Genomic DNA, 144,179 nt, shown 5'->3' on the forward strand with positions numbered 1-144,179 from the left:
GATTTAGGAGAAATTTTGATGATATACTCTAAGGTGATTTTTGTATCCTTGTTGGATTGATTTAATTATTTTGCGTGTGTTATGAAAATCCTTGTTGTTGATGATAAAAGTTATAACTTAATAATAATATTATATTGTGACGAATGTTGGGTTGTATTATAATAATTGTAGCTATGTGTGATATTTGTTGTATAGTGAAAACTTGAAGATGAATATTTTAACTTGGTTCAGGTTGTGAAGAAAATATGTTGAGTTTAAGAAGAGAGGTGATTTGAACTTTGAAGCAAAACCATACTTTCTCGTAAAAGAATTCAAAACAAAAATTGAATCAATTTGTAGGGTAAAGTTTATTGAGCAAGATTTTTGAGAAGTTGCACTGATTTACCTTATATTTAACAAACAAACTTAAAGAGAGAAATAAGAAAAGCACAACAAATTATTTGGTGCACTTCTCGAACAATACTACGTTCACTTGTCTAATCACTTTAAATAAATCACTCTACTATGATCAAGATTTTACATGAACTCTATAAGAAAGAAAAAGTAGAACAAGCACTATATCTTAAACCCTACAAGATCCTTACACATGTGAAACCCTTTCACAAGCCAATCTTAATCACCCTTATCAAGAAAACTTACAAAATAATAAATGAAAATAACATTTTAAACAAGATCACCTGATTATGATTATATAGAAAAAAAAAAAGCAAACTCTTATTAAAAACAATATGGTAAATGATTTTGACCAAAGAAATTTGTAGAACAATGTTTGAATTTTAATCTTTGACATAAATACTTTGAAAAGGAGTTTTAGGAATTTTTTTTAGTGTACTTAAACTTTGCTTTCAAAAATACTCTCTTTCATTTTAGGAAGCTTCTCATTTATATTAAATCATTTCAAGATCAAAAACACTAAATAAAAATATTCAACTATTTGAAAACATATTTAATCAACTAAACATATGAAAAGAAGTTTTGAAAGCCTAATTAATCAACTGACAACACTTGTTGAAATAACTTAGAATGACTTTTTTAGTAATTTTAATTGAATGATTTGTGTTTCAATCGATTGAAATAAAGAAAGTTTATTTCTTATGAATGTTTTAGGATTTTAATAACAAGTTGAAAAGTTTGGACTTGAATACCATGTCAAGCCTCAAGTGAAGTTGTTTTAATGATGATGTTTGAAGATGTTGATGTTGAAGATGTATTGAGTATTTTAGTTTTCATTTCATGTGTTTGTAAGTCTTTCACACAAGTACTCACAAGATTTTAAGTTCAACACACAACATATATTAAAATTAGTAGAAAAAAAAGTGTTTTGAAAAGTTACAAACATGAAAAAAAGGTTTCATGGTTATGTTAATTGATTAAGGTTTTAAATAATATATTAAACTTCTTTTGAGATGTTTCTTGATAGAATAGTCAATGATCAATTTAGTTAACTATTAGAGTAAATTTCAACAACCTAGAGTTTTAATTAAGTTCTTAATTGAAAACATTACAAAGCATGAAGAAGTTTTGTGTTATAAATGTGGTATAAAAAGAAAAAATCATGCAAGTGTTGGTGATAATAAAATGATAGGCGCAAACAAACTTTAAGCTAAAATAAATGTAAAGAATATTCTTGAAAGCCTAATTTTGTGTTGCAGAAAATGTCTTCACCATCGACCACCAAGAAGATTTGTTCCAAATACAAGTTCTATTCAAATGTCTCTTGGAAATCAAGCTACAGTTGTTTTGTTCACCATCTATCTTGACACAAACATATTTCAACTCCAATTCAACTACCTACCCCGTACGATGAGCTTTCATCATGTTTTGGAATGAAATGTTAAGCAATATAGAGATATAAGTACTATCAATTATCAACCATGTTTTGGAATGAAATGTTATGCAATATAGAAATAAAAGTACTATAAATTATCAACGACATTGTATGAGGAAGAAAAGAGTAATTAATGTTCACTAATGAAGAAAAACTTTCTATGTTGCTTAAAATACGCTTTCTATGATGGTTGTATTGGCGACATAGATACAGACGACACATAAAGTTTAAACCTTTTATAACGACTCAAAAGACTCATCCTAGAATGTGTTACTTTTTATAATAGTTAAAATTTAACCATCATATAAAGTGATTTATTTTTTAAAACAAATATTTTATAAAAAAATCATTTCAAGTTTTTTCATCACCATATTTTCCCAATATAGAATCATTGACTAATATATGAAATGTAAAGACTCTAAAAAAAATACACAAATAGGAGCTACCACAAAAAATTTTAACTTAAAAATAAATTTCTACTTATTTTTAGTGAATTTTTCAAAATCTGTAAAAGTTGTAGTCAAACTAATATAGATTTGTGGTTAGGCACAAATTGGGCATTAGAAATACAAAAACACAAAAAAAAAAAAGAAGCAAAACCAACATCAAGTCTAGAAACAAAAATGACAAAACCCAAAAGCAAGAAAGCACCACCTCAAAATGTAGCATTTCGTTCCATAGCTTTTATTGTTGCACCTTCAAGGCATTATCTTTAATGTTTTCCACACATTGTATTTCCCTGGGGATAGAAATAAAAAGGAAACAACAATTAAGTTTAAGGTTTATCAAACAAGGGAAGCTAAAGAAATGAAAGCTAAGATAAAGACTGGCCTTTCAAGAGAAGGTTCCATGGCAGGTTCGTGCTCTTTGGCAAGTTTGTGCTCCAAATTCCAAGTTTCACATTTTTGTGCTCAAGTCTAGAGTTTCTTTGAGATGTGAAGGTTAAAAAAAGAAAAAAGATGTGTGAAGGAGAAAACAAAAAAATAAGCATTCAAAAAGAAGAAAGATTATCATGAGAAATAAAAATATTAACGGTACACTTATTATGATGGTTCTAAATCCTCCCATCATAGAAAGTGTTTGTCACTTATTCCAAAAATGTAACCACATCACTTACTGTGACGGTTGGATTTACAATCTTCAAAGTATATTTTGTAATTTATTATGAAAATATCATCACACCACTCTTTATGACAATTGGATTTAGAAAATGTCATAACACATTTTGTATTTATTACAAAAATGTCATCGTGTCATTTATTATGACGGGTGAATTACAATCGTCATAAAAGTTTGTCCTAAAATCATGTTTTTCCAATAGTGATTACATGAAACACATTCACTATTTCTCCACTACCAAGCTCAATAAAGAATAGAAGAAACAAAGTTATTTAAAAAGAGTTGAAAACTACTTAACAACCAAAAATGGGATTGCAACGACTACTTTCTTATAATACTTAAATACTCTCCTTAAAGAATAAGCATACATAAAAAAAAGCTATCTTTTACAAGTGCTTGAAACTCTGTTAAATTTTGTTATGTCTTAAAGCTTTGAATAGCCAAGAGTGGCTAAGTGTTAAAAACACACTTTAGGGTTGGAGTGGTTGTGATCAAAAAGTATATTCGTACGAGGTTAGATAGGAGGGGTTATGATTTAAAAGAATACTTATTTGTACTTTGCAGTAGTATGTTGCCTTATGAAACTTAACCAATTGATCATGACCTACACTTAGTTTATTCTAATAGATAAACCACTATAAAAATAGTGTGTAATTTTTCTTTCTCTTATATATTGTACTTATATTACTTTACCTACACTAAATTAAGAAAGAATAATCTTTTAAATTTTGTTTTTGAAAAGACTTTTGACATATCATTTGTTGAGAAAAAAACTATTGTATCATTTTGCAATATCAAATGATACTACAAGAACTTCTAAAATTCAATTGAAGCCTCCCTTTCTTGTGTCTTCTATTTTTGTAAAGTTAGTGTTAGAGCTCAACCTCTAAAGGGTTTAGCACTTGAGAACTTACAAAGTAAAAAAATTTAACATAAGATGAATGGAGCCACAACATCTAATTGCAGAAGGAGCCTCCCTTTTCGGATCACCAACATTCTTAGGAGAAAATTGTCCATATTAGAAAGATCAAATGGAGTTGTATGTAACGTCTATACGCTATTAGATCATTACGTGTGGGGAGACAAATATTGCATTTCAAGAAAAGATCGGAAAGAAGAGTTCAAGCAAATGTAGTTGAATAAGAAAACTTGATACACTCTCATATTCATTCTTTCCAAAAATGAACTAAAAAGGTTTGCAAACTAAAATGACAACCAAGTAGGTCTGATATGTCTTTGTTGTATGAAAGGAATGAATATGTGCAACTACGCAATGTTCCCACCCTCACATGGAAATATGATTCTTTCACCATGAAAAATGGTTAAAGTGTAGATGATATGTTTGAAAGAATGCATATTCTTTTAAATGTGATCAAAATGTTAGCATTGGACACTAGAACCTCTTAGATGAGTCTAAGATTTAATAGATTTTGATGATAACAAAACATGCAATGAAATATTTAGATCTGAGTAAAAATATAGGTTCCAGATAAGCTTAGAATGATTAGAACGATATCTTATATAAAGCTTTAGACAAAAAAAAAAAGGTCTAGCAAGAATTAAACCTCATTAGACATATGAATATAACCATTAAATGACCCAAGATTGTATACATTATCATGCTTGTGAATGTGAATGCATACATGTATATGTTTTGTTCGACTAATGTGTGTTCAATGAGTTTAAGCTAAGCACAACGCAACGAAGAATAAGTTCAGAAAGACACAAACATATGAAAAGGCAAAGCACTAGTTAGATGAGTTGAAGGCTAGATTAAACGGTCAAGCCATCAGACGACTCAAGCTCTACACAAGTGTCAGATGACTTGACGGAATTGAATGCATTGATGACTCAAGATAAAAAGTCATAATATAAGGACCAAACGACTCAAATAGTGCAAAGAGCAAAAAATAGTATCAAACAACTATTAACCTAAAGTAGCAAACTATTGTACTTCTACAAAGGAGTAGATGATTCAAACATGCCTCATATGAATCAAAAGTAGTCAAACAAGTCAACATGATGTATTATACAAGTCAATACAAAGGGAACACAAAAGATACTAGAAGAGTATCTACAGTAAGTCAACATGAGATTGGTGACATTGATTTTTCTTGAATTCCAAGACTTGAAAAAGCAATAAAAGATGATAAAGAAAACTTACTTAAAAATTTTCATAATTGCTCGTGATAATCAATTATCGCAAGTAATAATGTATTATTGATAATTGATTATTAGATAATCAATTATTATAAATTGATAATCGATTATCTTGAGTATAAAATGAGGTTTTCTGATTTAAAACAAATTTTAACGCAACCTAAGACAAACAATAGATAGAATCAAAGATAAACCACATCCTATACATCAATGTACTGAATTATAAAAACTTTAATATAAAAATAAGTTTTCATGAAGATCTTCTTGCAATAAGATCACTTGAGACTTGACTTTGAGACATCATCACAATTTCTGCTCTTCAGCTCTATGCTAACCCACCCAATAAATTACAACACAAAGAAAATCTAAAAACATTCCAAAAGAACAAAATGAAAATAAATTACTATAGCATAAGCACACTTAAAAAATTTTCACACAATATAACCTTTGAATGGTCATGAAAGCTTTAGAGAGCACTAGTGAATTGCATATTAATATAAGCGTTTAAAGTTATGCAAAAGATAAGGATCGATTATTTATTAATAAAGTTTTAAAAATGCAATTTGAAAACACGTATATAATCTATTAATATGAGTTGTTAATAGATTATTTTAATATATCTTTAAAAATATTTTGCAATAATTTTTTGTTATAATTGATTATTATATATTTTAATCTATTGAAAAAACTTTAATCCATTGAAAAAATTATAATTGATTATATTACTAAAACTTGTAAAAAAAATTGTTTTAATAGATTATTTTCCTGATTAATTGATTATTCTACTTTTACCATCTCTGAGAAACAATTTAATCAAATATTAAAATTTTAATTAATCAAAAACACAGAAATTTATTTTAAACTTAATTTTACCTTTCAAAAAATTTTCATTTATTAACATAGGTTGCGTTCTTACTAATCTTAAAAAAAAAATTATACGTTGTTATATTAAATTTTTTAAATACATACATACATCTTTAAACTGTACCGAATTCAGTTGACGGGTATCAGATTTCCCCAGCACAAAACCGAAAACATTGCATATTTCTTCTTAGACAGTGAAGGAATCCATTCTTGAATATATAAATTGGGTGGCTTCTGTAGAGTATCTCTTATTGCGTTTACCAAAATTCTATCAACATATTTGAGACATAAGAAAAGGAAAGCATTCAAGTTTAGTTTGAAAGTAAATTAAATTTGAGTTATTGCGTTTACTTTGATAGGTAGTTTTGCTTTTAAAAAGAGTTTGTCCAAGATGTTGAGAATGGAAGGTGGTTGAATTTAGTGGATAGACATGAAAGGCGTGACAGAGTGGAAAGCAAAATGATGACGATTGGCATGCCATCCACCACGAGCTTCTTGTCAACTCATGCTTCTTCACAAACCCTGCTTCTTGTTTTGCGTCACTTTCCCGCCAAACCCGCACCACGCATACTAAGTATAAATGATAATAAAATAAACCTTTTTCTTTTTAAAGATTAAATAAAATTTTACAGTCCAGCGTAAAGTTAAAATTTGTTTTTATTTTAAACATATGTTAATTTTTAAATTTTCAAGAATAAATAAATATAATTTTTTTAAATTTAACAATGTCAAATTTTTATATATTATTTTAAACTGATATTTAAGTTAAATTATATTAGATAGTGTTAATTTCTAATTCGATTTAATACATTAAAAACATTATTAAATAAAATTTAAATTATATATTCATTTATTCTTAAAATATATTAAAATTTGACACAAGAAAACATTATCCAATTACTTAAAATGGTAAAATTTAAAATGTATGAAAATTATTTAAAGAAAACATTATCAATTACATTATTTCGAGTAATAAGATAGCGAAGGAAATACTCCTATTATATTATCTTAACTTGTAAAAAAAATAACTTTAAATAAATCAAGGTTATTCATCATCTCTCTCGAGTCAATCATACTTCTGGACATCTGTAATATTATATGCTCATGTATAACACATTATACGATCATCGTCGATAATTTCATTCACAAACACACAAACACAAACATGTATGGGGTAAGTTACCGATAAAACAATCATAACAACATGATACATACTGATTATATCAACCATAATCAAACACACAACAAGATACATACCTTCTAATTGTACCAATCATAATAACAAGATACATATCTTCTGAATATATCAGTCATAATCAAACACCTCATACATAGTAGTAATAACAATAGGATTCCTAATCCTCTAACATAAATCATTCAATTATATTGAATTACTCGATCATCGATCCTGCATCCTTGAACTTCGATCATTGATCCTTGATCTCTAACTCTTGATGTCATCACTAACATCCCATACATAAACCCTTGGTCTATCCACACATTAACACCTGTGCTAACTACTTACTATAACCATTATAGTAACACCACTATCAACATAAATAACCTAGAGTATCTCAAGTACCATGACTAATATCATAGATACACCACCATCATGACTATCTCAGTCATGAACAACACCATGAGCATCCCCATACCATAATACCATAGTGAAAAGAGTCCATCTCACTCTTGTACCCTACCTCACCGACTGTAGCTACTCCTACAGCCCACCTGTAGCCCTCCCTACAGGACATTTGTAGCCTCTCCTACATATCATCTTCTTCCAATGCACATAAGGCAAAAGGAAGCACCTATCCGTAGATAGAACCAGGATTTATGAGGTACAACAAGTAAACTTATTATTCACTCTCATGATCACCAATCACATACTCAGGTACATCCCAACACTCACTCTTGCTTCATTCAATGTGACATGATTCAATGAATGCAATCATTCTTTTCTTCTAGTTGTTGAACTTTTCACCCTTGAATAGGGGAGGACGGTTGACGGTGTATCCTTCATTTTCCATTTTCCAGGATTGTTTCCTCGAGTCCTTCTAAGAACTAACCTCGCAAGGTTAGCTTTGATACCAATTGAAGTACTTGAAAAACACTAGAATGGAGGTTGAATAGTGTTAATGAAAAAATTATTTTCGTAACCCTTCTGATATAGCACGTTGTCGAGCTTTAAGATTTTCTTTTAAATGCTTAAACGCTTGACTTAATAAATTATTGTAACAAGAAGTGATTTTTTCGTGTTATTCATAATGTACATTGTAGAGTTTATAAGAACTTACTTTGTTGAATAGTAATCGTTTAGCTTGGAAGGTTCTTGCATTTAGAAATAAAAACACAACTACATGTTTTATAAGAGAAGTGTTTAGTTAAGAGAATAAGTAATTGCATAGATAATTTTACACCGGTTCACTCCAATTGAGCTACGTCCAATCTCCTCAGCAAAGGGTTCCACTATAATCTTCACAAGATTACACTGAGTATTCGCACCACCCCTGGTTTTCACAGTCAGCGAATAACCACCTGTTACCCTAGACTTGGATGAATATTATCACCACTCCTAGTCTCCACAGTCAGTGAATAACCACCTATTACCATAGGCTTTGAGGAGTTTTCGTATCACTCCTGGTACTAAGCAACCTTGCCTAGTCTCATAGAGATTATGTAATTACAATACAATGTAGTCTGAACACTCGCAGGTGTTTCACTCTTTTCTCTTTCTCTCTTTCTTACAATTCGTAAGCAATATAACAATGAAGCTTGATAGTGTTTCTTTTCTTCTCTTTTCTCTTCTTCTCTTTTTCTGCTCAAATGTATTCTTTTCTTGAGCTCTTTCTTTTCTTTTCTTTTGAGCACTTTTCAGGATGAATATTTCGTCGTATGTTATCTCTTCATACTTCATTTGAAAGCTCTTGTATTTATAGGCTTTTTGGATGAATGCCTGTTAAACTAACTTATTGGCCTTGATTATTGTGTTTTCATTTTCTTCGTGTACAACAGCCGTTGGATAAAGTCAACTTGTCATAGCAGACATGCTTTTTCAGTCCTTTGCTTGAAGTAGGTTGTACATTCTTTTAGACATGACTTCAAGTGAAGAACATTTTGTGAATATCTCTTTTGTCTCTAACGTAAACGTCTGATATTTGATTTGAAGTTTGTGGATGCGTGTGGAATAGCGCATCTGCAAGGAATATAGTAGATTGTGCATGCAGCAGATATGTCTTTTCCTATCATTTTTGTTGTTTTTGAACATTAAGCATTTAATTTCATTTAATGCTTGCTTAAAACAACAAAGTGCATTTTAATTTCCTACCGTTGAGGTAGCGTTTGATAATTAAGCTTTTCTTACAAAGATATCAAGCGTTGATTAAAGACTTCATCGTCTAACGAAGTAATATTTTAGCTCATGGTATCATTTATGCAGATTAAACACCTTTTGTTATTTTGCCTTTATAAACCGTCAGCGTTTAACTTTGTTTGTATTTTAAGTTTTAGTGTGTTTTGTTAATAACATTGTCTTGACATTGTTTTGTTTTCCCGAGAGCTAAACAAAATACCCCTTTGGTATGATAAGCTTTACGCATTTAGCTTCAACTCTCTTAGACATTTTTTACTTGATAGTCGTTTAACATTGTGTCTAGGTGTTTGACTTAGTTGTTTTTCTGTTTCCTAAAGTCCTAAGTGTTTTCCTAAGGTTTTTTGTGATGGAGATTTTGGTTCTAAGTCTTTGTGTTTTCATCCTATGTTGTTTTCAAATTATTATTTCGTTTAATGTTATTTGGTTAAACTTTAAAACATGAGAGCATTTAAGCGCATAGACGATTTTGTCTTAATGTGCTAAAGGTAATGGAAGCTAGTGTTTTATTTTAGTTAAATTATGACATATGAATTGCTATTTAATGGTGTGTGGAACCGATGCATGTTAAAGATTATGCTGAAATGGATGGTTATTATGAATAAGTGTGTTAGAATGAATACACTTGATTAAATGATGTTGGTGAGCTTTGATGATTTGTGTAGACTTGGTTGTTGTCATAAATTTTGTGTATTGAAATTTGTGGTTTCAAATTGAGTGAAGATGTTGAAGGGAAATAAATTATATGGAATTATAGGTTATTTTAGTATAAAATGGATGTTCTGATAGGTGCGTTTTAGAAGTGAGATTCTAATGAGAGAAACAACAATGTGGAACATATGGTAGGGTCAATTGAGAGTTGTTGGGAACTTGAGTTACTAATAATCTGATATGGAAATTGAGACTTGTTTTGACTCCCATTTTAGAGTTTTTAGATAGTGAGGCTTTGATGTAGTAGGTTTGAATAGAAATAAAGAGTTTGGAGTCTGTTGTTAGACCATTTCTGACTTGCTTGAACCCTTAAGAGGTTGCTCTTTGTATGAGAATAGGTGAAAGTGAGTTGGGTGGGTTAGAATAGTTGAATTGGGTGCAAAGTTCCATTTTAAGTTAGGAATATGTTTATAATGTGTTCTCTAGGTCTAAGATAATGTATAAACCATGGGAATAGGCATAGAAGGGTTGAAAATGTTCTGGTATAGTGCTCAACAACTCTCAATGGGCTTGAATGCCAGATTTGCAAGAGGTTTGGTGCCCAACTGTAGGGGAGTGGCACTCAAGCGCCAAAAATGCGAGGAGAATGACACTTAGTGGTAGGAGGGTGCCGCTCAACACTACTCTATAAGGTGTTCTTCCTTTGTTTTCCAATTTTGTGTCTTTCATGGTTGCTTTTGAGTATTTAAGTAAATCTTATGACTTTTTTTGATATTGTTCTAACGTGTGATGGATTAAGAGTTTCTAAGGAGGAATTATAAGTGTGCTTTCAAAGTTTTGATATTATGAATGTAGGGAACTCAATATTGGGGATTATGCTAACACTCTAATGATAACTCATTTTTAATTAGAGAAGAGTGATCCATATGGTGAAAGAGAATGACAAAGCTCCATAGCTCGTGCCACTCACCTAAAACGAAGATGAATCAAAGGCCTTGCACGTGTGAGAAGCTCGAATCGGCGATGAGGATGATCGAAGGGCCCAAAGAATTTAAAGCAAAACGAAGGGTCGACCATCGGATGAGAAGAAAAAGCACGAAGTTGAAGGTTTCTCCCATTTTCCTTCTTCCCTATACTTTTACCCTATAAAAAGGGCATGTATATAGGTTCTGGGAAAGGGGAAGGTAGACAATGTACAAAGCGTAGTAGAGAGTAATGTAATGGACTGTGTAGAGAATAGGATTGATGAGAGAGTTTGCAAAGTTCGAGTAGTTAGGTTTTGTTTTGTTTTCGATTCTTGAGTTCTTAATTTTAGGGTTTACTCGCTTTCATAGGATATATAACTCTGATTTGTGCTTCTAGATTTCACTAGTGTTGCTCTTGGATCTATGACAATCCGCGAGTTACTCTTTTGGTGATTTCTAGTATAGCTTTCTTGTAATTCTCATTTTATGTTCAATGAAATTTCATTTTTGTATAAATCTCTCTGTTTCAATTATGATTTTTGCTTTAATTTGAATTCTTGTGATGTTTGGACTATTTTAGGATTAATCTCCGTTATTGATTCATTTTCTCTGCAATTTTCGATTTGCATTATGATTACAGTTTTTTATGTCTGTTTTAGATTCTAAGTTTTACTTTTGGAGTTTTCATGATGATTTTGTTTAGTGTTTGAGCTATGATATGCTGGTTTGTTTTAGTATTTCAGAAATGCAATTAGTTTAGGTAGATATATGTCTTTTTTTATTCTTTCGTGATGAGATAGGTTTTACGATTGAGTAATGATTTCTATCTGTTTTTGTTTTGATGTTTCCAGTTGTAATTGATCATAGTAGTGCTTGTAGATTAGGCCATTACTTTTACATTCACTTAGATTAGGATATAATTTGATGCTTTGGTTGAGTAAGTTTAGGTTTACTTTGAATTAAAATTAGGATTGAATCTTTGATTCTGTTTTGGATAGGTTTTCTTTGGATCATGCTTTTGCTAATACTTTGTTGTCTTAATGTGATTGAGATAAAAAATCTTGAGTTAGTTGTTTGTGAATTGGTTAAATAAATTAGTGTGAAGTGCTAAATCAGGTTCTGCAACATGAACCAAAATATTCTAAAGTGAGTTAAAAATTTTATAGGATGTCTTCCTGAAAAGCATTTAGCACTTTTTCATCCAAATAAATGTACCTTTGCCTATAAATTCAGTGTTGCCTATGTCTTTAGCTAGCTTTTTTTTTTCATCCAAATAAATGTACCTTTGCCTATAAATTCAGTGTTGCCTATGTCTTTAGCTAGCTTTTTTTTTTTGCATTTGCTGAATAAGTTTTGGATTAGTTTTAGCTTAGATAATAACCTTTTATTCTTTTTTTATTTGAATTCGTACTTTTACATAATGCTCCATTTTTGCTTTGTATATTTGTTTTATAGGTCCATTGTTCAATAATGATTAACATTTAGGTTTCTTCAACTTCAATATGCATATATAATAATTGCTATTAGGCTTTCATTAGTTTTCAAGTTTAAATTCTTTAGTTCACTTTTAGGTATTATTTCTATTTTTGTTTTACATTACATTTCATTATACAATTCAATTGTATTTCTTTCATTCTTCAAATAGATTATAAGTTTAATTCTGTCCTTTTTAATTTCATTTTTTTTCATTAAATGTCCCCACCTTGCAACAAGTAGTTAGTTACTAAATTAAAACAAGATTAAACTTTACATTTTTAAAGCTTAATTTTTGCCAAGTCCTTGGATTGGTTCCTTGGTCAACCTTATACTTCATTAGTTGGGTCTAGGTTTTGTTGTGTTTTTATGCGACCAAAAGTAGTTCAGCAGTGTGATAATGTGAAATCCATTGGTAATGACTCTGTAGAGCAGTAGAGGCCAACCCAAGTGCATGACTCGTCACAACTCGACATTCATACTATATCTGGATAGTCTAGTCTAGGTCATTGGCATGATTAAGATGTTTGACGTACTTATTATGAAATATGATGTATGTATGAATTAATATTATGTTATGATTGGTTTTGTATCATTAACTTATCCTTCTATTGTTGGTTGCTTGTATGTTGGTCGTTTCACTTTAGCGATGATCACTTGATTGATATCAAAAGAGAGGATGATATATCAGTGGAGTAGGTATTAGGCGATGAGGGCTCTGGTGTGTAGTGGAGATTAGAGTGACTTATCTTCGTTATTTTAAAGAACTTCTTTCTAGATGTAGATGTTTTAATCTAAAAATCATTTGCATATAAATTTTAATTTATAGTTATATTTTTTGGATAATTGTAACGATGATTCTATGTCTTCCTTGTTGTTCTTGTTCTATTAATTGTGCAATATTCCTTAATAGTATTTAAGATTATAAATTGGGATGTTAAAATAATAATAATAATAATAATAATAATAAAAATAATAATAGTAATTATTATAATAATAATAATAGTAATAATAAAAATATTAATAAAAGAATAAGAATAATAAAAATAATATTATTAATAATAATAAGTATATTAATAATAATCATGATAATAGTAATAATAATAAGAATAATATTAATAATAATAATAGTAATATTAATAATAATAGTAATAATAATAATAATAATAAATAATAGTAGTATTATATTATTATTTTTGTGTTTATTATTATTATTATAATTTTATTATAAAAAAGTGCATACTGGCTATTACAAGATATCTGTGATGGCGCATGACCCATATTTATAATATAACTTTTTCATTTAAATTAAATTATTATTAAATTTTAAATAAAAAAAAAGTCATCGGATATTGGTATCCTATAAATAAATATGTTATCGGATTTTTATTTTCGACACGAAAAATTTGTTTTTAATTTATACTTTATTAATTATTGTCGCAACCGGAATCGCGACGGGACGACGATCCGAAAAATAAATGGTTTTGAAAAAAAGAGATTTTGGAGTCGCCACCATAGTTTATTCTGGAAAACTACGGAAAAACCATAAAATGATAAGGCATGGTCAATTAGAACCAGATTCTTGGTTCGGGAGTCGGTTACGTGTAGGGAAGGTATTAGCACCCTACAACGCCTGCCCTAAGGCAGTACCTTTAACTAAATGCGCGAATATGGATGTGGTTTTCAAAATGTTTAACTTTCCCTTGAAATAAAACTCTAAAGAAACAAACAATATTTTTTAGTTTTTTGGGCCCGACAAGGATTGACCTTGCTCCTACGTATTCCCATTCAGAATGAGAAATCAGGGTTCCGTAGTTCATTTTAGAAACTGCTTGAAAATTTGTTTGGAAATTGTTTGAAAGATTTATTTGATTGATTACGGATAAATTTGGATTTTTGGGGAAATGAACCTGACAAGGACTGGCCTTGCTCCTACGTATCTCCATTTTTGGTGGAGAATCAAGGATCACGTAGTTCTGGCAGGCAATATTGTTTGTTGTTTGAAATTGTTGATGTTTTTAGTTGTTGATGATTTTATGTTTTTTTTTTGTATTTTCATGAAACAAACAGTAAAGGTTTTTAGCACAAGGACGATGCGTGCGATCACACATGTGCCTAAACCTTTAAAACATATTTTTGGGATTTTGAAGAAAGAGAAAAGATTTTTGGCACAAGGACGATGCGTGCGATCACACATGTGCCTAAACCTTTAAAACATATTTTTTTATAATTTTTTAATTTTACTTTTAATTTTGTATTTTTCTTTTTGTCTTTTATTTTATTTTATTTTTTATGAACAAATCTGACAAAACAATAGATACAATGTACGAGAGTTATCACCACTGAAAATAAAACAAATCACGAAAAAAGTATTAAAGAGCATAAAAAAAAACAACCAATAAGCATAAAAGTGTAGAGATAAAAACCAGAGGTGTGGAAAGAATTGAAGCTCTTTGGTTTGGGCCCAAAACCTCTCTTTTTTGTCTTTGTACCTGTCAGGGGTGTAAGGATGAAATTTGGAGGTGCATCCCAAGATGTGTTAGGTCCAAATCTTTTTTTCTTTCTTGTGTTTTTTATTTAATTGTTTGCACAGTGGGCTTAAGCCCCAAATGGAAAGGGGGTGTGAATATGAGTTGCGCCAAGGAGGCATCCCACGCTAGGCCCAAAGCCTCTTTTCGTTCCCACATCAGAAACCTAGGGTCTCCTTCCCATCCAGCAGCAAAGGAATCTTGGGGCCCCTTCTTCATCTTCTGCGGCAGCCATCTGCCCCTCCGACGAGACCATCCCGCCGCACATCCCCGTAGCTGACCGAGAAAGTCGCCGGCGACGTCACTTATGGTGGAAGCACCGCCGGACACCGTAGAGTCTCCTTTTCTCTCGCGCTCGTTCTTCTTCGAAAATGGTAACCCAGGGAGGGGTTGGCCCTGCACGCGTCGCCACCTCCTCCGCGCAGTCCGCCGCGAGTTGCCTCCACCGTCGGAATCGAGCCCTGGCTTCTTCCCTTCGCTCTCGTGTCTCTGTGCCACGCCGACGCTGCTTCTCGGTAGGGCCAACCTCCGCAAACCGAAGGTCGCGCCAGTGATGCCGCTCGACGCCGGGGTCGTCGCCGGTCTTGGCGTCAGGTCTCCTTTCTTGCTCTTTTCCTCTTCTCCATCTGATCCAATGAAGGATGAATCGATGATGAGTAAGGAATGAATGTTCTGAGAATGAAGAGGTATCAATTTTGTCTGTGGACGGTGATGAAACCGAGGGTGGAGGAGAATGAATGATGATTGATGTTGGATGTTGGCCGTGGTATCAGGTGTTGGTAATGAATGAAGTATGTGGTTGCTATGGAGATTCGAAGAGGAGGATGAGGATGGTAGAACTGGTGTTTGGTTGTGTTGATGATGATGGTCGTGAGAGGCCTTGGTTGTGGCACTGGGTGAATATGGATGATGATTGTGGAGATGAAAGTCTGTGGGCAGAGGTTGAGAGAGTCAGATGAAGATGATAGGCTGTTGGAGGTGATCACAGGTGAAATGGAAGTATAGTTGGAATGGTTACGGGTGAGGGGTGGAGAGTAGTGTGTTACGGATGAGAGGAGCAGAGGGAGCCAGTGCCCCACGGCTGTGGTTCCTGGATTGTGCCCCCCTTTGCAGTGAAGATGATGGGCTCCTTAAATTGGCAGAAGGGGTGCCATTGTCGGCAGCTTTGATTGGGGAATTAGGAGCGTCGGCAACTCTCATTAGAGGATTGGGAATTGGTGGAAGAATTTGGTAGGCAGATAATTGGAGGATTGGGAGTGTCGGTAGCTGTGATTGGGGAATGCAGAAATTATTGGGTTGGTGGAAGATTATAGACAGACATAAGTGGATGGTTGGTAGTAGTGGAAAAATTAGTGGAAGTTTGTTAACTGTGGGATGATGGAAGTGGACCATGGCAAACTGTTTGAGAGTGTCGGCAGCCTTCATTGGAGCATTGTGAGAAACAGGTGGGAATTATGGACGAATGTTCAACTGAGACGAACGACCATTTTAAAATATACTACACTGTTTGGACGAACGTTTCAGACCGCACAGACGAACGCTCCCCACGAACTGAAATACATCATCAAGGCCGAACGTTCAAAACATCACCAAGGCCGAACGTTTTTGAGGTCGAATGGTTTGAGATCAAACGGCCGAAAAGGGAGGACGACCATGACGAACGCCAGCACACAAACGACCATTTTTAAAACAAATGACTATTCGGACGAGCGGTACAACGAAATGGACGAACGTTCGCACTAGGCATAGGACGAGCGTCCACAGTCGAACGCTGGAAGAAAATAAGCACTAGTACGAACGCTGAAGTAGACCGAACGTTCATTAAACAATATGACCGAACGCTCACTAACACAAACTTGCTAGGCCGAACGGTTGATGACGAACGTCCAAAGGACCGAGCCGAACGGGTCGAAGATGATCGAACGGTTGAAACTGAGGACGAATGTCCTAAATGAACAAATGGTCGAACGGCCGAATATGAACGCTTGAGGATGACCGAACGGTTGAACATGAGAATTGTCGAACGTCCTAGAAGTCAGTATGGACGAACGTTAGAATAAGGCAAAGTACGAATGGTGGAGGACGAACGTTCGTGAAAATTCAAGGACGAACGGTTGCAGTGAACGGAGGACGAACGTTTCGAAGTTGGAAGGATCAGGACGAGCGCCAGGATAGCGAGGACGAGCGTAGATGGGGTGAACGAATTGGTCGAGCGGTCGCACAAGGCATAGGACGAGCGTTCAACAGAGGGACCGAGCGTTCAAGTAATGATCGAACGCTTATTAAACAATATAAACTGAACGCTCATTGACACAAAACACATCAAAACCGAACGTTCTCTAAGAATAAACATGACCGAACGCTATTTGCTGAACACCACAATGGGCCGAACGTCCAAAACCGAACGCTGAAGACATATATCGTTCATCAAATCATTATGACCGAACGGTTGAAGATGAGGACGAACGTCCTAAAGAACTGAAATGTCGAACGGTTGAATAGTGCAAAGGACGAACGTCCTAAAAGACCGGGACGAACGTCTGTGATATTATTCAATAAAGAACGAACGTTTGCATGCAGAGGGAAGGAACCGATCGTCAAAAAGATTTGGAGCAGAGAAACGAACGCGTACGAAAGGCAGAGGACGAACGGTCGCATAAAGGCAAGGACGAACGTTCGCACTAGGCATAGGACGAGCGCTCATGCTCACGCATGGGAGAGGACGGAGCCGAATGTCAGAGGACGAACGCTCTTTTATTTTTTATTTTCATTTTTTATTTTTTATATTTTTTTTATTTTTATTTTTATTTTTATTATTATTTTTTTATTATTATTTTTTTTTACTCTCTTCTTTTTTTTTTATTTGACACTCATGATGAAAATAAAATATATCTATTGGTCAATCCGGACGAAATTGGGTGTTGACAATTATTTAATTTAATTAAAATTTTTAATATTATTTAATATATTTTATATTTAAATAACTATTAAAATATAGTTTACATTATTATAGTAGTAAAATTAAAAAAATAAAAATAAAAATAATAATAATTAAGAAATCTAAAAATTTTGAAATCTTATTTTATTAATTTAATATTTTAATATAATTTAATATATTTATCATATTTTATATAATTTCTTTTATTTTTATTACTTTTATTTTAATTTTAATTTTTTAATATAATTATTATATAAAAAATTAAACTATTATTAAATTTTAAATAAAAATTAAGATTTAAAATGTCATCGGATATTGGTATCCGATAACTATTTTATCGAATTTCTAATTTCGACAAAAAAGTTTTAAATTTTTTTTTATTTATATCTTATTAATTATTTAATTTAATTTAAAAATTTTGTATTATTTAATATTTTTATATTTGAATAATTATTAAAATATAATTTATATTATTATAGTAGTAATATTAAAAAAATAAAAAAAATAGTAATAATTAAGAAATCTAAAAGTTTCGAAATCCTATTTTATTAATTTAATATTTTAATATAATTTAATATATTATATATTCGAAATCCTATTTTATATAATTATTTTTATTTTTATTGCTTTTATTTTAATTATTTTAATTTTAATTTTTGCAATATAATTACTATATGAAAAATTAAATTATTAATAAATTTTAAATAGAAAATAAAATTTTAAAAAACGGATATTGTTATCCGATAACTATTTTATCGGATATCCGACGCCACTAAAAATTTAATTTTTGTTAATTATTTAATTCAATTTAAAAATTTAATATTATTTAATATATTTTATATTTAAATAACTATTGAAATATAGTTTATATTATTATAGTAGTAATATTAAAAAAAATGAAATAATAATAATAATAATAATTAAGAATTTAAAAATTTTGAAATTCTATTTTATTAATTTAATATATTTATATATATTAAATCACATTTTATATAATTATTTTTATTTTTTTTAATTTTATTTTAATTATTTTATTTTTAATGTTTGTAATATAATTATTATAATTATACAAATCATATTTTAATAAGTATTAAAATATAAAAAATATTAAATAATATTAAATAATTTTAAATTTTAAAATTAAATTAAATAGTTATTTAATTATAAATAAAAGATAAAGTTTTAAAAATTTTGTTAAGATAATGCAGAGTTAAAGAAGTATAGATTACTTTAAATAGAAAGAGAAAAAATAAAAAAAAAATTAGTAAGGTTAAAAAGCTATTTTTGAAAAGGTTGAAGGTGTAGGATGAATTGTTGGAGGTGCAAGTGTAATTAGAAATATGGGCCTTATTTGAGAGCCCATGACCCAATCACTGGATAAGTGAACAGAACAGACCTAAGCAAACGTTTCCATTTTACAATTGGATAGTTTGTTTCTTCTCTAGGTGTGGCCGGGAACGACAAAGAAGTTAATCTAAGAGAAAAAAGAAGGATTGTAGCGATGGCGCATCAAGGGGAACCGACAAAGCTGCGGTGGGGCGAGCTGGAGGAGGACGACGGCGAGGATCTGGACTTCCTCCTACCGCCGCGACAGGTCATAGGGCCCGACGACAATGGGATAAAGAAGGTGATTGAATACAAGTTCGACGAGGACGGCAACAAGGTGAAGATAACAACCACCACGCGCACTCGAAAGCTCGCCAATGCGCGTCTCAGCAAACGCGCCGTCGAGCGTCGCTCCTGGCCCAAGTTCGGTGACGCCGTCCACGAAGAAGTCGGCAGCCGCCTCACCATGGTATCCACCGAAGAGATCCTCCTCGAACGCCCCAAGCCCCTTGGTAACATTTCTCTGCGGAATCTGCGTTTTGTTACCATTTTCATTACAATTTTTATTGTTTTCTTCCTTAATTGTACTGTTAATAATGTCTTTGCTGAATGGTAATGTCTGTGGTAATAAGCTATTGGAGAAAATGCATGAACTGCAATTACATTGGATCATCTCTTTGTGCTCACAATTCTGGATGACCTTCAGATTTGAAACAAATCATAATATGACACTATTTATGGCATTGTTTTTGGGACTTTCAATTTGATTTCCGATACTGACATTTGCAAACTTTATTTTAGAGAGGTTGGGTGTGGGAGAGGTTGAACCTCATGAAAGCTAAACAAGAAAAGAAAATATATCTCAGTTGATTTTGGATGAGGAATTGATTGCTGATAACTGTAAAAAGAATTAGGGAAATAGTTTAAAAAAATGAGAGTATAATTAGGAGAAGGGCTCTGAATACTGGGTTCTGAAAAACCTCTGGTTGTGCATGAGAGTGAAGACGTGAACTTGAGGTCAGTGTGATTAGTATAGGTATCGTAAGTAATTATAGGATTGTTATAGAGGAGGATAATAGGATTGATCTATCATCAGTTTTTAATTACTGTGTTTCTGTGATTGTTAACAGGATCCAAAACGGAGGAGCCGAAGACTGGTGGAGACCCCTTGGCTCAATTCCAGAAAGGTGCTGTTCTGATGGTGTGTAGGACTTGTGGGAAGAAGGGTGATCACTGGACCTCAAGGTGTCCATACAAGGATCTCGCCCCGCCATCTGAGGGATTCGTGGATAAGCCTGCAACATTAGATGCTGCAGCGGCAACAGGTGGCGCAACCAAGGGAGCCTACGTGCCTCCTGGTATGAGGGCAGGGGCTGAGAGGAGTAGTGGATCTGATATGCGGCGAAGGAATGATGAGAACTCTGTGAGGGTAACCAACCTCTCTGAAGACACAAGAGAACCAGATTTGCTGGAGCTGTTCCGTCCTTTTGGTCCTGTAAGCAGAGTTTATGTTGCCATTGATCAAAAGACTAGCATGAGCAGGGGCTTTGGTTTTGTCAACTTTGTGAACAGGGAAGATGCACAAAGAGCTATCAACAAACTTAATGGGTATGGTTACGATAATCTGATACTTAGAGTTGAATGGGCAACCCCCAGAGCAAACTAGATGTTTTGTGCTTTTGCCCCTTCTGTTATAAATGGTGTTCTGAATGTCCATCTATTTTTGTAGTCCAAGTCATGTAATTGTACTTGTTTCCTTTGAGATGATTTAGCATTTAAAATTATACCCTTAAGATCTTAAGCTGCTTTTTGATAATCAGGTATCATCATACCCTTCTACACATAAAGAGTATTTCATTTTGAAAGTAAAAATGGTTGATCTTTATTGGCTTAGGATGCTATGGTATATCAATTTTCTTTCTACACTTTATTTCATTTGAAAGTAAAATGGTTGATCTTTCTTGGATTGGGATATAATGGGATATCAATTTTCTTTCTTGGCTTAGGGTCAGTCCAATCTACTCTATTTTTTACTGATTAATAAAAAGTCATTAACTTGCTGATTTTGACATTCTTACCCATTAAGTATCAATACTTTTAAGTATATTAGGTAAAAAATAATAGAGATATTGAAAATCTAAAAATATTAGAAAATCATTATTAGTAAAAGATACTCTTCAAATAAATAACTGTGATTTGTTTTTTTAAATCCCTTCTACCTTCATAATTTTATTGTATTCTGTGGAACCTCCCCATTACAATATCTATGTTATATTAGGCGAGTTTTAAAAAGTAATACTTCTTCATTTAATTTATTCTTTCGGAATGTTATTTAATTCAATAATATTTCTGATCCTCCGTTAACATTTGTAATTGTAATAGATGTAATGTTATTAAGGATTTTCATTAAAAGGTTCATTTATGCCATTCAATTGGCGGTTTAATATATTTTAGTTTATATTATCGTGTTACCAAAATCAATCTAAAAGATTCAATTAAAAATATTCTTTAAAATAATTTTTGAAGTTATTATTGTAGAGAAAATTTAATTACTTATTATTAATATATGTAATAGTATATATATATATATATATATATTAATATTATGTTGAAACCTTTTATAATTTAATAAATAAAAAAAAATAAGTTATCCTATTATTATTCATCAGTTATTAATTTTATTACTATTTACTATTTTATTTGAATAAGATTTATTTATATTTATTATTTTATTTGATTCAAATTTATTATTATTTACATTATTTTATTTGTATAAGAAAGTAAAACAATAAACACAACCGTTCATGAAAGAGTTTTCCAGCATTCTAATTGTTATTTATATTATTTTAAAATATTGGTGTTCGTAAAGTTTAAAAATCCATTGATGCATTCGATTGATCTAACGAGTTGTGTATCTTAAGAGGGAAGCACTATTATTTTGTTTTTCCTTGTATTATGTGAGATTTTCTCTCTAAATAAAATGTTTTGCGTACCTCAACCCTGTTACTTTGTAGTTTTTCTTAATATTTCTATTATTTATTATAAGAAATGTTTGGTTTGATCAATCCTCTTCTATCCATATTTCTATCTTATTATTATTTTATTTTATTTTTATTTCTAACATACTATAGTTGCCACTTGTCCTAGCATATCTAGGAGTTAAGGTGGTTATATTTGTAGTTTTTCTTTTTTAAGAATTCAAAATCTGATGTTGAATTTATGGAAACTATTCTTATTATTGAGGATTTTTGAATAATCAGTTTTACTGAGGTGTTGCTTGAATGTGATTCTTCATTATTATGTAAAACTTTTATTTCTCTTATGGTGTTTCCTCGGTCTCTTAGTAGAAGATGGAGAAAATGTTTGAAGATTTGTGAAGACATTGAGTTCACGATATCACATATATTTTGTGAAGAAAATCATTATCTTGATAAATAAGTTAAGATGGAGATTACGAATAAAAATAACTTCACTTGGTATTCTGGAATGTCACATTTATTATTTTAGTTTGTTCATAACAGGTTTCAACTTCCTATATTTCCTTTTGTTTAAAAGGGAGTGTGTTTTATATTTTTTCTTTACATGAGTTTGGTGTAGTCATGTTTTGCATTTTGTTTTTTTTTCTTTTATTGTTCATATGATAAGAAATTATTAGTAAATTTTTGGACGTGAACCTAATTAAGATGTCAAAATATATAGTAATGCTTAAACAAAATTTACACACTAGGATAGAAATTTTATATTTTTATTATTTTTGTATTAAGTCTTTATTGTGTTATAATTGTATTTTATAACTTTTTATGTAATTAAAAACCTTTTCGAAATTAGTTTTTTTTAATAAGGTGTTGGACAAATGTCTTTAATGATTAGACCTTTGAATTTAAGATTCACAGTATAAAATACATTTTTTTTCTAAACTTTTTGTATTAATAATTTCTCATTTGAAAAGTTAAAATATTTTTTTAGTGAATTTCTAAAGATATTTTTTAATTCTTGTATTTGAATTTCTAAGTTAAAATATTTTTTACTGAAATTTTTTTTAGCTTTCTTAATTTCTCATTATTAAAATATATTTCACTTGTGATGAACATCTGATAAGGATAGAGACACATGCTTAGAAAGAATAAACATGTCTAAAATGGAAGCATTTCCATCTAAAATAGAAGTTTTGTTTTGTGTTGACTTTTCATATATCTTGAGATAAGCTAACTTGTTGACTTGTTGATTTTTGACTTGAGTTGTTTGTTTTGTAGGTAAAACTAGTGCAACTTCGAGGAGGATACCATTACTTGAAGTGAAGGAGAGCCTCACCCTTTGAGCAAATCATGCTTAGCACCTATTTTCGAGTCTTGGAAGGCAACGTCCCAAATTCAGGGTCTTACAGGTTTACAAAAACTGAATATTTATAAACTTTCTTATAGCGTAAAAACATATTTTTTAAAAACATTAACTTTTAAACATGTATAATTTATTCAAATCATAATAGTTCCAAAAGCTTTATCCAATTACATTACTCCAAAAGTAATTAAAATGACCAAGAAAATAAAACAACTACAATTACATTGTTTCAAAAGTATATATTGAAATAACTATTTAAAGAAACCCAAATCTTTTTCCCGTCATTTCACGAATTTATCATGCCTCTAGAGCATTTGCAATATCATATGCTCATGTATAACACATTATACGATCATTGTTGATAATTTCATTCACAAGGGGGGGGGGGGGGGGGGGGGGGGGGGGGGGGGGGGGGGGGGGGTGGGGGGAGGGGGGAATTGGTGATTACTAAAAACGAATGCTTTTTAAATCTTTTTGTAAACTTTGAATGATCTTGAATCTTTCTTATAATCTAAGTAAAATGTGTATTCAATTCAAGGTAAAAGAGATAAGGAGAGAAGAACAAACACAAGATTTTTATCTTGGTTCGGCCTTAATGCCTACATCCAGTCACCCTTCCAATCAACCTTAGATTGAAGGATCTTTCACTATAATGATTTGAGATTCAACCTTTTTAGCATGAGCATGACATTCTTTACAATCTTTTTCAACAATCTTAATTTCTGTTTTATCATTTTCAACAGATTGCAAAGCTTGATCACGTTCAATTTTTAGCTTATCAATTTCATCAACAAGGTTATTTATTCTATATACAAAATCTTTTCTCTCAGAGTTTAATCGATTAACCTTGTATTGTAGTTTCCTTGCCTCAACATGTAGCTCCTGAAATGCATCCAGTAGTTGATCATATCTGACTTCTATTGGCTCGTTTTCAAAGTTGTTGTCGCTGCTTTCAAAGCACACTGATCCAGCCATAAGACATAAATTTGTCTCTTCTTCCAGACTTTGATCATCATCACTGAACGAGTCATCATCACTATTTTTCCATGCAATGTCTGCTTTTCTCTACATATCATCACTTTGATAACAATTGACTGTTTTTGTTCAGTCTCCTCTTCTTCTTTCAATCTCCCCAACTCCAATTCGTGTTCCCTGAGCTTTCCAAACAGTGTGGACATATTCATAGTGGTTAGATATCTAGATTCAGATATAGTCGTTACCTTTGGTTGCGAACTTCTATTGAGACTCTTTAAGATCTTTATATTGATTTCTTCTATCTCAAAGACTTTGCTATGTGCTATCAAGTGGTTGACAATGTGGGTGAATCTTTTCTGTATATCATAGATGGTCTCTCTAGCCATCATCCTGAACATTTCGTATTCTTGGATTAGAGAGTTCTTTCTGGATCTTTTCACCTCATTCGTTCCTTCATGAGTTACCTCTAGGACCTCCCACATTTCCTTAGCACTTTTGCATGTTGACACCCTGAAAAAGTCATCAATGGTAAGTGCAGAAGATATAACATTTCTAACTTTAATATCATATTGAGCTCTCCTATTTTTCTCTTGATTCCACTAAGAAAAATTTTTCAAAACAGGTTTTCCATCAACAAGTTTAGTGGGTTCAAAAGGACCATTTAAAACAGCATCTCATACACCTCTATCTACAGATTCAAGAAAGATTCTCATTCTGATTTTCCAAAAAGGATAATTTTCACCAGCAAACAACGAATGTCTGTTCGTAGATGCACATTCACCGAAGGTTTGAGAAACAGAGGCCATCACAGGATCACTTAATCGATTATACAAAAAGAGTAATCGATTTGTTTTTCAAATAACTTTTGAAAACCTCTGGTTCCAATTGTTAGAAATGAATTGCCTTGTTTCTTAACACCAAGAGAGGGGGGGAGGGTGAATTGTTGATTACTAAAAACGAATGTTTTTCAAATATTTTTGTAAACTTTGAATGATCTTGAATCTTTCTTGTAATCTAAGTAAAACACTTATTCAATTCAAAGTAAAAGAGATAAGGAGAGAAGAACAAGCACAAGGTTTTTATCCTAGTTCGACCTCAATGCGTACATCCAGTCACCCTTCCAATCAACCTTAGATTGAAGGATCTTTCACTATAATGATTTGATATTTACACAAAAGGTTTTACAGAGAACACACTCTCATAATGTAAACACCTCTCACACTCACAATCAAATATAGAAAGAAAAGACCTGCATACACAGAACCACACGTCCTTTTTGCAGAACCCTTTGGGACCACCCCTCAAAGTCAAAAACCCCTTGTTCTTCTTCCTGTCTCACACGAACAAGGAACCACAATCCGAGATTGCAAAAAACACGTTTCTGATCAATGTAGAAACACCTCAGCAGTGCAGAGTATGATCAGTCAATTGCATCCACAGTTCTTCTCTCAAGAATCCTTCAAGATTCTTTCAAATCTTTGAATCTTGATTCTTGGAGGTTCTTAATCACCTGTAACATTTTTCTCTAATCAAAGATATCATATATGAAATTTCAAAATGATCAAATCGTTATTCTTGTTACAGTACAATGAGCAATGCATCTCATGACAGACGTAGATTAATCGATTACGTTAGTAATGTAATTGGTTATATAAATGACAGATGTAACACAATTGCAATTCAAACATATTTAATTGAATGCACAATTAATGGAATCGGTTTGAAATAAATGCTAGTCAACATATTTAAAAATATGACAGTTAAAACAGTTATGACTTAGCTTTAAAACAGATTTCAAAACATAACAAACTTAATTGATTATATACACAATGTAATCGATTAAGCTAAACACTTAAGCAAATTTTGAATATTTTTTCTCTTCAAAACTCATCATAGCACATAGCAAAAAGATGTTTCCAAAGACATGAGTTTTAATCGATTTAACATTTAATGTAATCGATTCAAAACCTGTTGTTTTGCCATAGTTCAAAACAAAAGTTATCTTATGAGTTCAATTTATTACAACATCAATGTAATCGATTCTATCATACAAAATTGATTTGTGCTAGATGTTTTATCTCATCAAAACATTTAACATGCATACAGAAGATATACACAGTTATGATCATAGAGTATGCAAGCTAATCAACACAATAACATATGTATTAAACATATAGAAACACTTGTAAATCAACACATGTAACAAACACAAATACAGATTTCTGTTGTGTTTAGTATAACATATTTGTGTGTGTTTACAGTCAATGTGTTGTCATCATCAAAAACCAAATTATCAGAGTTTGGGGTTCAACATTCATATTGATCCCCATATCAACATCAATAATAATCAAACACCTTATATATAGAAGTATTAACAATAGAATTCCTAATCCTCTAACACAAACAATTCAATCATATTAAATTACTCGATCCTCGATCCTTGGACCTTGATCTTCCATGTTATCACAAACATAAAAAAACATAGACTAACCGTTTGTTCTCTCAACAACGCTTATGCTAACTACACCTCATATTATTATCACTATCAACATAACATTCCTCTAGAGTGTCATCATCATTACAATCATCAACACATGTAACACATCATGAATAACCTCATGATAACCACCACCATGAACCTCTATAGAACCATAAGCATCATAGTGGAAAGAACTAGTCCCACTTTTGTACCCTACCTCACCTACCTGTAGCCTCTCCTACATACCATTTGTAGCCTCCCCTTTAGATCATCTGTAGCCTTTCCTATATATCTGCTCGAGTAGTTCCGCAATCCAGTTAAGGAACATGTATTCTTGCCACACAAGGATAGAGAAAACACCATCACCCCTACACAAGGAAGGTTTAATACCTAAATCACCATTCTCTTTTCCACGACTATTTTCCAAAGTGGATAACCCTCTCTTTTCAACAACCAATGTCAAAGGGAGCACCTATCCGCAGATAATCTCAGGATTTACTAGATACAGTAAGTAGAACGATTCTCCACTCTTATGCTCATCAAGTAAACATTCAGGTACACCACATCGCTCACTCATGCTCCAATCCCAACCACAAGTCAAACCCTGACCCTTAACATAGTCACTAATCTCATTCTCTACTTATCATCACGTTCCACAACTCCTCAAGCTTGGTCCATATCCATTCTTTATCAATTTCGCCATGTTTAACAAAAATACACTAGGATAATCGATTATCATAAGTGATAATCGATTATTCCCGAGAAGTTCATAATTAGACAAAACATATTATGATAATTGATTATCACTTATGATAATCAATTATTCCAGTTCTAGCACATCAAATTTTCAGATTTATCACATATGAAAGGATAATCGATTATCATATTCGATAATCAATTATTTTTTAAACAAAACTTAAACTAACTTACAAATATTCAATTATAACTAGTGATTATCCTATGAGTTTTATTTTAAGACAAGAACTAAACCAAATGAAAGAAGGAAGGTGAAGAAACTTCTCTCCTATAATAACTATAATAAAAATTAAAATATATATTTATAATAAATTGTAAACGTGCTACTGTATACATAACATTAAGAAGTAATTATATTTTTAACGAGCTATTCCATTATAGGTTAAACTATTTCTTCTCCACGAGGACGATACTTTGAAAATATGACATGAAAGAAAAACAAAAAGTAGACAGAGAAAACTGTGGTCCAGTGGTTGTTACTGGGACCATCCATGCAGGCGCCGCGAGAAAAAGACAATGTTTCAGCTGAAGCGAACGTGCACTCTCGTGACCACGCCAACGCAACCCCTCATTCGGTAATCTAATCCTAAAATTCCCACGTAAGATAATCCTCTGTTTTTTGCTTTGTCTTTTTTCTTTCTCGCAACCTGTTTATTCTTCTGAATATTTTTGGCATGATGAACTAAAATCAGAAGTATATGTTTTGCTTTTCTCTTCTTGACAATAAACAATGATAAGTCTTATTTCAAAGTTTATTTCAAGAATTATATTTCATAATAAATTTACAGAAAATGTCGGTGAAATTACTGACATAAAAATTCTAATATATCAATTTCTTTTTCATGCAACTGTGTTTTATTATGACAATTAGCTTATAGATTCAATTCAATAAAAAAATATGATTTATGATGCTTTATATATTTTGATTAACAATTTTAATTTTTTTAATTTAAATAATAATAAAGATTAACAAATTTTACATAAAATAATTAATTTTAGCAAACGACTTGAAAAATAAAAATAAAGGATTAACTCTAGATGTCAATTCAACGTTAAAATAATTCTTTAATAAAACTTCGAAAGAATAATGAGAGTTGAGGGTTTAAGAAGAACGTTTACTACATTAAATTATAGTTTTCGATTGCTCAAAAGTAATATACAACACAATGAAAACTTTGTCTTTTATAATAGTTTATCCTAATTGAAATACATCTAAAAATCCTTAATATAGTTTAAAATTTATATAGTGTTTTAGTACTATTTTAACTTGTCTATAAAGTTATTTTTAATTATTCTGTTTATCTCTTGTTAATATAAGTTCTTATGTGAATGAACATCCTTATTAAATATCATTTAAAGTTATAAAAAACTAAATATTATGCAGGTTAATGATACAGTGATATGTTTTGTAATAATTTTTTTTTATATGTGGGTAATTATTAAAAACTATTCTCAATACAGTTTTTAAAATTCTTAAAAAAATTATGTTTGTTTTTTTCAAAACAAAGAATATTTTTTTATAGGAGATTATAAACATCCGCAAACAATGTTACTTGAACTCGGCTAAAACTAATATTAGTCAGAAATCAAATTCTTTAAATTTTTGTTTAACATAATTATTTAATCAAGATTGGATCTGACGATGAATCACGTCCTGAAGAGTTGTCGCTTGGGATGAAAAATTTTCTAATTATTTTTTTTTTAGAAAACATAAATAGTTGAAATCTTCACCAGCTTCATCTTAGTGTTTGGTTCCACCCAAGGGATTCTTTCTCAAAGGTCCTTTCTTCCATCCTTCAGAAAACACGCAAATCCCGAATAAAAATTGCTTGAACTCTTCGTAGTGAACGTCAACACTCTAAAGTACAGAACTTTCATCACCCTTTTCTTCTTTCTGTGCCACCCTTTTACAAGGTAATCCATCTGTTACTTTATTTTCTTTTACGCTTCCATCTTAGTTCATTTGGATTGGTGGTGGCATTTTTCTTATTCCTCCGCAGCATTTTCATTATATTTTGTATATTTACATATAATTGTCCAAAAATTCTATGTTTTGATTTAATGGGTATTTGATTTTTTTTTATCAGATACCATGCATTCATCAACTTTTGGTGTTGAAGGAGCTACTTTGGGGGTTCCAAAACGAAGGGGCTTGGTGGATTTTGTGGACTTCAGAAATGGGAGTGTTTTGAGACGTAGCACAGTGTCCATGACAAAGAATAACACCAATCTTTGCGGGTTGAGACTTGGTTCTGCCACTATGGAAACTAAGCTAATTAGTACCAGTGTTGGTTTTGGTGGCGTTTTTGGGTCGTCCGTTAAGCCCAGATCAGTGAGGGTTATGGCTTCTGGTTTGTATCCAATTGCTGATGGTTTTGATTTGTTTGATTTATTAGCTATTGTGAAGCATTTTCGGATTGCGTTTGTCTTGCCTGTGATGTGTATATAATGTACTTGGTTCATGTGGATGGACCAAGTGTTGTTTTGCTTAATGATGCCCTTTTTTGGCTTTCTTGGAAAACCTGGTTTTTTGCATTGCCGCTTCTTTTTTTTTTTTTTTGAATTGCATTAGTGTTTTATTTCTAGCAAGATTATGCTTGTTTATGTGTGTTAGCTATCGATTGTGTTGTTGCTAATGTTTGTTGACTTAGGTAGTTAAGTCTGTTGCTCGATTTCCCCAACATGAAGTCTGCATGATGAATGATATGAATCTCGTGGTTTGTAATCCAGTTCATACATGAATGTTTAATTTGAGCATGAGGGAATTCTAATTATACTGCGGAATTCATCTTTTATAAATGCCTTTTTTTTTCTGTTGGCCCTTAATATTGTCTCTATACTAGGAATGGTATTACTATACTTACGTTTTTGCAGTTTCATATGTGATGATTCCGAAAACAGTTTTTTTAGTGCTAAAAATTGTCTCTAAATATCAAAATCTATGGACAACTTCTGCTATTCTGTCAGGTTACAGTGTAAATCTCACTTGTATTTGTGATTTGAATCACTCAGTATGGTACGGTTCAGCTAGCCAGTGATACATATAATGTGATGAATAGCAGTTGATTTTGGATTGTGCAATATGTGAATGAATCAGTGTGATTCTGTATCATTAGTACAAATTACGTAGTTTTTTACTAATTTTCCTTTTTACTTTTGTTTAACCATTTCTCGTACAGAAATGATGGAGCACAACTGAATGACCTACTTGATTATTTTTCTTCTTTCTTTTTGTTCAATATTATTATTTGCTTTTTCCATTGTTCCATTTTTAGGTTTAAGAAACACGCACTCACTTGTGACTTGTCATTTTGTTGTGAGACTTATAGTTAAGATGTTTTAATCAATTTCTGGTTTAAACCTGTAACACAAGATATGGCATTTATACAATATATTTCAATTTCTTTTTTCATTGGCTCTTACGATTCTATATAATATTTTGATTCACAATGCAAAAGTTAGCTTGAAAATTCAGATTTGAATGGTAATTTGATAACTTGCTAGCTGTTACATATATTTATATGTTCTTACAGATACTCATAGCAAGTAAATTGAGTTGCAGATGGAAACATTGAGGATGTTGTACCAACTACCCTTCAAAGCAGATCTTCTGGAACTGTGCTACCATATGTTGGTGTTGCTTGCCTTGGAGCCATTTTATTTGGCTACCATCTTGGGTATGTACAACCTCTTCTTCCTATTTGATGTGGGTCGATGGACTATAATGGCTCAAGTCATTTCTTTGTGCTGCTATCTATGTTATAATGGTTTCGGGTATAACTGTGACTATTTTTCATTCAATAATATCTTTGTGTTGGAGAACTCTGACAATGTGGTGTTTGATGTAGGGTGGTAAATGGTGCTCTTGAATACCTTGCAAAGGATCTAGGAATAACTGAAAATACTGTTCTACAAGGTTCATGTTTTATATAAGTGTGTGGATCAATATATCTATCTATGTATGTAAATTACTTTGAAATTTTTTATTGATTTAACAAGTAATGAAAACTTTTTACATGTGAAAATGCAATTTGTTTTATGCACTCATAAAGAGAAGATTTTCAGTATTCATGACTATAGTGTACATGCCAATGGTACTGTTAACATAAGCAGCAAATTAACCAAGCTTTATTGGGAAAAACCTAAGTCTCACATTGATTAGAGATAGTGCAAAATACAACATATAAGTGAGTTCAATCCTCACCTTGCCTTACAAGCTAATTTTTTACAGTCAAGTTAGTCCTAGACCACTTTGTAATAAGTTCTATGAAAGCAGGTTTGAATGAGTATTTTATTAAAAGTTCCAGCATATAAGTCCCACTCTGTACTATTGAGATTTTAGAAGTTCTAACATGACTTGCATATGCCCCATCAATCATTTTCTCTTGATTATCATGAGTGAAAATCCCTGAACAGGCTGGATTGTCAGCACACTTCTCGCTGGTGCCACCGTCGGTTCATTTACTGGTGGATCATTGGCTGACAAATTTGGAAGAACTAGGACTTTTCAATTAGCTGCAATCCCCCTAGCAATTGGAGCATTTCTTAGGTCTGTCAGTTAGTATTTAGGACAAGGTTTTATCTGTTTATACTTTTGAAATCTGACATTATAAGTTATGACAAATTTACAGTGCTACAGCCCAGAGTGTTCAGCCAATGATCATTGGTCGGTTACTTGCTGGTGTAGGAATTGGTGTTACATCTGCTATAGTACCATTATACATATCTGAGGTGCATTATTAATTATACTTATCTTTGTGATCTTGTCTAAATAAGATAATAAGATATCTATCTACATATCCTTCTTATGGGCAGATTTCACCAACTGAAGTCCGTGGTGCACTAGGTTCTGTTAATCAACTTTTTATATGTATTGGGATTCTTCTGGCACTGGTAGCTGGGTTGCCTTTGGCTGGAAACCCTTTATGGTATTGCCTTGTTTCACCTTACTGCTTTTTTCCTCTTTTAAGTGGGGATAGGGTTAAGTTTTCACCTAACTTCTTTCTGAGCTGTTTATTTCTTCCGGTGATTAATATCATATAGAGATGGTAAAATGCTAGAAGGAAGTAAAGATATCTTTTTGGTGGGCAATAAATCAGTGATAGAAGGAAATATGCTAATAGAAGAGAGAAATTTGTTAAGATTTTCTGTCTGTATCTAAATCCCAAGTATTTTCTCAATAAGAATTGAATGTCGGGGATTTTGTTGGAGCTAAACATTAGGAGTTATTTTATAGTAGTTTGATTTCCTTAGTTTAGAATATTCCACTTAGAAAAGATGCAGATCCCAAGTCTGTGTTCTTATCTGGAGAAATAAACATCTCAAAAAGAGGTTTGCTGAAAACTTACACACCCCATCCCCACTTTTTTAGCCCTAAAACTTGATATTATTAATGCTATCTTGCAGATTTTCTAACTAATTATGTAGATGATTTGATAGGATATTGAGAGTCTAAGAGAGAAGGAGAAAAGGGAATGAGACGGTTAGGAGAGTAAATAGGGTGTAACTGTAATAACAGTTAGTTGGCGGGAAAAGGGAGCTCAGATAAAGGGCTGGGATACTCTTGTAAGAGTCAGTTTTTGTGAATTCATTGTATAGACAGGACACATTTATCCTATGGAGGGGGAATTGCTCCCTTGGAGGCTTTGAGTGTACAGATTGGCGTAAAAATAGCAGAAGTATTCAGTTTTCTATCCTTTATCTCTCTTTATCTCTAGTGTAGCGTGTGTGAGTGAGGAATTTGGATAGATTTCTTACCAAGAAACCTATCATAATTACATAATTATAGCTGTACAAGATTTTTAACCAGCAAATTTGCACCAATAATAACAGATATTCTGTAGTGTACACCAATCCGATATCAAATATTCTGCAATATTTTTCAATCTACACCAACTAATAGCAAATGTTATTCTAATAAATTCCCCTAACAGAAATATGAAGTCTCATCATTAATGGTTATTTGCAAACATGTGGTTTGTGATAAAAGTGCAATTGCAGATTCATAGATATTGAAATCTGGACACTGCAATGAAGGATAATAAATTATTCACTTGGTGCACAAAAATTCTATTTAACCCAATTTTAGGGCCTAATTTTTATCAATATTTGAAATTAGACTTGATATTTTCACATTATAGAAGTAATAGCTTGGACCCAATATGTATGGATCACTGGAAAGTAATATTTCTTTCTTTTCGAAAATAATTCTTCCTGGTTTATTTGATAATGTTAGTTTTGAGGTTAAATTCATATTTCCATGATGTCTTCATGGTTTACAATATATTTTCTTATTGGGGTATCCAGGTACATTTGCTGGTTAGTTTTCTACTTTGTCTAGCTCATTTGATTTTTTAATTATATTTTATCAGGTGGCGGACAATGTTTGGCATTGCAGTAGTTCCATCTGTTCTGTTAGCACTAGGAATGGCAATTTCTCCAGAAAGTCCACGCTGGCTTTTTCAGGTTTTCCTGCAACTCTACTATCTTTGGTCTGGGAAGATTTAAATTCATGACAGTTAAACTACAGTAAAAAATCCTTTTAGACGCATCAATATTTTTTTATTCTGCAAATATTTGTTTTATAAATCTGACTTAATCTTACCAATTAGCTTATAAGTTCTATTTTGTCCACTTCTCGACTGAGACTAATCACCCATGAAGTTTGGATGCTTAATATGACATGAGTATGATACGACACAGATGTGGAGACACAACAATTTTTTGAATTATAGGATACTACATTTGGAATATGTTAAAATACAATTATTAGATATTTTATATAGATGCAAAATATTGATACAAAAAGTGTCATTGATTTTTTATCATCAATTCTATGATTATCGCAATTTACAATAAGGCATTTGTGGTCATAACAAAACAAGGTATAGTTTCTTGATATGTGATAACCAGTCTTGGGTAGCTGCATCAATAGAAATATCTTTAGTAGAACTAAAATCAAGTATTTAGTCCATACACCTACAATCCACAAAGAAAGTTTCTAAATTTGGTTGACGATACCAATTCAAGAAGCTCAAAACCATTATTATGTGAATATATCTCCACTAGTGTCCCACAACCTGGTCTCCTTTTTTCTATACAATAATACCACTCATCTTTTTTAGACATACGTTGGAAGTAATGTACATAAACCAAATATTCAACTTGTTTTGGATCTATTTTGATTCTCTTCAAAGAACAAATGAAAGAGTATGATAGGATTATGAATGTACATGTTAGGAGGAAGGTTGTTAAAAAATAGGTTGTTGTCAAGAGTTTTGGAGGGGGAAGAGACTTTCGGTGAAAGTCTATTTATAGTGAGAGGTTGCCCTGTCTACGGGGGAGAATTCTGGTTCTTAAGAGGTGTGAACATGATTATTGCTATCCTGTGTAGGGAGGGAACATTTTCCCTGGAAATATTGTATATGTTTATTAGCACTCACACAAAAAGGGATATCACATTCAAGAAACCTAACATTTGGTCCAACCTACCGGGTCAAGAAGAGGAAGGATCATGGAAGGCAAAAGGAATGTGATTGAAAGGTGGGCTAGTGAACATGATAAGGCGATTGTGGAATTGAGAGACAATATTCAAGAAATTAAAGAAATGTTGCGGAAATCCAAGAATCACGAAAGGGGCTCAAAAGGAAGTGAGAATTTTGTGAATGGAGGAAGAAAGGGAAGGAGAGAAGAACAAATTGAAGATTCTAAGGGGGAAAAGGAGGAAATTCAGAAGTATTGGATGAAAAGGGTGGAATTACCCCCTTTGAAGGGGCCTATCCTATGGGGTGGATAGTAAGAATGGAGAAGTTCTTCAAAATTCAGAACATCTCATCAAAGGAAAAACTCTGTCTGTGTTTATCAATATGGAAGGAGGGGCCAACCATCGGTTTAGATTCTAGAGAAAGAAGGCCAAGAATCCTTCTTGGGAGATTATTTGACAGAGGTGCTGATCAAGAGGTTTGGGAAAAAGAAAGGAGTTCTGTCTTTGAAAAATATGCAGCTTTAAGGCAGAATAGGGGAGTGGAAGAATATGTTCAAGAATTTGAGGTGTTAGTGATTTAAATCTCGAAACTATCAGAACATCAGGCCTCATAATCCCAAGGACTTGATGAGGGCTATATGTGGAAGATGTGATGAAAGAATCAAGAACGGTCGGAGGAAGTGCATACTGAAATAACAATTCATCATTTCGATATCAAGGAGAAATGGGGACAATATCAAGAACAAAAACTTTCAAAGGAATGAGAAACTCTCGAAAGGGACTTCCATCAACATTAGTACTGGCAGAAAAGTGGGAAGCAGGACCTCGGTTGGCTCCAAGATTGGAGGAAATTAGGTAGGGAAAGCTAGGAGTAGAGGAGTACATAATCTCCCATATCCGGAGTACATCAGAAGGAGGGAAGAAAGGAGATGTTTCCATTGTGGGGGAGCTTACAGCCCTGGACATTGGTGACCAGAGAAGAATATGTGGGGTCTTAATCATGGTTGAAGATGAGGAGGCAGGCAAAACAGGAGAAGAGGAAGAGATGGAGTAGAAACATATGGAACTATCATTGTTTTCAGCAGGGAGACTGACTCAAACCAACTTAATGAAATTACAAGGATGGGTGAACGGGATGATGGTTCTGATCTTAATTGATAGTGGAGCAAGCCACAATTTTATTTCAATAGATTTGGTGGCTGATCTCGATCTTCTAGTGGAAGCAACACCACCATACAATGTCTGGTTTGGAGATGGCCATCATAAGCTCACTAGTGGATATTGTTGCAACATAGTCATACAGTTGGAGCATCATGTGGTGGAGGAAATGTTTTATTTGTTCGAGCAGGGAGGAGTAAATTTAATTCTTGGATAACTTGGTTAGCTTCGTAGAGGTTCAGGTTAATTGGAAAAGCTTAACTATGAGCTTCAATGAGAAAAAGCAAAAACTCCAGATTATGGAGATCCAACCTTGACAAAAAAAGTTGTGTCTCCATAAGCTCTATTGAAAGAATCCGAGATAGAAGCTGTCGCATTAATATGGGATTTGGGAAGATCAGAGTTGGAAAAAAGGGAAGGTTTGGAGGAGAAATTAACTCCAGAACAGTAGGCAGAGTGGAGAGGTGTTTCGGACCAGTAATCGGATGGCCAAATAGAGGTGTTAAATAGAACCTGGGAGACTTACCTTGGAGGTTTAGTCCTCCCATATTGTTTTTCTTTTTTGTTTCTTTTTTAATAATAATTTATCCATCATGACAGCAAGTGATTGTTGACCTTTGGGATGCCAACCTAATTGATATATCAGTTTATAGTTATGCTTTCAAATGGGTAGCCTTTAGAGAAAAAAAATTGATTAGAAATTGGAAATCTAGAACTGAATTAAATTGTTGAATCTGAAAATGCTCCAAATGTAGAAGAAAGCTTGTTAAGAAAGATAGAAAATGGAGAGAAACACGTAATTCTAAAAGGAAAAATTTAAAAAGTGTTTAAAGAAATTGAAAACTAGATGAACTGACTAAAGAGTCTCCCTCTAAAGTGACTGTACGGACACCTATATATTGTGTTCAATGCTATAAAATTCATACAAGGTCCATGGAGAAAGTCCACTCAATTTTTTCCAGATCTGCATAAATTCACTCAGCGAAATGTAATTAGTTGAGGGGATTGGTCGTTAGAGTTAGATCATTGCGTTGGGAAAATGGCAGTTAAAACAGTTATTTGCAACTTTGTTGATCTGAGCTGAGGGGATTCATCTTGTTTTGAAAGCTCTTTGCCTAGGTTTATGTCTTCATCAACCTATTCGAAGAAGGTTAGTCAATATAAAAGTATATATAATTATGGTCATTTCTGACTAATCCCTCCTCTTTTATGATTCATTTACCAAAACTAGGCTAAAATTGTGCACTAAAAAAGTGGTAGACAATCCAATTAACCATGCTAAAAGTGTGCATAAAATGCATTCATCAAGTATCCAGGCCAATTCTTAGAAAAAAATTAAAAACATTGGATACTTCAAATACTTATTCGGAAGCCTTCTATAAGTATCCAAGAAGTATGTTCTAAAAAAAATGTTAAAAAAGTATATATACTTTTCCATTTTTGAAGTATTCAGACTCCAAACCTAAAACACCTTCTGGGGGCTGCAATATAGGTAATCTCCAAAGAGGACATAATTACCACAAGCTAGGACTGATTGCAATTAAGGAAGATTCACTTTCCAACATAATCCTACTAATCATACATATTGTATATAAAGGATGTGTCTTATATGTATGTTAAGATGTACTTGGAGGCTTGAAAACACTATCAGTTTCCTTAATGCTTAAACTGAATTAAAACTTAAGTGTTGTGAACTAATATTTTGGTATAGAAGCCAACATAATACATACATGGATGACTAATATGGATTTGTCTAGAGTTTAATGCAGTAATTTTATTGTAGGTTTTCTGAGAAAATTACATGTATTATTTTACAGCAAGGAAAACTCGCTGAAGCTGAAAAGGCTATTAAAACACTTTATGGAAAAGAAAGAGTTGCTACAGTTATGCTTGACTTATCAACAGCTAGTCAAGGTTCATCTGAACCTGAAGCTGGGTGGTTTGATCTGTTTAGTAGCCGATATTGGAAAGGTATCCTAAAATTCAGTTCCAATTGATTCTAGTTTTGATTACACTTGACCAAAACTGATAATTCTGACCTACATATCTCGAGCGCCATTTCGTAGAATTGTTTTTTCTTTAAACTTGTTGGTTTAAAGGAAGTTCAATGTAAAAACCACATTGATTGTAATAATTTTATCCAGCATGATGCTTCGTGCAAATCCATTATCTTGTTTCAATGTAAACCACATTGATCAGACCTGATAACCCTTAGACTTCCCTTTGATGTTTTATTTCCTTGAGGCCCTTCTTATATTTGTATGAAGAATTATTATTTAATGATAATACTATTTATAGAAGATATGATTTGATCTTTAGTGTTTAGAGAAACATGTACAACTGATAATACCTCTTTATTCTTAATTGTTAGCCATTATTAGGTTTCCCTATATTGACGTTTCTTTCCTTAATTACAACGGTATCTAGTCTCTGTTGATGTTACATTCTTTAAGACTACTCCTTTCTTTTTTCCACCATTAAAGATGCCCCTGTTAGGCATGTAAATAATGAGGAAGAGTGGAATAGGCATTATAGAAGAAAATGATAAGATATGGAAGGTTTACTATTGAAGGAGAAATAAAAGGGAGTGGTGGAAAAAGTTATTATAGAAGAGAAGAATAAAGGAAGCGGTGAATAAAGGAAGTAGTAGAAAGGTAAGTGGATGTAATGCTGTCAGTTGGGAGTTGGTTTATATAATTAGACCAATCAGTTCCTTGGAGGGGAGATTATTTTGTATTGACAGTCTTTTGACTATGTGACAGGGAATTACGTCTAAGATAGGGGGTTGAGTGTTAGATAACTTCTATGTCTAGTTCTCTGTCCTAGTAGTCTAGGACCGTGCTTTTGATGTTTCACATCAACCTTGAAATATATAAATAGAGAACCATGAGAGGGGTTCTTCAAGCCCTCTAGAAACATATTTCTCTGATTTAATCTCACATAAAGGATTCACAAATATGATTGAACATACAATTCAGAACATGGTTTATGTTTTAATTTCACTGGCCAACTAACTTTTTAGTCTACTATATGCATTCTTATATGAAATAGTATAGCACTTCCTTAAAATGTGCCTTGTTGCAGTTGTCAGTGTTGGGGCAGCGCTTTTTTTGTTCCAGCAATTGGCTGGAATAAATGCCGTAGTGTATTATTCAACTTCTGTTTTCCGTAGTGCTGGAATTGCGTCTGATGTTGCAGCGAGTGCCTTGGTTGGTGCATCAAATGTTTTTGGTTAGTATTATTTAATCATAAAATTCAAATTGTACTTGTTGCTCAAGCAAGTTATGGATCCTGATTTATGTTTTATTTGTTCCAGGAACTGCTATCGCTTCCTCCTTAATGGACAAACAAGGAAGGAAAAGTCTCCTTATCATAAGCTTTAGTGGGATGGTAATAATTACTTTTATCGCACATCTGTTTTGGACACAAAGCTAAAAACTGTTAGATATTACATGATACATTCGTGATATGCTTGAAACATCACAAGTAAAATTGTCAAATGTTATTTTTTGAGGGTCTAACGCCTTACTTAGCTAAACATGTTCAGAGCGAAGGAAGTATATCTTCCATTAGTACAGTGACATAATGCAAGGTTGGTTTTTGTGTTCAACTTTTCACGTCAAATATATTTTGGGCATATGAACATGTTAATAAGTTAGAAACTATCTCCTGTTAGCCTTCAACACTATTTGAAGAACAGCAAAAGATAAAAATGATTTATTGATTAGAAATGAAAATGTACAAAAGATAGTGAGCCTCTGTAGAGTTAGTATATGTGTATAAAAGCAGAGTATCGTACTGTTATCAGTACATGTTATGCTATAAATGCTTCTTCGGAGAAACAAATGTATTGATCCCACTCTAGTATGTCGATTTCGTTTAGTGTGTATGACTAGTCTCTTCCTCGTCCTCCACAAAATTTCTTAATTGTACCTTTAGCTTTTATTGATCTGTGTGGTGATTGATTGCAATTTGTAAATATCATTTCAACCCAAGTTGGTCAGTGGTAAGTATGTCATGACGATTCTATTGGGTTTATTACTTACAAGGAGTTAGGGGATTACAATGCCAAACACATTGTTGCTTTGTACGCCTAGTTTTAATATAAAAATGAGGCAATGAAATCTTGAGAAGTTGATTAAGGGGTTAAACTTTATTCTTTCAATTTCTCTCACTCCCCCTTTCTCATGGATGCTTATAGTTTCTATTCTTGAAGGAAGAGAAGGCAGTTTTCAAGCATTGTGATATTTAATTTCATTTCATGCCTACATGTTAGAAGCATAATTAGGTTAGTAGTATTCTTATACAAACAAAGTCCCACAGAATAAAACAAGAGATGAATATGGGTTTATATACACATAAGATATCTCTTTTGGTGAGAGGTCTTTTGGAGTGGTACCAAAGCAAATCCGTGAGGGCTTGACCCAAAACGGACAATATCTTACCAATGTGAAAACCTATGTGTGTCGAACCTCCCTACAATTGGTATCCGAGCCGATGGTTAAGGTCTGGTGACTTGACTCAAACGAGTATGTTCCTCCACAGTTAGGTGAAGCCTAGGCAAGTGGCTACCTCCCTTGGTTAGAGGTCTTTTGGAGTGGTACCAAAAGCAAATCCGTGAGAGCTTGACCCAAATCGGACAATATCTTACCAATGTGGAGACTTATGTGTGTCGAACCTCCCTACAAGTAGGTCTCGGTCTATTCTTCCCTTCTTTGCTGCTTAAACGGACATATCTAACTCAACCTTTCTATAATTCAAACTGTTTTAAGGCCCTGTCCTTCTGTATAAGATGATGTCCTTGTGACTTTAAGTTTCTGTTTGATATCTTCATCCTAATGTGTTAGTTCAATTTCTGATGTTTTGTAACTTATTTGACTTACCGTGAGCCGTGTACTAAATTATCCTGCATTTTTCATTCATTTAATTGACAGTTTTTTTAATGTCTGTCCCAGGCTGCTTCTATGTTGCTTCTTTCTCTGTCTTTTACTTGGAAGGTTCTTGTACCATACTCTGGCACCCTTGCTGTTCTTGGGACTGTTCTGTAAGTCATTTAATTTTTTAAACGATAGTGATTCCAGTCACTGAAAGACTTAAAACTTCAATGAACTTGTAGGCTCTTCTATTAATTAAGCTTTTCATTTCTGATGACTCTATGATCTATGAATCTTAACCAGCTATGTCCTATCCTTCTCTCTTGGTGCTGGACCTGTGCCTGCCCTTCTTCTACCGGAGATATTTGCTTCCAGAATTAGAGCAAAAGCAGTTTCGTTGTCATTAGGCACACATTGGGTGGGTAACTTCACTGTGGATTCTAGTATTTTAACTGTGGTTAATGCCTTTATCTTACCATGAATTTTTGAAATTATGCTAAGGTAACGATCTAAAATTTATGTAGTGTGTAAATGTAGCTGCTTGTGGTCTAACCAAACATGAAAATAAACATATAAAACACTCTCTTGTCTTTCACATGATTTTCAGAATGCAATGGTTAAAGAATCATTCCTTAGAAAATAACTTCCCTTATCCAATATTTTACTTCAAGTTCCTTGAATCTTTCTCAGTAAATGATATTTATCTAGTTATGATTTATGCTGGCATTATATACTTAGGCTTTGGTTGGACTGGCATATCTGGAAGCACTTAAAGGAGAGAAAAATAGGAAAATGTTTTTTTGACACCACTTACAACTTTGACAACCCACTCTTAGTGGTATTTTGGTCATTAAAAAATTTAACTTTTGTATTTGTAAGGAAAGAGAGATATTGAAGGGTAAAATAGTGGATGTAAGGTGTGTGTAAAGATTTGATTGATGTCAAAATAATAGTACCCAGAAAAATAAGAAGAAAAAATAAAATAAGTTTCTTCATAAGCTAAAATTATCTGATTCCCTAAAGTTAAAAAATAAAACTTTAGAAAAACTATTAGAGAATTTATAAAGAAATTCACTTCATATTTTACTTGCTTTTTTTCTTCTTCTTCTAGAAGTGCTTATGAAGAAGCTTGTCTAATAATTTATTGCAATACTGGTTTTATTAGTTTCCTAAATAGTAATTTGACAATGAGACTATGAATATATTTGGTCTTAACAGATCTCCAACTTTGTGATCGGCCTCTACTTCTTGAGTGTTGTAAACAAGTTTGGTATCAGCTCCGTTTACTTGGGTTTCTCTGCTGTCTGTGTTCTTGCTGTTTTATACATAACTGGTAATGTTGTGGAAACAAAGGGTCGATCATTGGAGGAAATAGAACGAGCTCTCAGTTCTTCTGCATGAAAATCTCCCAAAAAATGCACGTGTTCATGACTCCTTTGATGCTCACAGAATTGCTTCATACTCTTGCCAAGAATTCCTCTGAGTTTTCTAGCAAGAGTGATGGTAACTGGGATGACTAGTTTATTGCAGCCAAATTTTGCTCATGTGCAAATATTGGACCAAAATTCTGTGAGCTTTGGTTAAGCTTCTGTATTCAGTACTATCTTTTCGAACTTACAGTTTTTGTCACCATGTATGATAGATAAGACAAGAACATGTCAGATTGAATAAAATGGACATCCTCTCTTTCAAATGGAGAGTGATAATTTTCAGGATCTTCTTCTGATATAGCAAGCAAGTAATATTGCCATTAATTGGTATACTTTTAAGGACATTTCCAATCGGATTTTTTTTCCATGTTTTCCTTTTATATGGAACAATGTTTTAGTGAGTTTCAACCTACTTTCTTAAGATTGACAGCTGTTTTGTTTAAGTAGATTTTCAATTTTAAAGTAAATTTACAAGATCGAAAATTTAAAGAATTTATGTTCAAGTATTATTTTTATTGTAAGGAAGTCATGAAATTTGTATTAGAGGTGCTCTAAGATTTTATATTTTTTAGGAATAAATAATGAAAAAATTAGACTCACATTCTTTACTTGCTTTTTGGATTTTATTCAATACTCTTTACCTTTTAGGATAAAAAAAAATCCCTTGCTTTACTAACAGTTCATAAATTTCTCTTATAGATTACATTTGTTCTCTTTAATTGTTTAAAATATATGAGTACATTTATCTACATTATATATATATATATATATATATATATATATATATATATATATATATATATATATATATATATATAAAGGGAAAAGTATCACTGAACTCTAGACATTCTAATAATTTGGCACTTAAAAGTTATGAGGAATTCGACCTAAGTCATTATAAAACCAAGAAAACCTTTTAAATTTTATTTTTAAGAAAATCCTAACTAATAATGTTAAGATATGCCAAATATTCTATTAAAGGATATTAGGCAATCAAATATTGTGTTAGTTATAATTTAGATATTATTATAATTTATACAGATTTGTGCACCTGTCATTCCTTTAATAGATGAAGGATTATATGATCCTTAAATGTATATATAAGGTACTCTACTCTTTGAAATAATACATCAGAATTATTCTTTAAACCCATTATTATGGTATCAAGAGCCAACACTGATATCCTTTAAGATATAGGAATCAGTGCTTTTTTTTATTGAATATTTCTGATGGCTTCTTTCGATGACAATCAATCGGACAAATATGATTCTGGAACTTCCGCTGCTTCCAAGAGTTATATTTCTACTGTTGCTGGATTTGTGACCAAGTCAGGTATATCTAACTCTAAGCTTAATCTTTCTGTTGTTACTAAGGATAGTGATTGGATAATTGATTTGGGTGCTACAGATCATATGACTTGTGATCCTCATATATTTACTAATTTTTCCTCTAATTGTTCTAAAACTGTTATTATTAATGCCAATGGGGTCTCATCTCCTATTGAAGGTATAGGTACTATATCCCTCTCACCCTCCTTATCGATTCCTGATGTTTTATTTGGAACTATAATCTTATCTCCGTCAACAAGTTAACCAAATCACATTCTTGTGTTGCCTTATTTTACTCAACCCATTGTCTTTTTCAGAACATCCATTCCAAGGAGAAAATTGCTAGTGGTAGAGAGAGTGAAGGACTGTATTATCTTGAAAATGTCTTACAATCAAACCATAAAATAGGATTGACTTGTCTTGCGAACGATCACATACAAGATAAAAACAAAAAAGAAATTTGGTTGTGGCACAGACGGTTGGGACATCCCTCTTTTGGTTATTTAAAAAAACTATTTCCATCACTATTTCATAAATGCAATATTTCTGATTTTTTTTGTGAAACTTGTGTTTTGGCAAAAAATCATCGTGTTGTGTTTCCTTTAAGCAATAACAAAACTAATTTTCCTTTTTCATTAATTCACACAGATGTTCGGGGCCCTGCCCCGCAATCTACACATAATGAAAAAAAATGGTTTATCAGTTTTGTTGATGATTGTACTCGGGTAACCTGGGTATATTTGCTTAAATATAAAAGTGATGTGTGTGATGTGGTTCGTTCCTTCTATCATTTGATTGTTACACAATTTAACACATCTATTAAGGTCATTCGATGAGACAACGGAGAAGAATATTTTAAGACTGAATTAATAGAGTTCATGAACTCTAAAGGCATCTTGCATCAAACTACATGTCCTTATTCACCACAAAAAAATCGAGTGGCTGAGAGGAAAAATAGACATATATTAGAGGTGATAAGATCACTTTTGATAGATGGTAATGTCCCATCTCATTTATGGGGTGAGGCTGTGAGCTCTACCATTTATTTAATTAATCGAACTCCTTCTAGTGTGCTTAACTTTCGAAGGCCTTTTGATGTGTTGTCTGATCATTGTATCCTTCCTCCCATAGTTTATTTACCACCTCATATTTTTGGATGTGTTATATATGTTCACTTACACCCACATCAACGTACAAAGCTTGAAGAACGAGCGATCAAATGTGTTTTTGTTGGGTATGGATCAACTCAAAAAGGTTATCGTGCTTACCATCCACCATCAAGGAAATTTTATATTTCTATGGATGTGACATTTAATGAGCATGAATTTTTTTATGTTGATTCTCCACTTCAAGGAGGCAATAAAAGTGAAGTGCATAATCATGATGTTGGTATGTTTGATTGTGAAGATAAATTATTGTGTGAGGATCATTCTGCAGGAAGTGAGCCAATCCTAAATATGGACACTTCTTTTCTGGATAATACAGTGTCTTCTGATCATAACCAATTGACTCAATCTTCTCCACAGGTTCAACTTGACTCTTCAGAGGTACCTTCTGATCCTATCTCTGATAATACTAATGAAATTGATCATGGACTTGATTCTTGTCTGAGTGAGACCACCAACACACCAAACACTGAGTTTACTACTGTTCAATATATTCTTCCACCTCGTTCTAACCGTGGTCAACCTCTAGTTAAATATGAACCAGACCTCCAAGCCAAAGTTAAATATCCCATTAGTAAATATGTGTCATCTCACAGGTTATCTCAGTCATATGCATCATTTGTATCTCAATTATCTTCAATTTCTATTCCTAGTAATGTATAGGAAGCTTTGACAGATCCTAGATGGACCGAAGCAATGGTTGAGGAGATGGCAGCTTTAGAAAAAAACAACACTTGGGATCTTGTGTCCTTACCAAAAGGGAAGAAAACTATGGGCTGCAAATGGGTCTTTACAATTAAGCATAAAGCTGATGGAACTATTGAGAGATATAAAGCACGACTTGTGGCTAAAGGTTACACTCAGTCTTATGGTGTAGATTACCAAGAGACGTTCGCACCAGTAGCCAAACTCAATACTGTAAGAATACTTTTGTCGCTAGCTGCAAACCAAGATTGGCCTCTTCTACAATTTGATGTGAAAAACGCTTTCCTACACGGAGAAATTTCAGAAGAAATTTATATGGATTCTCCACCAGGCATGACTGATTCAATTGGAATGAAGGTTTGCAAATTAAAGAAGGCTCTATATGGATTAAAACAATCCCCAAGAGCATGGTTTGGAAGGTACACCAATTGAACAAAATCATAAACTCTTTCAATGCTCAAATTCAGCAAGCATAGACAGAAGAAGATACCAAAGGCTAGTAGGAAAATTAATTTATTTGTGTCATACACGTCCAGATATCACCTATGTAGTGAATGTTGTTAGTCAATTTATGCATGACCCACGGAAGCTTCATATGGATGCTGTTGAAAGGATTTTGAGATATTTGAAGTCCGCTCCTGGAAAAGGAATTTTGTTCTCAAATCATGAAAACTTAAAGGTAGAAGGGTACACTGATGCAGATTGGGCAGGTTCAAAAGATGATAGAAGATCTACCTCTGGATACTTTACTTTTGTAGGAGGGAATCTTGTAACTTGGAGGAGTAAAAAACAACCTGTAGTAGCAAGATCTAGTGCTGAAGCAGAATTCAGAGGCATGACACTAGGTGTATGTGAACTTTTGTGGATTAAAAATGTGCTATCAGATTTGGGCTTTACAAAAATGAAGCTATGAGTTTGTACTGTGACAATACTTCGGCTATAGCAATTGCTCACAATCCTGTGCAACATGATAGAACAAAGCATGTGGAGATTGATAGACATTTCATCAAAGAGAAGCTTGAAGCTGGAATAATTTCATTTCCTTTTGTAAGATCATAATTGCAGTTTGCTGATGTTCTCACCAAAGGAGTATCAAGAAGATTGTTTAATGAGTTTCTATTCAAGTTGGGAATGTGTGATATCCATGCACCAACTTGAGTGGGGGGTGTTAAGATATGCCAAATATTCTATTAAAGGATATTAGACAATCAAATATTGTGTTAGTTATAATTTAGATATTATTATAATTTGTGCATATTTGTGCACCTCTCATTCCTTTAATAGATAAAGGATTATAGGATCCTTAAATGTATATATAAGGTAGTCTACTATTTGAAATAAGACATCAAAATTATTCTTTAAACCTTTTATTAAATAAAAATGCAAATATTTTATGTTCTTAAAAGTGTAATTTTAAGGATTAAATATGTTTTTTTTACTTATAAATAGTTATAAAAGTTGCTTATTGTCTTTAAATTAAATTGTAAAGTATTTTGTTTCTATATTTTGTAAAAGTTACTATATTATACTTTACTGTAGAATTCGGTTTATCATATAAAAATACCCTACAAACTTTTCTTGAAAGGATGTTCCGTGATTTTTATAAAATACAAAAACTAAATATACAATTTTTATAATATTTTAAGAGTAAAAGATATATCTAACAATACCTTTAATATCTCTAAGTCAAGGTAGCAAGGTAAAAATCACATTTTAGCCAAAATGATGCCAACCAAATCTTTGAGCACGATCAATAGCAATTATAGCCATCGTACTTTAATAACAATTATTAATACCACTGTTAATCAAAATCCCCAAATAACATTATGGAAGTTTAGTATATTTCAACGCATTAGCTTTTTAGTATCATGTTGTTACTATGATTATTGTATCAAAATTTTGAATTATGAATAATATTTTTATGACTTTTTTAATAGTAGGTTTAATCTTATTATGAATTTTTAAGATACAGGATAAATAAAATACAACGTGTTTAAGTAAAAATGAGTGACATAAAAGATATTAAATATATCATGTATGAAAATTAGAGTTGTGAAAACAGGTAACTTAGCTCAACACGACCCGGTCCACCACGAGTTGGTCACTTAGTGAGCTAACCTAACCCATCTAGTTTACTAGCAAGCTGAAAAAATTCGAACCCGACCCGACTCACCACGGGTTGTAGGTTAAACGGGTTGACTCACTAACTCACTTAATTATAAGTTTTTTTTTAAATTAAAAAAAAATTTAATTTTTTTAATTCAAATCTAAATAAATTTCACTATGATGATAAACTCCAAAAACAATTCAAAATAAATAAAAAGATATCATACAATCCAAGCGTAATCCAAAAACAAGCACAAAAGACTAACAAATAAGTTTTTAATATTGATAATTTTTGTATCACTTGTCCATTTATAATATTAGAGTCTTAAATAGATAAATTTATAATATTTTTCTCTCTTGAAACATCTTTTTTTTTATCTCCATCTACAATATAATAAAAAAAATGCTTCCATCTACAATATAATAAAAAAAATACTAACTAATAATATTGAAACACAAATAATAAATAATTAAATTAAATTAGGCGGGTTGGTGAGCCAACCCGACTCACCACGGGTTCAACCCAGGTGAGCAGAGTTCTAAGTGAGTCGGGTTGAAAACTAACCCCCATAAAAAATTATATTTTTTTCAAAAACCCGACTCAAACCTGTGGTGGACCAGGTTGACTCGTGGGTTACAACTCATTTTAGGATGTTGCTCCCTTCACCACTACCATGTACTTCCTCCACCTCCCCACATTATTTTAAATATAATTATATCCTTAAGTTAAAAAGATTTTTACTTTTACCCTATTTTAAATAATTTGAAATCCTAATTTTACTTTCCCAGCACCCACCTACGGAACTCTCTTCCCCTTTCTCCATTTCCGTTTCACATCCCCACCTCCCACGCTTACATTCCTTTTTCTTCCCAGTTTTTTTTTTGGTTTGAAAGCTTCCATTGCCGCTGTAGTGTGAAGGAGTGTCGCCGCCGTGGTGTGGAGGAGCGTCCAGTGCGTCGACCAACATGAGGAAGTATACATCAATGGAGGTGACATCCTTCAACGGATGTCCCCTAATAAAACAAACCCTAAAATAAAAAAACGTAAGCTTTAAACGGAGGTGACATCCTTCAACGGATGTCAACATCCGTTTAAGGAAAACCTGAAAAGGATGTTGATATCCGTTGAAGGATGTCACCTCCGTTTAAAGGTTACTTTTTTTATTTTAGGGTTTCTTTTCAAGGTTTATTCGAATACGCACCTGGAGGAAGCACGACACGCACTGCACCACGAGAGCGAATGCACAACGAGAGGGAGACTGCTTGATAATTCTTTCTACCACCACCAACCTTTGTAACTTGTAGTATCTCACAACGCCGAAAGAAAGAGATAAAGAAGTATAATGTTAAGATGAAAGAAAAGTATTTTACTCATGTACGAGACTAGAATAAGTTATTAGTGAAATAGGTGTTGAATGAGTAAAATTAAAAAATAATAACTCTAAAAATAAAATTTTACTGAGGGGCAAAATAGTAAAGGGGAGGTGGAGGGAGAAAGGTGTGGTGGTGGAGGGAGCAACACCCCTCATTTTAACATCACTGATGAAAATGAAGTCAAAATATTTAATTCATAAAACCAAAACGTAATTATAAAATATAAGACATTATTTCCTATATTTAAATAATCCTTTGTTTTCGTTTATTGTTTATGAGATGAATATCACACTTATATCATCCCTTCCTCATATATATATATATATATATATATATAACTTTCTCTTTTAGTTCATCTTCGTCTTCTTCAACCATATCTTCAATTTCATTATTATTTGTGCTTATAGTATATTTTTCCTTAGTAGTTAAATTTCTTGGCCTATTAAAGAAGCAAAAAATTATGATTAATTTGATTGTACATGTTACTATCTTTGATATCCATTTCTCCAAAACAATTTTTGATGATTTACTTTTTTTCTCTTTTTAATAAGATGATGATGATAAAAATTTCTAAGAAATAAAAATTGAGTTTAACCACATTTTTACTGATAGAGATCCAAAATGCATAGCACAATCATATATTAATATTTAATGAATTCATAATCTTATTCATGATGAAAAGAATGCAGAAGCGTACTTGAGTTTGTCATGTAGAATGATGTGGATGATGATATTAATCGTGGGTATCTAATTTTCCAAATGTAGAGGATCTAAGACACTTTTGTTTTCTCTCTTGATAGAAATGAAGAGAAAAGAAAACTCTAACACAATACATAATGTTACTTACAAATGTGGACTATAACCCCTTTTATGACATTTCCAATCACTTTCCAAATTTTAATAATTGTAATTCAACCCCTCACAAAGTTAGAATATTACATTAAGATATCCACACAATAACATTTCATGACAATTATGTCTTTAGTCATAAATTTAAAATTAACATATCACTATATAATTTTGACTAACTAGATAATGACCCTAACACATTTAAATAATATATATCTAACCCAAAATTTTTAACAATCTTCCATTAGTCACATGTGTATTCATACAATGTGTTAGGATCTATGAGCTCAAAATTTGTCATTATATTCCTTAGACATAACTAAAAAAATTGTGTATATTAAGTATATCAATATATAGAACCAAAGTTGTTTTCATTATATTAATCATAACTAAACTCATCAATTATCTCTACTATTGACACAAATAAAAGATACTTACTCGTCATGAAATATGTAGTATGAAAATCATATGAAGGTGACCTATACATGTCAATTTTCAATTGGTCCTACTTGACCTTAGTTAGATCAATCAATAACATTACTATATAAAGTGTAATGATTAAATATCAAACTTTATATTTGATAAAAGGAAATTATTCAAATACAAGAGTATGCATGCATAATAACAAGCATAAAACATAAATCACAAATGACTAACTCTCCCTGAACTAAAAATTCCTCAAACTATAAAACACTCAATAATATGTTCATGAAAGACCTTGGGTGAAAGATCCTCTGTAAGAGGAGCCATTATCATGGAGTGTATCTATATGGAAATTTGTCCACTTTGTACCCTTTTATTGACAACTAGAAACTTAATATCAATGTGTTTCTAATTTGATCAAACTCTTATTATCATTGGAATATAAGACGATTGATTTGTTGTCACAATACAACTTAAGTGATATTTCAATTCCTTTAACAATTTGTAGTCTAATGACAAAGTTCCTCAGCAAAATCGCATGACTAGATGCCTTGCATAATGCTATACATTCTACAACCATGGTAGAGGAAAAAGTATGAGTTTTCTTGACATTACTCCAAGAAATTGAACCACTAGCCTACAAATAGATATAGCTCATAGTGGATCTCAAACCATCCTTACATTTAAAATAGGACCAAGTCAAAATATCGAGTGATTTTCAACTAGTGTGACCTCCTTATATGTAAGCATATAATCCTGGATTGCTTAAATATTTTCCTAACATCCCAACTATGTATGTTATATCTGAATGCGTACACACTTGGGTATACATCAAACTTCCGACAACTAATACATAGGAAACCTTCTACATTTTATGAATTTCTAAATTTCCTTTTAGGCACTGATTGAGACTAAATTTGTCTCTCTTAGCAACTATAGTATCCCCTGATTTACATTCTTGCATGTCAAATCTTTTAAGTCTCTATTCGATATAGCTCCTTTGTGACAATCCTAAAGTACGGTAAGATTCATCTTAATGTTTTTGGATTCTTAATGTAAAGGAGGCATCACTAAGGTCTTTCATTTTGAAGCGTCATGACAAAAATCTCTTGGTTTCATGTAACATGATTATATCATTAGTGACAAGTATGATGTAATAAACATATAAGACCAGGAAAAATATATTTGCTCCCATTGAATTTATGATACATACAATTGTCAACAGGATTCGTGTTGAAACTAAAGGAGAGAATTACTAAATGAAATTTGTAGTACCATTGACAAGGCACTTATTTTAGTTCGTAAAAGGATTTTTCCAGTTTGTAAATTGTATTCTTTGGGTCTCTTTAAACAAAGTTTTCTTGTTGGATCATATAGATTGTTTCATCAATGTTTCCATTGAGAAATGTCATATTGACATCCTTTTGATGGATTTCTAAATCACAATGTGCAATAAGAGCCACAATTATCCTAAAAGTCTTTAAATGAAATTGGAGAGAAAACCTCTTTAAAGTCATTCCCTTCCTTTTGGGTATAGCCTTAGCTATAAGATGAGTGTTATACCTTTTCCACATTACTTTATGATTGTCTTAAAAGATTCTTTCTATGAAACTGGAGAATAGTCTCTTAAAAGTCAATCTCTTCCTTTTGGGTAAAGTCTTTAGTCATGAGTCTTATACCTATCTACATTACTTTATGATTCTCTCAAAAAAGTCTTTTTATGAAACTAAAGAGAAAGTCTCTTTAAAGTCAAGTCAGTTCCTTCCTTTTGGGTACCCTTAGCCACAAGACGAGCCTTATGCATTTCCACATTACCTTTGGAAACTTTCTTAGTCTTAAATACCCATTTGCAACCATGGGTTTCACACCTTCCAATAACGGGATAAGTTCCCAAACCTTGTTGTCTTATGTGGACTTATACTCTTCATTCATTCCTTTAATCCACTTTTCTAAGTTGGAATTTTACATAGCTTGATTAAAGTTTGTTAGGTCATCTTTCATTGTTCCATTACTTTCCCCATGTTCTTTGAGAAATATCACCTAATAATCTAGAATAATACTTCTCCTGTCTTTTGTTGATCTCCAGAAAAGTACTAGCTCATGATGCATAGGTTCTTAAGGATCTTAAGTTTATTCTTCATGAATTACTATATTATCTTAAGTGAGAATATTTTGTATAGGTTCTAAACTTCTTTATCAAAAGCAATTATACGAATCTATTATAGAATGTGTGATGAATTCTTCCTCTAAAACAAAGTCTCTAACCTTGTTCTTCCTCCCAAACTCAATATCCTCGATAATTTTTGTCTAAAAAAAATCAATTTGGGACCTTAAAATATAAAACCCTTTGATCTTTAAAGGTGCTAAAAATGATCACTTTTTTATATTTTTCTTGCTTAATTCTTTCCTTTTCTTGTACAATTATGAAATGAGCTCATTAAAAGACCATTTCTGTATTTAATAGTTATAAGATATCTTAAATTGAGCAAATTGTGAAGGAAAATAAATCAATATTTAATGTATGCACAAGTATTTCGACATCTCAAGCTTTAGTGCTTTAAGTTTTAAAGAAATATTTGACATTTCCATAATGTATCCCCTCATATCTCCTTTGTGTTAATAGTTCATGGAAATCAAGCTCTAAAGAAAAGCAGATATGGTTTCCCTTAAAACTTTAGGAATGATGAGCTTAATAATCATAAGACTCGTGCAATTTCAGCGATCTCATTTCTCAAAATCTCTCATCTCTTGAGAGATACCAGAGTTCGCAATATAAGTTAGTTTGTCAATCCTTAGCACAAGGTTAAGATCGATATAGCCAAGAACAATTTTCATATTCTCTTTCTAGTGCTTAAAATTTATTCTATTAAAAATCAAAATCGATTCAATTAGCAATACTAAAATAATAGTAATTGAATTGAAAACAAAATAAATAATGTAAATGTGCTCACATCATAAAACAAATTCAATCATCAATATGTTCAAATAATAGCATAAATCATCTTAAGTTACCTAATGCACCATCAATATCATGTCTTTGGATAGTAATATTAATTGCTCGAGGTATCTTGTTGTAATAATCAACCATTGATAATAAAACATGTCCAACAATAAACCTATTTTTGGATTGATTTATCATTGACATAAAAAATCTCACAATTATCACACATTTACCATCACAAGTGTGTGTATGCAATTCGGCCAAACATTAATCTTCAATTGGGTCGATCAATACTAGCATGGACAAACATAAACACGAACATTTAGCCTTTTTCACAAACAATCTACCTAAGAGAGATCACTTTGGTGACTTCTTCATTCAATTAGCTCATTTAAAATGCTAATCTACCAAAATTTGAACATTTATGTACCAAATCCAAACAAAATAATAATAATAATAAAAATTTAAAATGAGTTTCATAACGAATTTGGAAACCACCAATTTTAAGCAGTGTTTTATGCATATTCATATAACATTGATATGCGAAAGAAACCAAAATTTCAAAATTTTCAAAGTTACACATGAATAGAATATATGTTGCTCTCATAACAATTGAAGAAATTTTCTAAGAAATAATAATTATGCTTAACGACTGTTTTTTACCCATAGAGATCCAAAATTTATAGCACAATCATATATTAATTTTTAGTGAACTCACAATCTAATTCATGATTAAAAAATGTGAAAGCATACCTAAGTTTGCCATTAAAAATTATGTGGATGATTATATTAACCGTGGGTATGTAATCTTCCAAATGTAGGGGTTCTTAGGCACTACTTTTGTTATCTATCCTGATGGGGATGAAGAGAAAACAAAACTATAACATAGTACATAACGTTACCTTCTCTACAAATGAGGACCATAATCTATTTAATAATTGTTTCGAGTCACATTCCATATTTTAATAATTCTAATTTGACCTTTCATCTAATTATAATATCACTTTAGGTATCTACACAACAACCTTTCAAGACAATTATGCCCTTAATCATAAACTTAATATTAACATACCACTTTATAATTTTGACTAACCAGATAATAACCCTAATACATTTAAATAAAATATACATGACAAAAAAAAATCTAATAAATGATTCATTCTTACTAAACCATCCCTGTGAGAATCTAGAAAATAGTCTAAGAAGAGTGGTATTTTTTTTTTAGAAAAAAGGACAACACATGAATATTTTAATGATAAGGTTAAGGTTACAAATAGATTTTGTCTTAACAAAGGTGCATTTCTATAAACTTTTCCTCAACCTTCTTTCTAGGTTTCTAACCCCAATTTTCATTTGTTTGAAGATCAAATACCATAGATGTGTTCTTAGTGAAGAACTCTACACATCCATCAGTGTGCAAAACACATTTATTCTCTTTTTGAGATATTTTGCTCTTTGGGTTACATGTAGAGCTATATGGCTATGCATATGATTAAAAGGTGCTCTAAGTGAATCTTTGTTGCTTTGTGATTATGGTAGTATGTTTAGATTTCTAATTAGGGTTTTGTTGGTCTAGTTAGGACATGTTGGTCTAGTTAGGACATCTTATGAGAAATAGAGCTCCAAGGAGCACTTACGAGTAAAAGACAGTTTAAGTAAGATGAATGAAGCTAATTATAAGTCTTGTATGTTTGATTTGCATTTTTTAATTTGATTTATTTGTACTTTTTGGGTTGATGACTGAATTGTATGCTAGTATTGTTGATCTTGATTGAATTTTGATAATACTTTAGTTAATTATGTGAAATTCTATTGAATGATGAAATGAATGTTGGGGCTGCGATGTGGGGATGAAATAGTGGAATGATATTCTTAGCTCAATTAGGTCATTTTATCACATTGATTTGACTTTAACTTGATTAGAGAAGGAAAAGCACTATTTAAGTTAAGTGTACCACAAGTTATGCAAAATTAGACTCACTAGGTGAGCCAACCGCTTGCTGAGTAAGACCAAAATTGATTTTTACATAGAGACAAGGGAGGCTTTCTCATTGGGTGAACAATCCTCTGGTTGGAAGAGTTGTGGTTTTTTGTTTTGAGTCATTTAAGAAAAATTAGGATTTTCGGTTCATTAACAATTGGATCAAGCTAAAATTTTAACAGTTCATACTAGACATGTGAATCTTTAATTTGACCATTGGGACCTTTGATTTGTAGTCTATATTTAGAAAAAAAATAGTTGCTTACAATTGCTCTATTTTTAGGTTTTTCTTTTTTGAAGAACATTACTACATTGATATCTAGGCTGATTTGGTTTGATCTTGGGATAAAGGAGTGTATATTGTGAATGATAGATATGTGTGAATGAAAGATAAAACATGCCAATCTGATAAAATATTTTTATTCGTATATATGTTGTGGATAGCGTATGAGATTTACTTGAACAAAATATGACTTAAATGTTGGAATGCCAAGAATATATATGAGTATGAGGATATTTTGAATATGTGAAGGAATTGTTAAGAAGATTGTGTTGTATGGATTTGTAATGTTGTTATGAGTATGAAAGTGGAGGAATGGAATGAAAACATGAAAATGATTGAATTGGTTATTGTATGAGTTTTAGTACTTATAAGGAGAGTGCAATGCTTGTTAATTTAGTGTTATGTATTGAGTAGGTAATTTATCACTGAAGTCATCGTAACTCTATTAAACTTATTACCTCATATAAAGAATGAATTTTATGTGATGAGAGTTCACCAAGGATCCTAATAAGGTTATAAGTGAATTTGTCCTCGTCAATGTATAATTGAGACTTGGTAAATTTAGTATGTGACTTTTTTTCTAAGAACACGTGAAAACAGAAAAAGGGGGATGATCAGAACTTAGAAGGGTAACCTAGAAATTTCTGAACGTCTGTGAGTGTTAATGCAAGCAAAGGGAGGCTGTGGAATTACGAGCATCAAGATTTGAAGGTTATTATCTGGAGAAGAGGTAATGAGTGCTAAGCCTGGTCTTTAATTATGTGAACGATGATGTCTTCATGTAAATGAGTAGACGTGTCTCGTGGCTTTTTTGTTAAAATTTATCATGTAAATGAGTGGACGTGTTCTCTGTTTTTTTTGTCAGTGATGGGTTCGTGAAGAAGAGAAGATGGAAGAGATTGGTGATGGGTCGTCATGGATATGATGAGGGAAAGTGAAGAAGAAGAAAATGGGAAGGGAGATGAGAAAATATAGGACGAACTGGGCCACATGTTCCCTATGCTAGTAATTATTTAAATTGTATTATCCAAAAGAACAAAATTAACGAAAATTAAGACGAAAATAACAAAAATAAATTAAAACTACATTGATCAAACTCAATAAAACTATGAACTAAAATAATATTTAAGTTTTATAATAATATAGTGACTTTTACACCAGTTCATGGTGGTTTGATGAAATTACTTCTGCACGAATGAAAATTTTTCTTTAATTTAATAAAGGCCAACATGTATCCTGATTATTCCAAAATTCTTGCACTCAATTTGAAAAGTGTATAACTGGTGCAATAGGAATGAATAGAGAAAAACAGATATAAAACAAACAATAAGAATCTTCAGCAAAATTTCTAAGTTTTCTTTTTCATTAAAGATCAAAGAATTTGTTTGAATAAAATGTTTACAATGCTAATATACCAAATAAAACATTAGTTCTCTATCTAACAAAGTTACTTTCTACAAATAACCACAACAGAGTTATTTACTATCTTACTGATATCTGTGATGTTACGTGAGAACTTTTAAGGCCCAACATGAATAACTTATCTTCTCTTAGCATTCTCTACATGTGTAATTGCAACACAATGTCTCAGGTCACTCCCATGGTCTTTTGATCATGAGTATTACCTCTTCTCATGATCATCTTAACCAAAATTCACGAATTCCCCCACTTCAGTTCAATGGTGATATCTACATGTTGGATTTCCTCTCCCACCTGTTCTTGGTGTCAAGCCTGCAAAATATTATTAACACGTCAGATGATTGTGAATTGCTCACATGGCAAAACAAACAAGCAAAATAACCATATATGCACAGATAGAGCAGAATTACAATACTATAAAACACAACCAGTGATATGTGATGTCAAAGCAGAGATTAACCACAGCTACTGATGTGATAAGTTAACAACTCAATAGGTGTAATTCAGCTGGCAACACAAAAACACAGTTTTGGGAGGGTCGAGGAGTCTTCACTATAATCAAACTCCAGACCAAAATTGAAGATTAGTTTCATAATCAATCCAAAGAGCTTGAGAAAATACCTCAAGCTGCCAACAGGAAGTTAAATGCCCTAATTACGGTTGTTAACAAAAAAAAAGTGACTAAATCTCGACAACTAAGTCTCATAACCGACCAATGAATCAAAACCTACGGGAATATCTTTAAGTCTCACCTGGGTGCCAAAAGCCCTAATTATAATGATTAGAGAAACAAACAAGGATTAACTATTGCAAACTGAGATCTATCAACTAAAGTGTTATTATCTATACATACCCCCAATGCAATTTTCGCTTATTTGGCGCAGAAATCACAGGCATATCATCCTTTGCTTCTTCATTTCTAGAATCAATTCCTTCACAATCATTCCAATAACCGGATTCCTTGGGATCAACTTTTGAACCTTGAGCTACGCTGTCTTGGCTACATAAATCATCACCATGTGACTTTTTGTTAGGCCCGTCTGCAGAACCATTAACGGAATTACAACACCATAAATTAATGAACCATTACAATTAAGCGGGAAAAGAAAGAAACAAACCTTTGGATTTTATTTTGAACTTTGATTTTGATTTCACTTGCAAGCGCCTCTTGTGCAATTCCTATCACAATCCAATGTTCAGACAACGTTAACACAGAAGAACACCAACAATCAAACGCAGTAGTAAAACTACATATACCCATGTTTCAAAATGTTGAAAAAATATAAAATTATCAATATTTTTGAACGTGGGAAGTGTAAAGAATGACAAAAAGTGAATTGGATTGAAGAGGGTACTCACACGAAATTTTTCGAGCTGGTGCTGCGTAACGCCTTTAGGTTTGAAATTAGGTCGGAGGCAGGGCGTGGATGCGATTGCAGCTTCTCTTCTACGATCCTCTTCTTCCTTTTCCATTCTCTTTTCCCTTTCACCACCTTTCGTATAGTTCTCTCAAATGCATAAAATCATTTGAATAAGAATACTCGTTCAGGATATTGGATTCAGATTTTAAAAAAGATTATTTTGATATAAAACTTTCATACGAATTTCTAAAGATAACATCGATAAGAATAAGAATGTAAGGATTTTTTTGCCTCGATAAAAATCCAATTTTAATTAATTTATCTTTATATTGTAAAACTTAAAAATTTGAAAAGATTTTTGTGAAATAATTATTAATTGATTTTTTTATTACATCTCTATATTTCATATTTAAGAGTTTTAAAAGGAAATTACTCACATATAATAAGGAAATTATCTAATCTATTATTCCTTATATTCTTTTACACGTTTTCTTTTACTCTAACTTTATACTTTTATAAGATATTATTGTAATATTTGTAATTTATGTATCGAGAATGAACATTTATGCCAATACGGTATACGACTAACTAGTTAAAATATAGTAAAGGATAGTTAATTATATTTTTAAGATTTGAAGAAAATATTTTGTAATATATTGTGTAAAGACGTATATTTAGACAACAGTTTCACTTTACATATACATTATCTAATATTTTTCTTAAAAGATTGCACCTAATGAAGAAAGTTAGACGCACTTCATATTTGATAGATAGGCCATCTAAACAGCTTTTCAAATTTTATTTTTCAAATATATAATTATACAATAAATTATAATTCAATAACATATAATTTAAAGAGAAAAAAGATAAAAGTAATATACATTATGTTTTCATAATGGTTCATATGTTAACAAAGACAATTGTTAAATTTTTAATGAATTGATTGAATTTCATCAAATATATTATTGTTCTAATATACAAGTTCATTATTATTTGGAATGTAATGATTATTTATTAAGATTAAATATTATTTGGAACACATTCACTTGTAATTAAAACTGAGTATTATTTAGACCATAATTATTTTTTTACTAAGAATGCGTATTATTCATTGTAGTTCATATAATTTAATTTTAGTTTTAAACTATTCTTGCGGAGCCGAATGTACCTTGTGAAGATAACCTTAAGAGACTTCTTCAATCTTCTATGCATCAAATGGGTTTCCTTCTGCCCTCCCCTTGGTGCTCGTCCTCCATGGATGGATAATGATGTGTTTGCAAAAAACACTTTGACGCCCAAGTTAGTAGGATGCGTCAAATAACAATCAATTTTGTAAAAATGAATGTCTCCTATTTACTTCGATGTGTGTACTATTTATAAGATAATTATGAGTTTGCAAGTCCTCACCTATATGGACCTGGGCATGCCATGACCCATTTATCTCATGAGTCAGTTGTTTAATTCAGAATGTACTAAGTTAAAGAATAATACGCCATTAGAGTATGTAAGGTAAGGTCAGGCTAAGTAGAAATAGGCCGACTTGTGCCTGGGTAGATCAGGCCGGCTTGTGCCCGAGTAACATCAAGTCGTGTTGATGAGTGCATATTTATGCCCTTATTTAACCTTTATCTTGAGATTCTTAATTGGTTTTTTACTTTAATAGAATATTTTAATTACGATTTGTTATAATTGAGTTTATTGAGGATGAGATTAAAAAATATGATAAAAATAATTTTTTAGTTGCATAAATATTCTTTGGATATTTTGGGGTGTGTTAGTACAACTGCAGCTAAGTTAAAATTATTAAGGTATGGAAATAAATTGGTTAAATTTTCATGACACCTTAAAGATAAATCGAAGAATAACAAATAATCAAGATCAGAAAAAGTCACTTCAAGCAGAGTATCAAAAAGTGAAAAAATTTGGCTAAGCTAGGAAGAGGGAACAAGTAACAAAAATTAGATCTTGCGATTCAGTTTTCTCATGACTTGAAGGCATGTCAAAAACTTTAATAGGTTTAGTACAACAGTTGTAGTTGGTCGTTAGTTGACTTATGAAACATGATACCAATGGTTGGTACTCGATAATTGTTTTGTACCTGTGGAGAGCACATGCAAAGAAAAGCAAACAAAATTTTATATTTTGCAAGCAAATTATATATTTTACAAAGAAAATTATATGTTTTAAAAAGAAAAGTTGTATCTTAATCAATAACTTTACAGGTATAGTCCCTTAACCTCGAGGAGAACAGCGACGAAGAGGTTTGGATGATAGGATTTAGGTAGGCGGCAGGGAACTACATGGATGGTTTGACCAAGAGCACCAGATAGGTGGCAGATAACTACATGGAAGGTTCGACCTGAACCGACTAAGTAGGCGATAGGGAACTGCATTGGCAGGTTCGACCTAGACAGACTAGGTAGTCGGCAGGGAACTATATGGAAGGTTCGAGGCGGCAAGGAACCATGGAAGGTTCGACCTGGATCAATGGAAAGGTGGCAGAGAACTACATTGGAAGGTTCAAACTGAACCACTGGGTAGGTGGTAGGAAATTGCATGGAAGTTTCGACCGAGACAATTAAGTAGGCGACATGGAACTAAATGGAAAGGTTCGACCTAGATTGCCATTTAGGAAGCAAGGAACTGCATGGAAGGTTCGACCTGGATTGTCGAGTAGGCGGCATTGAACTGCATTGAAAGGTTCAACCTAGACCCTGAGGTGATAAGGAACTACATGGAAGGTTCAACAACTACTACAAAAACAACATATAACATCACACGTTCAACGTCCAATCATTGAATAACCAATGTTAAAAATGATCGGTGACATTTTAAAACTAAAAGTTCAAATAAGAAGTCAGATATTGAGAAGTTTGACATCCTATTGGTTATAAGATGTCGGATATTGAGAAGTTCAGCATCCTATTGGGTAAATTTCGCGAAAATGCTTGGCAAGAAGGTGAAAATGTATTTACGTATGACTTTGAATTCCCTAGAATTAGATGTGAAAAGGTTATAAGACGTCAAATGCCCTAGAATCAAACATTATATGTTAGTGAATTCAATAAAAATTTGGGCGGGAGGTTAAAAATTCATTCACTTTATCTTAGCGTGAGATCCTCTTCTCTGCTCAAAATTTTCTCGCACGAAGCTTGGCGACCTACACATGTAATCTTTCTTTCATTTAGTACAAATGCATGTTCATTAACTACTTTAGGTATGATTTTCATTTTTTTTTACCCATTGTTTTCGTGTTCTTCTCCTTGGTGCGCATTTTGCTTTTTCTCTCACTTGTGGCAATACTTTATTCCGATGAACCCACCTTTTTTAAGATTAGTTTTCATTTTTGTTTTTCGTTTTCAAGAACTTGTTTGTTGTTGTTGTTGTTTGTTATTTGTTGTTCATAGTACATTACACGTTATACATCTAAGCTTTAGGGTAGAATTGAGAATATATTGTAAACAACTCCAAATGACCTAAAAATTTCTTCAAAAACCAAAATAGCATGAGAAGCCCCCACAAAAAATTTTAGATCAAAATTCAAAGTCTAACTATTTTAAATATTTTTGCAAAGTTTGAAAAAAAAAACAAAAATAAATTTCCGAAAAGTACAAAACATCGTTTTCCGAAGAATCTAGAAGAATTAGCTGGCTCTGCTAGCTACCACAATATCTTAAACTTTTTTCTACCCCAAATCCATATATAATAATAGCAAATCGGATAACAAGAGCAAATGTTATGGTCGTTTAAAGATCTATCGTTGTTCACTTTCCAAATAATTTTTATAATAGAGACCTAGAGTAAGAGCTCTTGGTGTTTTTCTTGAACTACCGGTTCTAAAGGAGTGGTAAAAGAAATCCAACCAAAACCAGTAACCATAGCTATCAAAACCAAATATCACAAGTTAATACTACTATTGTCATAACTTTTGTGCTTTTGCTTATAATTCATAGTTCATGCTATATAAAATACCCAAAATTGGATTACATTTGTTGTTTTTCTCTATTTAGGTCTCGTAGAGTTGTAAAAATGAATCAAAATTAATTTAAAAAAATTCGATTAACGTCGAAAAATTTATTAACGTTGGACAATGGCAAAATTCGACATTAATTCACATTAATTGACGTCAGACATAAAGAAATATCTGACATCAATTTTATCTATTGGAGACGTCAAATTGCTCTATGTCCAACATCAATTAACGTCTGATTTTTTAAATTTGACGTCAATTTAACGTCTCCCAATATGACATCGATATTTTTTAGACTTTAAAGGCCAAAAAACGCAAACATCAGACCATTTTTACACTAGTGAACTAAGCTGAGTACCGTAAATGAAAAGTGAGTAGTTAATGTGTTCATTATAAGAAAATCAATTGACATTCACCTTGTGGTCGTGGATTCGAGCCCCATAGTGGGCACCAATTTTTTTTGTAGAGCTGAATGTACCTTGTGAAGATGACCTACATGGATAGAACTCAAACTACTAAAAAGACACTAGAAGGAGGGTTGAATAGTGTTATGAAAAACGTTTTTGCAAATGGACGTTTAACAACCTTGGTGACGGTTAGACGATTTACATAGGTTGTTAGATGCTTGATTTATAAGGCATTATTTAAACCACAACGTTCAGAGATAAAGTGTTTTTCAAGCATTTAGGAAAACTACTACAACTTTTAAGAAAGATAGCTCTTAAGGAAAATAATGTCTAATGACAAGAGGTTAACTTTGCAAGCAATTGCAGTGTTTATAAATAAGATATTTTGTAAAGCTAAAGCAATAAACACACAAATATTTTTATATTGGTTCACTCAATTAAGCTACGACTAATTCTCCTTTAAGACCTCTCAGAGGGTTCCACTATAATCTCAACAAGATTACAATATTAGCACACATCCTGGTTACACTAGTTAATCTCTGTAACACCTGTTACATTGACTAGAACTGTGTATTAGCACCACTCCTGGTTACACTAGTCAATCCTGGTAACACCTGTCATGTTGACTAGAACTAAGCATTAACATCACTCTTGGTTACATTAATCAATCCTGGTAATACTTGTTATGCTGACTAGAACTGAGTATACCCACTCCTGGTTTTCGCTAAACAATTGTCCAATAAGCCTTTAACTCAACTAGGCTAACCACTAAGTGTTTGAATTCTCTTCAGAATGTACGATCAATCAGATTGTTTATAAGTCTTAGATTGTTTACAATACAAATCAATCTAATGGACCTTGTAGGATTTTCTCTTTTCTTTCTAATGTAAGCTTATGACTCTATGAAGCTTGAGAGTGTATACTTAGAGTTCTTGTTCTTGCACGAGTGTGAGTTTTTCTTTGATCTTTTTGTTGTTCGTGTGCTTATCCTTCTTCTTCTTTCCAAGGGATTTTCTATTTATAGGTTCATGGGAAAAGATCCGCTAGACAATGCTTGTCTTCAATCTTAAGATCTTCGTAGCCTTTTTGTAGGTAGCAACCATAAGTTGAAGTCAATGGGTTAGAGTAGAGATGCTTTTTGCAATGCTTTAACTAAAGTAGGTTGTACGAACTCTTCAACACGACTTTTGATGGAGAGAACATTCTATGAATGTCTTCTTTATTTCTAACGTTCACTTCTGACTTGTTCATGATGGAGTAGGTGAATACTATTAATAGGCATCTACAGAAAGTAGAGTAGAAATGCATGTTGACAGATATGTCCTTTTTCTTATTTACTTTTATTGTTTGAAATGTTGCACATTTAATGTTTTGCGTTGCGTGTTCAAAACAACTTTGTCAATTTTTCTATACATGAAAATTTTTTAGGCACTTTTTGAAAAGATACCAGGTATATATTCATAAAAGTTTCATTGCTGGATAAAAACACGTTGTATCAAGGTATCATTTATCCTTTAAAAGGCGTTTACTAACAACGCATTGTTTAATGATCTTTGTTTAGTATGAGAGTGCATTTAGTAAACTGTTATTCAACACATTATTTTTGGAGCATTGTTTATAGCTTTATTGCGTTTACAAAAAACATCATGTAGCATATTGTTGCATTGTTTAATAAGATACAATATGAGTGCATTTAGCAAGAATGTCCTGTAACATATTCATGTGTTTGCGAAAATATTGTTTAATGGTGCGTCTACTATCATAATAGCATGTTTACTAAAACATAATTTAATAACGCGTTTACTAAAAAATCATGTAGTGACCCTTCCATAATAAATCTTTGTTTAATAGCACGTCTACTGATAATAAGATCGTTTGGTCCTAGCGCGTTTACTGAAATTTTTCTTTGTTTATCTAGATGTCATAGCGCTTGTTTCATAAAATGTCTTTTATTCAACGATATTATTTTCATGAGGATAATACTTTGTCAAATACTCATTTCGTTTATCTTTGTTTGTTAAACTTCAAAACATGAAGGTGTTAGATGGTCATGTCTTATAGATGATCTTATCTTAACATTCTTCAATCTTCTATGCATCAAGTGGGTTTCCTTTAGCCCTCCCCTCGGTGCTCGTCCTCTATGAATGGATGGTAAAGTGCTTACTAAAGACACTCTGACGCCCAACTTAGTAGGGTGCATCAGATAGGAATCAATGATGTAAAAATGAATGTCCCTTATTTACCTCGATGAGTGTATTATTTATAAGATAACTATAAGTTTGTGAGCCTTCACCTATATAGACCTGGAGGGGGCATAGCCCATTTAACTCATGAGTTAGTTGTCTGATTCAAAATGTTCAATGTTAAAGAATAATACGCCATTAAAGTATGTGAGACAAGTAGAAACAGACCTACTTGTAACTGGGTAGATCAGGCCGAGTTGTGTCCAGGTAGCATCAGGCCTTGTATAGTACAAACACTATAAATAAAGTCCATCTAAACCTAGAAAAATCATCCATAACAAGTGCATAGTAATTTCTACCAAGACTCATGGTTTTTTGAAGGCTAAACAACTCCTTATATGAAAACTCAAGAGGTCTCAAAGCTAAAACATAATTTTTTAGTTTAAAAGAAACTTACGTAGCGTTTCTTTTATTTATTTCACACCAATTGATTATGGGCACACAAAGAGGAAAAAAGGTTTATGTTGTTAAAGTAGATGAGTCCCAACAATTAATAAGGTTTTGATGATAACAAAACACTCCATCTGATGTGTACATATCTGATCAAAAGTGAAACTATGATTAGACACCTAAGAGAGCGTCTAATGGAAGTAGTGAGAATCAGAATTGATCAATGTTGTTTGAAGTTCAAATTATATGACATGTAGCATCACTTGGATTTGCTTAATTGATTTATATTTATACATTGTGTGTGGCAACGAAAGAAGTAAGTTTGGTAAAGGCAAAGGTCAAATCTAAGCATTAGACGAGTCAAGGTGTTACATGGGTCTAATGTAATCCTAAACCCATGTTTACAACCCAGGACCTAAAGTTAATGATCAAGACTCCATAACCAAGTAAAGCATATAGATGCATTTTTGCCATGTAACAACATTAGATTATCTAATTGGATATATAACTTAAATTAATTTTCGCCTAATTTAAGTTAGATAAGGTAGATGAGTGATCAATTCATCAAGCAATGCGAAGTAAATAAAATAACTAATATATATGTGATCCTTCATAAGAGTAGAGTTCTTGAAGCTTCATCTTCCTCTTCCATCTTTTTTACCATTTCTCTTCTAAGTGGTCCTAGATGTCCTCCAGATGGTCCTCAATCATACCATTGTTTTTCTGTTTTGAACTTATATTTTTTGTTATTATTTTTTATATAATAACAACCCCATAAATGCTTATAAGAGTAATTTAACTCAATACTTATTCAATATTGAAATATCTCTTACTCACTTGATTGTGAGAGTTCTTGTAAGTAGATTTTCTGCTCTTTGTAACAAATTAGAGTTTACACCCACTTAAGAGATCAAATTAATTTCTCTAATTTTTTTATAAAAATACATGTTTTACATTGAGTAAAAAGAAATTAAAAAATAATATTTAATAATTATGATAAATATAAAGACTAAAATTGGTATTAAATCATAAAGATTTTATACTAAAACTGTATTTTGTTTATAATTAAAAATAAAATATATTAGTATTTTGTTGGATGTTTATATTAAATTTATTATATAATTATTGATATATTTATTTAAAGTAATAAATTAATGATATAATTTTGAATAATATGAAAGTTTTGAATATTTCGAAATTCTTAATCCTAAATAAAATATCTACGTAAATTTATTAGATAGATAAATCTTATAAAATTTATTTCGGCTAAAATATCTTTCATTAAGTTTTGTAGTTGATAGAGAACATTTTACACAAAAATACAGTGCATTTGGATACAATTTGGAAGATTACGCTTTACTATTCTAATTAATACCATAAGGTTAAACTTTATTTTTCTTTAATATTATTCTTTTAAGATGTCTTCAGTATTTTTCATTGTTTGCCTCATTTTAAATAAAATTTTAAAAATTATAACTGAATAATATTCATTATCCTAAATTAATTTGTGTAAGAATTCTCACTTTTTTTTTATGAAATTATTAGTAAAAAATATAAAATAAATAAACAAACAACTAAAGAAATAAAGTCCAGGTTCTTACAAAACATGCTTGTAATTAATTATCAATAGCTAACGGGAAAAGATACCCGGTGCCGCTGTTTCACTTAACTTCTACTAAAAAAATGTATTTAGTGAAACTATTAATGACCTTTTAATTTAAGTTAATTTAAAATGGTTGATAGGGATGCTCCTACCTTTTTAAATAACTGCATTTTAATATCATCGTACACCTATATTAAAAATAACAATAAATATATTATTTTAAAAATAATTTTATCAAAATGGTAACACTTTTTTTTTATATATAAATATTAGTAAAAACATATGTTATTCTTTTATGACAAGAGACAATAATAAAATTATTATTATTATTATTATTATTATTATAAAAATAAATATAAATAATTTTTAGGTTTTATTCTAAATAATTTTTATTTATTTTATAGATAATTTTTTATTGTAAAAAAATTATTATAATTTTAAAAATAATTAAATTTTAAAAAGCGTTAAATCAGAAAAATATTAAATTTGAAAAATTTACTTAAAACAAATATTTAGAAAAATTAGAAATGTATACCAAAATAAATAATAATAATATAAAGTAAAACTTTTTAGTTGAAAATTTTTTCAATTATATTTTCTTAAAATTAATAAAATAAAAATATTTAGGCTTAATATCAATTTTGGTCCCAATTTTTGTCAGTTTTATTCGAAATGGTTCTAATTTTTTTTTCTTTTCAATGCTATCTTAGAGAATGTAATTTATGTTCAATTTAGTCTTTTTTGCAGACGGCGTTTAAATCGTTAACGACACACTGTCCAACTGTGCAAAATCCAAATGAGATGACATTTAACTGCCTGTGGATTCCCTTAAGCACAGTGAGGTGGATTCTGAAAAAATGTCATTTATTTAATGAAAGTGTATGGGTCTTGTGTGGCCATGTGCAAGGAGTTTATCATCTGGGTTGGGAGGTTCTTCCAAGGGCTTGGACGTGAATGCACAGCCACTGCAAGCGGAGATGAGGCAGAGGAGGTGGCGACGCTGTCATGATTTCCGAACAGCGCAGCCTCGTCGTTTTAAATTATCTCTGCATATACAATAGAGGAGTGAGTTTTTGTAAAACAATATCTTTCTATAAAGCACACCTTATCATCACCATTACCCATACCTACCTAACTCTGATTAATCACCTATTTAATTTTGCACCCATATTTGAAACTTTCAATTAATTAAGGTAACCATTTTCAAAACCCAATTATCCAAATTTTGTATGACCGACCCCTTCCAAGAAAACAAAATAAAGGTAAAAAACATCAACCTCTCAAAACTAAATTAACTTCCATATATACAAAATTCAAATAAAAATTTCAAAGTCTGAACTCAGTAATATTAGTCTTCAACTGCATATTTTCAAGATGATGGGGATTGGTGTTGATGGGGTTGTTGGGTAGTGTGGACAAATGGATGAAACCTGGGTTTACCAAATGGGAATCCAATGGCTTTGGAGTTTCTGATTAGGCGCAAGTTGCTCGTTGATACTGGATTGCGATTAGGTCTTGAACTGCTTTAGGGTTTCTGATTTCTTTTCGCAGGTGTGTATTGGGTGAAGAATACTATTATAGGATATTAGTAAATAGTCAACCAAATGATGGAAGGCAGGAAGATGCTGAGCAGTGAGGGAGAAGAAGAAGGGAACCAAACAGTTGAAGGGGTGAGGCTACCGAACAGTGGAAGCACGAGAGCTCGATCGGTTCGCCAGAAGGATTTGCGATTTAAGCTCGTGGTCCTGCAGATTTCTGGTTCTTGTGGTTTGCAGGTTTGGGGTTGGCGAGGATGATGGAGGTGTGTGCCGCAGCGGCGCATTGAAGAATGAAGAGTGGTAGTAGTAAGGGTGGCCATGGAGATTCTGCTGTTGGCTATGAATGTTATACGAAACTCGCGATTTAGGTTGGTGCTAGAGGAGGAAGACTCGTGATTTACTGCAGGTTTGATGGCGTCGCGGATGGAGATGTGGTGGTTGCAGGTTCTCGTATTGAGTGGCGCGATTCTTACGACGGTGACGACCTGAAATGGACTTTGTTGTGTAGCTGTGGTGGCGACCTAAGGTTTTGGAAGCGCGAGGAAGATGATGCGCGAAGATGATGGTTTGGCGAGGTGAGACCCTAATCAGAAATACATTTTCAAAAAAATCAATAAATTCAGCTCACCGTGTCTTAAGGTATCCACATAAGCACTTAAATACCATCTCATTTGGATTTTGTACCGTTAAACAACTAATCGTTAACGATTTAAACGTCGTTTACAAAAAAGACTAAATTGATCATAAATTACCCTTTTTAAGACAACATTAAAATAAAATTAAAATTATTTCAAATAAAATTGACAAAAATTAGAAGCAAGATATTAAACCAAATACTTAAAAAGCAAATATGTTACGTTCATTTTTTTTATTTTAAAGTTTCCTGTCACTGTCATTGCTGTCAATCAGGGCGGCCAACCCATTATCTTATTTTCATAAATTTTTATTAGCATAGTTCTAAAATCTTAATTTATAACACTTGCTTTCAGTATTACAACCTGGTAATATACTTCTAGTATTTGGCATTTAACAAAATAAATATACTTATTCATTTTGAAATACTTATTAAAGTTTATTTTATGATTTTATTGCTTAAAAATATTAAATGATCTTTATTTTTGTAGTTACTTATAATAGGAAAGAAAAGAAAACATCTTAACATCAACATCACTCACACATGCTTTTGAAAATAAAAAACATCTCCATCACACACTCTTCTAAAAAATCAATCACCATCACATGACACCACGAAATCGTACCCTGTTAAATTAATTAAACTAAGACACAATAAATCATCCACTGCATTTTCCGCCTCTGCGACTCTTCTCAGTTTCATTCTATCCCTCTCTTAGCTGTTGTGCTTTGATTCCCTTCTTCTCCACCGTGGCCATGGAGGACCTAACATCGTTGTTAAGCGATTATGGGACCCTCTTCAGAGAAGACACAGACTTTTACAACCGCATTGTGTTGGGCACCCTTTTGCCGCACAGCGTGTGGGCCCCACTGCCGCACTTCTTCCAGACCTGGCTCCGCAACTACCTCGGTGGTGTCCTTCTCTACCTCCTCTCTGGCTTTATGTGGTGCTTCTACATTTACTATTGGAAACGTAACGTTTATCTGCCCAAAGGTTTTTCCTTTTACCTCCTCCTCTGCTTACCTTTATTTCTTATTCTTTTCTGTGTTATTTGTCTGTGTGAACATCTTGTTTGTGTTTTCAATCCCATTGGTTGGCTTTATCGTAAGGGACTAATCTTTTTTTTATTAAGGTTTGAATCTTGACTAAAAGAGATGTTTATATTTAGTGTCTGACAAACATCGTTGTATGCTGATGAGGATAAATATATACGGGGCCTAAAAGATTATGTTGTGTTTGGTTAAAAATGGTATATTTTAGCTCTGATATGAAATGGGTTTTGATTAGTTTTTTAATCTGGTTCATTCATGCTTTGGTAGTAACTTCTTTTAAAGAAAAAAAAAATTGGGGGATTTTGGAGTGTATCAGTGGGGAGTTCAAATTTTTGTTAGGCTTCTGTGTCTGTTTTTTTTTTTAAAGATGGTATACTTTGGCCTTGATATTAAATGGGATTTCATTAGTTTTTTACTCTGGTTTCGGCTTGCATGATTTTAGAAGAAAGGGTAAAAGACTATTACTTTGGCTTTTGGTGTTCTGGCTTTTGTTTTGATACCATTATTACTTGTTTTGCGTTTTAGGATTATGGAGAGGAAAATTGGAGTTAAATTGGTTTTGGGTTTTTGGAATTTGATTTTCAGTGGTTGAATTTTTTAATAATTATTTTTTATAGTGTTTAGTTGATTGTCTTTGATGGATTATGCTTCTACAGTTATTGCTGATGTACGTGATTCCCGCTTTTCCTTTTATAGATCTGTTCTTACTTTCGTGAATCATATAGTGTGCGGTGAACTGTATGATTGCATCTCCTAATTGATGTATTGTGCCTTCTAAGGATTGTTGGTGTTCTTATTATGGTAGTAATTTGAGTGGACTTTTCCTATTTGTGTCTGTAATGTCTGATACATGTAACCATCTCACGCAGTGAGAAAAGGATTTTCGTGTTGTTTATAAGGGTGCAACGTCTTGGGAAAATGATGCGGGGAGAGTTATTTGTTTAGGGCAAAGCAAGGTTTTCAGTTTCAGTATCCATTAAGCTTCCATCACGGATTTGTTCTTGTTCTGTAAAACTTCACTGACCAAATCTGATGCATGTTCTTGCAAGTTGTTACAACTCACAATACTATTGACATTCTGCAAAGTAAGGTTACAGAGTTGACTGTATATTCTGCAAAGTAAGGTTACAGAGTTGACTGTATGCCGTGCTCGAATATTTTTGAAACTTGGGCAGTTACTTTACCTTTTGAAATTGCCACTCATCTTCGTGCATTACTTGAGAAGAATTTTATTGTTCTCTGCTATGATCTTTCCAAGAAGGAGATTGTGACCTAGACAGGCTATTTTCATCATTACAACTAACCTGTATGGTTTTAAACAACAGTATGAAAATGCATTTTTTGGTGTCCCTGGGACCACATTATGACTGCAATTGTAGTCACATCAACCACATTTGTTTGCAACCTTTTTTGTAATAATAAGATTCAAAATGAAACTGTAGCTGTGACCACTGTCTAAAACATTGTGTTTTATACGTGTGGAGCTCGAAGTTTTACAACAGGGATCATACTGCCTCTACCACTGAATTGTTCTATGCTTTACAGTCTAGTCAATCGGAAGATTGATTTTCTTTCATTGTTTCATACATATATGAATTGACTAGATTCTCATTTAAATAGCTAAAATGCAATTTTCTTTAGTTTTTCTTCCCATACTATAGTAATTGTCAATTGGTCATGAAAGACAATTTGTAGTACTCTGCTTCACCTAAAGCAGTAGCATAAAATATCTTTGTTTAGATTAATACAGGGCAAGTTGTTTATACTTTACCTCTTGTGGACTACCTTCAGAAGTCTGAGACCAAGCTGTTTATATTCATCTTTGGTCTGGCTCTAGAAATTTTGAGTTATTGGAGGTCAAACTCAACTAAGCAGAGCAGTTGTACTAAAGGTTTGAGTATTAACAACTAACGGTTTTTTCAAGTATACTCGCATGTAGCTTTTGTGTTGTTGTGCTTTTAATTGTAAGGCACGTATAGGATCTTTTGTAACTTTCATTTCTTGATATATTGAAATCTACCATTGCAGATGCTATTCCCTCTCAAAGAGCCATGCTGTTGCAAATAGGTGTTGCTATGAAAGCCATGCCTTGGTACACTTTGCTTCCAACTGTTTCAGAGTACCTAGTAGAAAATGGCTGGACAAAGTGCTATCCTAGATTATATCACGTTGGTTGGCTTCCATACTTTGTGTATTTAGCTATTTATCTAGTTGTTGTAGAGTTTGGTATTTATTGGATGCACAGAGAGCTGCATGACATTAAACCACTTTACAAACATCTTCATGCTACTCATCACATCTACAATAAACAGAACACTCTGTCCCCTTTTGCTGGTAAGTACATTAAATATTCAACATTTAAACACTGCAGTCGTAGTTATGTCAAGCTAACAACTCTTTTCAGACAATTAATTTTAACCTTTTATAGTCCCCGAGAAGAAGATAATTCATAATGACTTTGAAAAATGTTTTTAAGTCTATTATTGGGTTATTTCATAATTTATGCGTGTGCTGTGGTAGATGATACGGATTTTAAGGGTTGGAGTTTGATAAGGATCACAGTATGTGATTATAACTGTGTTTTACTGGTGAACCTTGAACCTAAATCATTATAATGCACCTTTATCACGTGGAATGTGAGTTTGGCAAGATATTTTTCACAAAGCTCAAAATCATCACTAGATCTAAAATGAATGTAGTCCTTATGAAACCAAGATAGTTATATTTTGAATTGTGTATGTCACAAGTATATCAACGACTTAGAATATCTGCTTCATCTTTTCAAAGAAACTCATGAAGGAAGAGTGTGGAAAGGAAATATTGGTAAGGATATAAGGGAAATAGAAATAGAGACATATAATGAAAGGAAGGACACTGACCACAAACAGAGAGAATCAGTAAATATTTTTATTTTGGATATCCACGAACAGAAACCAATCATATAGATAAGAGCTGAGTATATATGTAAATAGAGACAAAAATGTGTTCTTCTGTAGGAATCAAGCACTACTTTCTTATTGATATCCCGTTTCATGTGACTTGTTTTGTCAACCAGTTTATTGTGGATATACTTCCCAAAATTATGGATATACTTCCCAGTTTCTAGTATTACTGTTCTTTTCTGCAAGCTGACAAGATAAACTTTGCTAACATACCAAGCAGTTGTTGGTACACTACTTTGGTAGTAGATAGATTAGCGCTTTAACAGTACTGGTGCTACACTCACTACTAAAGACATGCTATTCTAGTAACAAAACCATTAATTTATTCTAGTTTATGTGAGTTACTTTTTGTCTCCCTACAAATGAGTGTCATTCATTTTCATTGCTAGAAGCTGCTTTCCATTTTGGCACCACTGTATATGGATGTTATTCTTTTTATTCATGTTCTAGTCTGATTCATTTTGTGTTTAACATCACCTTTATTTGTTCTACCATTTGTTTCTCTTATTGTCCATCTTTAGATATTTCCACTTTTTCTCCGTAACATTCTGACAAGATGAAGGGTGTAATGACCTTTTCCCCATGTATCTCAGGTTTGGCGTTTCACCCTCTTGATGGGATTCTTCAGGCATTACCACATTCTCTTTCTTTGTTTTTTATCCCAACCCATTTTACTACACATTTAGTTCTCATTTTCCTTGAGGGTGTTTGGACTGCAAATATTCATGACTGCATTCATGGAAAGTTGTGGCCTGTTATGGGTGCTGGTTACCACACCATTCACCACACTACATATCGGCACAACTATGGTCATTATACCATCTGGATGGATTGGATGTTTGGGACTCTTCGCGACCCGGAGGAGGAAGATGACAAGGCAAAGTGATGAACTGCAGACTAGCATTGAAAAGTCATTGGTTATCTTGTTTGGATTGTTGAAATGTGGTTCCTAGCATGTAAAGCTCAAATGTGTTCTGTATTTTTCTGGTGTGCATCACAAGGTGATTTTATATGTTAGAGAGACAGGGTAGAGGGTTAAAATGGGAGCTTCCCTGTCTCTGATTCTATTGTCAGTGTATGTGGTTTAGGTCTTTTTCTTTCTCAGATTGTGTGGTAGAGATTGAGATGGTAATGCTGTTTTCTCCATGTGAGAATTGGTCAAACTACTAATACTTGGATTTGTTTCACTCTCTTTCTCCCTTCTATATGATTCTATGTTGAAATGAGGTGCAAGAAAACCATTCCTTCAAACTAGATTCTGTCATGGCTGTCTTTGATCTGCGGCAGCATGATTGTTTGTTGATTCTTTTAATGGGATTAGTAAACAATTTGTTTGTCAATCTAATTTAGAGTACTTAATTTAGGATTCAATGATCATCACAGTTTATTGCTAAACAATTTATATCTTGAATCAACTTTATAAATATATCTAATTCATTGTATTGCCTTCTTATGTGAATATTAATTAATAATTGGTGCATTGCTTCCCATAAATAGATATTTAGAAAGTCTCATATAATCCAAAAATCTTAACACTTGAAGTTTTAACTTGCTTTCAATAACTTAAGTGATAATGTTGAAGATGAAGGTGAATTAAAGGCGTTTGAAAAATAAATAATGCAAAGAAGTAAAAACCTGCAAAATCGTAAACTCAAGAAAAAATAAATGAACTAGAAAGGTAAAGATACAAGAGAAGTAATTGTAAAAGAAAGAGATAAATTACTAAGAATAAAACAAAAACTGATAAAAGAAATTATTTGAAATAGTGATTCAAATTGTCACAATTTTCACTCAAGTTGTCATTATCTTGTTTGCAGTGCTTTTGGAGTGTTTTTATTGTAAATACAATTTATCACACGTTTTGAATACAAATAACCTATTTCATATTCCTTTTGATAGTTAAGTCAAAATAAAAAATAAAAAGAAAATTACATAATGATTAGGATAACTCTCAAAACGTCCATGTTTGCATCATCTATTCATCATCCCCTTAGGACGTCATTTATAATTTATAAAATATCAATTTCATAAAGAAAACATAACTATGATATCATCAATAATTAGTGAAAATTTAACAAAACCTTTATTTATTCAGCATAAGCAATGTTAAACCTTGTTGAATATAGTAAAAATTATGTATCAGATTAATCTCCTTTATGGGATGTCATTTATAATTTATAAAATATTAATTTTATAAAGAAAACATAACTATGATACCATCACTAACTAGTGAAAATTTGACAAAACCTTTATTTATTTAGCATAAGCAATGTTAAAACTTGTTGAATATAGTAAAAATTATGTATGAGATTAATCTTCCTTATGTTGAATATACAATTAAGGTACTCTACTTATAATAGAAGAAATATGGGCTAAGTTTAAAACACAAATAAGGAATAATAACAAACTAATTAAAGATAAAAGATAAAGATAATATATCTAATATCCCCCTCAAGCTAGTGCATACAAATTATATGTACAAATCTTGTTAGTAATATAATCAATAAAGACTTAGTGAAAATATTTGTTTCTGCACTCAAATGACACCAAATTGTTAATGATTTGAGAAAATGAAATACCAACACAGAAGACTCTCCGTGAGCAACAAATCTGGGAGGTTGCCCCATATAAATCTCTTCTTGCAAATCGCCGTTATGAAATGCATTGTTGACATCTAGTTGATACAGAGACTATTGTTGAAGAGCCACCATGGCTATAAATAAACTAACAAAAGTCATCTTTGCCACTAGAGAAAAACATATATGGACGATTCAAACGCATCGGTGACAAAAAGAGAGATTAAAAGAGACAACAACATAAAAAGCCATGGATGAACAACTAACAACAATTATGGAGAATAATATTGGATTGTGGTGGATTACTGCGAAACTTCAACTATGATAACTTTGACAAATAATATTAGACGACAACCAGTAGTAGCTAACAACGACAAACTGCAGAAACTAGATTATTAGTAATTGATAGGGGCCTGCAATGGTGGACAATAACAAACTGCAAGGACTAGATTGTCATCAGTAATGGATAGTGGCCTGCAGTGGCTAACAACGATATAGTATAGGGACTAGATTGAACCACATAGAAACAAAATCCTCCTCGCGACAGACAATGGAAATGACGGCATTGCCGATGATAGAAAATGAAAGTGGAATATCGGGCTCTTCAAAAGAATGGTCTCCTTTATTCATCAAAGCACCTAGAAACAGACTCCCCACCTCCCTCATGGAAAGAGGCAGGAATAGTAGACAACAATGAAAACGACATTGTAGAGAAATGAAATTAGGAGAGCAACACTAAGGTACTCAAACACAAGTGTTGAAACACAAAATTCTCAGGATGGTCGACTGAGACGATGAAAACCGTGTTGTCATTGGTCAAAATTAAAACTCTGACAGTGGCAACAGTAGACAATAGTGACGATGGTAGCGACAATAGACGGTGGAGCCACCGATAGTAGTAGAAGGTGACACCGTCTACAGTGGCGAGTGTAGTAGAAGAGGGGACAAAAAAAATTTTCTCAAAAGAACCTGACTCTAGATACCTTATTAAATGATAAATGTGATAAATTAGCTATTATTCACACGTAGTAAAACCCTTTATTTGTCTTTTTATCAATTATTTTGTGTTGAATTTCATGAAAAGATGAAAGACTGGTATATTGTTGTTATAAATATAGATACTTATTTGTTTTTGGGTCATTTTACAATAAGCACTTTCTGGTGGCCTAGTGAGAAAGCACTTTTTGGTGATCCTTTTAAAGTGTCGAGAGTTAAAGAGAAAGATAGTTTTTTTTTGGACGTGGGAACGAACCAGACGCTCAAGAAATGGGTTGAGGAACTTCTAAGGCTCAAGAACTCCATATTCCTTCATCCTTTTCATCATTAAAATTCATTCTTGTGTTCTAGATGTATAGGAGTAGTTAAACTCCCTTTCATTACGGTTGAATGTAATGTACTTAAACTCTTTGTAGTTCTTTCTATGCAATAGAATATCTTTTTTATCCCTTGTGTTCTATCCTTTTATTAACTTGCATGATGGAATATCTATGCTATTTTTGGGGTATCTAATCATTGGAAAATTCTTTGGAACCTAGACGTGGATAGAACAACCAAGAAGCATGGCTCTAGACATAGACCAAGGATCTTGGTCATTCTAAACATCTTTTCTTAATGCAAATCTTGTGTTTGAATATCTAAGGGATTAATATTTTTACATAAAGGTTTAAAACTTGTCTCTAAGGAATTAGGACTTGTATACTTGTGATGTGAATGCTTGAATATGTTAGAGATATATTGTGTGGATGAGTGTTTAAAGTTTCAGACATGAAGTCTTACCCCAATGAGTCTTTACCCATCTTACTTTATAATCTTTATATTAAGTAACTTTACATGTTTGTAACTTATATGAACCAATCACCGTTTATATTCATTGCTTAAACTAGTAAGTAATCATAATTACCTAAACAAACACAAATGCCTTAGGAGACGATACTTTGACTTACAATCTATATTACTTGAATGATTTGGTGCATTTGTCAAGGAGTTAACAAGTTTTTGGCGCTATTGTTGGGGATGTTTTAGTTGTTTAGGCAAATTGTGTGTTATTTACCAACTTAGGCCTATTTCATTCATTCATTCATTCTTTACTTTTATTCTTGTACAGTTACATTGTGTTTATAATCATTGTTACTTGCTCACCTTATCCTTTCTAGTGTTTCTTGTTTTGCATGAGAAGAAGTGAGCAAGCTAACAATCTACTCTTTGATCATGAAATCGAAAGAATAGCTCGGAGGAACAACAATAGAAAAAAAAGGTAAAACATGGAAGCTAGAGAAGCAAATTCCATGATCCATCTGTTATCTCTTCATCTAATAAAGAAAGGGAAGTTATGGTTGCAAATCCTCATGGTGAAGGTGAAGGACAAGGTAGACACATTTTTGGTAGATTATGCGATGGTCATGTGGGCTCTCCATTTCAATAGCATTGCTCAACCAATGGCGAATGCCACAAATTTGGCGATAAAGCTTGCTCTCATTCACTTGGTTCAAAACAATCAGTTAAATGGATTGTCTCATGAGAATCCTTACACTCATTTGGCCACATTCATGGAGATATGCAATACTGTGAAAATTCATCATGATACGATTTTGTCTAGGAAAGAGTACGATCTTTTTTAAATTTGAATCCCTAAAAGGAGCAACAAAAATAAATAAGGGAAGAATGTGGAATAAGACAGAGATGGAGACGTCATAATCTAGCAGATTGATAAGTGAAGTGAATATTCACCACAAAGATAGATATTAACCTTTAATAAGAATCAGAGTTCTAATCCAAGAACCAAGAGAATCCTCTCTCAAAAATGCAAATGGATATATTATGATTCAAAACTGTCTACATATATATTTGGTGTTCCTTTATAGGTGCAAATGTTTAAGGCAACTAAGAAACCCTAAAAGAAAACCTAAAGAGATTGGACCCAAAATAACTCAAAAATTAAAAAAAATAAAACACAAAAACAAAATGTTTGCAATTAAAAGAAAATTACAAATATTTTTAATTGCTTAAACTATTGTATAATTATGTTCCAAATCATGATCTTCATGTCCCTTAAATTCCAATCTTCATGGAGCATCATGAGCCTTTAGGAGATTTGTTCTTCCAACTATTTGCTCCTTAACCTTGTCATAGGTCCTTTAAACTACAAGGGCTCTTCCTCAAGTTCTAATTCTATAGGATTAAGGGATAGTTCTCTATCATTCCCTCCTTCTTGAAGTGAATTTGTCTCCAAGTTAGTACCCACACCAAATGGAGACAAGTCATTAAGTTGAAACTCGAACTCACTCCATAATCATTGGGTAGATCAACAATGTAAGCATTATTATTAATTTTCTTAAAACTTGAAAAGGTCCATCTCCTCTAGGTAGGAGCTTAGGTTTCCTTTTGGAAGGAAAGCCCTCCTTCCTAAGGTGTACCTACACCCAATATTCGGGCTCAAACTTCATCTTCTTCTTCCCTTGGTTTCTTCATCTTCTTTTCAATTTGTGCCTTCACTTCCTTATGCAAGTGTTAGCATAAAGTTGAAGAGAAGAAGTTTTGATGATGTCTCAAAGTCAAGTCTCAAGAGCTCTTGTTGCAAGAAAATCTTCATGAAGACTTGTTTTATATTAAAGTTTTTGTAATTTAGTAGATTTATTATAGGATGTGGTTTATCTTTGATTCTTTGTATTATTTGCCTTAGGTTGCACTAAAATGCATTTTGAATAAGAAAACCTCATTGTATACTCAGGATAATCGATTACCAACTAATGATAGTCGATTATCAGTAATCGATTATGATGATTTGCCATAATCGATTATCACGAGTAATTATGAGAATTCTTCAACAAGTTTTTGACAGTTGTGCATTCATTAAATCCATAATTGATTACCATAAGTAGATAATCGATTATAACACGTTAAATAGCTGCCAACGAATTTTTGGAGGTATCCTTGAGTGAGATCTCTATAAATTAGATTGAGAGTCTTATTCTAACATACGAAATAAGTTGATTTCGAAATTCTTATATGTTGTGTGCTGTGATAAGTGTTCTAGGGTTTGTGTAACCCTTGTATTGTGGCTTTGAGAACTTGGTGTTGGCATAGAGCGAGAACTTTCATTGGAAGTGTGATTGAGTTTTGTTGTTGTTGCTAAGTTAAAGTTTGTCATCCTTTGTGAAGATTCAAAGGAGGTGTTAATCCTTTGTGAAGATTCAAAGGAGGTGTTCATCCTTCGTGAAACATTCTGAGGAGTTGTTCATCCATTGTGGGTTTTAAGGGAAGTGAGTTTCATCCGTTGGGGTAACAAGAGAGGTATTCTAACCTTAAACTGTTTTATTTTCTTTGTGATTATAGTAGTTTGTTAGTTTGAGATAATGGAGTGTTAATTCTCGGTTGAGATTAACAACTGAACGTAAGATCTGTGTAATCCGAACCACTATAAAAATCAACTATGCAATTTTCTCTCTTGCGTACTCTTTAATTTGTTTAAATTTTTATTAAGGAATTCATATTTTACGAGAAAATTATTAAAGGTATTATTTGCGATAAGAAACCAATTCACCCCCCTATTGGTTTGTTGAACGCGCTAACTATCTCGCTGCACCGCTCTGAAAATTGTAATATTGTTTACTATTGTAAGAAGAGAGAAAAGAGGAAAGAGAGAAACACCTAGCGAGCCTATAGACTGTATTGTATTGAACAATATCCTCTCTATGAGAGTAACCATCTAAAAGACTTGTAAGCAATTAGTTGATTACAATTCTGAAGAGAATTAAAACACTTGTTGTGTAACTCAGGCAAGTTAAGGAAATCTAGGCAGCATATCGAGGATACAAGGATTGTAGTACTAGGAGTAGTGAAACTCAACCGATCTAGGGTAACAAGAGTTATTCACTGATTGAGGATACCAAGAGTGTTGAAGAATACTACACAACCAGGAGTTTTGAAGAATATTGCTCAACCAGGAGTGGGTGAAACTCAACTAGGTAGCGTATTAGGGGATACCATGAGTGCCTAGGGATACCAGGAGTAGAGAGAATACTTAGTTGTAATATTATTGAAGACTATAGTGGAACTCTCTAAGGAGAGAGTAGACTAGATGTAGCCTAGTTAAAGTGAACCAGTATAAAAATATTTATGCACTTATTGTTTACTTTTGTCTCGACACTTCTCTTATAAAACATGTAGTTGCATTTTAGTTTTTAATACAAGAACTTCTCATACTAAACGATTATTCATTAAAAGGAAGTTCTTACAAATACTATAATGAATATTCTTAATAGCACGTGAAAACAACTCACTATTTAAAATCATTTACAAGGAGGAGCGTTTAACAACTACTTGATAAATTTGTACTCGACTAAAGTGCTATATCAGGAAAGTTGCAAAAAAGTTTTTCCATTAACACTATTCAACCCCTAGTGTTTTTTAGGTACTTCAATGACTAGAGCATCCTATGTGGTCTCCTCTAGCCACCTTCCTTGAGAGTTGGCTCAATCTCTTTAAAGAGCTCATAATCACCATCATATCACTGTCAAACCGAGAGCATTCCTCCATTTCCCTCATGGCTTCCACTCAACTCACCTTCATGGACTCATTTTGATGCTTGGGATCATCTTAGCTTGAGGAGGAGACTATCACTTACCTTGCTTGGAGCCTAAAACTTTGAGGAGGAGCTATCATTTGATACCAAGAGCTTTGGTCATCTTAGTCTTCAAGAGCTAAGTATCTTAGTCTCTTTTCTTCATTTATGTATTATCAAAGTGTGTTTTCCTTCATTGTCTTGGTTTTTCATCGTTTGTTTTCTAGATTTTATGGTCATATTGTTCATTCCATCTTTGAACCATTCGATTTTCATGTTAAGTTTCCATATATGCTTAGTTTTTCTATTTTTTATTTTTGTGTGAGTGTTCTTCATTTTTGTTTTTTCATTTCACCTAATATTTGAGTCATTTTAATTTTAAACTTCATGCATGTTGTCTAGAGTCATGTCTAGTCCTTTTCATGTCATTATCTGTAAGTTTAATCTTTAAAAATGAAAAAATATGAGTTCTATAGTGTTGTTTTGTGTCCATTGAAAAATCACATGCTTTTGTAATGGCAAATCCTCAAGCTATGGTCAAACACTTTCTAAAAGAGTGGAAGTCATCCTTGAAAATGATATTAACTCTACCTTGTGGACCACCTTTGGAGCCATCATGGAGCATGGCTTGAAGAATAGTGTAGGTTGTTTAGGCCATTATATTCGGTCATATAGTATATATTTTTTTAAGACTTGTATTAAGGCCTAATTAGGATATGATTTTGTTTAAGTTAAACATATAAACTAAGTGAAAAGTGTGTGTTATGTGTCATGCTTTCATTGAAGATGATTTGCCTTTTATAATAGTCAGATAACACTCTAAGATTTGAAATATATTTTTTTATTAATAACTACATGTCTTTTCATATTGGAGAGGATTTGTAACACTTAGTATCCATACTAGAAGTGTAGTATTTTTGGCCAATGAGGGCAATGATGTCTTTTGATTATGCTCTTTACAAATGATAAACCGGACAATGAAGTCGGAGAGTTATAGAAACTGAATCAGAAAACTCTAACATGAACGAATTCTTAGATGGAAAAAGATAACTACTTGAAGATTTTACATAACTACCCCACGCCTTACACAACTATATATTGCTTACAGATTTTACAGCTATTTTAATTAAAGCAAACAATTATATTTTTCTTTTTCCTTATTTCTTCTTTTGCCACTTAACATTATTGTCATTTCATTGCATCCATTAATTTATAGTAGTTAGTCAATATTTTCTTTCAACTTATATTAATTTAATATGATCCTCCTTGCTTCTGTTGCCCACCTTCACTCTGTATGAGGCCTGCGGCTTTCATGTGTTTCAGCAGACACAACATAGGAATCAGTGATGTTTTATAAAGTGGAGTCGAACTTCTACGTCACTGTCACCCTTTGTTTCCAATCGAAAGGAACTACATTAAATGTTTTTAAAACAATATAAAACTTACATTGAATAAAAATAATTACTATAAATATAAGAATATTAATTTTTTTCTCTCTTAACATCGTTTATCGGAGTGCAAGTTCTCTCTATCTTTTTGTCCTGGTCAACATCACCTATTTTCCGATAATCACAAAGACATCCATGATTGGAAGGATTATCAATAAATAAAAAATTATTGTCGAAAAATTAAGAGTTTCGAGAACTTGAATTTGGAATTTGGTGGCATTTTGTTTTGATTTTATCGATATGCGGACTTGTCAGAATTGTCAACTAGCGGATTGGTGACTTATTTGTTTCCGTGCATTTTTGTAAGAAAGAATGCATATTGAATTATGGTGAAAATTCGACAAACACGTACGCCTCCTTTTCTACTCAACACAAATAATATAATATTTTATTTCAAAATATGGAATAATTTGAAATGAGTCTATTAAGAAAATGTAGCAATATTTTTATATTATTAGGTGTTTTAGCTCGTGTAAAATTTTTCGTGAAACTATTATTTTACTTAAAATATTCAAAATTATACTCAATTAATTTGTTAAAATAATAGTTTGTTGAATTTCGTGCTTTAAAATATTGATTTACACATGCATGTTAGTTTATAAAGATAAGAAGAATATTTAATTATTAAGAATCAACAATAGCAATGTATAAGTACTTAAATTGATTAAAAAGGAACAAAAGCAATACATTGGTTTTTTTTTATAATTTAAACTATCTATAATTTAAACTATCTATTATTTAAACACTTAAAAATCCAATGATGTTGTTAATCTTCTTTTCCCTTAGCATCGAAAATACTAGTGCAAGGTAAAGCACTATGTGCAAACATGGCATTAAGATTTAAGTGTTAGAATAAAATATAACACTTAAAATAAAAATTTTCATTTAGGTGCTTAAATTCTATAAGGTTAGAGTTAAAAACATGAAGTTTTTGTGTTTGAAAGACATTGATAAGTTAAAAACAAGAAGTTATTGTGATTAGTTTACCTAACAATAAAAGAGTATACCAAATTTTATTTCGTGTGTAAGTGAAGATATCAATTAAATAATACTTAAACTTTAAGTTAACACGTGCGAAGAATATTCTAAAACTTAAGTATGGATATGTAAAGAATGTATTCATCATCATTTATCAAGTGATTCACATCCACGTTCATAACATTATGTAATTATTTCTAGAGATTCAAGCAAAAGCTTAAATGTTCACCAACTTTTGATACATGCACATAAAATCTAGTCAAGTTAAGTTATTTGTTTAATATGTCGTGCACTTTTGCAAAGCAAAAAGATATGCAACTTAGGAAGATAAATATTGACAACTATAATAAAAGTTGTGTAACAAAATAAAGAAAATTTAATTTCCATGGAGTGTATTTAACGTTTTTCTATGTCAAAGCTCGATAGATGCTTGCAAGAAAAAGAAGATAATCAAGTGAGCTAAAGGCTAATTAACGGTAAAAAAAGGGCTTACAATGGTCATCTCATCTCAATCTTATATAAAGACTCTCATAAAGAAGACAAGAACTAGAGTGATCATTTTACAAGTGTCAAAACTATATTGAAATTTTTTTGTGCCTAAAGATTTTTAAGAACATTATATGTGTTTATACCTAATTGAGATAACTTAATCATTATACATTAAAAGACGTTACTCTCGCTAGTGAGGTGAAACCATGATTTGTTGATCTTGTTAACCTTATTTTTGTATAAGCTAGGAGTAACTTTTTTAAGACCAAAAAAAATAAAATATCTAGAAGGGTGGTTTGTGATATGGAAAATATTAATTAAAATAAGAAATGTCAAGTTATATAGAAGTAAAGTGTAGTATAGTTGGTTAGATATCCTTCTCATGAGTTAGAAGTCATGTATTCTATTCTTGTTGTGTGAATTACATGTGTTTTAATCATTTTTATTATTTATATTAATTGACCGTGTGGTGTGTCTATATATGTATTATTTGTGGTGTATGTTTATAAGATAATTGTGATGAGTTCGAACCTTGGATAGAGCAAAAGTATAGTTTTGAGGTTTTGTTCCTTTCTTTTTGTTCCATTTCATGTTGATACCACTATGTCAGAAAAACCTTTTTATAGTGGTTAGAAAAGGCTTTTTATACCAATTTTTAGAACCGGTATAGAAGTAGGAGATATTCAAAGTATTCGACTTTTAATATCAGTTGTACAACCGGAATAAAAAATGCACTTTCTATATCGATTCTGAAATTGGTATAAAAAGTTGGCTGAATAAGAAAAAATCTCAATATGAAACAACCTTTTCATACTGGTTGTTGTTACAACGGTATAAAAATGGACTTTCTACAACGGTTAAGGTTACAACGGTTAAGGTTACAACCAATATAAAAAGTGATGTGTTTTTTTTCCGATAATAAGTCTGTATGTGCTACCATCCACATACAAACCTGCACAAAATTTAGTTCTAGAACAAATAACAATCGCATAATATAGTCCAATGGATATATATATATATATATATATATATATATATATATATATATATATATATATATATAGAAAGAACAAAATAACCACTGTATGTCCTACTATATACACATCAATAAATAGTTTCTAACCTTAATCCAAGAGGGAGAAGGGGGTGAATTGGATTTAACAATTTTTCGAAAATCTTTTTCAAATCTTTAAAGAGTTCTTGAAACTTGAAATCAATACCCAAAAATTATATGAATCAACTAAGTAAAAAAAATTGTAAAAGAACACTAAGATTTATACTGGTTCAGCTTATCAAAAGCTACTCAAAAGGTATGTAAGTATATGAAAATTAAAGCATTAATGAAACAAGTCTCAAGTCAGGTTTCACAACTTATTTATCAATTCAAAAACATTAATCAATATCATAAAAAAAATTATTCATTTATCATCAAAGTTAAGAACATAATTAACTATTCATTTGGTTACTTAGATTGAAATATATAATAACAGTAGATAGGTTTCATTTAGTAACGTTATAAAATACAATAAATCTAATCCTCGAGGAACAAAATCATTTTTAGTTTCAACATATTATGGAGTCTGATTTCATTAAATTTAATATTATTCTATCACAAGCATTAATTTGATGTTTTATGTATAAAAGTCTTTTTAACATATTAATATATTTTGGTACTAATTTTTATATATAAAAGATAAATGCATATGATTTATTGTGCAATATAAAATAAGCATTCTGCCTCTCTTTTTTAAGACTTAAAAAAAAGAAAAAATAATTTCATAAAAATATATTTTTCAAAAAAAAATTATAAAATTAAACTATATGTTATTACCTTAATTATATAAAATAATGAATATATGACTTTATTCAATTATAAACGTAAAAATATTTTAATTATTTTAAATTAAAATTTTCTTTGTTATATTAATAATTAAAATTTTCTTTGTTATATTAATAATCTTAACAAATATTCATTATTTTTATAATCACGCTAGTTGTAAACTAATTAGAACTAGTTGAGGTTAAGTCTTTTAATATTTTTAAGGAGGGAAATTATTCTACGTATAAGTTGAATTTTGTAGGGTTAAAAAGTAAAATTCATTATAAATGGTATGATATTATAGCATCTAAAATTACTCTTGATTTTTTTCATAGTAGATATAAATATTTCATGTTTAGAGTTGTTTAGTATTTTTTAAATAACTTTGTTATGCATTTTTTGTGAATGGATTTGGTTTGATCCACCAATTTTTTATCATTCTTTTTTAAAATAATATTTTATCTACAGTTTTATAGATAAGAAAACTAATTAGAGTTACTAATAAATATACAAAGTCTAAAAATAAAAAAGTTCAATTCTAAAATAAAACAAATATCATGTTTATTTAAATTTAAAACATATTTAAATTTATTATTTACTTATTATAGTAGAAAATTCAAAATGAAAGGATCCGATATCACTATCCATATAGGTGAAGGAAAATCCAAACCGACACCCCTAATATTATTAAATAAAGTTGGTGGATCTATGCCTCCAATTATTGTTCTAGTTTTCAAAAATGAAATGTTCTTGTGTCATGAAGATCTACTTTTCTTCTTTTAAAGTTTAAAGAAACAAATATTTCTTTTAATAGAAGGAAAGGTTGAATTATATATTTTCATGACCTAATAGGGACAAGGGGATGCATCTAGCTGTAATAGACCTAATAGAAAAATAATTTTTATTTTTTGCATGCTTATATTTTCATGTATTTAGTCACAAACAAAGTTGGTAATTTTGTTACCAATGATTAAAACTTTACTTTTTAAAGTATGTTTGGAGTTAAATCCATAATCATTTGAAAATTTGAAAGGGCGTAGAATAAAGTGATCCATATTTAGAAAGATGAAAGGGAGAGAACAAAAGAGAAAATGGTAAAAGTTTAGAGTATTTTGGAGAATCATGTGGCATGATATTTATGGTGAATTCAATTGTTCTTACATGGATGACTATCTCTTTTTTTTACTACAAGAAATAAAATATCAACCTAATTTAAAAATAAAAAATAATTAATAATTATATGATATATTTTAACTAAATTTAAAGTTATTTTAAAAATTTAAAATTATCAGCATCTAATATAGTCTTTAATATTGATAAAATATTATAATTAATTTATAAATTGGTTTCTAATATTAACTACTTATTATTATTGATTTCAAATTAATCATTAGTTTAAAAATGGTGATTAATCATAAGTACATTTATTTGTTAAATAAGTAAAGGAAAATTGTTGAATACTTTCATATCCAACCTGTTTCCTTTTAAATTAATCAAATAATACTCTTGATAGGTAAGAAAAATTTACTAGTTTTTAATTTCTTTCCTGTCACTATTTTCCTATTTTTTTCTTTCAACTATTCAATTCATTTGATATTTTTTAAATTTACTTACATTTTCAAAATATTTCTTTTTTACTATAATTTTCATTATACACTTTTTTTCTTTATGTAATTTTTATAAGAATATATTACATTAATAAATATCAACTCTTATTTGACAAGTTTTTATATCACGGTAATTATAATTTCTTTTTTAATTTTTATCGTTAAAAAATTATTTTAACTTTCAATCTTTATTAGTATTTTATTTTCTTTACTATAATTATGTAATATTTTGATAAAAATATTATTTAATTAATATTTAAGATAATTAGCAAGAAATTAAAATGAAAATGTAACTATGGATATATAAGTTATATACGTGTAAGACAACTTTTCCACTCATATGAAACAAACATGGAGATTGTACCCTTTCAAATTTCTTCCTCTACTCTGTCACAAAAATATAGACTTCCGAAAATTTTAATCCAAAATAAGGGTGGATAGTTTTTTGGAAAGATATTTCCATAATTGATGAGTGTCTTCCGGAAATTTATTTCCAAAAAGTTAAATCCAAAAATTGGCATATTGATCGAGTGCAGAGAGAAATTTGACAGCATACAATAAGAAACACAGATGATTTTTGTTTTTGTCTGTATCAATGTGTAAATACAAGAAAAAGACATTCAAAAGACAGTATATCTGACTGAGAAATTCTTGAAGTTTAACAAAATGAGACTTTCAACATTTTTTGTTTGTGCATCAAAGTATCCCTTGGTGGTTTGTGGCTAATACCTGCCGCTCTTGCAGCTTAAAGTCTTGCAGGTTTCCTTCCAGTGAAGGAAGGGAGACAATGATAAACACAAAGCAAAAATATCTGAGACACTAGAAAATGATTTTAGCAAAAACAAATTATCTTAATGATTGCATTTAGATCAAGCTGTTTGATTTTACAGGCCATACAAATGCATATTGCTTTCAATCATTTAAGGTACAGCTGAGTTATGGACCTAAAGGAAACAGAAAACTCACTCAATATATTCATTTAGAAGTGGCATCATTACCTGAAGAGTGAAATTAGATTACCTGCCAAGTGAATACTAGCAGATAAATTATTCTGGATACAGTTGTAAGAGACTACCAAACTAAACCCTTTCTTCTCCTAAACCTATCAACATGGTCTGTGCTCATACGAGATTTTTCTGGTTTGTCTGGTTTTTTGGATTTCTCAAGACGGCTATCTAAACTGTTTCTAGAAACTTCAGGGATTTCCTTACCCAATTCAGAAGTACCAGATGTTCCACCTTCAGATTCTTTTCTAGCTTTGCCTTGATTCTCAGACTCTACAGTGTCCTTTTTAGAACCATTTGCAGTTGCTTTAGATTTTCCAATTGTCTGTACAAATTTCTTTAGATGTTTAATGAATTCTGGGTAAAGCTCAAGATTACAATGCCCACCACCACTTACCCACAAGGGTTCGTACTTTACCTTGCAAAGCTCCCAGAGCTGCTTCCCATGGGACACGTCCACAACTTCATCTGCTGTCCCCTGCCCATGCAAAAATTGTAATCATCATCACTACAGTTTACCAACTTCTGAAGAAAAGGTGATAAAAAGAACACTGAAAACATATAAGTGGCAAGTATGTATGATGAATGCCTCATAACCATTCAAAGGAACTGTTGAAAGTCCCACATCAACTAGAGATAAAACTAATTTGAAGTATATAAGTGGATGCAAACCTCACCTTACAAGCCGATTTTGTGAAGTTAAGTTAGGCTTAAAGTCCACTTTTTAACATGGTATCAAAGATATGATTAGAGCCTATCCTAGCGATATTTGTTATTTATTGGGCATATTGTTCCAACCACCACTATCGGACCACCCATTAATGTTTAGTCCCACGCTCGAGATGTATATACCTCGGCGTGAGAGGGTGTTTTGGAAGTTCTATATCAACTAGAGATAAGACTAATTTAAAGTATATAAATGGGTGCAAACTTCACCTTACAAACCGGTTTTGTGGGGTTGAGTTAGACTTAAAATCCACTTCTTAACAGGAGCCAACTTTTATGAGTATTTTGGTCTTTAAAAAAGTTAACTTTTGTATTTGTAAGTGAGAGATTAAAGGGTAAAATAGCGGATGTAAATTATGTGTAAAAATTTGTTGGGTCACCAAACATTTCAATACCATCTTACATGGGATTTAGGCACTCATAAGTACCCACTTCCTGTCATAGCATCACCCTGAGAGTTTGTTGAAATAAAAGAGAAAGAGACATAGGGTTCAATGGCTATGTAAAACCTTTTACAGTGATGGGAGGCATTAACAACTCTAAAGCATTATTCTCTCTTGGTTAAAATTCATTGAAACTCATTAAAGAAAAAGTGAGATCAACAAAAGGTCATAATTTCCAATAAATTTCAGCCAACAATAGTGTGTTTATAACATTTCTCAGGCCACTAACCAGCACTTCTCTCAGAAGAAAAGTAAACAAGAAAGGTAACTCGTTACAATAACTACGGTCTATATTTGCTGTGGAAGTCTTTACAACAGTTTTTTGTTTTTCTTTTTTTTCTGAAAGACATATGTAAGTCTAAAATGGTTTACACTGTCCATGGATTAAATGCAACAGTAGCAAATCACTTGTCTTAATCAAGCATGTTCCAGAAACATATAAAAGTATTGATTAGAGAAGTTGACTTAGTTTACAGCTGAAACCTGAAAGAAAAACTAGATGCAGCACCGACAAAGGCAAAGAAGATGAACATGTAACCTTAAAAGAACACATTGAATTGAAGGGGGTGGTGGGGCTGAGGGGACAGAAAAAGCCACTTACATGTATAACCAAAACAGGACATTTGACTGCACCAACCTTATCAATGTTCTGGACAGAAGAAAAAAAAAACATGTAAAACATCCATAGATTAAATGAAATAGATTGGAGCAGAATCAATTAAGGAGTCTGTGTACCTTGTAAATATCAAACCAGTATGTCCTTTTTACAGGGTATAGTACTCTAAGTCCAGATAAAATTGGACTATGCAAGACAACCCCTCTCAATTCTGGTATCTGTGAAGCAAGATCAAGTGTGGGACCACTCCCAACAGATTGACCATACAGTATCAATTGGTCATCTTTCACCCCGTATTGTTCTTTTAGGCATTTATATGCAGCATCAATATCTGCGTATGTATTATATTCAGTTGGCTGTTTCAACATGCAAAAAGGATGATTGTTAAGTTGCAAGCAATAATGTCACTCGAAAGAACCATCAACAACAGCATACTCTCTTTGCCAATAACTGGAAGTTTCTATTCAATGCAGATAAACTTTAAAGTTCTTGATCTTAAATTGCTTATAAATCCACATTTTGCCACAAAACCATTTAAACGTTTTGGATAATGTCCTTTTACATTCATTAACAAACAATAACTGTTTTAGAATTAAGAATGTTAGCACTGTTATACTATGTTAGGACTCTTGGAATTTCTTTAAGATTTTGTTTTTAGTGATCATGCTAAGTTAGGATATAAAAACATGCTAAGAACATCATAGAACAAGGGCAATATAAATCTTAATCTTACCCAATGTTTCATGCGTACTAGATAACAAATCAAATGACATTAATAGTTGACATGGACTACATACTGATAGGATAAGATATGAATTATGTTTAAAAGATAACATCACCTTATTATTGAAATTGCATATAATTTCCAAATGTAATTTTTAAACTCTTACAAATTATAAAAACTTTTAACAGTTTAACAAAACAATAAAATTATTTTTTATTTATGTAAATACTTTTCTTAACATATAACATTTGACGAAAAACTATTTAATCTTAATATTTTAATTATAAACATATTTAAAATTTACATATCAATTATTATAATTATATACAAAGTAATATCTTGACTAATGCTGATGTGGAAATACACATGACATTACCATAGATTACCAATGAGACATTGACGTATTAGCATTAGCATACAATCAGAGGTTCGGTATGCAAAATTTTAAAACTAATGTTGTAAAATGCTCAACGAGGTAAAATGCACAATAATAATTAAAGATGTAAAGGACAAAAATGTTAAACTTAAGATAAAAAATTATATACTCTTTATATTCTACAATTTCCAAAGTTACGAAGTCATGGCTTAGTTAATAAATAAAAATAATTTAAACGTAATAATATTACATATATTAATTATATATTTGACCTCCTACGACGAGTCATTCTGCAAATTAATAACTATATAATTTTAAAAAATAAATAACACCAAAATAAATAGATATATATATATATATATATATATATATATATATTTAAAATTACAATTGTCGTCTCTCTTAAAAATAAATCATGTCACTCATTATCGACCACTCAATAGCCTTGTTATAGCAAGGATGGGTCCCACATATAACAATAATTTATAATTGGGTAAAAAATACATATTATTCATTTGTGTACTTTAATTTATTATCTTAAGCAATCATTTATAATAGTTAGTTCACACAATCGATCATATTTGGGAGAGTAAGTATACCATCAACAAATATAATAGCAGTATATATAAAATAATTTTTATCAATTAATTAAATCAGTTAGACTTAGTAGTTTGGGATAGTTGAATAAAAAGAGGCCAAATGTTTTTATCTCAGTTTTAATATTTTTTTCAATTTTTCATTTATTATTTTACAGTCTACCGCCCCCCACCCAATCTACTTTACAAAATGCACACATTATTAATTACTGTCAATTATCAATAATCCATGTCAATATCATATCTACTTTCAAATTAATATTACAATTTTGCAGTCAAAATTTAATTTACAACAGTTAAGAGTCAACTATGTGTAATAGGCAATTGATACAATGCACAGAAATTTAACACAAATTTACATCCTAGTGGCATAGGAGCAACTGCTTCCTAGTTACGAAACTATAAACCAATAGCTTCAACCTACTTCCAAATAGAAATTCTCTCCAACTTACAAAATAATCATCCATCTAAAGCAAATAATCTTGTAGGCTAAAATCATAATCTCCACATATACTTTCAATTCCATCAATTCCGTATCTTTCACCATTCAAATTAATAATGTCTAAACCATCACTATAAGGCTCCCACCAATTTGCTGCAGTCTTTAAATTAATTGACCTAGTGGTCAAGAGACATCCAAAATATTGTTCGTTTTTTGAAATTGTCAATTTGAACATCAATAAAAGTTTGTTCACTCTCATCCTTCACCATCTTTGTTAGACATTTCATTTCCAAATTAGCTTTAAATCCAGGATGATAATGCTTTTGAGGGTTAAGGAAATAGCCTACACCATGCAAAGCCCTATGAAGATGTTTGTCCCACCTTTTATCAATGATATTACACAAAGGCAAATAACTAATAAAAACCTATTACATTAAGTTAGTTTTTTTTTTTAGTTTCAAAATCACTAACTTAAGAAATAACTACACAAATAGTTAGACTGGATACCTTGTTTTGATAGAATTGAAAGTCTTTTGAATGTTATCATGAGCTTGGTCCATTCTTGATAAATGAGTCCCATGACTAGTTATCAACCAATTGATGCACTTCAGAAAGACGCAATGCACCCTTCAAACAAGTTATAATATTCGTCCAAAAATCTTCATCCAAAACCACATACTCAACTGTTTTTTTATCCTTTATTTTAGCAAACCTATTAGACGTCCATTCATAACTAGTAAAGATTCTAATTAAAGCTCTTTTATCTCATGAAAGCACCCAAATGTCAAGTAAAATGTGGCAAAGTAAGTAATACTTGGCCTAACCAAATCTCTTCTTTTTGTGAAATGTTGTAGTATAGAAATTAAAGAAGTTCTTGAATAGATAAAGGTTGTAATTTTTTTACCTTTTTGAATTATCTCCTCGTGAATTGAGATCTTGTCATAATCCTTTAACAGAGTCAACACAATATCACATGGTGTGAAACATAGTCTTTTCTTCTGTGCCTTGACATTTGACTGTACCCTCAAAGTTTACATCTATCACAACTTAGACAACATTTTCTTCCCCAACCTCTTCAACAGTGTTATCCATCTTCTAAAAAAAATTCAACTATTTTGGATATAGCATATTAATCTACTGACTTCATAAACAATTCTCTTTGATTGTTCACTAGGAAATTTATCATTGTCCTTCTTTATCAGTCCAACCATCAATCATAATCGTTCATTCAATTTTCTTCCATTCATCCCTATGTGCTTTTAAAGCAAGTGATGTTTTCACTTCCTCCTTCAAATATATGACATCAATTTCATGATAGGATAGAGGTTTAAATCCAAATCAAACATAGCACTAGACTTTCCCACTTTGCCACATTGAAAGGTATGGTGTTGTCATAGAAAAACCTAGCAATTACTTAACATGTTTTCTCTCACAGCTTTAAACATGTTGATGGTGGCTTATGTGCAAACTACCCTCTTCTTAACAATATTTCTAAGACTGCTGCCAATGCCAAATGCTTCATTGTTTTATCTTTTCTCACCACCTTCTACAATTTGATTATCCTTGTTGAAGCTTAATTTCTTGATTAAATTTGGTTGCAAACCAACAACAATATCTCATATGTCCTTTTCACTTCTTCTGTAACACCCTTGTAAGCTCCAAAATCCTAGTCAAGTGATGCTTGAACCGATGAACACGCCTTGGTATTACCTTTTTGTAGTATTTGCCTTGAAGTTTCTAGTATCCCCAACAACTGAAATACAATGCTTCCTAGCTATATAACTTGTATTTCCTAGAGCAATTTGGAAGTCATGGGTATAAAGGAGTTTGAAGTTGGATTTGAAGACACTTTAACTATTGGGAAAAAATTGATCGATAATATTAATAATTAGGTTGCAATATAGTTCAATTTATTGTAAAGGAAAAGTAGACGGGGTGGTGCATAGTGGTGGTAATAAACAATGAGTGACTACAAGTAATATTAAATAGCCAAAGGGCATCATGAGATAGTCAGCATGGCAGTCAAAATCACAATCCATAGTCTAAATAATCGTACAAGTGTAAAATCATTAGATTTTTTATTGGGTTTAGAATTTGCTTGACCCAATTTGGAACCCAAAACTTAACCCCAATTTGTTTTCCTTTGAAAGCCCAACTATGTTTGAAAAAGTTGTGATTTCCTTTCTTCCCTAAATAAAAAATTGTGACCATCTCTTTTCCCTGAATACAAAACTACTACCCTCACACAAATACCAGTGCTTGTTTACCATGAAAAAATGTCGCCATGATTGTCACTCCCCCCTGGTTAAAAAATGTCACAACTACCCCTCTCCGGTCTCCAAAACACAAACTTTTGCCCCTCCTTTGGCTATTTAATTTCAATTCCAAACACTAATCACTCTCCTTCCCATCCATCTTTCTCTTTTTTTTTCCAATGCACGACACCACTCTGTTTCTCCAATTCATCTTTCTCCGTACTTTTTTTCCACTGCGCTACCACCCAAAGTGCAATCCAATCATCTTTCTCCCTCAATTTTTTTCTAGTGTAGTGCACTTAATCTGCACTACAAAATGACTTCAAATCCAACTTCAAACTTCCCTATACCTCTGGCTAACAAAAATGCTCCAAGAAATAAGAGTAATATAGCTTGGAGTTCGGAGCACCATAAAACTTCAATGCAAATACTGTCAAAAGGTAATAACAGGACAAGTTTATTGGTTACAAGGGTGTTACTCATGAAGTGAAGAAGGAAATGTGGGATTCTTGTTGGTTTTCAACAAAATTTAAACAAGAAATCAAGTCTTAATATGGAGTAGGAAATGGAAAAAGCTGGAGAGAAAAGAAAACACAGTGAAGCATCAAGCAATAGTCCTAAATATATCTTTAAGAGAGTAGTTAGACAAGCTATCACCAACATGTTTAAGAAAGGTGAGAGAGAAAGCATGTGAAGCAATTGCTAGGTTCTTCTATAACAACACCAATGTGGCAAAGAGTGAAGAATTTAATGTTATGTTTGATTTAGTATTAAGGCATGGCAATGGATTTAAATCTCCATCCTATCATGGGATTAGAGTCAAATCTTTGAAGGAGGAAGTTGAAATTATATCACTTGTTTTACAAGCACATAGCGATGAAGAAAACAAGATGTACAATTATGATTGATGGTTTGCCTGATAAGAAAAGGACAATAATCAACTTCCTAGTGAATAGCTCAAAGGGAACCATGTTTGTAAAGTCAATAGATGCACCTACTATATCTAAAATAGTTGAGAAAGTTTATGAGATGATGGATAATGTTAGGTGTTTTGTGCTAGACCTAGTTCCTAGAAATCTCTTATACAATTCTCTTCTATTCATTGTATCTGATGTATCCCAAGTCATTATAAATATGAAACCTTAAGAAAGGGGAATACTCTCTAAAATTCATTCTAATATTCCTGAGTATCTTTCTAAAGTTGGTATGGGTGGACCCCGCTTTGTTGGTCTCTATCTTGTCTTTATTCATCAAAAGAATTGTCTATCAATCACTATCCATTATTATTCGTTGTTGTTTGCCACTTTCAACTACTGACCACCATTGTTTGTTGTTGGTTTTTGTCCTTCGATGCCTTAGTTTGGTGTGCCGCGAGGAGTGTGACCCTACCCAAATGAACCTACATCCATACTCTGACGTGCCTTCCAAACGCCACATTGCCCTAGGCATGTGTCTCTCGCACTGGATTTTGGTAGTTAGGATCTTCCCAGACCACCATGGTTTAACTCGTTAAAGCTTTCTAAGTGTTGTTTGTCCTAATTAGGATTTCTCTCACTTGTAACCCCAGGTTTCTCTCTCTTGATCTTGAAACCCTAGTTACCTTGTTACATTTTTGGAATGTCTCCGTGTTTTTGCTCAATATGCCTTCAGGAATTTTCTTCACCATAATTTCTACTTGTGAAAAAGGAGGTCACGACAGTAGAGAAGAGCATCCTCAATGTACATATTGTAAAAGAATGAGTCACATCCAAGAAAATTGTTACTTTTTACAAGGCTTTCTTGCCAAGCACAATCCTTCACCCATTCTATTTTGTCAAAACTTCCATTTCTCAAGCCTTGGAGTGTAAAAATTCATGGATAATTGCTTCAGGTGTTGCTAGTCATGTTTCTGGAAATGCTTCATTATTCTTTTTGTTTCTTATCCTAAAATTCCTCATGTTATTACTTTAGCCAATGGATCTAAAGTTACTTCGCAAGGAGTTGGTCAAATCTCCCTTTCCCCGTCCTTAAACCTAAATCGTGTTCTTCTTGTCCCTAATTGTCCTTTCAACCTAATTTCCCTAAGTTAATTAATCCAATTCTTCAATTATCTCGTTACCTTTGATCCCAATTCTTGTCATACAAGAGCATGATACAAGTCAATTGATTTGTGAAGGACATGAATCTAGAGAAATCTACTATCTTGGTTTTGGAACATTGATGTCTTGCTTAGCTTCCCATCTCCTAAGCTTTTGCATGATCACCTAGGTCATCCACATTTGTCAAAATTAAAAAAATGATTACTTGTTTATCCTTCTTAAGTGATAACATTGTTGAAGTGGTGAGAGAAGACCTATTCAAGTTGTGATAGATAATGGAGCAAACTACAAAATTGTTGGTCAAACGTTGATAGCAAAGAGGAAAATGGCTATTTTTTATGCTTTGTGGTGCATATTGTGTTAACTTAATGTTAAAGAATTATGAGAAGAAGATCCTAAATTCCTGAGGAGACAAATTCAAAAGGTAAAGAAATTACTACCTTTTCAAGAAGTTCTCTAATTTCTTTATTACAACATGTCACAAAAGGAAGAGATTTGGTGAGGTCCGATCTTACTCGTTTTGCTACATCTTACTTGACATTAGGGTACTTTCATGAGAACAAGGGAGCTTCACTTAGAATGTTTACTAGTAACAAATGGAAGTCTAGTAAGTTTGCTAAAACAAAAATGATGGAAAAATAGTTGAAGATGTGGTTTTAGAAAAGAATTTTTGAAAGAATATCATAACTTCTTTCAAGGGTGCATTGCCGCTAATTGAAGTGCTTCGGTAACGGGTTCATTTATGAACCAATGGACCGAGCTAAGGGAGAAGATACAAAAGGCTTGCAATGCTATCAAAAAAAGGTATTCAATCTAACAATTTATATATTTGTTTATTAAGTTAGTGATTTTGAAATTGAAAACAAAAAGCTATTTCAATGTAATATATTTTTATTAGTTATTTGTCTTTGTTGAACATCATTAATGAAAGGTGGGACAAACAACTTCATAGACCTTCGCAAGCTATAGACTATTTCTATCCTCAAATGCATTATCATTCAAGATTTAAAGCAAATTTGGAAGTTGATAGGTTTCCGAACAAGAAACCCAACCAAGAACTCCCTCACAGTCTCTCACACCAAGAAAACAGAGAGATATATGATGAATTGTGTATTATCAACAGAAAGAATAGTGTGTGTTTAAACGACGCAGAGGCATAACCCTCTTTATGAACTCCAAGTAGGTAGGTTGCAAGTATTCCTTTCCCTCTCGTCGCCGGTGATTCTTGCGGTACCGCCTCCTTGAGTCGTCTCTTCTTTACGGACCCAACGCTCTCAGCGATTCCCCCTCGTCCCTGCGCTCGCGACTGGGTTCGCTTCTTGTTACTACTTTCGTCGCACCTCCCCAAGAGCTCTGATTCTTGGTCGACTGTCCGCCTCCGATCTTCGAATGGGAACACAGCTTCTCTACATCACGCGTGACTCACATGGCGGTCATTAGGTCCTGCGGATCATGGGGCCTCACTTGGTCGCTCACCTCTTCCTGGAGTCCCGCCATGAAGTATCCCAGGAGCTGTTCTTCAGGGATCCTTGTCGTTTGTCCCACCAACACTTCAAAATCCCGAACATACTCGCTCACCGGTCCCACCTGTTTAATGGCGGCCAACCTCTCATAGACGGACCCTCGTCCCCCTTCTCCGAACCTGATCACCAACGCCCTTTTCAACCCTTCCCAAGAATTGTTCTTGGTTTTTCCCTCCAAAAACAAAACCAATACGCTGCATACCCTTCCATGCTGATGAAGGCCAATTGCAATTTCTCGTCTTCGGCCACCTTCTGCACTTCAAAGAACTTTTCCACTCTACTAATCCAAATCAATGGGTCGCCCCCTTCAAACCCCGGTAATTCCACCCGTTTCCTCCGATTAGAAAGCCCTTCTTGATTCCCTTCTCCTCTTCTTCCTCTATCTTCGTCGGGTCTGCCATCGTTGTCATTCACCGACGATTCACTGCCACCTTGGCGGTGGCCGTTTGGGTCACGATTGCGATCCCCTAACATCTTCAGGATCGCCTGGATATCCTGACGCATTGCTTCGTAGTTCTGTCTTAAGGCTCCTGTTTCATGTCGCAGGTACACTGTGTCAACCTTCGTCTCCGCCATTGCGATTTCCACCGCCTCCAACTGACCTTCTACCGCCACTACTCTTCCCTCCATCACACACGCTCGTCACTCCTCCAATTGGGATCCGGCAGGTTGGACCAATTGATAGGTTTTCGAACAAGAAACCCAACCAAGAACTCCCTCACAGTCTCTCACACCAAGAAAACAAAGAGATATATGATGAATTGTGTATTATTAACAGAAAGAATAGTGTGTTTACAAGATGCAGAGGCATAACCCTCTTCACAAGTCTAAGGCTTGTCAACAAACAATGTACTCAAAAACTGCCTTCTAACTATCCAATCAATCTATTTATACAATTCCTCTGCCTTCTATCCTAATCTCCTTTCCTATTATATCCAAATACCCTATATCCTAACAGAAGTTAAATGAGTTATGATGGAATTTATAACTAGGATGGTGAAGGATAAAGATGAAAACACACTCATTGATATTCGAATTGGTGACTTGAGAAAATGAGCTAAATATTTTGGTTGTCCCTTGGTTACTAGATCAATAAATTTAAAGACTAGCAAATTGGTGGGAGTCTTATGATGAGCATCTAGAACTCCAAAAATTCGTCATTCATGTATTGAGCTTGACATGTAGCTCCTCCGAATGTTAGTGTAATTGGAGTTCCTTTGAGATGGTAAGTTTATGTTAAAATATATCTCTAGAAAAGAATTACTAGTCTACTACTTGCTTACCATATTTGTCTTTGCATTTATTTAAATCCACAAAAAGAGAAGAAATACACTAAAGCAAAGCATGAATGATGTTTTTGTTATGGATAACTCAAAATTAGCTAAGAAGAAGCAAACAAGAAAACCAACTCAAAATTAATATTTATGGAAATGATGAAGTTTGAAGGTCTCTTGGCAGATCATGAATTTAACTCAAAATTATTTGGTTTAGTTGGAGTATTATTTTGTTACTATTTTGTAATTTTGTAACTAGGAAGGAGTTACTCTTATTTAACTAGGATGTCATGTTTAAGGATTTATTACTTTATTATATATTATGAAGTTCAATTATGAATTTTGAGAGTGATATAATGATTGTGTGTATATGTATAAATTTCATAAAGTTTGTAGGATGATTAGTGTTATGATCTTCCGATTTAAGATTTATATTTCTCTTTTCGATCTTGAATAAGATCTTGATTTTGATTACCATGATCATGAGCTAGAAATGACACTAGAGGTGCTACTAAAAGGAACATCTAGGCCATGAGAGGCACTCTTGAAAGGTATGTTAAGGCCACAAGAGAACTCGTTGTAAGGAACATCAAGGAAGCGAGAGGTGCTATTAGAGGAAAGTCGAGGCTAGAAGAGACACTACCAAGAGAATGTTGTAGTTGCATCATGAGAAATATTGCTTTCTCACGAGTTGCAATCTACAATGGCAATTTTGCACAATTCTCCAAAATCACAACTTTGAGGCAATTCAAGATTTGGGGGGAGGGGGGGAGGAGATTGTAGACGTGTACGATCTTATGCCCCAAAATTTGATTTTGACAACCATGCTAGGATGGATCCATTGCCTTAGTAGGAGAAGCTATTGTTTTTTAACTCTGGTATTTACTATATAATTGGATATATTGGCTTACTTTATTTTATATTTGTTTTCCTTATCATGTTGAATTGAAGTGCAATTATTTGTTTCATGTGTGATATAATGATTTATGTTTAATATGCATATTTAATAGTGTGTGCAAATATATGAATTTATAAATTTTGTAGGATCTTACAATCAGCGTTACAATCTGTTAGGGCCTGGCGAGTGTATGAGAGAAGAAGATATAGGAGGAACAGGGGGGAGGACGAACGTCTTGAGCAAGAGGGGAACCGTGCGGTAGCGAACGAGCGTTACGAGCAGGAGATGACAAGGAGCGAGGACGAACGCCCTCAGCGAGAGGAGGACGAACGAGCGAGGCGACAAGGAGTGAGGACGAGCGCCCAGGGCGAGCAGGGCGCGGACGAACGTCCTCAATAAGGACGAGCGTCCATAAATAAGGACGAGCGTCCTGAACAAAGGGGGGGACGACAACGTACGATTAAATGACAAGCGGAGGGACAGGCGGATTTTCATGGGAAGTTAGCAGAGTAATTACAGTATTAAATACAATAAATAAGGATAGAATGATTCTGTCCAGATAATGTTAATAAAGGGGCAATTACTACTATCATTCCCTACCTTTTCTGGAAGGCATGATTAGTATTAATAAGGGAGGCACGTAGAAGTAGGGTATGTTTTTGATTTTATTGGAAGTATTGTAGAGAGGTTATGCTCTCGTGTGACTGAAGGAGAACCTGCTCCCAGTCATTGGTTGTGTTTGTGATTACCATAGTCTCAATAATAAAGATTTTCATTCATTTGAGCACGTACGTTTACAGTGAAAGGCAAGTTACGTGGTCAGACACGTAACAATTGGTCCGACCTGCCGGATCCTATCGAAGGGAGTAAAGCGTCATGGAGGGAAGGCTGAATGCTGTGGAAGGAAGAATGGAGACCCTAGAAATCTCTATGGGCGGACTGGAGTCAGCAGTCCAGGAACTGGTGAGGGTGTTAGGGGAGCGAGGTCGACGGGATGACGGCCACCTTGATGGTAGCCAAGGATCAGTCAATGGGAGGAGGACTGACGAAGAAGAAAGGGTTGGAAGCGGCGTAGAGGGTGGACACCGAGAGGAGCAGCCATCTTGGAGGAGGCGGGTCGAGTTACCCGTGTTCGAAGGAAGCGAGCCTATGAACTGGATTTATAGGGCGGATAAATTTTTCGAACTGCAAGGGGTACCGGAGGAAGAGAAGTTGCGCCTGGCATACATCAGCATGGAAGGGATAGCGGGACACTGGTTCCGGTTTTGGAGGGAGAAAGCCAGGAACAGGTCATGGGCCGGATTAAAAGAGGCATTGGTGATTCGGTTTGGAGGCAAAAATCGAGGCACGGTCTTCGAAAGACTGGCATCTTGTAAACAAACAGGATCCGTGGGAGATTATATCCAAGAATTCGAGGTGTTGGTGGGCCAAGCAGAAAAAATACCCGAGGCACAATTAATGGGGTATTTCATGGCAGGCTTACAGGAGGGGATACGTAATCAACTCAGATTGCTTGATCCCAAAGAGTTTATGGACGTCATGAGACTCGCAAGAGACGTGGAGGCATTCTAGGCGGGGACAAGGGTGAGCGGAGGAATCGTCAGCAAGGGACCAACGTGGGGAAAACCGAGCAGTGCAGTGGCAAGGGTGGATACTAGCCGCCACAATCAGAACCGAACGGGTACTGTGGACAAGGAAGGAGGTCCAAGACGCGAAGGTGAGCGTACATTCTCTAACGCTCAAGGCAGGAACGTACGGGATTTACCATACGCTGAGTACGTCAAACGTAGGGAGGAAGGGAAGTGTTTCAGGTGTGGAGGGCCGTTCGGTCCGGGGCATCGCTGTCCAGAGAGGGGACTTCGGATGTTGATACTGGCAGAAGACGAGGAGCCCGGAGGGGAAGAAGAGGTGGAGGTTGAACTCGAACAAATGGAGCTATCAGCTCTTTCGGCAGGAGGGCTCACCCAGCCCAGAACGATGAAGCTGCATGGGCAGATAGGGACGAAGCAGGTTTTGATTCTCATTGACAGTGGCGTCAGCCACAATTTTATAAGCAGGGACCTGGTAGAAGAATTGGCATTACCCGTAGTAGATACACCACCCTATAGGGTGAGCTTGGGAGATGGGCAGAGAAAGGAGACGAAGGGATGCTGTGAGGCCGTGACGATCCACATGGGAGCGGTTGTGATCCAGGAACGATTTCACCTATTCGAGTTGGGCGGAGTGGATGTGATACTGGGGGTGGAATGGTTGGCCAAGCTGGGCGAGGTAGTCATAAATTGGGGACAACTAACTATGGCGTACGTACAAGCAGGACGCCAGATGACGATTAAGGGAGACCCAACTCTAACTAGGAGTCTGGTGGAACCCGCAGCGTTGTTAAAGATGAAGGAAGTTGAGGTCTGGTTGCTAATGTGGGAGCTTGGGAAGACAGAAACGGAGGAGGGGCAACGACCATACGTCCAGGAAAAAGACACGTTCGGTCCAGAATTGACAAGAAAGCAGACGCTCGACATAATGCAAATCCTGGAACGATACGCGGACGTTTTTCACGAGCCGAACAGCCTACCACCAGATAGGGGAATGACTCACCAAATTCCCTTAAAAGAAGGTACGGATCCCGTGAATGTAAGGCCGTACAGATATCCCCATGTGATGAAGGGGGAGATTGAGAAGCAGGTGGCGGAAATGCTGAAAGCGGGCGTTATTAGGCCAAGCAACAGTCCTTATTCGAGCCCTGTAATCTTGGTAAAGAAAAAAGATGGCAGCTGGAGGTTTTGTGTGGACTACAGGGCATTAAACCGAGCCACTGTACCTGATAAATTCCCTATTCCCCTGATAGAGGAGTTGTTAGACGAACTGAGGGGGGCCAAATATTTTTCAAAGGTGGATCTGAAATCGGGCTATCACCAGATACGCATGAGAGCAGGCGACATAGAGAAGACGGCCTTCCGGACACACCAGGGTCACTATGAATTCATGGTAATGCCGTTCGGCCTAACCAACGCACCAGCCACTTTTCAGAGTGCCATGAACAAACTGTTGCAACCTTACCTGAGGCGATTCGTACTGGTATTCTTTGATGATATACTGGTGTATAGCCGCACCTGGGGGGAGCACTTGGAGCATGTGGGGACGGTGCTAAGGGAGCTCGTGGCAAATGGATGGGTGGCCAACAGGAAGAAATGTGAGTTTGGCAGAACTCAAATAGGTTATTTAGGCCATAGGATATCCGAGGAGGGGGTAGAGATGGACGAGGACAAGGTACGAGCTGTGCTGGAATGGGAGAAACCGAAGACGGTGAAGGCTTTGAGGGGATTTTTGGGGCTGACAGGATATTACAGGAGGTTCGTGAAGGATTATGGAAAGATTGCCCGACCTCTGACCGACCTTCTTAAGAAGGGACAATTCGCATGGACGGAACAAGCAGAAGAAGCCATGTTAAATTTGAAGAAGGCAATCACGACTGCTCCTGTATTGATTTTGCCTGATTTCAACCAACCGTTTCACATTGAGTGTGACGCATCCGGAAGGGGAATTGGAGCGGTACTCATGCAAGGGAAACAACCCATAGCTTTCTTTAGCAAAGCACTATCTGAGGGTTCGTTAGGGAAGTCAATATACGAAAAGGAATTAATGGCGCTGGTCTTAGCCATTCAACACTGGAGGCCATACTTATTGGGGCAACGGTTTGTGGTTCACACTGATCAGAGGAGTTTGAAGTACCTTTTGGAGCAACGCATCACCACTCAGAATCAACAGAATTGGCTTGCAAAGCTCCTGGGATACGACTTTGAGATTGTGTACAAATCAGGGGTAACCAACAAGGTGGCGGACGCCCTATCACGCAAGGACGAGGATGAGTTGCAGGAAGAGAAGGAATTAACGGTGATTGCTCGGCCGTATTGGCAAGATTTCAGGGAAATATTGGAAGAAGTAGAGGAGGATGAGGAGCTAAGGAAGGTGATTGACGATTTGAAGAAAGATCCCAACTCCCATCCCTCGTTCACACTAGAGAACGAACGCTTGCACTACAAAGGGAGGCTCGTTCTGTCAGCCCGGTCGGCCTGGGTGCCCAAGTTGATAGCCGAATTCCATACCACACAGACTGGAGGCCACTCAGGGGTATACCGGACGTACCGCAAGGTGGCGCAATCTCTTTATTGGGTAGGAATGAAGAAAGCCGTGACCGAGTTCGTTGCCAGCTGCCTGGTCTGTCAACAACATAAATACTTGACCTCATCACCGCAAGGGTTGCTACAGCCGTTACCCATTCCCAACGCCATTTGGGAGGAGATAAGCATGGATTTCATAGTCAAACTACCCAAGTCTAGAGGGTACGATGCTGTGTTAGTAGTGGTGGACCGTCTCAGCAAATACGGACACTTCCTACCCTTAAAACACCCCTATTCAGCACGTACTATAGCCGAAATCTTCGTGAGGGAGATTGTCCGATTGCATGGGGTGCCGCTATCTATCGTAAGTGACCGGGATCCACTGTTCCTGAGTAATTTTTGGAAGGAGCTGTTCAAATTACAAGGCACTCACCTAAGGATGAGCACCGCCTACCATCCTGAATCTGATGGGCAAACTGAGGTTATCAACAGGATCTTGGAAGGGTATTTGAGGTGTTTTTGTTCTGAACAGCCCAAGGGTTGGAGCATCGTATTACCATGGGCCGAATACTGGTACAACACTAGTTATCAGGAATCAGCCAAGTGCACCCCATTCGAAACCGTCTATGGCAGGCCGCCTCCCTCACTGCACAGGTTCGTTCCAGGGGAAACATTAGTGGAAGCCGTCAATCAGGAGTTACAAACACGAGATGAAGCACTCCGCCAGTTAAAGTTCCATCTCGCCAGGGCGCAAGAATTAATGGCAAGGCAGGCCGACAAGGCAGGCCGACAAGGCAAGGAGGCCGTCCCAAGTACAGGTGGGAGATTGGGTATATCTGAAAATTCGACCTCACCGCCAAACGTCGATGTCGTCCATCGTACAATCTAAACTGGCCGCTCGTTATTTTGGACCCTTCCTGGTTATTCAGCAGGTGGGAGCAGTCGCATTTAAGCTACAATTACCAGACTCAGCACGGATTCATCCTGTGTTCCATGCATCACAGTTAAAGAAGGCAGTAGGGGACCACCGGGTCGAGCAGGAGCTACCAATAGATTTAGAGGTCGACGAACCGTCTCCACGACCGGTCCGAGTTTTGGATAAAAGGCAGGTGCAGCAGGGAGGGGACGAACGACAGGAAGTCTTGGTCGAATGGCAAGAGGGAGGTCCTGATGGGGCGACATGGGAAGATGCCCTCACCATCCAAGATCAATATCCCGACTTCAACCTTGAGGACAAGGTTGATCTTCAGGGGGTGGGTAATGTTAGGGCCTGGCGAGTGTATGAGAGAAGAAGATATAGGAGGAACAGGGGGGAGGACGAACGTCTTGAGCAAGAGGGGAACCGTGCGGTAGCGAACGAGCGTTACGAGCAGGAGATGACAAGGAGCGAGGACGAACGCCCTCAGCGAGAGGAGGACGAACGAGCGAGGCGACAAGGAGTGAGGACGAGCGCCCAGGGCGAGCAGGGCGCGGACGAACGTCCTCAATAAGGACGAGCGTCCATAAATAAGGACGAGCGTCCTGAACAAAGGGGGGGACGACAACGTACGATTAAATGACAAGCGGAGGGACAGGCGGATTTTCATGGGAAGTTAGCAGAGTAATTACAGTATTAAATACAATAAATAAGGATAGAATGATTCTGTCCAGATAATGTTAATAAAGGGGCAATTACTACTATCATTCCCTACCTTTTCTGGAAGGCATGATTAGTATTAATAAGGGAGGCACGTAGAAGTAGGGTATGTTTTTGATTTTATTGGAAGTATTGTAGAGAGGTTATGCTCTCGTGTGACTGAAGGAGAACCTGCTCCCAGTCATTGGTTGTGTTTGTGATTACCATAGTCTCAATAATAAAGATTTTCATTCATTTGAGCACGTACGTTTACAGTGAAAGGCAAGTTACGTGGTCAGACACGTAACACAATCTCTCGATTTACTATCAATGTTTCCCTTTCTGATCTTGCATAAGATTTCAATTTTGACTACCTTAGATTATGCACATTCTTTCAAGCCATCAAATTGTTGACATATTGACCAAGCCTTTTTCCTAGAGCAAATTATGAAAACCTGAGATCCAAGTGAGGCTTGATTGACATCTATGACCCAACTTAAGGGGAAGTATTGAATTCTAAAATGGAATTAATATTGATTTGCAATTAATGTTGATATGATATTGTTGAAAATCAAGAGATTTGATGTATGAAGCATAATCAAAATTAACGTGGTATGATTTATGCAATTATTAATCTTATATGATAAATCTCACATGATCTTCTTCCTTTTTTAAATATCATGTAAAATTTGTAATTGAATTTACAACCTGAATCATTAATTTTAATCTAATAGTTTTAAATATCTTGTTCCATTTCTTACAATAACAAAGAGTGTGTGTCAAAAACACGATAGACATTAAGATTTAAAAGAACATTAAAAAGTTGTGTAATAAACATACAACTTCATTCCACTCACACACTTGGATGGGCTGAAAAATAAGCCTACTAACCTTTCCTGTTGACTGTCCATACCCAGAGTAATCGTAACTGTACAAAGAAAAGTTGTTAAAATAAATCAATGAGAACAAATAAAGTATTATCATTAAAGGAAATTTAAAGACAAATGGGAATATTTTCATATGAGGAATCTGTGATTAAAAGCATTCCACTATGCACTTTTAAATTCATGTGATTGTAACCAGTAAGTAGGCAAGAACCAAGAGAGAACTTTATTTCTTATATATACAATTACAAGAATTACAGACAAATATGTACTGAGGAAAATAAACGAATTGCAATATGGAATGGCAAATTGATGAAGAATAAAACTATATTGATGAACATTACAAGCTATGTTTTGCTTTATTGGCAGCATAAGCCATAGACAACATACATACAATAACAAATTCCCAATGAATGATTAAAAGGAGTGCACAGAATATAACACTCATACTTCCACAAAATTTACTTAAGTTGGTCTACTCATTCTTCGTACCTTTGGAGCCTATTTGACAGGAGTAGGAATGAAAGAGTAATACTTCTAATATCAATGAATACAAAATTAGTCAAGGATAAAGCCAGCAACAATTACCATGGGAACTACAGCAATAATTATCACAGCTAATGAAATTTTAAACAGAGGATGCTTGAAAACTTCCTGATATTTATTTACTAAAATAATATATCAGAAATTCAAGATGTAATATGTTCAGTTCATACCAAGCTTTGCTACTAAGCAAAAAATCCTGATAGAAAATACATTTGCAACCTGATTTCCATGTGAAATTCAACCAAAGTACTATTCTCCATGATCAAATATGACTTAAGTGAACAACAGCTATCTCTCTCTCCACACATTTTCTTTTACCACTCAATCAAAACTTCAGGCCAAGTATATCTTCAAGATAGTTACAATTAGTAATATAAGTTGATTTACTAGTATATTATTCAAATTCAACTTGTAAAAGTAACATTCAAGCTCGTTAGTTCATTAACTTAAGCTTGATTATATAAATGAGTCAAGCTCAAACTATAGGATTATTGACATTAAAAGTTTGAGTGTGACTGTGCGTGTATATTATGAAAAGGATTGCTTGAAATATGTGTTGTGTATATGAGTATTCTTATTTGTAATGGGGATACAATAACAAGGAAAACAATCAATAATTAATCTCATTGATAAGGAATAGGACAAGTGTACTACTCACAGGAACAATGTAAACAACAAATTCATTAAGGAAACCTCCATAATTGAACCAAATTGATCTTGAGCAGAGACAGAATCTCCAATCAAAAGCAAGGAATGGAATCAACAATAGCTTTTATTCTATTACATATTCAATATGTGATCAACCCTTTCTTGATGTTCTTCAATTTAGTTCTAAAGTGACAAGTGGTAGCCCTTTTCTCTAAGATGGCTTCAATCATCAATCAATATTCAATTTATAACTTAATGCAGCCTATAGGTAACTCTACCAGAACCCAACTCTTAATGAAAGTACCAATTATTAGGACTTAAGCACAAGAGGAGAGCCCAACCCAAAAGACTAGTCCATTAGGTGAAAGAATCTACAGACTTAAGTACCACATCAAGTAGCTCATCCTACTCAATGTGGGACTCCTAACACTTCGCAAGAATGAATCCATCCTACAGTCTTGGGAATAAGGGAATTAAAACTGAGGATGGAGCCAAGTAAAGAAAAGAGAATCTTGCTACTCCTACTCAATACAGCTTATATTCTCTAGGCCTTGATCAAGATCTTTGGCTCTGAATCTGAAAGGAATTGTCAAATTGTGTACATAATTTTGTAGTTGATGGCCTCAAATTACTCCTTCACTTTGTCAATTTCCCACAAGAAAACTTTTCCCATCTAGTTTAACAGAGAAAGTTTGAGAAATTGTAGCCAGTACAAATATGGAGTATAATTTTCTATAAAATGGAAACAACATCAATGGAAGCTTTGGTAGCAAGAACCAAGGACCAAATATTAGCTCATATTACGAAGCAGTGGAAAAAGAAAACATGAAAAAGTAATAGAAAGAGAAAATATTTAACAGCATCTAAGACAGAAAATCTATTCATTAAAGCTAAAGTATTCAAAAGTGTTATCTTGGACAGAATAAACTTTGTATACTAACTGAAGGACTGAAACTGTATCTGCATTGTAGCTCAGCTACAACACACTGTATCAAAATACAGTAACAGTTTACAAATAACAAAATAACAGTAACAAAAACATAAGTACATCAAGAAACTGTAACAAAATAACTACAGTAATAGGCTGCACCTATCAAGCTTAACAATAATAGAACATGTAACAGTAACAACACATAATACTTTATTGTGTATACGCTGACATGTACTTAGGATATCTATACAGTATAACAAAAATAATTTGGTCAACAAAAACAAACCAGACCAAATTCTAAATCATAAGTCAGCACTCAGTATCACGACTTACTGAGACAGCAAGTTCCAATTTCCTAATTACTAGTCAATATTAAACACGGGGACAGAGGGAAGCTCCATATATCAACAGCTAAAATTCATCATACATGGAAAGAAAAATAATCCACCCAAAGTTACATGTTACAGGCAGCCTAATCATCACATCATAAAAAAGAAGACAGCAAGGCAGATCCAGCTTCAGCTCTTCAGAATAGTAAAGCTAAGAAGGCAAGAGAATATGCAGCAGCACTTTCAAATTTCAACACCACACGGACAGAACTCAACTTTTTCTTTCAGTATTATCTTTTATGCCAAAAATCATCAACAGAAAAAGAATATTCTTTCAGCAATCAAATTTTTCATTACTGCAGCTGACTTCTTTAGAAAAAAGTCAACTCCTTTATCCCTTCCTCTTTAACTCCGCAGCCGTCATTACAATTCCCCAAAATTACCCTTTACCTTCAAGAAAACAGAACCTTCCTTAGATCACCTTTTTCCTTCATATCCACCACAGAAACACTAACCATTACCAATTTCAATTCCAACTCCAACTCCAACCACAAAGCAATATCATCTAAAACTCGGGAAAGCAAATCAAGAATATTCAATTGAAGCTTAATCAAAGAAATTCCTCCAGATGCTTAATATAGCAAAATAATAATTAATTCTCTAAAGAAAAACAACTCAACACTTCAATTATTAAAGTTAAAAAGGCCAACCAATTAAATACAGCACAGAACATTATCGTTCCTCCAAGATCATTGCAGACAACAAATTAATGCAAACAACATCCAAACAAATTAAAACCAAACACAGCAGCATTAACATCAAGCTGAATTTACTATTTTTTTAAAAGGAAATTATTAAAACTAAAAAGGGGAAGAGTACCCCATAACATTGAGGCGAAGCCTGTTGCTCAATTCGACGAAAAGTTCGAACATTTGGCCCAAATCGGCAGCATTACCGTGAGAATAGAGCATGGTGGAGGTGGGTCTATGGTACTTAACGTACACCGCCACGATTTCGTTACCTCGGCGCGTCCGAAGCTTGAGCACGTCCACGTTGTCCTTGATCGGCACCTCGGGAATGACAAGCCTCGGCGGCCCAGATTCTGCACCACTCTCGGCGGCGACCACCGTGTAAGATGGCGGCTGCGGCGGGAAGAACGCGAACTTGGCAGCGATCGAGGAAGTGACTCCGCCCATGGCGGCGATGATTCATAAAGGCCGCGCGTGACGGCGGTGGGGCGGCGCGTGAGCCTTGAAAATTGTGCTGTTATTGGTGTTGGTGCTGGTGTGGAGTGTATTATATTATAAGACTTACTTTTTGAATTTCAACTTCTTGTGAGAGAGAGAGAGAGAGAGAGAGAGAGAAGAAAGAGACTGTTCAGTGTTGGTGGTGTATTTTGTCGACTCAGCTTTGCTGTTTTTGCTTTATACATGGGATGGAAAACAACAACAACGTTACTCGTACGTACCTCGGTAACTATAATAACGTATGTAGGTACGTGTAAGTAACCACTATTATGTATCCGTAAATGTTGTACCTGTTCTTATCTTCTCGCAAATTGTTATTGTTATCATATCATCTGTTCTCTCCTCTCTCTCCTCACAGCTTCAGGTTGGTATCATATCATGTGTCATACCAAACCCAACACTCTCACTCCAATCTTAAACTTAAATATGTTCATCACTTCTGCCTAATTTCATTGTTCGGTGATTAACTTGTTTAATTAGGTGATTTCCATGTTTGGTTTTTTCCATATTAGAAAATATTAATTTGGTTTTACTTTTGTTATTAGAAAAATTGGATTCAATAGTTATTTTGATTTTAATTTATAATTATTTAATATGGTTTTTCAATTTTTCTTTCTCTTAAAAAATAAGTTAATATGACTTTTTTGTTAGGAGAATATGTGGCATGGTATAAATCCAAGTATATTAGATAAGCCGACTCACTTTTATGTCACATTATCATTTATTTTATCATGTTATTATTCTCTAAATAACAATATTAATTTAATAAAAGAGCTAAATTAACTCTTTCGACAAAAAAATTATGTTAAATAATTTCAATAAAATTTAGGACAAAAAGATTATTAAACTTAGATTTAAAAATGTACTAGTGTGTTTCTTTTATTTTTCGTTTTATTTATTTTCATCCATTACTTTTACTACCGAGCATCTCTTCCCATTTAGTAAATTGTTAGAAGTAAATTTTAAGTATAACTTAATTCCACAAAACCATAGACTCTAACCATGGTTCTGATATACCATGTTAGAAGTGGACTTTAAGCCTAATTCAATCTCACAAAACCGGTTTGTAGGGTGATATTTGCACTCACTTATAAAATATGAATTGGTCTTATAAAATATGAATTGGTCTTATCTCTAGTCGATATGGGACTTCCAACACAAATAAATTTTAGGAATTAGAATTTCTGGACGCAATTTTTAAGTATATAATGGCTTCGGTTGTTTCCAATTTTATATTTTTCATAATCAAAGTAAGAGTGTATATTTGATATCGACATAAAATTGTAAAAGTTTGATGTAATTTTTTTAATATTTTTCATAATCAAAGTAAGAGTGTATATTTGATATCGACATAATTGTAAAAGTTTGATGTAATTTTTTTAATATTCAACCATAATTACTTTTACGAAAAAAAAAATTAAAAATAAATGCTTAATTTTAATAGTAACTAATATGTAAATCAAAGGCGTGATTTCACTCAATAACACGTTAATAGTTAGTATTCAATACTGACTTGATACGCATTTAAAGGAAATTAATTATATCCTACAAGAGTTGAATTTGTAAAAAGGAAACTGAGTTGTGCAAAGTAAAAAATTACTAATTAAAACGATGTTTAAAGAAACACCTACTTTTAGTTTTTCAGGTGTTGAAGAGTGTTACATGGATAAGAAACTCATGAAAAACTTTGAAAAATATGTAACTGTAGATTTATTTTTTTTTTAAAAAAATTCTGACCTATTTAATAAACCATACAGTTGATTTACCATCGCTTTGATATTTTATAAAATCAATTACAAAAAATTACTTTTATAGAAGTAATCAAAAATTAAAATTAACATATTATTTTAAGCTAAATTTATTATACATGATAAGTTATAATTATATTATTTTCTTATAGCATTGTAATTAGACGATAGTGTATGCACTATTTACTCCAAATATTAATTTTAATTGAAACACAATTTAACTGAATAATTTTAAATTAAGCAACTTAAAATCTACAAAATTTTAAATTTCGTTTAAACCTACACTACCATACATTGTGCCTTAGTTGGACCAAAATAATTGAAGTTATTTAATTATTCCAATCTCAACTGTGTAATTTATGTATAGCTTAATGTCTCATGCTAATCCAAATAAAATAAAAATGTATTCTTGAAAAAGTCAATCATAATGTAGTTTATATATATTTGGCATAGGATGAAACCCTTCGTATAATTTCCTTTTCAGTTATTCTCTAAATAGTTTAAGGTATTCTAAATTATATTAAATTGTCTTGAAGTTATTGAATAAAACAAACATAATATTCAATTTTTAAAGCCATGAATTATCAGAAACACAAACAGGTTAGACGATATAATTCTTGAAAATAAAATGTGTGAGGATTTAAATTAGTTGATATCTTATTATCAATTTGTTCATTACATCATTAATAATAATTACTAACGTACATAATTATATATATATATATATATATATATATATATATATATATAATATTTACCCTTACCTAAAAGTATTTTAAAAATCTTCAAAAGGATAATATAAACATTACATTTATAAGAGGAACAACAAAAAGTAAGAATACATATATGCATTCTACTCTAACATTCTTAAAGGTTTTGCAACATTATTGTTATGCCCCGTAACTATATGTAAGTCATCTACTCATGTATAACATGCGGTCATCACAGTAGATATCATGATACTATAGAAACAAATGGTAGCTAGTAAAAATTTAACAATATTACATATAACAATTCACCATTAACTCAAAATATACAATTTGCATTCAAAATCAAAAGTCTATCACACAGCACAACCCTTTTGATTCAACCCTTAAAATCAAAAGTCTATCACACAGTACAACCCTTTTGATTCAACCCTTATGACTCAATATAACATAATAATTTGGAAGACCAGTATAATGAATAGATTGAGAGACTTTACACTTGTCATAACTCACTTCCGCTTGTAATGAATAGGACCTACACTCACTCTCGAGTATGACCAAGATAAATTCCTTAAATCTACAAGGTCTTATCCTTTTTCATATTAAAGTTTCAAATTGTAGGAATCTATTTCAATTCTCACAACCAAATATCTTCCTTTACATAAGTCTGATAATAGAAAAGTCAATATAGTTTCTATATGAAATATTTTTTAATACACCTCCTATCATTATATCAATGTAGTACTATCTCCTTAAGAGTTACTACATTCACGACATCCACACAAAAACACATAATCTGAAATAGACATGAATTTGAGAGAGAAAGGAAGAACAAAAATTAGTTCAGAAAGAGAAAGAAGGAAAACGGAAAAGAAGATAAGACTGATAGTGTTCTTTTTTCTTGCTTTCTTTTATTCTTACATGTCACAATATGTCATTCAAAATCTTTAATACATAGTAGTTTTATTATGTGATTAATTTTTAAGCTCTTAAAAAAAATAATAAGAAGAATATAAGATTATTTGAGTACATTAAACTTCAATTGTTCTTATTACAAATTTGTTTAATACTTGTAAGAAGAACTTTATTATATTAGTTTAAAAGTTGGTTAATTACCTTGGCAATGGAAGAATAGGTATACACCGTCTATTGTATACAATGTCTTATTAGGATAAGGTTTTGAATATACTATGTTTGTCATAAGTTAATTATGTCATATAATTTATACAATATTGTTTTTAATAAAGATTTTTTTATAGTAAAATGACAAGGTAACTTGTAAGCGAATTATTGTATTAAAGGATTTCTTGTCTCGTTTCTTATGTCTACCAAAAAATGGTTAATTCCAATATAAGAAGTGTTGTCATGCTTTCTTAAGGTTAATCACAAAGCTGTAAAAACATGATCTCATAAATGTTGTTCCATGTTGCCATTTAAAGACAATATGTTTTTGAAGCATGTATAAAAGAAAAGAAAATCAAAACATGTTTACAAAGTAAGAATAGTTTATATAGAAAGTGTTAGAATAAAGTTCAACTGACACTATATTTGATTTTGACTATGTCTAATAACAAATTATGAAAAACATTTTTCTTATATAACTTTTCCTTATAAGTTTTCATTTGGACAAACGATTAGTATACATAGATTAAAGCATTCCATGATACACATTAAACATTTATAAATGCATATTCCATGCGTTTAGGGAATGTTCATCCCTTTATTTATACAAGAGGATCTTACAATGGAGTATCTAAATGAAAGATCTATTGAAGAATACTTTGGATTTTTAGTCCGGAGTGACTATGTTGGATCAAACATTTGCCTCTTGGCCAAAAGTTATATCTAATAGTTAAGGTGAAATTCTTTTTTACTTAAAAGTGTAACGATCCACACACTACGATTTGATTGTGACTTGACTCACTTAACCTATGTCACGAGACAATTGGTTCACCTTACAATAGTGAAGTATCCAAATAATATGTTGATTTTAATTGACATTAGTTGTGCTTCAAACAATATTGTACTTGTAACTTGTAAAACTAATTTCCAGGGTGAACCTCAATTAATTGATTAAGTATTGGACATAATTTGTGTTATTAGACAAATCAATATAAAAATTAAAAAGTAAATATTTCTTTCTCTTATTCTTATCTATTGAATATTATTGCACCACATTAACAAAAGAAGGAGAGATTAAGAACTAATTTTTAAAAATATTTTTGATAAATTGTTTGTCAACTTAAAACCATTGGATTGTTTGATATTTGACTATACATTTCAAAAATCTTAAAAAGTTTTAAAATACAAGTCAAACATTCCTTCTTGTCATTATTTATACACGAGACAATAAGTCAAAGTTTTATAGTTTATCCCAAGCTTCCACATATGAATCACTAGTACAAAAACAGCGTATAACGTCACGCGTTCAACGTCCAACCACTGAATAGCCAACGTTAAAAATGAGCGGTGGCATTTTTGTAAATAAATGTAATTATTAAACGTCGTTTAGAATTGTAATTCGACGTAAAAGGATATAAAACATCGAATGTCCTTTAAATTCGACGTCAAAAGATCAGTGAATTAAATAAAAATTTGAGCGGGAGATTGAAAATTCATTCACTTTATCTTAGCGCGCGATACCCTCTTCTCTTCTCAAACTTTTCTCAAACGAAGTTTGACGAGCATCACATGTAATCTTTCTTTCATTTGATACAAATGCATGTTAATTAACTACTTTATGTATGATTTTTGTTTGTTTTAACCGATTATTTTCGTGCTCTTGTCCTTCATAGGCGCATTCTGTTTTCTCTCTCATTGGTGACGAAACTTTATTCCGATGAACCCACCTTTAGAAGGTTAGTTTTCGTTTTCGTTTTTGTTTCGAAGAACTTATGTTTTGAACTTGTTTGTTGTTTTTTTTTGTTCAATTTGTTTGTTGTTGTTGTTTGGTTGAACTTGTTTGTTGTTGTTTGATTGAACTTGTTTGTTGTTGGTTATTATTGTTTGTTGTTGATACTACACTACACGTTCAAAGTTCATGCTTTATAAAATACCAAAAACTGAAATTTGTTGTTTTTCTACTTTTCAGATTTCGTGGAGTTGTAAAAAAGATCACAATTAATTAAAAAAAATTGATTAACGTCGAATATGGAAAAAATTCGACGTTAACGTTAACGTCGTATATTGAGAAAATTCGACGTTAATTTAACGTCGAATTTTTTAAATTCGATGTCAATTTAACGTTTCCTGATATGACGTCGTTTGCGATTTCGCTGTTAAAAGCCCAAAATATTCAACGTTGTACGCGATTTTTGTACTAGTGAATTTCAAGACTAAAAATTTTAGATTATAATACATTTGCACTTGTATATGCCAACACCTTCTTCACTCTCCATTAATAAATTGTCCTATGATTCAAGCAACATATTTGAAAGAGAATGCTTAACTGTGACCTTTGTTAAATAAAACACTTGCTTGAACTACCACTCACCTATAAGAAAAACTAAAATACATAGAATAAAAAATTCATTGGTAGTACAAGAAATTGGTAGAAAAAGTATTTACTTAAGGGAAAAATTCATAACTTAAGGTCTCTTTTAAAGTCAAATTTGTTTGCATTAGTTGAGAGAGAGTTAAAGTCTTCAAATGAAGAAAATATTCTCGAAAGAAATTTAGGGTTTGACTTGGAACTATTAAGCAGACTCAACCATTCAGAGTGAAAGTCTAACTAAATGAGAACATATTCTCATATCTTGAATTGTGCCTAATTCCTACTACAAATATCACATCTATATAACCCACAATAATTTGAATAACAAGAAGTGATTGAAAATAGTATATTATAAAAAGAGAAAAAATTTATAACAACAATTAGAAAAAATGGAAATATATGAAACAAGGATATACCTATGAAGAAAATTTCTCAATGCTTCTTAACAACTTTGACCTCCCAAAACTAGAAAAAAAATGTTTAAGAAAAAATATACAAGTAAGGATTTTGAGTTCAACGATAGGGACGAAGGTTTCTCACCAAAATTGAGTTGCAATGACTAGCGAGGGTGTGATGTCAGACTAAAACAACGACGATGATAATACGACATCTTTTAAGTTCACTTTATTCTTTAGTTGTTGTCATAGTTGCAGAATAATATTATTCACATAATTACTAAGACAAATGCATGTATTTTTTATATGACTTTTGCATTGGTTGGTGGCATTGACGAACTATCCAAGTCCATGTGTTGCATGGCTTGATGAATTGGGTGAAAGTGATATTCATTAACTTGCATTAACTAGTTGTACAATTAGTGTTATTATCATTTTCTTTTGCATCATAACATAATTGAACTTTGAAACAATACTATATATAGTTGAAATTTTTGTTGCAATGAGAAGTTGAAATTTGGTTTCATAAGTGTGAAATAAGTTATATGTTTTACAATGGAGGAAAAGGTATTTAGAATCACGTTACCACTTCTTTTTTTAATTTTTTTTTTTGGATATTTGAATGTATACATGTATATAAAAAAGGTTAGTGGGGGGAATATATGACGTACGTTTGTATTTAAATTTATGTTAGGTCAAATTTTATTATTATGTATAAAAATAAGCCAAGTCTAATAATTCAATAGGCTAATTTTTTATTCTTTTAGTAAAATTTGTTTTTTATCTTTTATCCTTTAAAAGTTTTATTTTCTCGTACAAATATTTATGAAGAAATTTATTCAACTAGATCTTATCTTTAAATTAATAAAATTCAAAATAATTAATTTTAACATTGTATTGAATTTAAAACTTTCAAAAAATAATTTTCCTTGTCCTTTTTTCTTCTTCAAAATGTTTCTCATTTTTCCTAATAACTTTATTGGAAGTTTTACTATATTTTTCGTTTATTAATAAACATTAATTGACTTAAATGACAGTGGCTAATTTTTTATTTAAGTGTCTACAAAATTCAAATCCTAATCATATTATTTTTAGTATAAAATAAGGATGGAAATACTTGTGTTTAAGACTTTAATAATATTGATTATTTTTTCTGATAATACAGAATTTGTACCAATACAGTACCCAAAAAATAGTCTTCACTTCGTTAAGCTCAGTCACGAAGTATACCTGACAATCAATAATTGAGGACAAAAGTAGGTAACAAAAATTTCTCTTAAATTGTTCGGTGTTCTGTTGCAAAAACGTTACGAGGTTTTAATCACATGTAAATAAGAGAAGTTTTTTACCCAATATTCATGAGAGAATCTTAGCTTGAAATTTGACAAAAAAAATTACAACTCGCAAAAGTAGAAAATTTGGGGTTTCAATTATTTTTAAAATAAGTAATTTCAAAAAAATGATAATTGTAACTGAAATAATTTATAATTTTATTAAATTTTAAAATTTCTCATAGTAAGAATTAATATCTGGAAATTTTATATACCAGATAAATGATTTCTCATAGGCTTTGAGTACGAGTTCAGGAAAATAGTTTTAGGATTTTATAAAAGATATTTGAATATTTTTTAAGTTATATATAAAATTCAACTAGAACGAGTTTCATTTCTATAAAAACTTTAATTTCTCTAAAACTTTTTTCTACTCTCTGTGTCATCTCATTTAAGATTTTAATTCCATTTCTTTTTTATCTCTTTGAATATTAAAGCCCCCTTAAGACTTATAGTGAAGAGGGCAACACAAACAATCAATTATATTTGTAAAATTAGTAAGTTCATTTCTTTACTCTTTTTCTTAAGTTAATTTTGTTTGGTTGCGTGTAACTTTAAAAGGTTTGTAGGTAACTTAGCATGTCTACGTGAATTTATGTTTTTTGTAATGGTTATGGAAGGTAAAGTCTTTTATTGATGATTGTTTCAGAAAGTTTTTGGTTTATGCACTATAGATAAAGGACCAAGTCTAAAGTTCATAAAAATTTATTTATTTTAATAAATAGTATCAATTTTTCTTTGTTAGTAATAATAATTTTAAAAGTAGAAAATATAATTAACAAGACATGATAAGAAAAATTAAAAATTTAGGATAAAAAATTATAGTAATTTAGAAGAAGGAATTCAAAATTTTGAAAATTTTATTTTAGAAGGTTTTGTAAAAAAAATTTATAAAAAAAATTAAAATAATTGCAAAGGGACAAAACACCTTTCAGAAGTGGAACGAGGATGAAGACACTTTTGGTGGTGATGGAAGTCAAAATATAATTTTTTAATAAAATATTAAAAAAAAATTAAATAGTGTCAAATCTTAGCCTATAACTAGCAAGCAAGGGGGAAGGCTGAAATTGCACCAAAAATTGAGAAATTTTGAGAGAGGAGAGAGTTGGAGGAAATTCTAGTTGCAAATGGGAAATTCTGGAAGTTTTTGGGGAACAATTTTTAAACAATAGATTAAATATGGAATAGGTAAGGGAGCAAATTTTAAGTCTTTTCTTTTGTATGATCTTGAACCTTAAATATGCAACATTTTGCTTTTGTCTTATCTTAAATCTTGAATATGAAGTCCTTTTATTTTTTGTATGATCCTGAATCTTGAATATGGAATCTTTTGCTTTTGTCTGATCTTAAAACTTGGATATGGAGTCTTTTGTTTTTGAATGATCTTGAATTTGGAATATGAACATGCTTTTGTGATGAGATCCAAGTCTATTGATGGTTGTAAAACGTGATTTTGATTATGTTATGATGTGGTTACGTTATTGTTTCCCAGAACGTTTAGTTGTTTATTTTGCATCTTCTGGAAGGATGAGAAGTTGTCTAACCGACTTTGCTAGATTCAACTTCTTGTTTCCCCATAACATTTATTGTTTTTTTTGTCTTGTATCTTTCTTATTGAATTATTATGTCTATGTGTTAGTGTATTTTTTTTCTTGCATCTTTTTGGAAGGATGTGAAGTTGTCTAACCGGCTTTGCCAAATTCAACTTCTTAGTTCCCCAGAATGTTTACATTGTGATATTCTATTATTATTAATTTATTTTATGAAATATTCATTTTGTATGATTTCTATGATGAATGTATTTTATGATGTTGGATATAAAATTTTGTATTTGAGTATAATATGAGTCTCGGGGAGAGACTCTATAATGGCACGATATTAATGTATATGTTGATGTTGAGGGTCCTGTTGTTGGTGGTTATCCTAATACACTAATAATTATCCAGTCTCAAATAGAGAAGAATGTGTTATGTGGTGAGAGTGCTAGGAGGTCCTAGTCTATGTTCATTTATGGTCATGTTAACAGACTAACCTTGTGGGTGATATGATAGATTGTATTTGGCCATGATTGTGTTGTGAGAGGAGTAGAGGTCACCACAAGTGCATAACCACCCGAGACTTCCATCAACATTATATTTGGATAATAGAGTCTAGTATAATAATTGCATCTTACAAGAATTTATGGTGAATGTATTACGTATAATAATAGTGTTATGCCTCTCTTGGAATTTGCATGGTAGCTCACCCTTACTTGTTTGTTTGTGCCGGAAAATCTTATTTTTGCGATGATCGTATAACATATATGTTATACGAGAGCAGATGAGGGAACGACGTCTGGACCTATACAAGTGAAGCAGGAGACAGCAGAGAAATGAAGAATAGTTTAAGAAGAAAGAAAGAAAAAATTTATGAGTATTTTTCGTGATGTCTGAAAGAACATAATGTATTTTTAGCATGAACTCTTTATAATGCTTGAGAAATGTTTGTAAAATAAATGTACAATGATTATATCATTTATGAAATTATTAGTGTGTGAGATGTTTTATTTTAGGGTGTTACACCAAGTGTTGGACAAGTTTAAAGAATTTCATGCTTTGGTTGAGAGACAATCAAGCAAGAAGCTGAAGCGCATTCGTACTGACAATGATGGTGAATATTGTGGACTATTTGATGTTTATTGTAGACAATATGGTATTGCATATGAGAAGACTCCTTCCAAAACTCCTCAGTTGAATGGTTTAGCGAAGATGATGAACATGACATTGATTGAAAGAGTTAGGTGTATGCTTTCTGAAGCAAAATTGCCTAAGCATTTTTGGAGTGAGGCATTGCTTACAGTAGTTCATGTTATTAATCTAGGTCCTATAGTTGCTTTGAACTTTGAGGTTCCAAACACGATTTGGTTTGGCAAGAATGTTACTTATGATCATTTGAGCGTCTTTGGTTGTAAAGCATTTGTTCATGTTCCAAAGGATGAAATATCCAAGTTGGATGTGAAGACAAGACAATGCATCTTTATTGGTTTTGGTCAGGATGAATTTGGCTACAGGTTGTATGATCCCATTGAAAAGAAAGTTGTTAGAAGTCGTGATGTGCAATTCATGGAAGATCAACCATTAAAGATATTGATAAGGTGGAGAAGTCTACACCTAAGAAAGATGATAATGTGGCTGATGTTGATCCAATTCAGTTGTTTATTACTGATTTGGATATTGATGTTCATGATGATGAACAACATGGTAATACTGATAATTAGCAGGTTGGAGATGGTTGTATGTTCCTATTGATAATGTTAATGAAGAGGAACATGATGTGTCACAAGTTAAAAGTCTTGGTGATGTACCTGAGCTACTTGAAGCTCAACTCAGAAGATCTGACAGGCTAAAACAACCTTCTAAGAAGTACTATACCAATGAGCATGTGATATTGACTGATGAGGGAGAATCTGAATGATTTGGCTACAGGTTGTATGACCCTATTGAAAAGAAAGTTGTTAGAAGTCGTGATGTGCAATTCATGGAAGATCAAACCATTGAAGATATTGATAAGGTGGAGAAGTCTACACCTAAGAAAGATGATAATGTGGCTGATGTTGATCCAATTTAGTTGTTTATTAATGATTTGGATATTGATGTTCATGATGATGAACAACATGGTAATACTGATAATTAGCAGGTTGGAGATGGTTGTATGTTCCTATTGATAATGTTAATGAAGAGGAACATGATGTGTCACAAGTTAAGAGTTTTGGTGATGTACCTGAGCTACTTGAAGCTCAACTCAGAAGATCTGACAGGCTAAAACAACCTTCTAAGAGGTACTCTACCAATGAGCATGTGATGTTGAATGATGAGGGAGAATCTAAATGTTATGAGGAGGCCATTGAAAGTGAAGAAAAGCAAAAAGTGGTTGGATGCAATGCGAGATGAGATGAAATCTCTACATGATAATCACACTTATGACTTGGTGAAGTTGCCTAAGGATAAGAGAGCCTTAGAGAATAAGTGGATTTTCAGGTTGAAGCAAGAGCTACATCTACCAGATATAAAGCCAGATTAGTAGTGAAAGGCTTTAGATAAAGAAAGGATGTTGACTTCAATGAGATTTTCTTACCTATGGTGAGGATGACATCCATCAGAACTATGTTAATTTTAGCTGCTACTCTAGATTTGGGGGTTGAACAAATGGATATGAAGACAACTTTCCTTCATGGTGATTTGGAGGAAGAGATTTATATGAAGCAACCAAATGATTTTCTTGTTGAAGGTAAGGAAGACTGTGTGTATAGGCTACGAAAAGCCTATATGATTTAAAGTAGGCTCCGAGCAGTGGTATAAGAAGTTTGAGTCTGTTATGTGTGAGCAAGGCTACAAGAAGACTACTTCTGACCATTGTGTCTTTGTCAGGAAATTTTCTGAGAATGATTTCATTATAGTGTTGTTATATGTTGGTGACATGCTTATTATTGGAAAAGATGTATCCAAAATTGACAAGTTGAAGAAGCAACTAGGTGAGTCATTTGCCATGAAAGACATGGGAGCTGCTAAGAAGATTCTTGGTATAAGTATTACTCGTGATAGAAAAGAGAAGAAACTTTAGCTATCACAGGAGCACTACATTCAAAAGGTGATGCAAAAATTCAAAATCGAAAATGTTAAAGTTGTAAGTACTGCTCTTGCTACTCATTTTAAGTTGAGTGTTAAACAAAGTCTTTCAAATGAAGTTGAGAAGATAAATATGAGCAAAGTTCCTTATGCTTCTACGGTGGGTAGTTTGATTTATGCAATGGTATGTATAAGGCTTGATATTACACATGTTGTTTGTACAATTAGTAGATTTCTGTCAAATCCAGGTAGAGAGCATTGAAATGCTATGAAATGGATTTTGAGGTATCTTCGTGGTACTACTGGTTTGAGGCTTTATTTTGGAGGTGATAAGCCAAGTTTGGTAGGTTACTCTAATTCAGATATGGCTAGAGACATTAATTTCAGAAAGTCCACTTCAGGCTATTTGATTCAGTTTGCAAGGGGAGCCTTGGCTTGGCAATCAAAGTTGCAAAAGTGTGTAGCGTTGTCTACTACTGAGACAAAATTCATTGCACTTACTGAAGCATGTAAGGAGTTTTTATGGGTGAAGAAATTCTTGCAGGACCTTGGTTTTGTGCAAGGTAAATACTTGTTGTATAGTGACAGTCAAAGTGTTATTCATCTTGGTAAAAATCCAACTTTTCATTCTAAATCCAAACATATTGATGTGAGGTATCATTGGATACGTGATATTTTGGATGCTAAGTTGTTGGAATTAGCTAAAATTCATACAAATGATAATGGTGTTGATATGATGACCAAGGCATTGCCAAGAGGAAAGTTTGAAGTTTGTTGTGAGATTGTCGGTTTGACGGATATCTCCACATAGTCGTGAGGGGGAGATTTAATGGGTTATTGGGCTCCCTTCCTATGTGGAGAATAGGCCCAAATAATGCGGACCATTATGTCTCACTAGGTTAAATGTAGATGAGTCAGATTAGTAGGGCATATTAGAGTCATTTGAAGAGAGGGAAAAACCAAGTGAGAGAAAAAGGAAGAGAGAAAGCCTTTCTCGCATAACCCTAAACCCGCACTGGTGTTTTCGTCGTTGTGGGTTCCAAACGTATGGTTCTTCATTCTGACCATTCGGATCGTCAATCGAAGTTGTAGTTTAGGAGAAATCAGTCCCGCACCAACAACCCTGTTTTGGAGAATTTTCATCTTCTTTGTTCTCATTTGTAAGCATTTGTGCTTAGTTAAATTGGCTTATTGAAAATACTATTTGGTGTTATTATTGTGGATTCTTTTGTACCCTATTATTGATCATAGTGGATTGTTTTTTGTTTGGACGACTCGTGGTTTTTATTACCCTTGCATTGAGGGGTTTTCCACGTTAAAATTTTTGTGTGTCTCTTTGTGTTTTGGGTTCTATTTTTTGTTCTATTTGTTTGGTGCTCATCGTAGATTTTCGTAAGAAGGGGGATTGAATTTCCGGTGCGTTATTTCTCTTTGGTATGTTGTTATATTTTTTGGTCATTTCCCCATCAAGTAGTTTGCGGGGTTTACAAGAATTAGATTCAAGTCATAGTAGTTTATCGATAGTTCCAAATCCTTTGACATCTACGGAGGCTCGTTTTGTGGAGGAATTAAAAATAGTTTCTAAATTGATTAATATGCTTGATAGGAGGGAAGATTCTAATACCAAAGAGAATGGTGAATAAGTTCAAATTACAAGGAAATCTAGTAGGGATAGACTAAAGAAAGTTAATACTAAATCTTTCGAAGAAAAAACTTCTAAAAATTGGTCTTTTTTGTAATGTAAGAGAAATGATCAATTTTGTAATGTGTTCAAGATTTTGTCTTTTTCTTAGTATATGAAGTTCAAAGTATGAAATAATTTTCATGAAGAAAAACATGGTGTTTTTTTCATATTATTTTTCTCTTATAAGTGCGATGTAATTTTATCATGAGTTTAACGTGGTCCTTTGTGTTTTTTTTTTATATAAAATTTTCTTATAATGGTAACTATGTCTAGTATGAATTTATTTGAAAACTATATTCTATTTATATATTTTTAAATTATTATTCATAAATATGATTTTTTTTCATTAATTTTATATTTCAACATCAATTGTTTAAATTCTTTATGCAGAAAAATAAATCAATCAACTTCTTAGGTAATACATATTCTTTTGTTTGTAGAGTAATAATGCATATGCTCTATTCTCCATTATTCAACTTGACATATCTTGAGTTATTATGGACCATGTCCTCTGTTTGAATAGCATAAAAACATATAAATTTAATTCCATTCACTTATTTAAATCTAAATGGTATTCAAGAGAAGAAAGATGTTATTCGACAAGGACTTGAAAAATATTTCGACGTATATATATATATAATACTTAACTATTATTTTTATCTAATGATATTAATATAGGAAAAAATGTCCAATTTTCTGAATAATTAATTGTTGTTAAGAAAACTACTTTTATTTTTTATTAGAAATTTTCTTTTCAATGACAGTTTTGTTTAAAATTCTCTTTCCAAAGCATTATTTATTTTAAGAGAAATAAAAACCTAATTTCAAAGGTTACCATTAAAATTAAAAGTATGTTAAAAAATATATAGCGTACTAAAATATATTTATATTTTTACATTTCCATTTCTTTTGTTATCACGATAAAATCAATTAATAAACTTTTTTTTTCTTGCAATATCATTGAACATGGTTGTGCTATCTTCACAAATCAGTTTCATGTGAAAATAGACACGTCCACGTGCCCTTTACTGTCATCTCTCTCAAATGTCGCCCCATAAATTTTCCATTTTAAACAGGCTAAAATTTTCATTACAAAGTAGCCATATTTCTTAATTAAGATTACTTATTTAATAAGGGGGTGGGGAGAAAATTAATTATAATTGGGTTTAAACCTTTAGGCTTTAAAATTTCATTTCAATATTAAAAAAATGGGTAGTTTTTAGATAGATCATGAAACTATAATATACTAAAATTTTGAGGGAAAATAGTGTATATGATAATGTTGTTCAATAATTTATGAAAAAGGGAAAATAGTACCTGCCAAAAACCTCCAAATAAAGAGAAGACATGAAGTTGAGGTTGATAATTTAGGAAAAACCATTTTAAAGAGACAATTAATATTTCTGAGAGATGCAGTGAAGATTTATGGCCCAATTTCATGATTTTTTGTCGAGCAATTCATATAAGATGAAGCTCACCAAGAAAAAACTATTCAATGGAAGTATTTTCAGGAAATGTTTTAGCATAAGCATTTTATTATTTTTTTTTCTTATCCATTTTAATATAATCTTAGCTTCTAAATTGAATTTTAATATCTTTTAAACAAAATACGAATAATTTAACATATTTATGTATCGTTAAATAGTTATAATAAATGTAAATATAACTTATTAAAAATATAATGATGATATATTTTATATATTTAAAATTTTTATTTATTTTTACAATTACATAGCTATGTAAATATGAAATATGAAACTAGATATTAATAGGTTGTCTAATAGCGATGATAGATTAGAAAATCTTGTTAAAATAGATTCTAACTTTATAACTTTGATATTAAAGAAATTTAAATTTAATTCAAGTTCAAGAAGTTAACTAGACAATACAAAATCTTCAAGATAAACTTATTTTAAACTTAATGATATATAATGTTGAAATATTTATTAGAGATTCAATATATAAAGAATATTATTTGTCTAAGTTAAATACCAAAATAAATATCAATATAATATTTTTGAGGATATTTATAAAAAAAATTAAATACTAGTAAACTTAAGTGAAATGTATATCTATATATAACTTAACATCAGTTTTAAAAAATATCTTAAGAAAATGAATTTATATATTTTATTATTTATAATATTCTTTAACTTTCTATTTTTGTTTAATAAGCAAGTTACACTGAAACTTGAACTTTCATCATAAATAGATATTTTATGTTATGTTCCAACAATAATATTGAAATCTGATTTAGCAAGAATGTGGGACCCACCAAAGTTGGTGCAGGTGATGTGTAGTGGATAATGGTGGAGGAAGTGAGAAAAGGAAAGAAGTGTATGTTAAGTAAGCATGTGAGGTGTTTTCAGCTCAGCCAAGGAATGTGGAGACAGCTGAAAGAGTTAACATTTCATCCCTCAAATTGCTTGATTTTATGACTAATTAGTGCATTATTTAATTCATAATGAATTATTATAATATTTAAATTATTGTTACCTTACATCATAATAGGATTCGACTTTTAAAAGTAGTTAAAAAGTTATATAAATAATTTTAGAAATGTTTTAGGTTTTCTATGCTTGATGTAAGGTATATTGGAAAATAAATATTGAATGAAACAGCAAAAGGAAGTTATTAGAAGTTATGTATTTTACGTTAAAAGAAAAAAAAGTTATTGTTAAAGGTAATTTTGATAAAAAAAAAATAGTGAATACCATACGTAGGAATCCCATCATATTTTATTATTTAAAGATGTTTAATTGGTTTATAGTTAAAAAATTATTATGCCAATTGTAATATGTTAAAGTTAAACTAACTTTTGACTAGTTATGTTTCTCACTAAACAAAATTAGTTTTGGATCTTGGTGAATTATTTACAGTGTATTTATCTTGAGATTTGAGTTTAATTAACTTTTTGGTTACACACAAGATAGAGTAATTAAATTTGGTAAATTAATTTCAAAATACATGATTTTGAAAGAAAAAATTAAAATTAGAAAGTTACTTTTGTTTGAAACTGATGTTTCCTTCTTTTATTTTTTTTTTTTTTTATAAAAGGTGAACTTATTGTAGGGTCACATTTGTTAAAGAAGAAAAATCGACAAGGTGTATATATTCTTTTGGAGACATACTTTTTTTATATATTTTTAAGATTGTCATTTATTTGTATTCTATTTTTTTACAATGAAATAATCAAAATAGTTTTTCTTTTCATGAAAAAAAATTAAAATATAAAGGAAAAAAATGGGGCTTACTTCCTATGGTGGTTTGTAATTTGCTTTGGCCATTCTTGCTCTCCTTAACTAAAAAATAATTATAATAAGAAATATTAACTAAAAAGTAAAAATAGCATATCAAAGGATCATAAACGTTCAACTATTTCAAATAATAATAAAAAATCTAAATATAATGTATATTTAAAAGTTTCGTTATTATTTGTTGACATTATTCTTCATTATAGGAAAATAATTTGTTAAAGTATTTATCTTAATTAATATAGTTTCTGTTTATCATTTGAACTTTACTATATATGAATTAACAATCTTGATGACAGTGAACAAAGGAAAAAGAAAGTATATACTATTTGTTCATGATATTCTTGACATATGTTTCTAACTTTCTATTAAATTATCCGAATCTTTTATTAAAAGAATATTCTCACCTTATTGTTCGAGGAAAAGTCTTTTTATCTTGATAATAAATAACTTTACATAATAAGCACGAATCTTGGGTATCAAAACTTCTTTATTTTTTTTGTTAAATAATAAATTCAATTCTTAGATTTCCATACAGTTGGTGCATTTCTTTTTAAACTAAGAAAAAATCAAATATATCTGTAATGTTTTTTAAAATATTATTTGTGTTTTTTTTTTCATCTTGTTCTTTATGATTTCTCATTATTATCATTCAAATCCTTAAATAGGAAAAATATGAAAAAAAGAAAATAATTTCGAAGACTTAAATGAAGGTCTAATAAAATATTTAAGAATTTATATTTAAGATTTTTTCTAAGTTTAAAATAATAATATGAGATAGACATTTCAGGAACCAAATTAACTATTTATGCAGTATAATAAAGTTAAAACTTATAAATGTAATTTTCTTTTTGCACTATTGAAAGTAAAACATTGGCTTGTAATCACAATTATTATATATATATATATATATATATATATATATATATATATATAATGGTTATTATTAATTTTCATAGAAATATCTCAAAATTCATGTAATCAGTAGTTTATTAATATTTCAGTAAATACCCAAATAAATTCCATTTAGGGCAATCCAAATAGGCTACTTCTTAAATTTACCTATCAAATGTAACCAAACTAATATTGCAATTTTTAAAGTCTTTCTTTTTTTCTTTATCTTTATTTTTTTTTATATTTTCTAATATTAGTTGTTAGCATCGTCTTTACTACAAGTTTGTTAAATCAGTAAAATAATAATTCAATTCTATCGGTCATTAACAAAATACTAACCATTAATATTTATTAATAAAAAAATTAGTAGTTAAATCCAGTTTTAAATAATTATTTTAATAATTTAGACAGATTCTGACAAGCATGCTACTTAGACATAATTTAAGGTCAATTTACATTTATATTTCTTTTAAGAGTATTTTAGGACTAATATATCTTTTAATCTTTATGCCACATTATTTTAATATCACACACTTCAACCTAAAAGCATTTTATGTTATAAAATATATTATTTAAGCAAAAACTGTTTTCAATGTGATTTTTTTTTTCAAAATTTTTATAATCAAGGATTTTATTGAAGATAGACAAATTTAAATATTATCATATTACCATGCTCCAATGAATGAATGTTGTAATACTCGGATTTTAAACTATTTATTACTAATTAATGTGAATCATAGGAAAACTTTTGATTTTGTTTTTATTTATTTAATTTTGGGCTAATTAAGGCTTTGATTCATGTTTGGTTGATAATTAGGTGAAGAAATTGAAGGATTTTGATCATTAATTGATGGTAAGCATTGGTTATATGTCTGTTTCCATTTTTGTTCTGTTTTCTTCCACAGTTAATGAGATGTTACTTTTCTACTTCTTCCTTTGCATTTTAGGGTTCCATTGTCAACCTCAAGAGATAGTGACAATGAAGTGTGTCGAAAATGCACACATCAAAGTTTTTAAGAAAGAATAACCCTTCTTTGCTCTTCTTCAAATAGAGAGAGAAAGTGAGGTTTCTTCATTTCTTCTCTGTATACAAAAATTACCCACAAATCTACTAAATATACGAATAATATTTTGGCCCATCAAGATTCACTTGTCTCAAAATCATCAACAAAATACTATTACTATAACTTTTTAAGGCCAATTATATATATATATATATATATATATATATATATATATATATATATATATATATATATATATATATATATATATATATATATATAATATCTGGATTCTTACATTAATAATAAGTGATAACAAAATGTGATAATATATATGTTTTTATCAGAATCTGATTGCAATTTTTAGATAGTAAAATAGTTTAAATCTAAAAAATAATAAATATTATAGTGATTAATTGACTTGTTAATTAGTATTTCTTGAAAAATATTAAATATATTTATAGAATTAATATAAACTTTGAATCTATGTTGTGATATTATATTTTTCGAAATAATATTATGAAGATTAATTATGATACGTCGATTTTGTTTCAATAAATTTATTTTGGGAAAGGTTGAATGGACATTGTTAGACTATATTTTTTAGTTATTTATTGATCTAGATAGAGACAATATATTATAATATAATTTTAATATATATTATATTATTATTTATACAATTTATGAAGATCTAATTTATAGAAGACTACATATAAAATCGTTTTCATCTGGTAGTCTTGTTGTAACCAGTCTTAAATTATTTGTCTTGTACTATATATGATCATTGCAAATCCCAATAAAAACACGTAAATGTGAAGGTGAAGTAATATATAACAATATATGTATAATATACAACACATTAATACAACACATTAATACACACTAGTACAATAAGAGGAAATGACACCGGTTACTTTTCCTTATAGGCCCCGGTTCTACAACCGAGGCGTATACGAACGAGATAAAAAATAGTAGGTTTTATGCCTCGGTTGCTGGTCGAGTCAAAAAAAATAGGATTATGCCTCGGTTTCCAAGTAACCGAGGCAGTAACGTATTATTTTTTTTATTTTTTTTTTCAGCCATCCTCAGCCGTCCTCAGCCGTCCAGTCATTTGGGGGTTCACAGCAAAAACAACAACATATCAGAAATGCACAACGCAGAAGCTTCATAGCACAATATACAACATCAACAAAAGACATCATCAACAAATCAGAAGTTTCGCTGTGGCCGTCGGGACTGAAGATCGCGTGCCCCAGATCGTGACGGTACCGGAGGCGGAGGCGACCCAGTCGCCGTTGAGGGAGAAACGCGCGATGGTGCCGGGCCGGAGGCGACCCACTCGCCGTTGGGGGAGAAACGTCGATGGTGGCCGAGGCGGAGGAGACGAACTCGCGCGAGGTTGAACGTTGATTTAGGGCTTCGCGATTTGGGCTTCGCGATCTGGAGCACTGTCGGAGGCAGAGGCAGAGGCAGCAGTGACGGTGGCGCGGTGGAGGAACCCTATTTCCGGCAGAGGCAGAGGCAGAGGTCGCGATCTGGAGGAACCCGCGACGCAGAGGTCGCGATCTGGAGCACTGTCGGAGGCAGACGCAGTAGTGACGGTGACGCGGTGGAGGAACCCTATTTCCGGCAGAGGCAGAGGCATTGGTCGCGATCTGGAGGAACCCGTGACTCCGAGGTCGCGATCTGGAGGAACCCGTGACTCCGAGGTCGCGATCTGGAGCCGCGACGCAGAGGCAGCCGTGGAAGAGGTGGTGGAACCCGCGATGCAGAGGAAGAATGGAGAGCAGGAGGAAGGAGAAGTTGAGGAAAGAGAAGCCGTGGAAGTGTTGATTTGATGCAAAGACGCTAAGTGTAGAGTGGCAGGGAAAATAAGCAATTGCTTTGGCACCGGTTAAATGGCCAACCCGAGGTATAAAGCGCTGGAAACCATTTACGATTTCGGTTCCTAACGAACCGAGGCCTTTAAGTTTGACGTAGCAGTGATATAGGCCTCGGGTCTCAGATTAACCGGTGCAATATCATTATTCTATCGCGGGTCTTAGCTTAACCAAGGCATAGATGTTAGCTTTATTTACGATTCTGCCACCGCGCTTTTATATACTTCGGGTTTACTTAAACCGAAGCCTATATAGCGATTTTAAATCATCTTTTTTTACTAGTGACACCCCTATATAATTACATAATATATGTATATATAACAATATACACATATGTAACGCCCAAACCTATACAATGAAAATACAGTTTGTTTTCTTTAGATGCTTCTTGGATTTTGGCAAGGAAAATATTTTTGTTTTTTCCAAATGGCTGAGTGAATTTTACATTTGTTAAGTGACATTTTTAAGGTTTTCCTCCAATAGGTTTTGGTTCTAAATTTATTGAGTAAATATGTAAAATTTCACTGAGTTTGCAATATTTTGGATGAAGTCAAGCCCACTAGCATTGACTCTTTGGATGAAATCTATTGAACAAAATTTGTGACGTCCACTGTGAAAATAAAATGTTTAGCCAAAACTTATTGGCGTCAGACGCAAATTCTTTCTCATTTCTTCTTATAAAAGATATATCACAATTTAGTCAAAAAGTTCTTAAGACATTCATAATTTCATGTGTCAAATTTGTTCATGTGATAAATATTTTAGGTTGCCAATAAATAAATTTCGTTAAACTGACCTCTCCCACGGTAACCTTAAAACCCTTTTATCAAAATCTCATTTTTCTTTACTCCAAATATCACATTTAACTGTGACTATAATTTTATAAAAAAACATAGCTTATAAAGATATAAAGATATAGTGACATTTTTATAATTTCTGCCAACAAATAGGCTAAGGTTTATATAAAACTATAGTATAGGCTATGGTTCTTTCAATGTACTCAAAATATAAGCTACGGCTCCTTCAGAAAACCTTTAATCTATATTCTGATTACTATAATATTGATTATAGTTTTAGAGGGACTGTGGCTTATACTCCCATAATAGGATTAATTTGTGGAATTGTTTACTTGTGTGCATAACATTATTGCCTCCTACTGTTGTGTGCCAATAGTAGTTGACACACATTCATCATTATCAAGTTTCACAAAATTTATATATACATCAATAATCATATTAGCGTGATGTGATTCTATATATAGTTAGTTGTTGATTTGATCTTTGAATCTTGATCTTGTTCACATGCTATCCGATTCTGCAATCTTTGATTCATGTCCTTTCTCATTTTCTTGAATTCAATATTCTACTCAACTATTATCTTCGGAAAAAACTATAACTCAGCCTACCTAGCTTTGTCATTCATTAGTTGACTTAAATAATCAAACGTTTGTTCTTCTCTGATGAATCATTGTTTTGTCTTATTCACTTAACTTTCCGTATCGAATTTAATTAGTGAATTGTGCTTAACTATCCAATATTTCCTCAGTTTTGCTATTTGGACTTAATTTGACCAGTAATTCATATTTTAATTAATTTATATTATTTGAACTTAATTATTCCTATTATTATTTTCAGGGTAGTTTATGGATTTTTATTTTGGACTTCAAGAGAAGATGCCACGTCATTTTCCATGTCATTTATCCACCTCAAATTTATTTATTTCGTTTTTATTTTGTTTTAATGTATTTTGGACTTGATTTTAGACTTTAGGCCCTTATGGGTCAGATTTAGGAAAATCCCAAAATGGGGCAGACTTGAGACCTAGGGTTGAGTGCATATGCACTCATTTTATTCCATTGACTCAATTTATTTTTTGTTTTAGCTCTTGGATATGAACAGTAGCAGAACAACGATCTCCTCTTAGGTTCTTCATTTTTTGTTTCCAGTTTTAATTCCATTTTCGTTTTACTTCCAATTTCGTGTTACAATTTCGCCTCTACACTTACGTTTTTGGAGTTTCATTCTCGTTCCAGTTTCTTTTCCTATGTTGTGTTCCTATTTCTCATTTCATTTTCCAATTCATGGTCATTTCATTTTCCAGTTTCTCATTTCGTTTTGATTTCCAATTCCATTTTCGTTTTGCTGTTGTTTTAGATTTATGTTGTTTTTAGGTTTGTGTTTTCTAGGTTTTCATTTTGTCTACTTCATTCTCTGTTTGCGTTTTTCTATTGGTTTGATTTGCTTTGTTCTATTCTATATTTCGTTTTCAATGGTAGCTTAAATATGTTAGAACGCTTTGTATTGTAATCAAATCCTTTCTACAAGAGATATAGTTTGAACTACTTGTAAGCAATCGTTAATTGCAATTCGGAAGAGAATTAAAATATGTACAACTGAACCCAGTTTGAGTTGAGGAATCTTAGCAAGGTTGCTAAGTATTAGGAGTGATTCGAATATTCAAAGGAAATCTCAACTAGGGTTGCTGAGTATTGGGAGTTGTGCTAATACTCAAAGGAAATCTCGACGAGGTTGTTGAGTACAAGGAGTGATGCTAATACTCAAAGGAAATCTCGGCTAGGGTTGTTGAGTACCAAGAGTGGTGCTAATACTCATTTGTAATAATGTGAAGTTTATAATGGAACTCTCTGCTGAGGAGACTGGACATAGCTCAATTGGAACGAACCAATATAAAATCACTTGTACAATTTCTCTTTTCTTGTCTAAACGATTCTCTTACAAAAACCTACAATTGCTCTTTAATTTCAAATACAAGAATCTTCCAAGCTAAACGATCAATATTTTTAAAGGGAAGTTCTTATAAAACATTGTAGTATATATATTCTGAATAACAGTCAAAAATTATTTTCATTCATAAATATTTATCAAGTCGCACGTCTAAGCTTTTAAAAGATAATTTTGAGAGCTCAACAACATGCTATATCATAAGGGTCTCCTCCTTCTAGTGTTTTTCAGTCACTTCAGTGAATTGGTTCAATTTAAAATACGTTTCCTTTTTAATAGATTTTTTCTTTTAAAAATTTCTTTAATGAAACTGAAAAATTACTTTGAAAAAAAGAAAATAAGTAATGAAAATAAGGGAAGAAAAAAGTTACACAGGTAAATTTTATACTGATTCAGATCAAAAGACCCAATGCCAGTTGTTAATCTCTCCAAAAGAGGGATTAACTTTTTCCCTAAAATAAGAAACAATTTACAATAGAGAAATAAATATTAAGATTAGAAACCACCTCTCTTAATAGATAAGAGATGAAAGGCACCACTTTTTGATGCACAGAAGGATAAACAACTTAACTATGCTTTGTAGGCATGGTTATCAAACTTGTGAGTTAACTTGTAAACTCGGATGAGTTTGCGTTCCCATTCCTGGTTTCCGAGTTAACACGAAAGTAAATTCGGTTTTTGAGTAAACTAGGTAGAATCGTAAGTAAACTTGGCGGGATCGTGTAGAATCGCGATTTTGGAGCGATTTTGCGAGTTTGAATCAGGGAGAAATGAAAAAAGAGAATGCCATTTTGTGTAGGGTTTAATGACTTGAATCCTCCACTGCTTTCTTCATTTTCGTTGTGCTTTTCTCCACAATTGTGTTTGTTGTTGTGCGTCTTTGCCTATGGCCTTCTCCTTCGCCATCGTCGTTGCGTTCCGTTAGGTTGTCGTCACGTTTCGTGGTCGTGCTTTGTTGGGTCGCAGTCGCACACTTTGTCTGCTTGTCGTTCACCTGGTTTGTAGTCGTTGTTTTCCTTGTTTGTGGTCGTGTCCCGTTCGTCGTCGTGATCATCAACATGCTCGCCGTCGCAGCTCCTTGTGTCGCATCATTCGAACACTATATGGTGGTGGTGAGTAAAACTTTTTTCATTTCAAAAGCCCGTGACCATTGCCCTACAACTATGCTTTTATTATATAATTGAAATCCTAATTTCATTAAAGAAATGAGATGTGACATGACCATTGCCTTGCCACTTTGCGTATTATATAAATGAAATCCTAATTTGATTAAAGAAATGAGACATGACCATGCCCACCATTGTGCTTTTATTGTCATTGTTCTTATTATATAAATGAAATCCTAATTTGATTAAAGAAATGAAACGTGACGTGACCTATCACTGTGTGCTTTTATTATATTGTGCTTTTATTATATAAGTGAAGTCTTGATTTTATAATAAAAATCACTGTGCATATATGTAGGCAGTGTTGTGTTTTTTTTTAGTATGTAAAAGAAAATATTTAATATTAAATGAGTCCTCTTAGCCATTGTTTTTTTAGTGAAAACATTTAGAGCATCATGTTTGGAAATGCATCAAATTGAACAGAAATTAATGCAACTACATCTTAATCCATTAAGAGTATAAGTAAAAATGCTCTAGAAAATCGATCTAATATTGGATGGAAACATGAGTTTGATGTTAATGATAATGGAAGAAAAGTGAAATGTAATTATTGCTCAAAGATTATGAGTGGAGGTATATTTTAATTTAAACACCATCTTGCTAGAACAAGGGAGGATTATGAACCTTGTACTTCTATTTTGGATGAAATAAAAAAATTGATGATAAAAAAAATAGTTGCTAAAGCTAACAATGCTTCACTAATGAAAAGAAAGATAAATGTCAGTGAAGACGAGGAAGAAAGTGATAGTCTTGAAGGAGGACACAAGGTATTCAGTTTTAAAGTGAGAGAGTCTTGAAGAAACTTGCTACTACTAGCAAGGGAGGGGAGTCCAAGAAATTATAAATCAAATGATGAAAAAAGGATACAAAGAAGAAGTTAATGCTCAAGTGGTTGAACTCTTTTACACTAGTGTCATTCCTTTTAATGTAATTAGAAATCCAACATTTGCAAAGATATATGAAATGATGGGTAAGTATGGAGTTGGATATAAACCACTAGTGCCTTCCTTTTAATGTAATTAGAAATCCAACATTTGCAAAGATATATGAAATGATTGGTAAGTATGAAGTTGGATACAAACCACCATCTTATCATGACATTAGAGAAAAGTTCTTGAAACAAGCTGTGAATAAAACAGATGAAATCCTTGAGGATTATAAGGAGGAGTGGATGAGAGCTAGATGTAAAATTATGTTTGATGGTTGGACAGATAGAAAAAGACGTTCTATTTGCAACTTCTTGGTGAATAGTCTTAAAGGGACAATTTTTCTTTATTCACTTGACTCTTCAGAAATATCAAAACAGCTTATAAAGTTTTTAAAATGTTAGATGATGTTTTTGAGTTTGTTAGAGAATAAAATGTTGTTCAAGTTGTCACTGATAATGCTGCAAATTTCAAGGAAGTTGGAAAGTTGTTGATGCAAAAGAGGGAGAAATTGTATTGGACTCCATGCGTAGCACATTGCATTGATTTGGTATTTGAAGATTTTGAAAAAAAATTTAAAGGTCCATGAATTGACAATTAAGAAGGGAAGAAAGATTACCACTTACATTTATGGAAGATCAATGTTGATTTTCTTGTTGAAAAAGTTCACTAAAGATAATGACTTGATAAGACAGGGTGTGACTAGATTTTCCACGACTTATTTAACTCTTGCTTTTCTTCATGAGTTGAAGGCATCATTATTGACCATGTTTAACTCTGCGGAGTGGAAGACAAGCAAGTTTGGAACTTCACAAGAGGACAGAAAAGTAGAATATTTGGTATTAGATAGCCCGTTTTGGAAGAATGTCTCCACATGCCTGAAAGTTGTTGCCCCTCTTATGGTGGTCTTAAGATTAGTGGACTCAGATGTAAAACCGCAATGAGTTTCATTTATAAAGAGATGGATTGTGCAAAAGAGAAGATTAGGTAGGTCCAACTTTAACAATATCAAAAAGAGATAAATTTTTAAACTTTTACTCATTCAAAGTTTAATTACTTATATGTGAAATTATTTTTGATATAGCATAATTGATGTAGTTATGAAGAGGTTTTAAGAATAACTGATGCTCGATGATATAATCAACTTCATAGGCCTTTGCATGCACTTGCCTATTTTTTGAACCCTAATTTCCACTATTAACCTAACTTTCGATGTGATGATGGTGGAGAGGTTAAAGAAGGTTTGTATATGTGCATGAGAAGATTCGTACTAGATTTTGGCAAAAAGAAGAAAAAATAATTTAAAAATTGATTAATTTCATTATGCTATAGGACTTTTTGGAATGGAAGATGCAAAAGAGTGTAGGAAAGAGTTAAATCCCGGGGAATGGTGGGACATGTTTGGTGATGGAACTCCGGAGTTGAAGAGATTTGCTATTTGAATTCTAAGCTTGATGTGAAATGGTAATTTAAATTATGTTTATATCTTCACTAAAAATATTATATTTTATTTTAGGTTCATACAAAGAGAAGGAATTGTTTGCATCAAAAAAAGATGAATGATTTAGTTTATGTGATGTATTAACTCCAAGTTGAAAAGTAGACAAATTCAAAAACATTGTTACTCTTCCATTGACATTGAATCAGATAATGAATGGATAACTGAAGAGGTAGATGATGTTGTTGAGATTGAGCAAGTTGAAGGTGAAAATGATGGTGAAAATGTTCACTTAGATTGAGTAACAACTGCTCTAGATGCTCTTTATCTTGATAACATAACATTTGAGGACAATGATGATGCACAACATTCATTAAAGGAAGAGTTGGCTAAAGATGATGACGGAGATGATGAGGCCATTATTAGAAGATTAGAGGATCAAACATAGAGACTTTGACATTTCAATTTATGTTCTACAATATTTCTATGAATAATATTTCTATAAGCTTATGTATTTTAATGTATATAATTTTGTTAACTTATTTGAATTAGGATGTTATTTATATTCTTTTTCGTGCAAAGTAAACTCTTACGAGTTTACGAGTTTACGAGTTGAGTTTACTTGACTCTCACGTGTTTACGTAAACTCTCAAGTTTGACAACCTTGTTTGTAGGTATACTCCATCACTTAGATATAGTAAGAAAGAGCACTTCCTCCTACAAGCACCAAGTAACACATGTTGGAACCACTGATACCGATTTTGCGCATCGGAGTTAAAATGGATTCGATTATTAAGAGTGAAAAAACGTGTTCGGTCAATAAAATGGTTCCTTTAATTTTCTTGTAAAACTTTTAACGAATAGTTGATGTGATAAAAGTTTAGAGAGTGTAGGGAAGAGAAAAATCACATAAATGATTTTTATCCTGTTTCGAATCAAAAGATTCTACGTCTAGTTGTTAATCACTATGAATAATGATTAACATTTTCACTAAAATATTGTTTCATAGATTACAATAATATGGAATAAAGAGTAAGAACAGAAAACACCTTCCTTCGACAAACGAATGGAAGAACCTTCCTTCGACAAACGAACCGGAAGAAAATTGTTCAACCAACTTGAAGAGAATCGCTCTGACCTTAGACTCACTAAGCGCGAGCTTCTCCTATTCACATGACTTGACAAGAGCAATACTATCACTTGAGAACTTCCTCAGACAAACTGTATTCTAAAATGACATAGATCTTTTTTAAAGGGTTTTGACAAAAGTATATATAGCCTACTGGTCTGAAACTCAAAAGACATATTACAATTGCTAGTGATAATCGATTATTGTAAGTGATAATCGATTATCCGTGAGACCTTGAATGGTTAGGATATTAACTCTTCAATCGGTCGGTTCCAATTCTTCACCTCCTTCCACCGTTCGGTTCGACCCCTCACCGCCTTCTGCCGTTCAGCTTGGGCACTTACCGTCTTTTTTCGTCTGGCCCGGTTCCTCATGGCCTTCCACCATTCGACTGCCCTTCTTCTACTCTCTCACCTTCCAACTCTTAACATTTCATTCTACAGTGTCAGAACTCAAAATCCAAACTACTACTGCTCGGTCCCGGTCATGCCTCCGCTCGGTTGCTAGGACTCAATCCTTCCTACCACCGCTTCACCGTCCAACTGCTCGGTCATACCTCGCTCGGTCTCGGTCATGCTCTCCATCACTCGGTCCTTCTTTTATTGCTTTATGTTATTCTACTTTCCTCTGTATATATATAGGCACTAACTTATATCAATTGCCAGGGTATCTCTGTGATACAGGAATGCTTTGAAACTTAATTCAACAAGGGTCTTCATATTCTTCCCTTTGTAACATCATCAAAATCATTATCTTCAAGACGCCAATGCTCCTCATTGGTAACAACACAAGCTCCCTTTTCACAAATAGAGAGTTTCCCTTATGCACACAACTCTAATACTCTTAGTGAAAAGTTCTTTTAGAGTAAGGTTTAAGTTAATTATTTATAGACTCTTGAATTTGAAAATTAGGTCACAAAATTAAGAGTTAGATTCACAACTGCCACTAATAATCAATTATCATAAGTGATAATTGATTATCTATGGTCGTTAGAAAGCGTTTTTATTCGGTGATAATCTATTAACCCAAGTGATAATCGATTATTACCTAATCAAAGTGTTTTCTTAGCTTTCCTTTGATAATCGATTATCACATAGACTTTTATGAAAAATAAAACTTTTTCTGAGTGCTCTACTACTTGGGTTTTACCTATTGACTCTTGAACTGCTAAATTAATTACAATACACCGATTACAAGTCTTTAACAACTAAATTATCGAGTCTTCAAAGTATTTCCTGAAACCAATAACTTCTTTAATTCTTCAACATTTCTCCATGAAACATCATCATCAAAATCCTTTATTGAAGCAAGATGTCCAAGATTAAGCAGACTGTCAGCTCGTCTAGAACCTATTGTTCTCTAAATGCAAGCTCACCATCAACATGTGGGTGCTTATAAACCTTTGGATGCACATTCATCTTACCAATGCGAGTCTTTATTTCTTCTCATTGTCTTAGTTATTGTGTAGTTCCTTTAATGTTCATATATTCGGTAGAAGTGATATACCTGATTTTCATGCTGTTTTTGAATCTGTCTTGATGAAATTTGTGTTACCTGATTTGTTCATTTGTTGAATGTTTAGTTTTCTGTGTTAGTCAAGTTTCTTGTATTGCTATTAGATCAATAGCAATTGTTCTACATTTCATGTTTTCCGGCTATTTCCATTGTTCCTTTCTTTTCGATTTCAATCATTTTGTTCATGTCTGTGTTGCTGACCAACCAGTTATGAGTTGTTCCACTGAATTGATATATAGTTTGGTCGTGACTAGTCGAGAGTGTTGGCTTACATCGTTGATTGAATTTTTTTTGTTGATATTATTATTTTGCTAAATTTTGTTTGGTCGAAACTTTGAAACTGATTCATATCTTTTTCAATTTCTATTTGGCTGAACCGTTTGCTTCAAATCTGAGGCAAAATTTTGATTGTTATTGCACTGTTTGAGAGTTTTCTTTGTTGATTATAGTTTGAAAACTGAATCATAGTTGTTGTCTTTTGGCAAAATCGTTTGTGTTGTTCCTTTCCATTGTTGGATGTGTGTTGTTCTATTGGAAGCAATTTTGTATTTGTTGTGTTGACTGCACTACTTGAGAGTCTTGTTTCGTGTCCTTTAAATTCTGAGTTGAACCATTTGATGAACTTGTCACATGTGATTTGTAGTTTGAATTGGAAGTAGACATTTATATCTGTTGTGAATTGTTGCTAAAAGAAAAACCAGTATAAAATTAGTGAAAAGAAAAGAAAAGAGAATGATGAGAAAAAGAAAATCTGGACAGAAAAGTGAAGTATTTGACCGAACTATATTATAGTGAAAAGAGAAAGAATAGGACAATTCACAACCTCATGTTAAGTACTGCTGCATGTGTTTCAAGTCTTAATTCAACTTCTTTGTGTCTTTTGTTTGATTTTGGTTTTGTTAATCATAATCTAGACCATTCCATAGGTTTTGTTTGAGTGCCTGCATTATTTCTTTGCCTTATTTTTTTTATTGTCTTTCTTTGCTTATTGTTTGAGTTTTTCATCTAGTCCATCATTTGATATTTTCCTTATTGCTATTTTGAGCTTTTCTTGTTTTTCTGCTTGTGCTATTCTCTCGTGTGGAAGAATTGTTTTATAGCTTTCCCTGAATTGTTTTATAGCCTTTTAGGTGATTATCTTCTACTGAAGTCAACTTGAGTGAGCTACTGTGAGAGGAAAAGAATCCTACTATGTTGAGGGACATAGAAAACCTTGGGCTGGACCGAGAGAAACATCACAGAAATCTTTGAAAGCATTCGGCCCAAACCATTTTGAGCCTCTCTTTCTGTTTGTTCATTTTCTTTATCACGGAACTTTGCTATAATTTTCTTTTTCTTTCATTTGCTTCGGAGTGGGAAAATGCATTTCAGCAATCCCTTCCTTAGCTAAATTTGTAATAGTTTTTAACCGTGTAAGCCTTCCAAGTGCTACTTACATATTCACTTAGGGGTTTTCTAGTAGCTTCTTATGTTTATCATCCTTTGACTTTTATTTGTTCTTTGAATTTTTCTGGTGTGTTGTTTTAAATTTCTGTTTTAGGTCTCAGCGATAATTAGGTAAAATTTATCACATTGTTCATTAAGTTTCACAAACTTAAAACTGTTCCTAGATTTTTAGAGAGAATTTTTGTGAAAATTCTCTACAAATGCACTTAAAACTGTTTCTAGATTTTTAGTGAGAAACTGTGAAAATTATCTAAAGATTTATGGACGGGAAATACTTAGTTTCCAAGATTGTCCAAGTGATTCACTTCCCTTTTAGAGAGTACCTTTAGAGTATCTTTAGAAAACTTTCAACTTATTTTCTCATTACAAATTTCACTTAAATTTTTTATGAAAAATTGTTTTGCAAAATTCTTTTAAAAGACGAGTTTTTATTCTTGTAGTATACTAGTTTGCATCTAGATCATAGTGAAGGTGAGCTGCATTTTAAAGCTGAGAGTGACATTTTTTGGTGAGAATATTAATGTATTGTCATACTTAGTTTAGGAGAAAAACATTGAAGAGTTGATTCCATTCTTTGTTAGGAGTAGTAAATGCTTTATATCCATAGTTTGTGTATTTCTAAGTTTGTAGGATATGTAGATGAGTGGTGGAATTATAGGCAACCTAGTTTTGAGAGAGGTAAAAGAATTCCAATTAAAGATTAGTGTGAGTTGAGAGTATGCATGAGAAGAAAATTTATTCCTTCTTTCTTTTAAAAATCATGAGTCATACAATAAAAAAAGAAGAGATAAAAAGGAGGGATGAGAAACTTACTATTTTAAATAGAGAGTTGAAAGAGTTAGAAGAAAAAGAAAATAAGTTGGAACCTACAAGAGAAGAATATAATAGAATAAGAGAGACAAGTAAGAGAAGAGAGGAAGAGGAAAGAGAGAAAAAGGAGCACGAAAGAAGACATAAGGAAAAGAAAAGAAAAAATATAAAGAAAAAGAGAGAAGAGTGTTAGAAAAGAAGTGTGGGGTGTGTGGTGGGGAGGGGGGGGGTTGAATTAGTGATTAATAAAAACAATTGCTTTAAGAATGATCTTTAATCTTTCTTGAAATCCAAGCAATAAAGCGCATGTAATGAAAGCAAAAGAGATAAGGAAAGAAATACAAACATAGGGTTTATATTGCTTCGGCCTCAATTCCTACATCCAGTGTTCTTTCAATTAACCTAAGATTGAAAGCCAATTGCACTATAAAGATCTGAGTTTTCACACTAAGGTTTTTATAGCGATCAATTTGTCAAAATGTAAACTACCTCTCTAACTCACTAATCTAATATAGCCAATAACAAGACCCTGCATAAAAAACAATCCTCTTCTATAATCACCCCTTTGAGACACCTCTCAAAGTACAAAGAACTACTCACTCCTTCCTGGCCGCACGCACAAGAAACAACACAATCCAAAATTGCTAAAAACGAAATCTGATCAGTCAAGAGTACACCTCAGTAGTGCAGTTGATCAACACTAAAAAGTCAAATTTGTTATTCAAGAAACCTTCAAGATTATCAACTTCTGTATATCTTATTTCTTGGAGCGTCTCCACTTGTAATTCTTTTCTCAATTCACAAATATCATATATGAAAGTTTAGAATGATCAAAAG

The 144,179-nt window shown here is 32.5% G+C and overlaps 5 protein-coding genes across 9 annotated transcripts; 3 read left to right on the forward strand and 2 right to left on the reverse strand.

Annotated features, from left to right (window-relative positions):
- The first annotated feature begins 19,305 nt into the window (after window positions 1-19,305).
- On the forward strand, window positions 19,306-21,023 carry LOC108344745 (uncharacterized). Its single transcript, XM_017583226.2, has 2 exons — window positions 19,306-19,734; window positions 20,353-21,023. Exons 1-2 carry the CDS (start codon window positions 19,398-19,400, stop codon window positions 20,886-20,888), a joined length of 873 nt encoding a protein of 290 aa, XP_017438715.1. The 5' UTR covers window positions 19,306-19,397; the 3' UTR covers window positions 20,889-21,023.
- Window positions 21,024-29,429: 8,406 nt separating this feature from the next.
- LOC108345551 (plastidic glucose transporter 4) lies at window positions 29,430-43,000 on the forward strand. Its single transcript, XM_017584139.2, has 14 exons — window positions 29,430-29,684; window positions 29,858-30,121; window positions 31,333-31,447; window positions 31,619-31,686; window positions 32,187-32,319; window positions 32,402-32,501; window positions 32,586-32,698; window positions 34,142-34,235; window positions 38,229-38,382; window positions 39,496-39,642; window positions 39,728-39,801; window positions 41,367-41,455; window positions 41,589-41,703; window positions 42,504-43,000. Exons 2-14 carry the CDS (start codon window positions 29,863-29,865, stop codon window positions 42,684-42,686), a joined length of 1,644 nt encoding a protein of 547 aa, XP_017439628.1. The 5' UTR covers window positions 29,430-29,684; window positions 29,858-29,862; the 3' UTR covers window positions 42,687-43,000.
- A 14,208-nt stretch (window positions 43,001-57,208) lies between these two features.
- LOC108345519 (uncharacterized) lies at window positions 57,209-58,855 on the reverse strand. The gene is made up of 4 exons (XM_017584094.2): window positions 58,650-58,855; window positions 58,409-58,469; window positions 58,144-58,330; window positions 57,209-57,602 (listed from the first exon to the last, which is right to left on the reverse strand). The coding sequence occupies exons 1-4, from the start codon at window positions 58,761-58,763 to the stop codon at window positions 57,560-57,562; spliced, it is 405 nt and encodes a 134-aa protein (XP_017439583.1). The 5' UTR covers window positions 58,764-58,855; the 3' UTR covers window positions 57,209-57,559.
- Window positions 58,856-70,031: 11,176 nt separating this feature from the next.
- Window positions 70,032-74,668, forward strand: LOC108345518 (delta(7)-sterol-C5(6)-desaturase). Of its 4 annotated transcripts, XM_052866691.1 has the most exons (4): window positions 70,471-71,578; window positions 71,613-72,379; window positions 72,517-72,822; window positions 74,024-74,668. In XM_052866691.1, exons 3-4 carry the CDS (start codon window positions 72,540-72,542, stop codon window positions 74,314-74,316), a joined length of 576 nt encoding a protein of 191 aa, XP_052722651.1. In that variant the 5' UTR covers window positions 70,471-71,578; window positions 71,613-72,379; window positions 72,517-72,539; the 3' UTR covers window positions 74,317-74,668. The 4 variants fall into 4 exon arrangements, with proteins under 4 accessions (XP_017439581.1, XP_017439580.1, XP_052722651.1 ...); XM_017584092.2 differs by lacking the exons at window positions 70,471-71,578; window positions 71,613-72,379 and adding an exon at window positions 70,032-70,429 and having other exon boundaries at window positions 72,517-72,660; XM_017584091.2 differs by lacking the exons at window positions 70,471-71,578; window positions 71,613-72,379 and adding an exon at window positions 70,039-70,429.
- A 14,069-nt stretch (window positions 74,669-88,737) lies between these two features.
- LOC108345516 (uncharacterized) lies at window positions 88,738-111,423 on the reverse strand. 2 transcript variants are annotated; one of them, XM_017584090.2, is made up of 6 exons: window positions 110,810-111,423; window positions 107,484-107,520; window positions 90,816-91,052; window positions 90,682-90,729; window positions 89,330-89,389; window positions 88,738-89,236 (listed from the first exon to the last, which is right to left on the reverse strand). In XM_017584090.2, the coding sequence occupies exons 1-6, from the start codon at window positions 111,124-111,126 to the stop codon at window positions 88,979-88,981; spliced, it is 957 nt and encodes a 318-aa protein (XP_017439579.1). In that variant the 5' UTR covers window positions 111,127-111,423; the 3' UTR covers window positions 88,738-88,978. The 2 variants fall into 2 exon arrangements, with proteins under 2 accessions (XP_017439579.1, XP_017439578.1); XM_017584089.2 differs by having other exon boundaries at window positions 88,738-89,389; window positions 110,810-111,415.
- Window positions 111,424-144,179: the final 32,756 nt, after the last annotated feature.

This window comes from Vigna angularis, chromosome 8 (genome assembly GCF_016808095.1).
Source record: "Vigna angularis cultivar LongXiaoDou No.4 chromosome 8, ASM1680809v1, whole genome shotgun sequence".
NCBI lineage: Eukaryota > Viridiplantae > Streptophyta > Magnoliopsida > Fabales > Fabaceae > Vigna > Vigna angularis.

Excerpts from the sequence above, each read along its gene's own strand:
- LOC108344745 (XM_017583226.2), top strand. The coding sequence starts at position 19,398 with ATGGCGCATCAAGGGGAACCGACAAAGCTGCGGTGGGGCGAGCTGGAG. Across the intron at positions 19,735-20,352 it reads CGAACGCCCCAAGCCCCTTG|GATCCAAAACGGAGGAGCCG; the intron begins GTAACATTTCTC and ends GATTGTTAACAG.
- LOC108345516 (XM_017584089.2), bottom strand. The coding sequence starts at position 111,126 with ATGGGCGGAGTCACTTCCTCGATCGCTGCCAAGTTCGCGTTCTTCCCG. Across the intron at positions 91,053-107,483 it reads ATGGACAGTCAACAGGAAAG|CCAACTGAATATAATACATA; the intron begins GTTAGTAGGCTT and ends ATGTTGAAACAG. Across the intron at positions 89,390-90,681 it reads GTCCTGTTTTGGTTATACAT|GGGACAGCAGATGAAGTTGT; the intron begins GTAAGTGGCTTT and ends TTGCATGGGCAG.
- LOC108345518 (XM_017584091.2), top strand. The coding sequence starts at position 70,192 with ATGGAGGACCTAACATCGTTGTTAAGCGATTATGGGACCCTCTTCAGA. Across the intron at positions 70,430-72,516 it reads TAACGTTTATCTGCCCAAAG|ATGCTATTCCCTCTCAAAGA; the intron begins GTTTTTCCTTTT and ends CTACCATTGCAG. Across the intron at positions 72,823-74,023 it reads CACTCTGTCCCCTTTTGCTG|GTTTGGCGTTTCACCCTCTT; the intron begins GTAAGTACATTA and ends CATGTATCTCAG.
- LOC108345519 (XM_017584094.2), bottom strand. The coding sequence starts at position 58,763 with ATGGAAAAGGAAGAAGAGGATCGTAGAAGAGAAGCTGCAATCGCATCC. Across the intron at positions 58,470-58,649 it reads ACCAGCTCGAAAAATTTCGT|GAATTGCACAAGAGGCGCTT; the intron begins GTGAGTACCCTC and ends GGATTGTGATAG. Across the intron at positions 57,603-58,143 it reads AAGCGAAAATTGCATTGGGG|GCTTGACACCAAGAACAGGT; the intron begins GTATGTATAGAT and ends AATATTTTGCAG.
- LOC108345551 (XM_017584139.2), top strand. The coding sequence starts at position 29,863 with ATGCATTCATCAACTTTTGGTGTTGAAGGAGCTACTTTGGGGGTTCCA. Across the intron at positions 32,699-34,141 it reads TTGGCTGGAAACCCTTTATG|GTGGCGGACAATGTTTGGCA; the intron begins GTATTGCCTTGT and ends ATATTTTATCAG. Across the intron at positions 34,236-38,228 it reads GTCCACGCTGGCTTTTTCAG|CAAGGAAAACTCGCTGAAGC; the intron begins GTTTTCCTGCAA and ends ATTATTTTACAG.